Source organism: Mya arenaria, chromosome 7, assembly GCF_026914265.1.
Source record: "Mya arenaria isolate MELC-2E11 chromosome 7, ASM2691426v1".
NCBI lineage: Eukaryota > Metazoa > Mollusca > Bivalvia > Myida > Myidae > Mya > Mya arenaria.
In genome coordinates this window covers 10,394,510-10,538,688 of record NC_069128.1, presented here as the reverse complement: position 1 = coordinate 10,538,688, position 144,179 = coordinate 10,394,510, and the positions used below count along the sequence as shown (strand labels likewise).

The 144,179-nt window shown below is 34.3% G+C and overlaps 10 protein-coding genes, 3 long non-coding RNA genes and 2 pseudogenes across 21 annotated transcripts in view; 7 read left to right on the top strand and 8 right to left on the bottom strand.

Moving 5' to 3' along the window:
• Nucleotides 1-13,351, top strand: part of LOC128240257 (uncharacterized) — a 27,621-nt gene extending 14,270 nt beyond the window's left edge. The window contains exons 13-23 of the mRNA XM_052956811.1: nt 103-263; nt 1,143-1,477; nt 2,144-2,258; nt 3,108-3,225; nt 3,908-4,084; nt 5,151-5,354; nt 6,445-6,654; nt 6,888-7,162; nt 7,680-7,762; nt 8,199-8,313; nt 8,639-13,351. Of these exons, the coding sequence (XP_052812771.1) occupies nt 103-263; nt 1,143-1,477; nt 2,144-2,258; nt 3,108-3,225; nt 3,908-4,084; nt 5,151-5,354; nt 6,445-6,654; nt 6,888-7,162; nt 7,680-7,762; nt 8,199-8,313; nt 8,639-9,121 (2,276 nt within the window). The 3' untranslated portion in view covers nt 9,122-13,351. The remainder of the gene's footprint in view (nt 1-102; nt 264-1,142; nt 1,478-2,143; nt 2,259-3,107; nt 3,226-3,907; nt 4,085-5,150; nt 5,355-6,444; nt 6,655-6,887; nt 7,163-7,679; nt 7,763-8,198; nt 8,314-8,638) is intronic.
• Nucleotides 13,352-14,483: 1,132 nt separating this feature from the next.
• LOC128240914 (tubulin polyglutamylase complex subunit 1-like) lies at nt 14,484-29,493 on the bottom strand. The gene is made up of 8 exons (XM_052957903.1): nt 29,391-29,493; nt 26,223-26,313; nt 24,974-25,104; nt 23,953-24,016; nt 23,109-23,224; nt 16,891-17,084; nt 16,274-16,357; nt 14,484-15,265 (listed from the first exon to the last, which is right to left on the bottom strand). The coding sequence occupies exons 1-8, from the start codon at nt 29,458-29,460 to the stop codon at nt 15,248-15,250; spliced, it is 768 nt and encodes a 255-aa protein (XP_052813863.1). The 5' UTR covers nt 29,461-29,493; the 3' UTR covers nt 14,484-15,247.
• A 90-nt stretch (nt 29,494-29,583) lies between these two features.
• Nucleotides 29,584-62,237, top strand: LOC128240775 (multidrug resistance-associated protein 1-like). Of its 2 annotated transcripts, none has more exons than XM_052957648.1 (30): nt 29,584-29,718; nt 30,712-30,894; nt 32,511-32,639; nt 33,121-33,249; nt 34,729-34,842; nt 36,034-36,095; nt 37,350-37,499; nt 38,404-38,652; nt 39,354-39,531; nt 41,712-42,032; nt 43,385-43,522; nt 44,266-44,494; nt 46,232-46,301; nt 46,725-46,851; nt 47,532-47,708; nt 48,161-48,328; nt 51,860-52,052; nt 53,021-53,105; nt 53,383-53,515; nt 53,594-53,831; nt 54,178-54,332; nt 55,563-55,718; nt 56,248-56,447; nt 56,643-56,769; nt 57,268-57,369; nt 58,107-58,250; nt 58,592-58,750; nt 59,451-59,617; nt 60,069-60,263; nt 60,800-62,237. In XM_052957648.1, the coding sequence occupies exons 1-30, from the start codon at nt 29,686-29,688 to the stop codon at nt 60,909-60,911; spliced, it is 4,623 nt and encodes a 1,540-aa protein (XP_052813608.1). In that variant the 5' UTR covers nt 29,584-29,685; the 3' UTR covers nt 60,912-62,237. The 2 variants fall into 2 exon arrangements, with proteins under 2 accessions (XP_052813608.1, XP_052813607.1); XM_052957647.1 differs by lacking the exon at nt 55,563-55,718 and adding an exon at nt 55,096-55,251.
• Nucleotides 48,458-50,832, bottom strand: LOC128240776 (BTB/POZ domain-containing protein 3-like). Its single transcript, XM_052957649.1, has 3 exons — nt 50,741-50,832; nt 49,914-50,174; nt 48,458-49,669 (listed from the first exon to the last, which is right to left on the bottom strand). Exons 2-3 carry the CDS (start codon nt 50,168-50,170, stop codon nt 48,616-48,618), a joined length of 1,311 nt encoding a protein of 436 aa, XP_052813609.1. The 5' UTR covers nt 50,171-50,174; nt 50,741-50,832; the 3' UTR covers nt 48,458-48,615.
• A 189-nt stretch (nt 62,238-62,426) lies between the features above and the next one.
• On the bottom strand, nt 62,427-65,765 carry LOC128240505 (BTB/POZ domain-containing protein 3-like). The gene is made up of 3 exons (XM_052957159.1): nt 65,512-65,765; nt 64,342-65,167; nt 62,427-62,432 (listed from the first exon to the last, which is right to left on the bottom strand). Exons 1-3 carry the CDS (start codon nt 65,763-65,765, stop codon nt 62,427-62,429), a joined length of 1,086 nt encoding a protein of 361 aa, XP_052813119.1.
• A 16,241-nt stretch (nt 65,766-82,006) lies between these two features.
• LOC128240766 (uncharacterized) lies at nt 82,007-85,903 on the top strand. The gene is made up of 3 exons (XR_008262300.1): nt 82,007-82,050; nt 82,998-83,083; nt 85,736-85,903. It is a non-coding gene; the product is annotated as an uncharacterized LOC128240766 (long non-coding RNA).
• Nucleotides 85,904-90,563: 4,660 nt separating this feature from the next.
• On the bottom strand, nt 90,564-93,279 carry LOC128240767 (uncharacterized). The gene is made up of 3 exons (XR_008262301.1): nt 93,161-93,279; nt 92,245-92,502; nt 90,564-91,987 (listed from the first exon to the last, which is right to left on the bottom strand). It is a non-coding gene; the product is annotated as an uncharacterized LOC128240767 (long non-coding RNA).
• A 4,636-nt stretch (nt 93,280-97,915) lies between these two features.
• LOC128240765 (BTB/POZ domain-containing protein 3-like) lies at nt 97,916-100,883 on the bottom strand. Of its 2 annotated transcripts, XM_052957598.1 has the most exons (3): nt 100,305-100,883; nt 99,642-99,904; nt 97,916-99,337 (listed from the first exon to the last, which is right to left on the bottom strand). In XM_052957598.1, exons 2-3 carry the CDS (start codon nt 99,893-99,895, stop codon nt 98,782-98,784), a joined length of 810 nt encoding a protein of 269 aa, XP_052813558.1. In that variant the 5' UTR covers nt 99,896-99,904; nt 100,305-100,883; the 3' UTR covers nt 97,916-98,781. The 2 variants fall into 2 exon arrangements, with proteins under 2 accessions (XP_052813558.1, XP_052813559.1); XM_052957599.1 differs by lacking the exon at nt 100,305-100,883 and having other exon boundaries at nt 99,642-100,245.
• An 805-nt stretch (nt 100,884-101,688) lies between these two features.
• On the bottom strand, nt 101,689-104,396 carry LOC128240764 (BTB/POZ domain-containing protein 3-like). Of its 2 annotated transcripts, XM_052957597.1 has the most exons (3): nt 104,259-104,396; nt 103,338-103,598; nt 101,689-103,097 (listed from the first exon to the last, which is right to left on the bottom strand). In XM_052957597.1, exons 2-3 carry the CDS (start codon nt 103,592-103,594, stop codon nt 102,080-102,082), a joined length of 1,275 nt encoding a protein of 424 aa, XP_052813557.1. In that variant the 5' UTR covers nt 103,595-103,598; nt 104,259-104,396; the 3' UTR covers nt 101,689-102,079. The 2 variants fall into 2 exon arrangements, with proteins under 2 accessions (XP_052813557.1, XP_052813555.1); XM_052957595.1 differs by lacking the exon at nt 104,259-104,396 and having other exon boundaries at nt 103,338-104,252.
• Nucleotides 104,235-117,910, top strand: LOC128240504 (multidrug resistance-associated protein 1-like; annotated as a pseudogene).
• On the bottom strand, nt 114,173-116,395 carry LOC128240763 (BTB/POZ domain-containing protein 3-like). 2 transcript variants are annotated; one of them, XM_052957594.1, is made up of 3 exons: nt 116,299-116,395; nt 115,625-115,888; nt 114,173-115,396 (listed from the first exon to the last, which is right to left on the bottom strand). In XM_052957594.1, the coding sequence occupies exons 1-3, from the start codon at nt 116,304-116,306 to the stop codon at nt 114,367-114,369; spliced, it is 1,302 nt and encodes a 433-aa protein (XP_052813554.1). In that variant the 5' UTR covers nt 116,307-116,395; the 3' UTR covers nt 114,173-114,366. The 2 variants fall into 2 exon arrangements, with proteins under 2 accessions (XP_052813554.1, XP_052813553.1); XM_052957593.1 differs by lacking the exon at nt 116,299-116,395 and adding an exon at nt 116,117-116,271.
• A 2,905-nt stretch (nt 117,911-120,815) lies between the features above and the next one.
• LOC128240015 (BTB/POZ domain-containing protein 3-like) lies at nt 120,816-130,779 on the bottom strand. Of its 5 annotated transcripts, none has more exons than XM_052956491.1 (3): nt 130,652-130,779; nt 129,717-129,977; nt 120,816-122,024 (listed from the first exon to the last, which is right to left on the bottom strand). In XM_052956491.1, exons 2-3 carry the CDS (start codon nt 129,971-129,973, stop codon nt 121,007-121,009), a joined length of 1,275 nt encoding a protein of 424 aa, XP_052812451.1. In that variant the 5' UTR covers nt 129,974-129,977; nt 130,652-130,779; the 3' UTR covers nt 120,816-121,006. The 5 variants fall into 5 exon arrangements, with proteins under 5 accessions (XP_052812451.1, XP_052812449.1, XP_052812450.1 ...); XM_052956489.1 differs by lacking the exons at nt 129,717-129,977; nt 130,652-130,779 and adding exons at nt 122,270-122,530; nt 124,598-124,683; XM_052956490.1 differs by lacking the exons at nt 129,717-129,977; nt 130,652-130,779 and adding exons at nt 122,270-122,530; nt 123,199-123,331.
• Nucleotides 130,780-131,790: 1,011 nt separating this feature from the next.
• On the top strand, nt 131,791-133,874 carry LOC128240503 (uncharacterized). Its single transcript, XM_052957158.1, has 4 exons — nt 131,791-131,832; nt 133,109-133,194; nt 133,486-133,617; nt 133,803-133,874. Exons 1-4 carry the CDS (start codon nt 131,791-131,793, stop codon nt 133,846-133,848), a joined length of 306 nt encoding a protein of 101 aa, XP_052813118.1. The 3' UTR covers nt 133,849-133,874.
• Nucleotides 133,875-133,891: 17 nt separating this feature from the next.
• LOC128239801 (uncharacterized) lies at nt 133,892-135,210 on the top strand. Its single transcript, XR_008261927.1, has 3 exons — nt 133,892-133,975; nt 134,557-134,700; nt 135,086-135,210. It is a non-coding gene; the product is annotated as an uncharacterized LOC128239801 (long non-coding RNA).
• Nucleotides 135,211-135,906: 696 nt separating this feature from the next.
• LOC128239800 (multidrug resistance-associated protein 1-like) lies at nt 135,907-137,651 on the top strand (annotated as a pseudogene).
• The last annotated feature ends 6,528 nt before the right edge of the window (nt 137,652-144,179 follow it).

Sequence of the window (144,179 nt, the reverse complement as noted above, 5' to 3'; positions counted from 1 at the left end):
GATGTATTAGCTGTCAGCTTTCATCGAGCCAAAACTGATTAGTATACACTAATTTAGGATTTCCAATAATACTAGTAAATAAGAATATCTTCCAAATTTCAGGACAGTATGAGAGTGAATGGCGTTTCCACGAGGCTGACATGCCCTTTGGTACCGCCCTTGTGTGTGCCATAGTTGTTGGGCCCAGAGAGAAACTGGAACCAAACGGGAACACTGCGCTCCAGGTTGTCATGGCATCCTCACAGCACTCAGAAGTCGGACAGGTTAGTGGACATTGATATACCTTGGACTGGTTGGATTTTGTGAAGGTTACACATTTGTGATTTTTAGCTCTACTGGCTAAAGGCCAGAAAAGCTTATGCCATGGCGCCATGTATGCCGATCATCCTTGTGTCCATAACAATTGCTTGTGTATACATTAAAGTCTTTAGTTTCGATACTATCTTAGTCAACTTTTACATTAGTTAAATGTCCATAAAAGTTTGGTTTAACCAGTATTTATTTTGATAACATACTAAGTTTAAAACACATATCATAGCAAGTAGTCAGATAATTACAAAGTAATCAGGTTAGTCAATATTTGTAAGTATGAGATCTATATTAAGTCCTACTACCATGAAATTTGTCTAAAGCAATGAAGTGGGGACAAAAGGATCTTTAGAAATTAAAATAACATAGAGTATTTTTTTTTTCCTTTACTCAGTTTTAAAACTAGGAAAAAGGTTTTCCTATAAAAATCTTATATTAAAAACAAAAGCTTATTACTTTGAATTCATGAAAGACCAATATTCAGACTGTGGAAATCTAGTCATTATAAAAAAAGTGAACAAAAGATCACTTTACAAAAGTATACAAAAAAAAAAATATAACAAGCAATCAATACCTGGCTGGATTGATCATATTGAATTTGTATGCATTCATTGCTTTTAATATACTAAATATTTATTGAATATAACTTTCTTTACGAAATGTCTACTGGTATACCCATTGACCTTAAGTTGCTGGATATCTGTTCATTGAAAATCAATTTCTTTATGAAATGTCTGCTGTTATACGATTGCTTTATGTTGATAAATATTTGTTCATTGAAAATCAATTTCTTTATGACAGTCTGTCTTATGATTCTGTTCTCATCAATTCAGGAAGTAAAGGATGAACAAGCGGAGAGTATTGAAGTCACATTCAGAAAACAGGAAGAAGAGCATCTGAGAGAAGTTTGTGTAATGCGGGAACCAGTCCAACAGGAAGTTGGAGAATCTGTTAACCAGGAAAAGGAGGAACCAGTCAGGCAGGAAGTTCAGGACATTAGAGAACCAATCCAACAGGATGTCAATGAACAGGCAAATCAAAATGCTGGAGAATTTGAGGAAGTCAATGCAGAAACTGTAAATGATGATGTGGTTGTACAAGTGGAAGATGAGGTGACGGTTTCCACTGATGAGGCACCATTGCCATCAGGAAGCGTGTTGGAAGATAGGTAATTATTATGTTAAGTGTTTCTTTCCAAGGTTTTTTAATGGCATTCTCCATTAGTAATCTAGTTGACAAACTATGTAATAAGATCTGTTAACTATGATATTAGAAAATGGTTAATAATGGGTTCAGTGTGATCTTAGTGCCATATTTTTAGGAACAATAGATTCTTTTTATTTTGCCTCGTACATGACATATCCACCTGCAGCATGAAAACCCCACTGGATTTTCACTCTATTTCCCTGTCTAGAAAATCTAAAATAAATAAATGTTGAGAAGATTTCATGAGATTAAAAATATCCAGAAACATGGCTTGTTTGTCACGTGGTTTAAAATTTGTGACACCATTATTAAATTTAAAGCATTGAAAAACATAGCCTTATAATTATTTCGCTAGGTTTGGAAATGTGCAACATTATCTTTTCTCGAAAAAGTATGATCAAACCCTTGTTAAAACTTTTTCAATTGAACAAATTCTGTTTGAAAAGTCACTTAATTTATTTGTTGAAATTGTTAAAACACACAAATAAATGAGTTAAAAGAGTATATTCCACTGACAATGATTTTCCTATCATACCAAAAAACCAGTATCCGATTGTTGTATATAAGTATTGCAGGAAACAGTTTCTGGCAAAGTGCAGAGTATTATATACTTATGTGAATATTTTAGACTGGTAATGGTTGCTGCCCCCAGAGAAGGGTGTGAATCAAGCTCCGAGAATGAATTTGTGATGTATGCCAGACATGGAGAGGCTGAGGATGATGTGGCTGAGGTTCAGAAAAAGGTAACCAGTCAACAAATCAAAATTTTTTTTTTGGTACATAAATAATATTATTATGAATGATTAACCAACAATAAGAAAAGAATCATTGGCTAATATGTTTGTTATAATGTAATTTAACCCTTATCTGTTTTTTGAAAAAAAAATAATATCTGAGGTATTATGATTGCCTTGGTGTTGCGGTTGTTGTCGTTGTCGTAATCTTGGCAATAACTTGAAAGCTGGTCGAGATATTCACATTAAACTTGATGTTTGCATGTTGCCAGACACAATAAGAACATGTATTATGTTTTTCTTTAAATCTTTATGTAGCCTATTAATCAAGCTTTAATAATTGTTAAGTTATGCGTCTTTTTGATTGTAAAAGAAACAATACTGTTGGCAACCGCTTGCTGTACTCATGTTACTTGACATTGTGTAAATAATTTCCCAATGATCAGAAACATCGGCTGTAGAAGGTGCTTGCTATTTAGTAGGTGTGCATTATCTAATGCAGTAACATTCCGTACATGCATTTATTTTACTACATGTAATTTAATGGGAATACTTTGAGGAATCTAAGAGAATGGATGTTATGCTATTTTATTTTTGCCTTTTAATTGGCTTGCCTAGCTCACTTAGATTATAATCTACTTTTCATATGAATGAAATTGCTTATTGGCCTCAAAAAACAACTTATTGGACATGCAGTATTACAACTTGAAAGACAAGGCATCATAATTTGGTTCCCAACCTGCAAAAAACATGTTATTATCTATATCAGCAAGAAAATCTTGAGTAAAATCTTATGGCGTGTGAAAATCACATTTAAGAATTTCGATAATTATTGTTGTTTTTCAATTATTTCTGTAGGAGAAGGAGGGAAGCATTGCTGAGGATCTGACACTGGCTGTGGCTCAGCTTACACTTGAGTCAGAGAAAAGGGGACCAGTTTCCTCGTATACGCCTACACCAAATAATACTCCATTTGGTAAGTGTGACATTGAAATTCTGACCATATATAAGTCAGAAATGGGACCCAGCTTATTGAGTCACAGTAAAGGTAACCAATGTCCTCCTTTATGCCATGCACTGAATGAATTGAAACTTCAGACCATATCAATATTAGTGAGGAATTTGGCCCAGCTTACTATTGAATCTACAAGTCTCCATATAGTGCTGCTTTTGGCAAGTGTTGCATTGAAACTTCTGATCTTATAAAAATGAGAAATGTGGCCCAGCTTACATTTGAGTCAGTTTCCTGGCATATGCCTATACTTAACATTACTACATTTTATAAGAGTGACATTAAAACTAATGACCATATAAATGAAAATTAGAAATGTGGCAGAGCTTACATTCATGTCTAAGAAAATAGGTCTGGTTTATTCATATCCCACTTCACTGAATTTCTGCTTTAATACTCTTGGTGAATAATTTGACTGATGTCCCTTGTCAATTTTGAATAAAATATTTGATTTGTTTCTTATACTTCCAATAGATGTAGTCAATTATTACAGTGACATGCCGAGTACATTTGTCAGCTTTTTATACTTAGTCATATATGTTTCGTTCATTACTGAATAAATTTAACAGCATACAATTCATGTAGTTTAAAATTACATTGATTTAGCTCCATTCTTATTTTATATGATAATCTTTCCTATTTGCAGATGTGACCCCTCTGAAGACCCCCAATCCCGAACCTGCCGATGACACGGAGGTGGTTGAATTAAAGCCCCTTTCTGCCAGTAGCAGTGTGGAATTTGTCAGTCAAGCGGATGGGGATGAGGTTATGAGTGACCATACCTATACACGTTATAGGATGGAAAGTTTGGAGTTTAAACCTGGTAGGTGGTGGTGTGTGTTTAGCATGCGTGTATGATTTTTTTTGGAAAGCCACTTTGCAATTAGCGGTGTCAAGCGGATTGGGGATATGTTATGAGTGACAATTCCTATACATGTAATAGGATGGGGAGTTTGGAGTTTAAACCTAATAGGTGGTGGTGTGTGTTTAGCATGCGTGTATGGAAAACTCCTTTCTGCAATTATCGGTGTCAAGCCGATTGGGGATATATTATGAGTGACAATACCTATTCACCTTATAGGATGGAGGGTTTGGAGTTTAAACCTGATTAGTGTGTGTTTAGCAGGCATGTGGGTTCATTGTGTATTTCGCATGACTTAAGAGCATGCAGCTCAAATCTAGTGTAGTCATTCATATCATTGCATACTATCCGCGTGTAATGTGGGAGTAAGGGCATGGGTTGTGAATGTTAAGAGCAGGCCTGTAAGCTTTGATACATCTGAATGTTAAGAGCAGGCCTGTAAGCTTTGATACATCACACTTAGAAAGGACAAAGGATGAAAAAGCGCCCTTAACTAAAGTCATGTCATAAATCAGGCATGTTAGTGTTAAGTTAATGGTGTTGTGTATAGCAGGTGTGTCAGTTATTAATGACTACACCTCCTCAAATCATTGGCTGGAAGACTTAAACTTAGAACCTGATTATGTGTGAATGGTGTGTAACAGGCATGTTATGAGTTAATGATGGCGTGTAAGTGAAAGGTTATACACTTCACCAGATGGAGCATGTGTTAGTGAGTGATGGTGTTGTAACAGCCTTTCTATTAAGTTCCATCACTAACATGTAGGAAATAGGATAGGGAGTTGGAGTTCAAACCTGGTAGATGGTGTGCATCTAACAGGCATGTTATTCCTAAAATATTTTTGTAGTAGGACTCGCATAATAATTTATATGGTGAAAAATATACTTTTTTTATATATGATTTCTCCCCCAAATTATGTTCATGATGTAAGCATACTAATATTTGGGTGCTTTGCATTTATCACTTCATTCCTTTTAAATTTACCATGTTTCATAATTATTATGTAAATTATCATTAACTTTCCAGACATAGACCTGGAGTCAGTAAGCAGTTACTCAGATGATGATGAGGACTCCAGCCTTTCTGACAGCGACTACATCATCGTACCTCTCCCTGACTGTTTTGACCTGACCAAGCCACTACGGGATATGACCATCTCCAGCTATTCTAACTCCGTGGAGGAAGACAGAGGCTTCTCCCTAGACGACAACCATAACAATGTCTCCCCAAGTAAGTGTTCTTCAATGATTTATATTGAATGTAACCACTCCCCGACTGTTTTGACCTGACCAAGCCACTACGGGATATGACCATCTCCTGCTATTCTAACTCCGTGGAGGAAGACAGAGGCTACTCCCTAGACGACAACCATAACAATGTCTCCCCAAGTAAGTGTTCTTCAATGATTTATATTGAATGTAACCACTCCCCGACTGTTTTGACCTGACCAAGGCGCTACGGGATATGACCATCTCCAGTTATTCTAACTCGGTGGAGGAAGACAGAGGCTACTCCCTAGACGACAACCATAACAATGTCTCCCCAAGTAAGAGTTTGTCTGTTATTGATATTTAATTGTACCTCTCCCTGACTTGACCAAGCCATTACAGGATATGACCATCTCTAGCTATTCAAAGTGAAACTCTGTAGACAAACACTTTCCATGGTTAATAACTATGGTAATGTTTCCCCATGTTAAGTACAAGTCAGTTGATAATCAATTCTGTGTAACATATATTGGTAACCTTCCATTGCATATTATGTTAAAAAATATGGTTTTTATAGTGTATTTAATTCCTATGGGATTTTGTCATTATAAAGAATTTGAAAATATACTTTGAACACTCAGAAGCTATGATTACAAATTTTGTTTATGTGAATGGGGTGATATGTATAGGCTTATAAATAGGTAAGGTTGAGTTTAACAATTCCAAGGGACAGTTTAATAGCAACTGTAGTAATAAGTTTGTTTAATTTGTTATACATATTTAACATTAACTGACTTATAGTTTATCATTGTCACTAAGATAAGTAGATCAGTTAGTGTGACATCTTGATACGGTCATGTACACAAATAAACAAAATAGAGTGTACAAAATACTTGGCTCCAATTGACCTGTTTGGAACGATGGGTTTTAGATATATAGATCTTTTTATGGATTATTGACATTATTTCTTATATTTCATAAAATAGATGTAAGGTGAAAAGTCACGAATAATAACTGAATAAATTATCTTTTTATGGCTTATCAACAGAATTCTTATATTTCATAAAATAGAATGAAGAAGTATTGTATAAAATAATAAATTTCTTCTCTAGGGAGCAGCCGTGCAGTGTCTGTTGACGATATCCTCTCGACATCCAGCTCCATACCCGCAAGGCCACTAAGCCCCACCCCTTCCAGGGACCTCCCACCTTTCAATCATACTGATTACTCCGCCCCCTCACAGTCTGAGAGCCTTGTCAATCATCTGGAGGCCACATCCACTGAGGGTCAGGCAGCCAATACATTTGAACAAGCACAGAATGGTATGTGATTTATGTTAAACACAACTAATTTCATTCAAGCAATGCAAAGACTTTACTGAAAATTAGTAAATACTTGTTTTGAATAAACCAACATTAAGCCTTACAAAAATTAACTTTCCTGCTATGATTTTGATTATGTTCAATTTTAAAATATTTAAGGGGTTATATGCTGATTATACATTACTTTATTTTAAAGTTTTTAACGATTTAATACCTTATGGCCATTTTTGCAGAAAACCAACAACTGGCTGATATGATGTTGACTGTTTCAACATCTGTAGGAGCGGGAGGAGGGAATTCTGTTGAAACCAGCCAAGCAGAACCAGGGGAGAGCACTTCAACTGTGGAAACTGCAAGAGTTGCTCCCCTTGGAAGCAGCCAAGCAGAGCCAGGCGAGAGCACTTCAGCTGAAGAGGGAGAAAGGGATGTTCCCCTTGAAGATAATGCCCAACAAGAGGGTGCTACAGATGGTGGAGAGCATGTTGAGAGAGCTGTAGGTGCTACTGATGTAAGTGTATAGTTATAATGTTTTAATTAGTGATGTAAAAAGGAATACAATACAGTAAGTTATACACTAGGGACTTTAAAGGGGCCAGACACCAGATGATACAATTGCAAGAAAAGAGAAAACTGTCAAAAACTTACATAAAATTGAATAATTAAGCTAGACTTACCTTTGAAGAAGGGAAGGCAAAGGTTGATCATAATTTCATCCAACACATAACGACACATGCATCTTACGCAGTTTTTGCGAATTTTTCCAATTCAAAATTTAAGGTTGTCTACCACATAAGTCCAGTAAGTCTGAAAATACCATTGGTATAATTATCTGTTAATAGATCTGTTAAAATACTAAATATAGATAACGCAACTGTGAGTAAATAGAAATAAAATACAATTTCTCTTGAAAATGTATAATCTTCCAAAGTACTAAAACTCTAAGTAGAAGACTGTAAGTGTTACATCAGAAATAAAAAATGCAACTATTCAACAAAAATCATATGTGTAACTATAATCCTTTCCAGGGGACAGAAGCTGCGGGCTCAGAAACACCTGACAATGTTCGCTATGTGAGGGCCGAGGACATCAGAAGGGGACCGAATGGAAAGTATGAGATTTGAAATGTTGAAATTTGATTTGATGTTTTTACTGGCTCCATGAATAGTCATGTGCCTACCGTAGATCCAGAAAGAAGTGAAATATTTTACCATTGTATGATGTATTGTTAACGATTCAAGACTTCTTTTGTTATTAGGCATTAGGTGTTATAAACATTATATATTTTACAAAGATTGTGAAGAAAGTTATGATAACTAATACTAAGTCACTCTCGTTGGCTCATGGTTGTGTGAGAATGTATTCTTGTGATGTGAAGGAAACAGGAATAACTTGAGAAAACCCACTTGTCTAGCTTGGTGACTACTAACCAAACTCAATCGAGCCCAGGTCATCTTGGTGAGAAGTGAGTGCGCTAACCACTGCACTAATCGTACAGCAGAAAGGCATAAAGTGTTTAATAACTCTTGTTATCTTAATATTTTCAGGACGGTTGATTTTGCACCTGAGTTTGCCAATCAGCTTGTTACAACAGCTGTGAATGCAGCAGGTCAGGCGTACATCACAGCTAAGGCTGTTTTCAAGACATGGCAGGATAGACAGGTATGTGTTTAATATTTGCTTGGATTTGTTAGTTTATGCTTATCAGGGGTATGATTAAGTTCATGGTCAATCAATAAATCCAGATCGAAAGCTTCTAATTCTAGGCTATTGTTCAGCTGTTAAAAATATTTGCTCCATTAAGGCTTAATCACTGCACATAAAAAGTGCCTTTTCTGAAGTAGCACCTTGCCCTGTTCACTTCCTGGCCGAAGCGCTGATGCACTATGTATCCCAGATGATAAGAAATTTCTAGTTCAAAATTATTTAGCTTTATATTTCATTCCTGTTTTGTTGCCACGTTAACAATTTATTTGACATATTTCAGGATGCCAAGTATGGTAAAGCCAAGAAGTCTGGTGGGAAGAGTCCAAAACCTAAAATCCCAAAGGGATGGAAGCCTGCTAGCACACAATGGTGCCCTCCAGAAGACAATGATACCACCCCTAAGAAGACGGAATGGGCACCACCCAAGTCAGAATACAAACCCCCTCAATCACAATGGAAGCCTCCAAAAGCCGACTTTAAACTCCCTAAACCAGAATGGAAGCCTCCAAGTGAGAAAGCTGAATCCCCTAAAACAGCTGAATTCAAAGTTCCAAAATCTCAATGGAAACCCCCAACTGAAGTTGCTGAACCTCCTAAAGAAAAATGGACCCCTCCAAAAGCAGAAGGACCAATGGGAAAGCTTTTTGAGATGGGATTTTATGATCGCGAATTAAACCACAAACTTCTTTTGAAGCATAAAGACAACATTCAGAAAGTCATTCAAGAACTCGTCAGTATGAAAAATCCTGACTGGTCTGCATAAAAAAGTCTAAAGACTAGTTTACCGGTACACTGTAAAAACATTAATTTTTTGGCGGGGTGTAAATTTTAGAAAAGAACTCAAACAATTTTGCCTTTTTCTTTGGTCATTTGTTTGTATAATTGTTTGTCAAAAGGTATAACCTTCAACATGATTTTGCAAATTACCAGAATTTACTTGTTTGTTTATTATTATAAGGAAATATAATTATGCGAAAATTACTTTGGGTAATAAAGAACAATTTTGCAGTAAAGAACGGGACCGACACTTACTGATGTACAGGATATTATTATATAATACTTTGTTATTGTTTTCCTTTATATTGATTAGATGTGTAATAACTGCAGAACTAACATTATTATGTTATGTACATAAACACTTCAGATAATGGGATGGCGATTTGCATGGACAGTTTAAACATTTGATATATTGCTCTATTGTAGTGAATTTCAATAATTGTTGTAAGCTGCTTTATTGATGCTTAAACACATTTATTCGCTCAAATTGTATCTTCAAATTTAGTCTTCATCAAATGGAAGGGCATTTCATGTAACAACTGCTTTTTCTATAATAAGGGTTTTAGCTAGGTTTTGAAAAGGGGCAGGGTGCTGCAGAAGAGGGACAGGGTGCTTAGGGAGAAAAGGACACAAACATTGTATCAGGCTGTGTACTAGAAAAAATGTCTATTGACGGTTTAATTGCTTCATGTCTCAATAATGCTTGTTAGCAGCTTTATTAATATTTAAACATCCGCACAAAAAGTTACTTCATGTATAGTCATCACAAGGGCTTTAAAAAACCAAGAATTTACCAGTATTGACCGATTTTGATCATGCCGGACCGATTTCAGTAACAGAAAATGGCTAAAAAATTCAATTTAGTAAGAAACAAACAGTGTTTGTCACTCTTAACTTCATTTTAGTGCAAAGCATGTTACAACTGCTTCTACTAATATAAAAATGATCATTTCGTTGCATTAATGCAAGAAGGTACCAAATAACATTAAAATATAAAAAAGTAGGTTTTGGCATTAACACAACCATTTATTTAGATGGCAACTTATTCTTATTCCATTTATCAAGTAATATTCAAAGTTCTTTGTTTATAGTGTGTGTATTTCTCTGTTGAAACACTTAAACAATTATCTGACTGTGATGTTAATTGTATGGTTCGATTTATGACACACCCTTTAAAGGAAATTATCAGTTAATAGTATTCATTTACTATCATTGAAATGGAGTTCTGGAAAGCCTAAATACAATAAGATCATATAAAAGTGAGATTTTTTTTAACAAACCTGAATGCATGAATATGGCAAAACTTAAAATGTTCTACAAGCCCTGCATTTTGGGCTTTCATGCTTAGGCTATTTTTGAACACTACAGATAAATATTGAGTCTTGTGCGCAATTTGAAAATAAGGAACAGTTATGGAGTAAATTTGATTTCTTCTGTGTGTAAATATATTTCTTTCATGCTTTACGATGAAATATGGGGTTTTAACATTGAAATAACAACAGTGAAAATATCAATTTGATATTTTCACTACAAAATAATGAGTTAAAATTTGACTGTGAATTTGTATTTTAAAAGTTAATGACTTCATGGTTTTTGTAACCGTTTTGGTAAAATTGTGTACAAAGCTTGCTATTTGAAATAATTTGCTGTATCACTGGATAACTTATGAATATATTTATTGTCTTTCAGGAAAGATAGGTTGGGAGAGAAAGATGATTTAGGGAGAAAGGATAACTAATATCAATCATGAGATATGATGTAATGGTTAAATTTATAACTATAACCATTTAACCAGATTAGTGTTTGAAATTATATTTCGTCTACTGGCCCAACTTCGTTTAAATCTACCGTTTGGACTTACTCAAATCAGTAACGGCTAATTGCTGATTTACCATAAATAAATGTACAGCAGATTTGAAAAACGCTTCGATCCCATTGGACAAAATACAATTTTGACCACTTAATGTTGGTGTCAATGCTTCACTGAGTAACATTTATATTGCATTGTGTATTGTAACTTGATTCAATTTATTGCTAAGATTAGCGTTTATAGCGAATGATGTGAGGTTTGAAGTGGGTAAGATTATCCCGATGTCATGTATAGATATGAGATGGGTTACTTTGTTTCGAATTTATCAGATTGAATGTTTTAAAGTTCAATGTTCAAAGTTTCTGTATTTTTAATGTCACTTAGTACTTTGATGTTGTGAAGAATTGTTATTGTCTTATAGATGTTGAAATGCTTATAATTTAGTAAGATTTTTTTTCTTTAGAAAATTTCATTTTTTTCTTATGTTATGATAATTATAATGTTTATCATATTTTTGTTTAATTTGTATAATTGAAAATCATGTGCTTTCTATACTGATGTGTGAATTTCACAGCTGGTTTTGTTGAGGTTTTTAATTTGTTTATTAGTTTATTATTTATATTTGGCTGCTGTTATTCCCTTGATGTTTATATTAACATGTGCAATTTTCATTAATTGTGTGATGAGATATGAGTATAATTCAGTGGGTGTATACCACGTGATAAATTATGACATAAACGCTTCGTCTGAAAGCAAGCTTCAAATGAAGACTTAAAACGAAGATGACTTTTCTTTTTCTTCATTAATTTAAACAAAATAAATGGCAGTCTTTGCCAGTTAAAGAACCCTGCCTTCAGTTTCTACAGGAGTTTGATTATGTGATTAGTTTCCTCAAAACACTTCGACAAGCCTGTTTCCAAAATAAAGTTTTGACAGTGCTCCATCAGGCTGCGGTTTTGTGGAGAGGTTTGTCAAGTGTTTTAAGAATTAAACTGACTGGTAAAAGACCGTAGTCGGGACTCTGTAAGCAGGGTAGACTGTGCTATGTTTGGTTTAAAATGGTGATGAACTAGTAAAGTTATCTTTGATTTAAGTCTTCACTCGTCTACGAGCCTTCCACGTAGCATATAAGATGTAATTTATCACGTGGTATACACACACTGATATTGCTTTTGACTAAAATGTATTGATCTTAATGTATTAACATCACATGTGATGTGATTGGTAAATGTTTAAAAAAATCATGATGGTTGATTAAGTAATGGTTTAAGATTGTTTGTATGTACTTTATAAAAATCAATTGTTTAATGCGACATAGTCAACGTAATATTTTGTAAGCTACCGACTAATTGGGCCAGCCACTGTTTATATCTACCGTGTCACCTGATTATAATCAATTGCTGATTTACTGAAGTAAATGTATTGGAAAACTGATGAAATACTTATTTCGTATTAGACAAAATATAATGTTGACCACCTGCATAACTATATGTGTGTCCATACATAATGGTTTCTTTATGGTTGGGCATGAAAAATCATAAACGTTTATCTGCATAAGGATTTTATTTTAAAGTGCACAATAATCTTATAGTTGTCACACTTTATAAGTGTTATTATATCACACTAAAATGCAGTTTGAAAGTGTGTATTGCTTGAACAGCGCATGTGCTACCAAAATGTTTTTAAACACACTCATGTTTTGCTTCATTTTGAACAGTAACAACCAAATTGTTCAACTTCATTAGATCATACGCCTACGATATAAATTTTCGAGGAAAATAATTTTACCTTAAACTTATTTTTGGCATGAGCACTACTTTAAAACATTGTAAGATTTTTGGTAGTGCTGAATTTAATTTGTTAAAGAATTAAATAAGTTTTATAGATATTTGTTCGTTTTAGTGGAATATCAATTTTATTTCATTGGGTGAGCACAGAAAATTATATTTTCACTGATCAACTTTCAGTGTTCATAAGATGAAATATAAATTATTTCCCAGGCCACAATCTATAATTACTTTGTTTCTCCTTGCCCGACTTACTTGGAAAAGTATCCGTGATCTTAAATGTTGTTGAGCTCCTGTGGTGTTTTTTCTTTGTTTTTATATAAATAACTAATTTATGAATTATGGGGGTTAGATAAAAACACAACCAACGAACACCCTACCTACCCACCAACCCCTCAAAATTTTGATCGTGTAAGGTCAAACAAAATGTTATCATTTTTAAATAATTGTGGCCGTACTGAAACGAGGAAATCTCAATTGAATGTGTTAACTAATTCTACCTTGTTCAAATTGTTCCTTGTAACATAATTGTGTATGCTTATTCTAATCAATTGAAATATGTTTAGCTTGTTTGTTGTTCAAATGTTAAGATTTACAGAATAAATGAGCAATCACTCTTTATTGTCTTTGTTTTTTTATGCCCCCATCAGGAGAGCATATTAATATCGCACCGTCTGTCCGTCCGGCTTTTCGTGTCCGGGCTATAACTTTGTCATGCATGGAGGAATTTTACAATTTCATCGCACATGAGTTCAGTACATAAAGATGACATGTTGTGTGCAAGACCAACACCTATCTGGTCAAGGGAACACTTACAGGTTTATTCTTATGGAATGGTTTTCTGTGTCCCAGCTGTAACTTGCAGGAAGGATTTTTAAATAACTTTGCACATATGCATGTACGTAAAGAAGACTTGTGATGTGCAGACGTCCCTACCTCAAAAGTCAAGGACACACTTACAGGTTTATCGTAATGGAATGCTGCTTATATGCATAATTTTATACAGTATAGTTGGTCATGTCCGGGCTGTAAAACTCATGGTGAAGGGATTCTAAAATGAAATGGCACAATCATGTATTATATTTAAAGACAAATTTTTGTGTTTAAGACGCATGCCCGTACCGTACCTTTTAAGTTTCATCATAATGGAATTCTGCATATATGTAGAAGGGTATAGTTGGAACTTTTTCATGCAGAAAGGAATTTTGAAACTAACTGGCACATGTGTTCGGTACAAGAAAATGTCGTGTGCAAGACCCACGTCGATACCTCTAAGGTCAAGGCCAAACTTACAGGTTCATCATTATGGAATGCTGCATATATACGTATACAATGTAGTTGGTCATGTCAGGGCGGTAACCTTGTCAAGCACAGTGGGATTAAAGAATAAAATGGCACGTGTTCCATACATAAACGTGATGCGTGGCATGCAAGACCCACGACCCTACCTCAAAATACAAGGTGACACTCGGAGTTATCATCCTGGAATTTTGCATGTGTGCACATAAGAGTAAAGTTGGTTTTATGTTTTTACTGCATGATTGTTTTTTAAAATTACCAAACGTGTTCAGTACAACAGAATGTTTATGCAATATTGCATTAGGTGTTATGTGGCTTAATATGACCTCAAAAGATTTGACCTTCACCTTCGAGGGTCAGATTAGAGACATAAGAATAATGACCTGCTGTAAAGGGAACCATTTAAATATGTTTACAAACTTATTTAGGTAAAGAACAAGAAAAGAAATACGAATCTTGTTTTCTTTTATTTCAAACTCCAAAGTCATTATCACATCTTATATAACAGAACACAACATTTTATTTACATAACTTAAACATATACTGTTCATTTTTATACTTCAACATATAAACACTGATAATCATTTAAAAAAAATACCATTTTTATCACATGACATTCCTTGTTTCAGGTTTAATAAAAGCGTAACATAATTTCTTAAATAACACTGTTGTAGTACTACTATTACATGACATTGAAACCATTTGGCCCTAAAAAATTAGCGTAAAAACACTTTATACCGAAAAATAACATTTTTCTTTGGCCTACATGTGTCATGTGATAAAAAGAATCTTACATGAGTTGCCAATTTTATCAAACTTGTTGCAGAAAAAGTGATAAAGCTCTTCAAAGGCTTGGTTTATAACTTATTCTTAACTTGCTTCATATCTTTTTATTAAATGGTAACTTATGGAAGATCGTATACATAACATTACTGAACAGACTCTTACAGTGACAGCACTGAATTTGTGAATAATGCAAATGCAAATTGTACATTTTACATTTTATGGGTGCATGTCTGTTAAGGGCTTAGAGAAAAACAAGCTTCAAACCCAATCATGTCCACTTTAAACATCCTACACAGTAGTATTACAGTTGACATCAAACTTTTCACAGTCCGAACAATTTTTGTTTCTCTATGGAAAATATTAGCCGACTCATCACTAAATAGTTACGCAAACAGCACGGACGTGTGGCATTCTTCTTGTATGAGCCATTTCAGCCAAATTTCTTCACCTGCAAAATAAGTTTTAATGCACAAGGTTAACAACATCCATAATGTTCACAGACTAAGCTAGGATTGTTTGTCATGGGAAAGAATGTGACCAAAATTTCTCCATAAAGAGTTAAATCTAGACAACATATCAATGTCCACACTCCATGTTCATGCCTTTTATTTCTCAATGAGATTGCACAAACTTAAATTGTATAATGTATCAATTAGAAATTTGCAAAAAAACAAAGAACAACCAAACAAACTACCCGGTAAACATCTCATCAAGCTATTCACAATCTAGTTGTGTTAATCATTTTGAGATTTGATTTCAATTTATTATAATTTTTGGTCCACATGTGTACAGTGAGTAAACAACCTTGTGCGAGGAAAGATGACACATATCTCTGTCACAAAGTTATCAAGTTTTCTAGTGCCTATAACCTTACAGTTATTGACATGATTTTAATCATATGCCCACATAATTTTGTCCACTGGTGTAGCAGTAAAAGGCATCACTTATCTTTAACTTTAATAAACTAGTCACAAGACTCTAACAGTTATCTTTATAACATATTTCATCCAATTGTCCACATATTTCTGAACACAAGTGTAATAATTTAAATCAACAAACATAAGTCATTACATATATCTGTTACAGAGTGATCACATGACTCTAGTGAATTAACCCTTACAGTAATCTACATAATAATTTCATCAATCGTCCACATGTTTCTGACCACAATTGTAGTAATACAATCCTTGCATAGAAATTTGTTACATATTTCTGTCACAAAGTGATCACATGACTCTAGTGACTTACCCCTTACAGTAATTTATATTATAATTTTAACAATCGTCCACATATTTCTGACCACAAGTGTAATAATTTAAATCTACAAACATAAGTCATTACATATTTCTGTCACAAAGTGATCACATGACTCTAGTGACTTAACTCTTACAGTAATTTACATTATAATTTTAACAATCGTCCACATATTTCTGACCACAGGTGTAGTAATACAAACCTTGCATAAAAAGGCATCACATATCTCTGTCACAAACTGTTCATTTGTCTCAAGTGAGGCATTCCGCTGGCTTCTACTCATGGCCTATAATTTGAGATAGAAAAGAAGATAATAAAATTAGAGAAAATAGAACTTCTATGTTTCAAATAACTGTAAATTAATCAGTGAATAAATGTTAAGTCAACAAATACAAAGCTACAGTTTAAAAAACCTGGGAGAGGGTGTTATGTTTGAAATGAAATCAACTATGTTTGTTATATGATGCCTATTCTCCAAATACTATCAAACTAACTCTTTACGTACATATATTCAGTGTTGAATAATAAGACAGTCATATTACATTGACAGCACGGAATTAATACCTTCCTTTTGTCACAAAACATCATTTTCTACCGTTACATGTATTTTATCTGTATTTTTAACAGTTGTCATTAAACAGTATAAACTGATGACATCACTTCCTTTCTATGATTGTTTTTATACTACAAATGATGGCATAGCCACAAAACATTTAGATATAAATGTTTCAAAACAAATAATGTGCATGTAAGAATTTTTATATATCATTAAATTTTGTATTTTTCAGATTCAGAAGTCATTGACGTCAACAAACCTACCCTTTCCAAAGCCAAGTACAACCCATCAACTCCGAGATTATATCCACTCTCCAGTATACGTCGTGCGTCCGTCCGTGTGCTCCCTAGTGCTGTGTTCAGCTGGTCCACAACAACATCGCATAACGCTTTGTTGGCTTTTCCTGCTTTGTGGATGTCCAGGGATTGGAACAACTGCTCGGCTAGCTTAACATAGTCTGAAAAATGATTTCAACTCACAACTGCTCGGCTAGCTTAACATAGTCTGAAAAATGATTTCAACTCATGTCAATTTAACACTTTATTCCCTCAAATTCATGTGCTACTGAAAACATTTAGGTGAATAAATAGAGAATACTAGCTTTATGCTGTGGATGGAAGAAGTTTATCTGGCAATTAAGGCCAAGGCAGAGGAATTCTGCGGGTGAGCCGAATGCATTATGAAATTTCAGAATAGAATTTTAAGAAGTCATTTTTACGGTCACATAACCAACTGACTGTAGATAAACATCACATGATCAACTATCCTAAAAAATCAAAATTTTCAGGGCACCTTGTTTTTGGACCACTTTGTATGCAGGTGACCGGATAAAGACAGTGCAATATAAGGTGTGGCAGTTCATAAAAATGTCTTATTTGCCATTCTTCGAGAATCAATAATTCTTATTAATTCTCTATAATTCTAAGAGTCGCTCATTTAAAACCTAGTAAAATATTTATTTTATTATCAATGTTTTCCAATGATTAATATAGAAACGTTGTTAGTTTTAAACCTCGTGAAGCTGGCTTAAGAGACAAAGTTTCACAAAAGTACTTCCTTGTCAAATTCAAGCAATTATCAGATTTATGGGTAAAATGGATTTTATTGACTTGGTTTTTCTACCTTGTCTCAACCAAAAGCACCTCAAGTGGGCGTCTAAAATCATCTAATTTTGTTCAGTTGACCAAGGGAAAAACTGAACTATTTCTTATTGCAGATATGACGACAACACTGAAAGGCGCTGACAATACGCAACAAAACAGGAACAAGTAAGAAACAGGAACATCATTTAAACACAGCATTTTACATCTTTACATAAACCTTATGTAACACAAAACAAGCTAGAGCTCCCGCCAAAAATACATCATAATGTATAGCCATATATTTTTTTATTTCAGATTTTTTCTTTTTAAACTTTAAACAAAGCAAAAGTATACATAATATCTGAATCTAGATCTACCTTGTAAAATGCAAGCAAGAATTTCTGATGTGAACACATTATGTTTTACCTCGTAATCGGATCTAGATTATGATGTTAGATGGGGTGTTACATAGGCGTGTCACCTTTGGACTTGAGCCCCTCCCTCTGATCCAAAATTTATTTGGTTTTTAAAATATTGGCAGGGGGGATTTTCGGTACCCCTTAAAGAAAATTTTAACAATCCTAGTCAGAAATTGTTCATTTCGGGCATATTTGTTTTACTTATATTCTCCTATATTGAAATATATATTATAATAAATATAATGGGAAATATATATTTCCTTTCGAATACCGCTACCGTACATCGACGCGCTACCGTAGCCGCCTAATGCAGACCAATTTTTCAAGGGTGCTGATTACCGCTACTGTTTTACTGTAGGAATACTGTAGACGACTGAAACGTACCGAAAAAGTAGGTACGTCCAGTTCCACAGCCGCAAAATGTACATTTTCCACAAATTTGTGGTACGTTTTTCATTGAAATAAGAAGGATTGTGAATTTTAAAAACAGCATTAATACGCTACGGTACTTTGTCTTAGAAACAGTTACTACACTACGGTATTTCTTTCAAATATAATAACCATGCAAAAATAAGCAACGGTATTTCTATAAAAATCGCCATTCAACATTATTCGCCTCTGGCTTTTGTAAATTTGCTTTAATAAAACAGCATGCTTAAGCTTTTCCTCTTGTATCAGAAGTACGCTGTGGTATCACTGTTAAATTTAAGAAATGAGCAAAACTGCGCAGTGGTATTACTGTGATATTTGTGTGTTAACTTCGATAAGGTAGACTTTCATGTTACTAAATCAGTCACTTAAGTCCACTTTGGTAGCGTTCTTGAATCTAGAAGTATGCAAAACTACGCAACGGTATTTCCTGTATAAACATAATACGTAATCAACATAACACAACCCATTTCAAAGGCGACGTTGCCTTTGAAGGTCATTTAACACTAGTTACGCTTCCTTTTAAAACTGTTGAAATATATGCTATACCTTTCTTATAAATCCAACCGGATATCTATTACGTGATCGCTATAAAGTTATCATGGAAACCAATAGTGACTGCAAATATATCAATATATCAACAGAACATCCATTAAAAAATAGCTGTCACAGTTGCCATGAAAACCACTGCAATAGACAATAAACCAACCGGACAAATATCACAAGGTCGCATCAAGGTTACATTGGAACCACAGTTACCCCTGTTATGAAAGTTGTATGGGAAAGGAGCATGACTTAATACAACGTGCATCAATACATATCTGTCGATGAAGCAATGATCAAATGTCACGGTCACCATTCAAGAATCGTTGGTGCTCCGTGTGTCATGGGGTATCTCAGGAATTGCCAGGCGTACTTAAGTCGAAAGATAAAAGTCAGGTTGACTCAAACAGTTGTAGAGAACTGAAGAGAAAACATCACAGGATGATCATGTTGTATTTGCCGACAAGTTTAAAACATCAGTTCCTCTGGCGTTTGGAAAAAAAATCTATACAGTCGTGTCACGCATTTAACACCGGAAGAACATATCAATTGGTCAATCGCAAAATCAGTCCACGAAAAGAGATGGCAAAGTTAGGATGCTCAGCAGAGGGGAACACATGGCATGAAATATTTCGGACCGGAAGCTTATGTCCACTGCATGGGAATAATCAAAACATGTGTGCAACCCGATGACATGTTTCAATCCTATACTATAATAAATAGCCGACAGAACAAGGTTTGACCGAAGAAGTAAATACAAAAGGAAAGTGGGAAAAAACATGCATCAAAGTTATATTTTAATTCAAAAAGGGCATGGGTGTTGTAGACAGTCAACATTTACAGTGTACCAACACAAAATGCTTATTTGTGGACCTAATTTGTGTGGTTTGCCGTGGACTTCTCGCTTATGATTCATCATGTATAAAGCGTCAACCCTCCGGCTACCTATAAGCTGTTTGATAGAATGGTAATACTTTTTTACAGTATATTACAAACATGCTGTAGAATGTTAAATTGTAACCATAATCAGGTTTAATAACATATTGATCGTTGCATGTACCACCAAGATGAAACATGAACAACATCTTTTAAAATCAATCAGCTGTTTAATGTTTCAGTTTTTAGGTTGCAGAACAACTTATCGGCGGGAATAGCACACGTATAAGGAAATCCAAACAAACAAGTGACATTTTTTAACCTGACCTCTTTGGCGATGTGCAGTGCAGAGTCAGCTTGCACAAGTATAATTCTAATGTTTATAAAATAAAACTCAAATGAAATGTTATTTTATTTAAGGGAATGTTTTATTTCGTATCGTGGCATTACCTCTAGCAAAGGCCGAATGGAGGTCAAGTCCAACAAGACTATGGCTCCAGAAACACAGAGGAACAGAAAACAACAACTCATGTATGTAAAACATTTTCAATAATATATGTTTTTTATATAATTGCATTTTGAAATGACCCTTAAATCGAAACAATGAACGGCCTCTGAAGTTCATGAAAATGCATACATTAAATTATTTCTACTGTTTAATGGCACATCTTGAATTTCAGAGTCTAGTACAAGAAAGCGCCGTTTAGATGATTGTTTCGATCATGTATTAAAATAAATATTCAATATAGTATTGATGAAATAATCATAACAAAATGTTGTTCAGGTTTTAACCTTTTGTTCCTGAAGGGACGAATAATGTTTGTTTTAATGTTTTTTACAGAATTAAACATTTCATGCTTAAAATGAGGACATATTTTTCGAAATTACACATATACAATGCAATTGTCGCTAACAATGTGTCTTTATAACAAATATTCATCAATATGTGATTTCTTTTTACAGATCGATGCTATTGCATTGCACCAGAAACTCCACTAGATTCTGTTGCCGTTTCGTAAATCGAATGCTGTGATTATACTGGTGTTGTTTCCCGTGACAAATCTTGCGATATTTTAGCAATATAATAGTTACAGTCAAATATTTTGATTTATGTTTTGGTCTATGTTTTTCTATTATATAATTATGTACATGTGTTCTTTGTTGATAGGAGAAAAAATATTATCATTATTGATTTTCATCATGTTTGATTTTATCCCTATGTTTTCCACAAGTTCCTATGATGTAAATAAATGATCTATACATTTTATAACCTTGATATATAAATGAATTATGAATCGTATTTGGATTTTAGTCCTATAAGTATACATTTATATAGGAAATGAATGAACATGTGTGTAAAATATCATAATAGAGAATTGTTATTTTAATTCCTTTCTGATTTATTTGATAAAAAAACATATTGCTTTTTAATCGCTCTGTGCATGTGTAAATACTAAAATAAACAAAATATGTATAATATAATGAAAACTACAGGGACAAGCCCATTAGTCGAACAGTAAAAAATAGGCCATGTTAAGGGGTACACGTCAAGGACCCAAACAACAATGAACTAGAGACACAAACATTGTTACACCACTTCTTAAATCATAAGTTTCACTTTTTGTTTTATTACTGAATTTTACATAGAATGACACTTGCCTGGAAAACTGTGATAATGTGATGTCTGCATTAAAATTAAGCACGGCTAAAATAGCGTATTTATACATACATAGTTTAGTCACACATGGCATTCCAGAGAGTGTTCATGTGGATTTTTTCAATTTACTCCAATTCAAGTACACACATGCATGATATGATTGAAATAATAAAAACATTTCGCAACGTTGCCTTACAAACATCTTTTTAAGCATTGTACTTTTGAAATATTTTGGAAAACCTTTTTCTACTAAGTACTGTAGTACAAAATTGCTGTTTTAGAAATATCAAATACAAGCCGTAGCGCATTTATGAGGAAAACAACAGACATAAATATCGATACTACAAAAGTTAAAACTGCCATAGTGTACCTATGCATGCACACGTGGTATAATTCCAAGATTGATCATAACATTAAACGTCTCCGGCAATTTTGAAATACATATACCTGAAATGTTTGTGCTAGAACTACCAGAGTGTATTAATGCATAATATTATCCTTTATGTACTTAACAAATTGTTCAAAGAAGTAATTCCTATCTACAAAACTCGCCTATAGTAGTTTTATAAACAATAAAAAAGTAGCCAATACCGAAGATGAAAATTACCACAACCTACATATCACAGGATTACCATTGCGCTGTTTTGCATGTGCGTTTACCTACTGATGATTGTCTTCAATCAAATTACTACAACACATGACTATGGTTTTTCCTACATTTGTTCAAAATTCATCATATCCGTAGTGTATTAATGAGAGTTTTGTATTTTTCTGAAGTCAACCAGAGCGTAGTTATGCCGATATGTCATATTTATTAATAAGTGAATATTTTAATTGCCGTTACATAATAAAACAAATAAAATGCATTTTATTGTATTAATGTGTCTATTAAAGGGTTTAAGTAAAAGGAAAAATGTACATTTTCACTAGAACATTACCTTATTAGGGATAATGTATATGTCACTAATTCATGAAATGCAAACTTGATTTATAAGGGTGTTATGTTATATAATTTTATGTACTATATAATGTTGGTAATTAATTTCTTTAATTGTGTTATAAATTTGTACTGTTTCAAAATTGATAAACATTTTACCTAATTGCTAACGCATTTTAATCGGGAGATTTAAGTCTCTGCTTTTAGCAAAACATGTACAAGATTATAAAAATAAGCGGTATTCCCACGCTGTACGATAGCAGTAATCAGAAGCCGAATATTTGAGTACGGTTTACACTGCTGTGGTAGTTCGCCGGTGAATGATAGAGGTAATGGGGACACCCGAATTTAGGGTCTGCATTAGGCGGCTATGGTAGCGGAAAGGATATAATATATAAATTTTGGATCCGCTAGTGTAGTGTATGGCCTAATGAGGAAGACTTTCCAACTTGTGAAATAGTCCTGTTATGATGGATTTCATCATTTAGTTTCTCTATGTCAGTGTTTCAGAACAACTTGGCATAGTTTTTTACATTACCTTGTAACACACAGCAGGCAAGAACTCCAGACTTGAACACATCATAATGTATGGCCTCATGTTGACGACACTCCAACTTATGTAACAGCTTCGTCACAACAGTGTCTGGCAAGTTCCTGGTGGTAAAAAGTTGGAATTACAATTATAAAGCCATTACAATCTAATGATAAAAACTACAGGGACATGCCCAGAAGTCAAACATTTAAAAATAAACCCTGTTTAGGTGCATAAGCTCAATGAACTAGAAACACAAACATATTAACACCGCATACATGATTACATAAACAGACCACACACTCATCAAAATTGCTTTACCAATAAATGATGGGATTACCACTTTGGAATGGTCGGTGACATAAGTCTAGGAATTTAAGACATAAAACATCCTTTATGATGTTGTTTGATTACAGTTTTTAATGACCGGTAATTTAAACAAAAGTTGATAACATGTACAATTAGTTGTTAAGTGCTAACTTTTTACTTAGGTAAAATTTAAATATAGAGAGGCAAAAACTTGTTGCAGCTCAGTTTTTCTTAGTTAGCCAAGGGACATAACTCAATAATTAGTTAAGCAAGAGTTATGTACCTTGCTACATATGTGAAATGTCAGTGGTAGCATTTGTACCAAGTTTTATGTGATTATACTGAATGGCAACAGGTGAAATAAATGCATGGCATGATCACTGGCATTTTTATTCGGGGTTGAGTGAATTTCACTAATTGTTTTATTCACGATCTAATGGATTCATGAACAATTGGGAATATTAAACCCTAAACATATTGAGGAATCTTAGTTGAGTATCTTATACTCATTATCAAACAATTAATCATCACCTGCACGTACCTACTAAGAGCTGTCAGAAGGTCCATGAATACAACTCCATTCACTCCATACACCTTCTTTGCAACTGGAACAGGCAATAGTTGAACATTACAGAAACCATGATATCGCCATCTTTAAAAAAACAACAAATAATTACTTTTTTGTCATGTGCTGTTCTCTTAGTTTAAACGATATATATTTTACAACAATTGTGAAGAAAGCTATGATAGCTTATACTAAGTCAGCCTCGTTGGCACAATGTTGCGCGAGAGTGTGGTTTTATGTTGTGGGGGAAACCGGAGTACCCGTAGAAAACCCACTTGTCCGGCTTGGTGACCACTAACCAAACTGCTGTTTTCTTGTTTAGTGTGAAGCTATCACTCAATCTTAAACATAAAATCTATAAAAATAAAAATAGTAGAAGGGGCAAACTAATAAAAAATTAAAGTCAGAGTTATGGACCTTGCCATACATTGTACATGTGAAGTATGTCTCTAGCAACATGTGTACCAAGTTCCATTTAAATATCTTGAACAGTTTTTGAATAATGGCCAAAATTACAATTGCAAAGAAATTCCAATGAGTCTGCCACATTTGCTTAAAATAACAAGCATACAAAACTTACTGGTTTCATATTTGCAAAAGAAGTTCAGTCTGGTAATGAAATTCTCTCTTAAGATTAGTACTAGATTAGATATGAAAATGTAAATTTAAGTAAGCCTGACCTTATGAATTGTGAGTACATCACACATGTTCCTGACATTGCATAAGTACTTGGACATTTAAAAGCTACTGTTTCATTAGAAATGAAATTAAAATACATGTATTAAGCAATCTACTGTGAGTATATCATAGACTGCCCTGACATAACTTTATGAGAAGTTTTAAGTAAATCCTACATTAGCCTGATTAGGCTAGAGAAAAAGATTTTTTCAGTTAAAACAAGGGCAATACTTAAATTGGACTTTCAATACATCAAGTCTTTCAATGATCATTACTAGGTAACTATAAATGAGTAAATAAAACTGTTATGTAAGCAAACCTTTGTGTGCAGCGAGTATATCATAGGCAATCCTGACATTGGATTCAAACAGCGGACGACTGTAGTGGGTCATCTTTAAAACCTGGTCTGCCTTTTGTACGAGACTCGCCCCATCTTCAATGGAGTCAAAACTGTAAAATACACAAATGAAAGTATTTAAAGTGATTTTCTTTATATGCATTGTAATATTAAATAACTAGTGTTTTTGTTTAATAACGATATAATATGTAATTGAAACATCACATTGCTATTCATTTCCAGAATGTCTAGTATAAAATTTGTAACTGTAATGTTGATATTCTATTGAAGAAAAACAGGAACCATTGTTTTAAAACAAATATCAACGATTGAAAGGATGGTTTAATTGTACTTTTACTGGCAGTACATATTACAACCAATTGTGCAATAGTCAAATTAGAACAGTAGTACATTTATCACTCTGAATTTCAGCCACTCCAGGCTCTTATCACTAAGAAAACTTATTATAATAAGAAACGTGATTAAACTTCTAAGCACTTCACAAACTTTCAAGGTTTTATATTGTTACAAACAATTGTGCAATTTCATATTCTCAACAACATCATTTGTCTTCATTAATACATACTCCAAGCTGGACAGTTGCTTGTAAACATGTTTATGTGACCTATAAACTGCACTCTCACAGATTCAACTACCAAGCCCTTTTACAAACTTAAAGGTTTTATATTGTTACAATTTGGCTTGTGTAATTTCATAATCTTAAAAACATCATCTATCTTCATTTTAAAAGCTCACCTACTGTGGACAGTTTAATGCTTGTAAAAACATGTTTATGTTGACATAGTTGAGCTGCACTCTTACAGATTGACTTTTATTTTTTATTTTTGTCTCAGAATCAGCTGATTTTGGCAACAATTACTTCAAATGAGTCATTTAAGATAACTCACATGCGCAATAAAACTGATCTCAATTGAAACCCTCATTATTCATAAAGCATTAGAAACACTTTTAGCCATAAAACATTAATTTCAAAATAAAAACAGCAATGTGATATTTTATCAGCAATCATATATAACTTGTGTCCATACAAAATTGACTCATTCTAAGATTATTTAATTTAAAAAGTTGACATTTCAGTCAATCTGTGAGAGTGCAGCTTTAAAATCACTTTCTAAGTTGAGAAATTAATAGATTTTTTTTTCTTCCATTATCTATTAACATGTCAGTAGTTAAAATATGTTTATATAATTGCACTAAGGTTGTGACTTACTAATCTGCAAAGAATGCTATGGGGTCTTCCGGTCTATTGGCTATAATCTTTCCCAAGGCATCCCGCATCAGGTTTCCAACATTTGTCCTCTCTACAATATACAGTTAATTAAAAGTATTTTGAAAGTAACAAGAATTCTTTTGAAGACAACATACATGCCATATTTTTGAGAGGCTTCCCAGGGGATTTTGGTCTGAATTCCAGGGGACTTTAATATTACACCAGGGGATTTTTACGCGACGAAAATTTGCGCAATATCTGCATTTATAATATAAGAATAAATACAGAAATACACTCAAATATAATAATTTCATCATGGACCTTCATGGAATTTCACAGTCATAATATAATTGATGCTTTCCATTGTCAACCTTAAGCAAGTTTTAATTCCAGGGGGTATGAAGTCCCTGGCGGGGGACCAGGGGATGGGTCGAAATTCCGGGGGATTTTTCCCCCCGCCGGGGGATATGGCATGTATGAGACAAAAATGCTTGTCCCTAGTACACAATGCAATCAACATCTAAATTGTTATAGGCTCACGCCACACTTTGCCAAGGAATTATAATAACATAGAAATATTGAAAGCTTACAGAAAATCTTTAATAATTTTAACATTGAACACACAAAGGTTAAGTAAAATTACGAGGTCAGAAAGATCAGTTAAGAGTCCACTTTGGAAAGAAAGCAATAGATCTGATAAAGTAGTGTGAACGAAAAATGGTCTATTAATATCTATAGCAGCCATGTTTGTAAATTATTTTTTAACAGGTAAAGTTAAATTAATGTTGGACTCTTGCTGCCATGATTTAAGATCAAAGCCGTCCAAATGAACTTGCCTAAAGCCACTTTCACTCGCCCAAACAGATTGTTAACATGATATTTTTTTACAAGATCAGTTAATTAAAGGCATTGTTAAGAACTGTGCCTCTCAAGGACTGAAGACGTGAGAAAGTAGGGGTAGGTTGCTACACTTCCTTGTCCAAAACCAATTTAGGCTAAGTTGGCCCTGGAATGCTCAGCATTGGTGACCAAAATGCTCATCTTGTTGTAGAGAAAGATGCACCGTAACCTTGCTGTTGCAAATATGCAAATTCTGTATCTTAAGTAGCTTCTGTTTTTTCTTCTTCAGAACTGTTCTTGATATTGTATTGTGTGTGGGTAAGAACCAGCCACCAGGTTAGCTCAGTTGGTTAGAGCTTTGTGCTGGTGTCCCGGCTGTCGTGGATTCTACCTCTACACCTGGCACACTTCCTCCTTTGATAATTTTACAAGTGTCTCAAGTAAAACACAAGGGTGCATGGATCGGCCTGAAAGGTTTATGTCGGGCTCAGTTGGTTAAAGCACCGTGCTAGTGTTCCATTGGTCATGGGATCGAGCCCCACTTTTCCTTTCAGGTTTATTTTTATTCAGTTGATTTTTGACATATTTGGCATTTTTAATTAAAGTGACTTCATATATTTGTACGTTGAACATGAGACCCACTCCCAAATAATTTGGCAAAATATTGATCATTGTTTCAGTCCTTTTAACTAGAGTAGTAGTATTTCTTTAGACCTTGCGGTCAAGGATAACCAGTGAAAGTGTAAGGTCAAAAAAAAAATACCTGTGTTTCCGGTGACCTGACCGACCCTATTTTTTCCTCCTCGACCCTAATCTTTTTTTTTAGACATAAAATTAAAAAAAAAAAAAAATCTATCGTAATTTTTTTTAAATATATTGTCATTATTTTTGTTCTTTGTCTTTCTATGTACCCGGAGAATAGACTTTCATTCCTTATTATGTATTACCGAGACGTTATGTCAACAGGAATACAAAATGGCGGAGGGCGGCGAACCCTGTCCGATATCTTCAAATTGGCAAACGCATGTTTACGGTCCAAACACGTAGTTAATCACAAGAGACATATTTTGCAGTCTTTAAAATGAAAATATTTAGGCTTATAGCTAGCGGTGTTATTTATTCATGTCCAAAATAAAACTTCCTTTTTACGATTAGGCATTGTGTATATCATGCAGGCTCCTTACGATTAAGCTTTGCTCCATCTTTTGCTACACATTTCACTAATCGTTACATTAATTTATCCGCAATTATCAATGGTTATTTGTTTCGCCTTATTAAAAATAAGTCCCATCAACGGAAATCCAATTAAAAACCTTCGAAAGTTAACAACACATTTGTTGGAATGTGTCGGCTACAGATCAAACGGTACTACTTGTGACGTCAGTGCACAAGCGGTGATAATATCAAAGGCGCGTGGCTATGGTTTGTATTTAATTCGGTCAGTCGGATACCGTACAATCCCATTTGATTGCCAAGATTTCGCCTAGGCTGTTAAAAAAAAACATACGATCGAAAAAATAATAATCAATAATCGTTGTCTGGGAATCTTATAACAATGAACGAAATGTTTGAATTCACTATAAATATGAATGAAACTTTGATTGTACAAAAATAAGATAAGTAAAATAAATCCATATCCACGTTTACTTGTTCTATTTTTAACCTACCTCCACTTGAAGGCCTAGTTTAAGGAGCTCACAGTTGACAAGAAAATCGGCCATTTCCCTCATGCAAATTAACAAATTTATTAGTTGATAATTGACTGTTTGTTAACACAGGTATTTTTTTTTGGCCTAAGCACTTTTTCCAACAGGGTCCTTAGGTTTTGCTGAAGGCACAGTACGTGGAAGAGACAGTGGTAGGATACAAGGATGTGCAGGTGCGATACCATATAGCTCTTTTTTGAAAAGACACCTTGGTTCTTCTAGCAAGGGAGCTACTTGTACCAACTCTTAACATCTTTTGTTATGACACTGCCAGGGATCGAACCCACGACCTACCACTCCGTACGTGGACGCTCTAATCACAGGGCGAAGGAGACGGTAACTTCTATTTTCATAAGAAAACGCTGTTTCTGTCAATGATATAATCGGTGAATATGATTATTGTAAATTCAAGGCACTGAAAATCTGAATCTCTGTGGAACTTGGGTCGTATTCACAAAGATTCTCGGTAAAAAACGTAAAAATGTCACTGTTATTTTGTTGTGCTGTCACGAAAATGTGTGACAAGTTTGTGTTTCGACAGATTAATATCAACTCTCCAACTGCTTTTCAAGCGTAAAAACAATATGGTTAACTTTTTATTTTTATGTAACTTTATTTATACCCAAGAACTGTCTTTCTGACTCTTTAGTTGTCTCTTCTGTTGCATTTATCTTTTTATTTCTGTCAGTCATTTTGTCGACAAGGTAAATAACTTTCCGCCGATGTTCGGGCTTCACGTAGTATCCCGATTAACTGTCCGTTGATCGCTGGTCAAAATCCGGAGACAAATCGACCTTGACGGAATTTACCGATGAGTGTTTACGGATGAATGAAGATGTAGATAACAATAGCTTGTGCAATGAGCACTCCTAAATGTCAACCAAATAAATTTGACCCCACGTGTTGTATTTTCAAGAATGGATAAGTTCTGTGGTGGCGAACAGTTGTGGGTATGTTTGTTCTTTAATTTGCATGTATTTTTCACGAATGACAAGTGTTTGTAGGGTTGTTATTTCAGAATGAATTTACACAGCTGAGTGTAGAATATAAAGTATGATCTGGTGATAAAAACATAATTTAAAAATTGGTGGAGGCTATCAGTTCAGATTATGCAAACTAGGGAGCTGGGGTCTTAAAAATGGTGGGGCATGCAACAGGACCCACCCTAATCATGTGAATGTCCGAGGAAAATTTGACATGTCATATAATATGTTCTAGATAAATATTGACTGGATACAAAAAATAATACATTAAAATACAATGCAAACCTTGGACAAGATATCACAGGGGGTACGCATATTCCGAAACTGCAAGGGTTTGATAAAAAGATATTTGGATAAATCAACTACATGTTGAACAGTATGACGGCCTCAAATATTTGAAACGTTGATGCATGAAATACAGGTAGTCTAATAGACTGTTATAATGCCTTGTAAAATTTAAGAAATATTACACACAACTTAGGGTCATATGACATAATAAGAACCGGCCAGTCAGCCCCTGAAGGTTCATTCACCTTTAGGGGCTGACTAGCCAGTCCTTATAATGCCATATGGCCCGAAGTGTTGTGTTATATTTCTTATATTATCCCGAATACTTTATATTACCATTCACTATTTTTAAAGTTCTTTTGATGTGTTTCATAAACAAAGCAAATAACTTTTACCTACATTTTTTTTTCCGCCTTTGTGAAAATTGCAAGCTGCAGTGAGCACTCACCCATTTTATGACTTCAGCGGTCCATATATTACATTTTGCAAGGGGCGGACTGGCCAAAAATGGATATGGACCACAGAATTAATAAAAACTAGATTTATATTAAAATTCAGTGATATACAGACGGATGAACTTTATATAAGAGTACAAAAAAGGTACTCATTTATGTAAGGTATAATATTACAGGGTATTTGCCTTTAAACCAAACCCTTATCTTCTTTTTCCAGAACACAACTCTGACCTGGGGAAACTCCCAGACATACCCTAGCTTTACAGAATGTTTCCAAAACACCGTCCTGGTTTGGATCTCTTCTGGCTGGTTGCTGCTAGCATCATTATTCTACATGCCAAAACTACTGTCCTTACCACGACGACCACTGCCGAATAGTCGTCTTTATCTTGCAAAATTGGTTTGTGCATTTTTTTTAAAGGGGCTATACATTGTATGTTGAAATAGCAAAAAAAAGAGAAAAATGTCGAAAACTGACATAAACTTAGTATCAATGTATACAATTGCATTGAAACTAAATAACTGAAGTACCACATAGTTAACAATTAATTTATTTTTCGCAGTTTTTTTCATATTTTTCCATTAAAAATGATTACTAGGTACATGTCTAACTTGTAGAATTCATTCTTATGTACGATTGATTAGTCAATGTTATCACGTGATATTACCAAGTTAAGTATATAGCTTAAATATTTCAACGGTTTAGGGTAAGCCTTCGTAGCACAGTGGATACAACACTGAACTGAACTGCAATTTGGCTGGTACCGGTTCGAACCAGGTCTCCGACTTGATTTCTTTTTTACATTTTGGTATTTTACAATTATGATATCAAAGAGTAAAATAATTTATTAAATAATTGTCCTGAGATTTATTACAGAAAAAGTGTTTTTTTGGGGTACCAATCTGGTGTATAGTCCCTTTAATACAACAACAACAAAAACATCAACTTTTAATGCATTCAGACAAGTATGCCTATATCATACAGACTATATAATTATAAGCAAGCAGGTAAATTTTGCAAGATAAGCATAATACCGGTAAAATAGTTTGAACACAAGATAAATGATTGTAAAATAGAAGTGTAATTAAAGCTAAAACTAGAATGTTTATAAAACCATTTTGTGGTTAACAATTTGCTAATACATGTTTAAGTGTGACTAATATCGTGTATACCTAAGTATGTCTTGGTTCTTCGTTATGATCCTTTATTCACAAACATTATGAGTCTGAGTTTTAGACTCAGACTCAGAAAACTGAATTCTAAAATGTTTCAAAATAACTGTAATGACAAGTCTATGTTCTGAAGTCAAAATTAAACATTTAAAACAGTATTATATATTTAATACAGTATATGTATTGGTACCGTTAACAAGCAGTTTCACAACAACTTTCTTGGTTCAGCCAATGTATAAACAGAAGTGATTAAATCTAAGATGATAAGGTATGTTTTAGTATGAATACAAAATTTAATTTTAAACACACCCTTTGTCCATGCATGATCAGACACAAACATACCTCACTCAGGGTCTGAGTCAATTATAGAACTAATTTTGACGAAAGATATGTGCCTGATTGTAGAATATTTATTTTTAACAGATTTTATAGCAATTTTGACCATATTTTCTCCTGTAATAGCATTTTTACTACAAAATAAAAAAAATGCTTTTCTGAGTCGAGTCTCACACTCAGACTCAGGAGGCTAGGGAATATAGGTCCAGTTGTATCATACTTTATCCTTGGCTTGATACTCTTTTATTTTAGCTAAATTGTGAAGAAGTAATCAGACTATTGTTATATTCTTGTAATCCAGCTGGGCGGTGGAGTCTTACAGAGATACTTATAAATATACTCTTCACCTCTCCATAGACAAAAGTTATTTTAGAGCATGAATGTACTTGAGTAATTGCTCAACATTTTTAAGTTACACTAAGTTGTTTTTGCATATTTCATGACCTAATACTGAAAAAAGAGGGGGCGTAGCCTAACATCAAAGTTTTTATCTCAAATATTTTTCAGGTTCTTGGAATTCTTCAGATTATAATCATCGTCATTGAACTGGTGTACGGAGCATCAGAACTGAACAGAAAACATGAGACATACTTTCAGGCATATTTTCTTGGACCTTTTATTGAAGGTCTTTCATTGGTATGTATTAGTACTGTATATATATATATATATACTGTATATATATATGTTTATCAAACTTAACCTGTCATGATCATTTTTGGCTCAGCTATATTTTTTGATAGCCTTCTCATGCAAGGGCGGATCAAGGATTTGACATTAGAAGGGGGGCGTATCTGAGATGCGTTACCTTTAGACTTGACCCTCTCAATGAGAACCAAAATTGATTTGGTTAAAAGTGTTTGAAGGTTGTTTTTTTTTTTTGGGAGGGGGGCACTCCCCTCAGAAAATTTTAACAATTTCTAATCTGAAATGATGCATTTTGGGCTTTTTCATACTGAAAATCTTTTCAAGCCAATATTTTTTCCTATGCTTTTTTGGATGGATAGACTCCTGAATGTTCCCTGACAAAATGAAAATTTTGATTCTATCTGTTTAGTGAAAAAATCACCTCCATCGATCATTTTACCGAAAAATTAAACTATACGCTTTATATTTGCAGATACTGGTTCTAGTATATATTGAGTTGGAGCGAAGAAAAGGGCAGATATCATCAGGCATTATATCTGTATACTGGACCTTGGCGAATATTACTTACATCATTCCATTCTACAAGAAACTTTTTGAAAAGGTAAAATATAAACTTCTTTCATTATGTAATAATTTAGCAATTTATTTGATTTTTTTTTTGTAAGATTGTTTAACAAAAGCTGCTTAAGAATAAAAAAACAACGAAGATATCTTCTTTAAAGTCAGACATTCCACCCCTTTCCCCTCATGTCACATTTAACAACTCACCCACAATGTTTAATTGGAATAAACTCCTGCTTTGGTGGCATATGACCTGTACAAAATTTAGTGACATTTAACCTCGACATATTATTTTTTTCTTCAGAGTTATCGAAGTGATCACTCCTACCAATGATCTAGCATAAAATAATTATGAATTACTGCAGTTTAAAAATGTCCAAGTTTTGCCCATATATTTTCTGTGATTCTTTTACTTGAAATTCCTCAATTTTGAATAAGGAGTATGTATAAAGTTTGCATTTAATCTTTCTGTCTTATAAACTTTCATGGCTTCTATGGTTTCAATTATTAGAGGCCATAAAAAAAGTGATATCCCTATTAGAGTGAGGAAGATGTAACTAGACATTCTCCTTTATCACAGTTGATTATATTTTTAAGTTTGTCTGATTTTTTTTAAGAAACACAATCCAGATTACTGGGATATCCCTAGTTTCATTAGTGTCAATGAAATTTTTATATTGCAATAACTTTAACCTTAGCCCTAAACCTAAAGAAACATTTAAGACATTCAGATGAAACTTTGTACAGATGTTGGAAAAAACAATACACACATGCACAGTGTCAATGTAAAGTTCATATTGCAGTAACTTTAACCTAAGCCCCAACCTCAAAAACTGTTCAAGACATTCAGATAAAACTTGTTACTGATGTTGGAAAAGACAATACACACATGCACAGTGTCAATGTTGACTTCATATTGCAGTAACTAACCTTAGCCCTAACCTAAAAAAAACAAACTCGAGACATTCAGATGGAACTTGGTACTGATGTTGGAAAAGACAATACACACATGCACAGTGTCAATGTTGACTTCATATTGCAGTAACTAACCTTAGCCCTAACCTAAAAAAAAAAAACTCGAGACATTCAGATGGAACTTGTTACTGATGTTGGAAAAGACAATACACACATGCACAGTGTCAATGTTGACTACATATTGCAGTAACTAACCTTAGCCCTAACCTAAAAAAACAAACTCGAGACATTCAGATGGAACTTGGTACTGATGTTGGAAAAGACAATACACACATGCACAGTGTCAATGTTAACTTCATATTGCAGTAACTAATCTTAGCTCAAAACTAAAAAAAAAACTCAAGACATTCAGATAAAACTTGGCACAGATGTTGGAATAGACCACACTTTCATGCACAGCACCCCTATATCTCAGGCTTTCATGATTATTGAGTTATTCCCCTTGTTAAAATGAAGAAAAAAGACAAACATTTGCATTCGATCCATGATGCTTTTGATACATTAACAAATTAAAATCTAACCTGTAAACGTAATAATGTTTCAGGAATACAGCACCTTTCCCCTCGGATTTGTGGTTTTCAACATTTACTTCCTGCTGAGTTTAATACAGCTAGTTTTGTGCTGTTTTGTGCATCATATACCTGCAGGTCAGGGAAAGGTGGGTTAAAGTTAGTTATTACATATTACTTGTTATCAAATTTGTTATATCATTATCCTGTTTCCTCTTTGCCTCAGATGTTGCTAAATATGTTGTGTTTTTTTAAGGCACATGAAGAATTAGTGAGATTTGCAGGGTTCCCCCTGGTTCTAAAAAGTTGTCGCCACTTTTTCGTGGGGGGGGGGGGCTGTTAAGGGACCGCGAAAGGCCCTCTTACGGGTCCAGGGCAATTCCCTTGTGGGGGCCAAGGGGGCGAAGCCCCCTGAAGATCATAGGGCATAAGCATGTAAAGAGCCTTAAATTGCATTTTATAAGCACATTGTCGCGCAAAAATATAGCATTTTGTTGTAAATGAAGCACAAGATATTAGCAAATTGTTATCCTATTGACAAAATACATTGTACTGTATACTGACTAGTATATAAATATGAAAATATTGCAAAAAATATGACATAAACATCAATATGTTGATTTCAGTCTAATGCCTGCATACAACAGTGTCATAGCATTAAAGAATTAAAGCATGTTTCTCATACAATTAAGAAATTATGAGATAAATTTAAAATAAATGGAAACACAAAGAAATATACATTGTCAAACTAGTGCCATAACTTTCCTAATAGAAATTCGTCTACCTACTCTTTACTCCAGCCAACTTATTAGAAGCCTTATCAAATGGGGTTTAATTCTAATTATTTATAAGCATACCCGATGATTTCTGTTAATCTTTTTGAACCCTTAGAAATTATTTTTTGAATACAAAATGTAGCTTAATTTATAAGTGAATAGTGCATGTTTATGTATCATAATGTTAAAGTTTGTGGCACAGCTGAAATGTAAAAGCAAACATTGTTGTTCATGTTACATTATTTATGATATTTTCATAACCCAAGCATGAGGGCTGGTGTAAATTCTTCAGCACTATCCTGAAATGTGTACTTTCATTTCCTTTTTATGAACAATTGAATTAAAAGGGAATAATTATTATAAGCATATTGAATTTTGAAGCACGCCTGCGTTTGTCTTTACAGAAAAATCACATTGTTTGAGGCTATAATGATACTTTTTATTTTGAAATCTATCATATTATTCTCTGAAGCTAAAGTATCCAAAAACGTTTTGGACATATCTAGCATTTGTAAAATGTTATATTTTTTAAATACCTTATTTTCTGTGTTATATTTTTTACAGAAGCCATGCCAAGAATCCAGAGTTTCTTTTTTCTCAAGAATATATTTCCAGTGGATTCAGAGGTATTAGATTTATTAAAACACTTAGCATGGATCTGTTTATGAAAGTGCTTTTTTTATCAGACATCAACATAGGCTATAACAAAGTTTATTATCTTTAATTTAATGGACTTTTAATTGAGGTCTTCTTTTGTTTACAATTTCTTCACTTTAAAGGAAGTCTTTTTTACAATTTCTTCACAGTGACTGTTTATGAGGTTTTAATTACAAAATCTTCACTGTTAACAATGGCTTTTTAACAATTTTATCACTGTAAACAAGGTCTTTTTAACAATTTCTTCACTGTTAAAGGTCTTTTTTACAATTTCTTCACTGTTAATGAGGTTTTATTTACAAAATCTTCACTGTTAAAGGTCTTTTTCATAATTTCTTCACTGTTTACAAGGCTTTATTTACAATTTCTTCACTGTTAACAAGGTCTTTTTAACAATTTGTTCACTTGTCACAAAGTTTTATGTACAAAATCTTCACTGTTAACAAGGTCTTTTTTATAATTTCTTCACTGTTTATGAGATTTTATTTAAAAAATCTTCACAGTAACTGTGAAGATTTTTTAGAGTTAACAAGGTCTTTTAAACAATTTCATCACTGTTTACAGGGTCTTTTTTACAATTTCTTCACTGTTTACAATTTCTTCACTGTAAACAAGGTCTTTTTTACAATTTCTTCACTGTTTGCGAGGTTTTATTTACAAAATCTTCACTGTTAACAGTCTTTTTCATAATTTCTTCACTGTTTGCGAGGTATCATTTTAAAAATCTTCACTGTTAACAAGGTCTTTTTAACAATTTCATCACTGTTGACAAGGTCTTTTTAACAATTTCATCACTGTTTACAAGGACTTTTTTAACAGTTTCTTCAATGTTTACAAGGTATTTTTTTACAATTTCTTCACTGTTTACAATATCTTAATTGCTAAACTGTTTACAATATCTTAATTGCTAAACTGTTTACAATATCTTAATTGCTAAACTGTTTACAATATCTTAATTGCTAAACTGTTTACAATATCTTAATTGCTAAACTGTTTACAATATCTTAATTGCTAAACTGTTTACAATATCTTAATTGCTAAACTGTTTACAATATCTTAATTGCTAAACTGTTTACAATATCTTAATTGCTAAACTGTTTACAATATCTTAATTGCTAAACTGTTTACAATATCTTAATTGCTAAACTGTTTACAATATCTTAATTGCTAACAAGTTCTTCACTGATTGGGGAAATTGGAGATCCATATTATTTACATTACAGCCTTGTTGTTGCCGGTTACAAAAAACCTTTAGTGGAAGATGACATGTTTACTTTAAACACTGAAGACCAGTCTGCAAATGTGATAAAGCCCTTTGAAAAGATTTGGAAAGAAGAGAAAACAAAGTTCTTGTTAAAGAAGAGACCCAAAAGGTATGAAAATAATGTTGCTTTTTCATAGATGATGCAAGTGACTCATTTTTAGTGTATTCAATCTTTTGTTAACTCATTGTTATGCATTTGTGCACAATAAGTGCACTAAATCTTTTTCTTATTGTAACACATCTGTGCACTGAATCTTTGCTCAATGTTATACATTAAATTTTGTGCACTAGTGACTCATTTTAACACAATTATGTAAAAGTAGTGCACTTAAACTTCTATTCAGTGTAAGACATTTGTGCAATAGTTCACAACGTATTTTAATCAATATAAAACATTTTTGTACAAGTTGTTCATTAAATCTTTTTTTCTCTGTGTTACACTTTTCCGTACAAGTAGTTCACTAAATCAGTTCACTAAATCATGTAACACATTTGTGCACAAGTAGTTCACTAAATCAGTTCACTAAATCATGTAACACATTTGTGCACAAGTAGTTCACTAAATCAGTTCACTAAATCATGTAACACATTTGTGCACAAGTAGTTCACTAAATCAGTTCACTAAATCATGTAACACATTTGTGCACAAGTAGTTCACTAAATCAGTTCACTAAATCATTTTGTGCACTAGGAATGTACTATATTTACTTGACATAACATATAGTGTACTCAATCTTTTAAATGCTGTCAAATACTTTTTTTCATTTTGATTTAAACATATATTGTTATAAAAACATACAACTTGACATACATGTATTTGGCAGTTAAAACCTAATATTACTTCCATTCACAATTCCTAACATTTCCTATCAAATTCATAATGCTCACATTATTTACAGCGCTTAGTCTTTAATGTGCCCTTAATATTTCCATTTGCACCCTGTCCCTATTTTGCAGCACCGTTTCTGTTTTAAAACCTGGCTAAAACCCTATGATGTGATTTCATTTTCCAGAAGATCTTTTAATGGTGCCAGATCTGTGCAGTTTGAAGTCGGAGGGAGTTCTTCAGAATTTGAAATATCCGAGACAACCCCGCTGTTAACTACTACCTCTTCTGGTGGAGCGTCTAATAAGAAAAAGCAAAATGCAGGAGTCTCTTTGTACAAGGTTATTTTTCGGACGTACGGTCTTGATTTGTTACTTAGTAACATTTGGAAGCTATTTTACGACCTCCTGGTGTTTGTAAATCCATTCCTTTTAAGGTAAGTTTTCTTTACAAAATTGTCTCTTTTATAGATATTTACATAAAGGCGCGTCTCATTCCTGCAGACAAATTTCTTATTAAGAGGCTATTGCGACTTTGAAAGTTGTTTTAATTTATCTTCCCTGTAAGTTCAAAATGCAAAAAGAGGCTGTTGAGTCAACCTACTAATACTATGTACATTACTGTACACATTGTCCTGGTAATATATGTGTATTTTAATGTATTGTTCATCATAAAAATTAATCATGCTTCTTGAAATAAAAATGTAAACGAGAACTGTTTAAAAACAGTCTTAATTCATAGTTTGTGCCTCTTATTTATACAAAAATAATGATAAAAATCATGTCAATATATACAAAGGAGGTTCCTGCCAGCATAGAAGAATGTGCACTTTGGTGAAATTGAAGTAAAGTTTTAAAATTGCATGCTATTTTTAAGAAGAGTCAACAGAATTGTATGATTTTACCATTATTTAAAAATTATAATAATCATAATAATAATATAATAATAATAAAACTACTACTTCTACTACTAATACTAATAATATAATAATATTATTTTAATAATTGTTATTATTATTTTCAAAAAATGGAAAAATCATATTAAATGATAATAATAATGATAATAATAATAATAACACCTTCTTCAATGATAATAATGATAATAATAATAATAACACCATCTTCCTCTGTTTAACAGGTTTTTGATAGACTTTGCTGAGGACAGCGATCAGCCACAGTGGAAGGGATATGTCTACAGTGCGGGCTTTATAGTGGTTATCATCCTACAGAGCTTGTTTTTCCACAACATGACTCATAAAACTATGACTCTTGGAATACGAGTTAGGTCCGCTTTGATATCTTCAATATTTAAAAAGGTAAGCTTTGTGCTGGCCCATGTTACAGTGAATGTTTTTTATGTCTCCCCAATTCATGGGGAGACATATGGTGTTTTTGCCCTGTCCATCAGTCAGTCAGTCAGTTCGTCAGTCTGTACGTCACACTTCGTTTCCGCTCAATAACTATAGAACGCTTAGACCCAGGAACTTCATACTTGGTATGCTGGTTGGTCATGACTAGTTGATGACCCCTATTTATTTTGTGATCAAAAGGTCAAAGGTCAAGGTCACGGTTACCTTCAGGTAAAAAACGATATGTTGGTGGTGACCTTAAGCTTAAGAATTGTTTCTGCTCAATAACTAAAGAACGCTTGCACCCATGAACTTTATACTTGGTATGCTAGTTGGTCATAACTAGTAAATGACTTCTATTGATTTTGAGACAAGTAGGTCAAAGGTCAAGGTCACAATGACCATGAAGTGAAGAAAGGGTCTCCACTCAGTAACAAAAGAACACTTGCACCCAGTAACTTCATACTTGGTATGCAATTTGGTCATGACCAGTAGATGAACCCTATTGATTTACAGGCTATTTGGTCGAAGGTCAAGGTGATTTTTTAGGTAAAATAACGATTTCCACTGAATAACTTCAGAATGCTTGGGCCCAAGAACTAACTTCATACTTGGTTTGCTAGTTGGTCTTGATCAGTAGATGACCCCTATTGATTTTGAGGTCAGTAGGTCAAGGCCCCAGTGACTTCCAGATGAAAATCAATTTGGTTTGTATGTCACACTTCTTACCGCTCATTAACTAAAGAACACTTGGACCCAGTGACTTCAAAGTGGAACTCAGGAACTTTATAATTGGTATGCAGGTTGGTCATGACCTGATGATGATTTTTATGTTTGTTTGTCTCCAGTCCAAAAGTATAAATGTCATGTCCATCATTGAATACTTCTTGCCTACACAGGGGGAGACAAAAAGCAATTATTAGTTTATTACTCATGTTGTGTTTGACTTAGATATTTTATGAATTTACTGCTTATTTTCATCGAATATCAATGAGTATTAAAAGAACAGGGACAACATTACAGTATAGTACTACAATGAAATATACAGGGACAATATTACAGTATAGTACTACAATGAAATATACAGGGACAATATTACAGTATAGTACTACAATGAAATATACAGGGACAATATTACAGTATAGTACTACAATGAAATATACAGGGACAATATTACAGTATAGTACTACAATGAAATATACAGGGACAATATTACAGTATAGTACTACAATGAAATATACAGGGACAATATTACAGTATAGTACTACAATGAAATATACAGGGACAATATTACAGTATAGTACTACAATGAAATATACAGGGACAATATTACAGTATAGTACTACAATGAAATATACAGGGACAATATTACAGTATAGTACTACAATGAAATATACAGGGACAATATTACAGTATAGTACTACAATGAAATATACAGGGACAAGCCAAGTAGTCAAAAATTCATCTCCTGCTTGAATTTTAAATTAAAACTTGAAGTTGTCTTTTTTTGGAACTGTGGTATACTGGCTATATAACATAACTGTTTAGAATACAGATTGAAAGGCAGGGGCGGATCCAGGATTTGACGTTAGAGGGAGTGCAACTTAGGGGGCGTAACCTTTTACTTGCCCCTCTCCCTCAGAACCGAAATTTATTTGGTTTAAAGTCTTGTCAAGGGGGTTTGGGGGTACTTCACCATTTTTCTTTTACAATTTATAGTCCGAAATAGTGCATTTTGGGCGTATTTAATTTCTTTCTTATCATATAGTTGAAAAAAGTAAACTTAGATGATTTAAGGGAGAGGTGGCATTAAGTGCGCCCCTCCTGGACCCGGTAATGCTAGAAGTGAACAATCCAGTCATATTTGGTACAGGAGTGCAGCATCTCTAGTTCATAATGGGTCAATATTGGAAGCCGGAATTATGAACATTCTGGTTTTTCCCGAGCTAATCCTCCAGTACAAATTATGCACCATTTTAATAGCAAAACATTACTTTAGAAATATCGAATCAGAATCATTGATTTTTAAAATAAATTTAAATATCTTCAAAATTCTTTATTTGTACCATCATGAGAAAACGGAGTTATGATTTACGGTATAACATGTAAATATAACATTACCCATTTTGATTGCTTTAATTTTTCAGTCACTCACAACAAACAATCAAGCACGAACAGAATCAACGACCGGAGAGATTGTTAATCTTATGTCAGTTGACGCTGAACATGTGAAGGACCTGTGTGGCTACATCTGGGGAATTTGGTCCTGCCCCTTACAGATAATCCTCTCCCTCATCTTCCTGTACTTCACTGTCGGGTATTCCATGTTTGCTGGGCTTGGAGTAATGGTCCTGCTTGTGCCGTTGAATTGGTTTATAACGACGAAACTTCAGGGTTATGAAGAAATGCAAATGGCATTTAAAGATTCAAGAATTAAGTTGATGACGGAAATCTTGAACGGAATAAAGGTATTTGGTACATACATGTAATTCTTTTACAGTCTGAAATTATTATGCCCCTCTTCTAAGAAGAGGAGTATATTGCTTTGAACATGTCGGTCTGTCGGTCGGGCGATCGGTCCGTCGGTCCGTCGGTAGACCAAAGCTTGTCCGAGTAATAACTCAACAATTCCTGAACATATGGTCATCAAACTTGACATGAAGGTTGGGCCTGACCAGTAGATGACCCCTATTGATTTTAGGGTCATCAGGTCAAAGGTCAAAGTCACAGTGACCTTTAATGGAAAAATGATTTTAAAGCTTGTTCGAGTGATAACTCAACAATGCCTAAACCTATGGTCATCAAACTTGATATGAAGGTTGGGCCTGACCAGTAGATGACCCCAATTGATTTTGGGGGTCATCAGGACAAAGGTCAAGGCCACAGTGACCTTTAATGGTAAAATTATTTTAAAGCTTGTCCGAGTGATAACTCAACAATGCTTAGACCTTTGGTCATCAAACTTGATATAAAAGTTGGACCTGACCAGTAGATGACCCCAATTGTTTTTGGGATATAGGCCAAAGATCAAGATCACAGTGACCTTGAATGGTAAAAGGTTGTCCGAATAATAGCTCTTCAATGCCTGCACCCATGGCCCTCACGTTTGACTTGGTGGTTGGGCCTGACCAGTAGATGATCCCTATTAATTTAAGGGATAGGGCCAAGGTCACAGTGACCTTTAGCACAAAAAAGTTAACAAATCTTCTCTCAGTGTATCTCAACAATGCCTAGACCTATGATCATCAAACTTGACATGAAAGTTGGGCCTGACCAGTGACCTTGAACGAAAAAAAGATGTCTATGTGATAAGTTGACAATGCCTGCACCCATGGCCCTCAAACTTGACATTTAGGTTTTTGGTGACCAGCTGATAACTCCTATGGATTTTGAGGTCACAGAGTCAAAGGTCATGGTCATAACACACACTATCCTCACACTTTGGTAATGATCGTAAAATGCCTCAAAGGCATCCAATGTCAGTGACAAATCAGCTGTCATTTCGGTCCATGCATATTTATATTCATTCAAGTTCATATAATCCTGACCACATGGCGCTCAGGGGATGGGGGTGGGGGTGGGGCATAATGTTTGACTTACATCTCTCGTTTTCATTTTTCCTTAGTACTCGTATTTACCTAGTTGTGTTTATTCATTATATAATCTTAGTTTCCAACACAATAAAGTTATGATATACTTAAAGGAATGCGATAGAGTATAAAATAGCATACTAATACCACTCTTTTACGTTTTTTTAAGATTTCTAGTCATTGCAATAATCTAAAGTGTGCAAATCTCTCTGCATTATGTTGTTTTCCAGATTTTGAAGTTATACGCATGGGAGATAGCTTTTGGAGAGAAAGTAACAAAGATAAGAGGAAAGGAATTAAACGTTTTGTTAAAACAGCAACTGATGTACAGTGTGACTACATTCTCTTGGACTGTTGCCCCATTTGCCGTGAGTTCACATTCCAGGGATGAAAATATCAAATGTTTTGTTATTTTAGTAATAGATCAATGATATGAATTAAAATCTTAATGATTAAGAATAGATGGAGTGAACATAGCGAACGAGCTCTTCTTTATCATTGAAATTTTAATTCAGATCACCTAACTGACTTGGAATATAACCTCATTGGCTGACAGATTGTCAACGCAAAATCTGACAGGGAATGTGTATCGGATGAGTGGCAGTGGGCAGTCCTTTAAACACCCACGAGTTGAAATTCTTAATGATTAAGCCTAGTACATTGTACTTAATGATTGCTTATCTGCAGTTTCATTTGCTGTAAATGTAGACTGTATTCTGATGTCAATTACCGATGCGTTAATGGATAATCAAACATTTTTGTTTATACAGTCGATTACTGTTGGCTTGATATCCTAGGGACCGGCAAAATACTTCGAGCCTCGCGAATATCGAGCCAATAAGGAATGGTTACATGGAGTAAAAAAAAGGTCATTTTCATCCAGTTCGAGCAAACGAGGAAATCGACCCAAGCGATATCGAGCCAATGGGTTTCGACTGTATGTAGTTCTACTGAAATATATTGTTTGCAAATGTTTCATAGAAGAGATGACAACAGCTCTCATTGGGGATTATCGAATCTGTACTATGATATACGGTACCTACATGTGTTGTTTAAAATACATATGTACCATCACATCTTACCAAATCACATGGTGACATTAATGTTGCAGGTCGGTTTGGCCACGTTTGCAACCTACATCTTCACGAAAGATGACCACAGGTTCGATCCTCAGACAGCTTTCGTGGCCATGACGTTGTTTAACATATTACGGTTTGGACTCAATGTTGCACCTATGATAGTTATGGAGCTCATTAAGAGCACTGTGTCAATAAAAAGAATACAACACTACCTCAACTCGAATGATATTGATACCACATGTGTCCAACATGTTTCTGATGGTAAGCTACTTATTGCTTCTGTATGCCAATTAAGTTATTATTACGGTCGAACCAGGGACCGGGGAAAATACCTTGAGCCTCGGAAAATTTGAGCCAAGCGGGATTGTTGACCTTCATAAATAAATCGGTTCTTTACATCTAGTTCGAGCCAACTAGGGATTGGAGCCAAGCGAGTTCGAGCCAATGGGATTCGATTGCATAATGGATTGCAACACTTTGTTGATTCTATAGTTGATATGCACTTTAAAACATGTTGCGTTTTGTGGGGGAACACCATTGGCATAATTATTTTTGGTCAAGTCGAGTTATAAGGGTTGTACACCATATGAGACTAGTTTCTGTTCTTAGCTTGACTCTTCGAAGAATAAGGAGAGCTATACTACTCACCCAAGCGTCGGCGTCAGCGGCGGCGTCGGCGTCACTCCTTTGTTAAGGATTTGCATGTAAGAACCTTTAAGACATTATCTCAGTAAATATATCATGTATTGCATTGAAACTTTAGATATGTATTCCCAACTATCTGACCTACTAAATTAATGAAAATAGATAACGCTTTTTTGAATATAATGCAAATTATGGACCTTTATTATTTGACTTGGAAATTCTGGTTAAGGTTTTGCATGTAAGCACACATAGGTTAATATCTCAGCAACTACTTGATGAATTGCATTGAGACTTTATACAGTGGTACTCAACCATCCAATCTACTTAAATAAACAAGTAAGATAACTCTAGTTTGCATTTAATTCAAATTTGGCCCTTTTTTATTCGACATAGAAATTTAAATACATCATGTATTGCATTGAAACTTTATACACAGGCTCCCAACCATTCAACCTTTTTAATAAATCAGGAAAGATAACTCTATCTGGCATATTATATAATTTTTGCTCCTTTGTTATTCGACTTAGAAATTCTAGTTAAGGTTTTGCATGTATGCACACATAGGTTAATATATCAGCAACTACTTCATGTATTGCATTGAGACTTTATACAATGGTACTCAAGCACCCAACCTACTTGAATAATCAAGTTAGATAACTGTATTTTGCAAAAAATGGCACTTTATTATTGGACTTAGAAATTCTGGTTAAAAATTTGCATGTAACAACATTTATGTTAATATCTCGGCAAATACATCATGTATTGCATTGGAATCTAACCTAATTTTACAGTGATCCATGTTTCGCCAAAACTTTTCAATCCTTACACTGAAAAGGGGCGGAATAGTCGAGCGCGCTGTCTCTGTGACAGCTCTTGTTTAGTTTAAGTTTTCATTTTGATATAAGATAACCATAAAGCAGAGCGCTTACTTCTTACTGCACGGTAAGTAATATTATGGTACACCAAAGTGACTACACCAACTACTCTCTTGATTGACATTCTACATAACTTATCCCCGCCCTCATTGTGTATAGTTTAAATAAGTAAGGAAGTGAAGACAGTTTCTATAACTTATTCTTAAAGCCGGAACGTGATGGGGGATAACAGTGGAATACATTGTGTGAATACAACAGTTAGACCTTCATTGCTTTAGGTCTTGAATTGGTTTTTCCTGGTAGTTTCCATTGTGTATTTAAATTGTTTACTAAAGGCCACTGTTCTTCACCACTGCAACAGCCCCTATCATAGAGCCTGAGGTGTTTGTATCAAGAACAAAATATCAGCACTTAATGACTCATTTGTACTCGAATTAATTTTGAAATGCCTTTCTTTGAATTGTTTTATCATTTGCAGGTAAAAACGCAGTTTCCATTCGGAACGGAACATTTTCTTGGGACAACAAAATTGGCCCTTGTCTAAAACAGTAAGTGTCGATCATCCACGATCATGGTTTTCTTTTCTACCAGTAGTTCTTTCAGCGCAAATCTAGGTTATGAATTTGTATTACACACCACTAAGTAGACCATTTCACATAATACCAATATCTGTAAAGGGCTTTGATAACAAGAATGACATTGCAGAAGCATTTAAACATTTTTTAAACCTGCTAAATGCGTATTGCTGAGTTCAGAGGTGTTATTTGTTAAGCAAACATTTTTCAAGGAGCTAACACATTTATACAATTGGGTTATCTGACTTTCTTCATAATAGTATCTGATTGTTTTCAACCAGTATTCGAGGGGTAAAAGCGAAAAGGTTTTATCGTCTTCTTTATGTAATTTCACTTAGAACCTTTTCGCATTCACCCCACGAGTTTTAATATGACTCCGCCTCTGATTCATTTAAGAATTAATCTGGATATCCCACGGGGAAGTTTAGTTGCGGTTGTTGGCAGCGTAGGAGCAGGAAAGTCCTCACTATTGTCAGCAATTCTTGGTGAAATGGACAAGGTCACAGGGACAGTTAATGTCGATGTAAGCATTATTTATATGTTGTCTACTTCGTAAGGCTTTGTCGTCCGATCAACTTGTTGTACAGTCTTCAAAATCCGTATGTGCATTGGTCGTACAGTTCCTATTAATATTTGAGTCAGTATGTCAAAGGACAAAGCCATAGTGATATTGTTCTCAAAATTGTTGGGCTCTGCAATGTAATGGAGTTGTGGCTCCAATTCATTCGTTCACGATTTCAACTTCATAAGTGTACGCTTTCATGGTTTTACATAGAAGCTTTAGTTACGCCTTTCACATCACTTTCTCTAAAAGTATATACATGTATTATTTTTAGCCATTATATTTAATAGTATATGCAATGAGTATTCGTGAAACTCGGGACATGTTTTGTCTTGTATATTTGTTTAGTTTAAACTTATTTTTTTACAACGATTGTGAAACAAGTTATTACAACATTATATTAATTACCCTTGTTGGGAAGATTTTACGCGAGAGTGTGGTCTTGTGTTGTGGGGAAAACCGGAGTACTCGAAGAAAACCCACTTCGGCTTGGTGACCGCAAACCAAACTCTCATGCGGCCTGGCCGGGAAACTAACCCTTATTGAGGAGCGTGTATACTCATTTAAGCAATACTCATTTAAATGTATAAATGAATTGTCATTTTACAGGTAAAATATCATGGTATATCATTTCTTTTCAGGGATCACTTGCATACGTTTCCCAGCAGGCTTGGATACAGAACGCATCAGTGAAAGACAATATACTATTTGGAAATGCTTTAGACGAAACTCGGTATGACAAAGTAGTGGAGTCGTGTTCTCTTAAAAGTGATCTTGACATTCTACCAGCGGGTGACGATACTGAAATTGGTGAAAAGGTAAGCTTTTGGAAGGGAATTGCTTTCTTCTCAACTGTTCTTGGTCATTATATGTTTTTAAGGTTAATATGCCAAATATCAAGGTTACAGTGACCTGTACTAGAATAATACCACGTGAAACAAACGATTTGGAAATCCATTATGATAAGACTTACTATTTAATTTAAAAAGAAAAGAAAATGGGGTTTCAAACCGTTGAAAGTGTTATTGACCTCGTTTAAATATGATTGTTTAAAGAAACAATACCAAAAACTCGAGAGTATTCCCAAGTTTAATTGAAACTGAATCTTTCATTTTAATTGAATTCGTATTCTACTATCTACGATCAATTACGAAGACAAAAAATCACTGAGATATGTGCGAATTTATAAAATTTAAAATATATATTTTTTGTATTCGGGGTTTATTAGTTGTGTACGAAAGCATATAAATCGATAAATATGTTGTTGTAGGGTATCAACTTAAGTGGTGGCCAGAAACAGAGGGTTAGTGTGGCGAGAGCGGTTTACTTTGACAACGATATATACATCCTGGACGATCCCTTAAGCGCAGTTGATTCACATGTTGGAAAGCATATTTTTGAAAATGTTGTTGGAAAAGATGGGCTTCTTAAAGAAAAGGTAAAGACTTCTAATCTGCTAATGTCGGGGATAATAAAAAAACTTGATTATGGAATTTTCGTATTGGAACGAGGTAGTTGACAGGTGTACACATGTTAAGGAGCATTTTTTTCAAAATTAATACATGTATGTTTATTAATAGCCTTTATTTTTTCATAAATGTATTTGATACAACAAAAGCCTTTTCTACCGAATAATGGTTTGTATTGATATTCCGTTTACAAAATATAACATGCTGTGGTTATAACATAGACGAAACACTTCAAAGCTACTGTCTTTAATTCAATTCAACAACGTATCTTAAAATTAATTGTGGATAAGAATTCCGAATATTCGGTACAGCTCACTATTAGACCACCGAAGATATGATCGCACTCGAAGGGTTTGTAATGCTTATGATTGACGTTTTTCGGAAGCACATTGGTCTTCCATGGTTCGTGCAAACTGCTTGAGGCTGATAGTTCTGTGGCGTTTTGAAATCTAAAACTGACCGTCACCGGTGTGTTGCCGTCCAATCTAATTGGTTCTTTAAACTCGTATGTGCTTGGTCGTTGACGGCAAATGTTTGACAGTGTTATGTCGACTTTATCCTTGCCATGTGCGTTAACCTTAACAGAAGATAGTGTATACAGCGCTGTCCTCATGGTAACTGAAGTTATCTGAATAGCTTTTGTGCTTTTTAAGGAAAATTGTGAATTGTTATGTAATGTTCTGCTCTCTGTACGATTTGATTTATCGACATTCAGTGACAGGGTCATCGATTCTCTTGGCAATGATTTGAACTTGTTTGTAATATCCGACAAGGGCCACTTCTTCGTTTGTATCCATTTGTAAATATCATCTTGTTCTTCGGGACTCAACAGTCTTGTTGGAGAAACATGTTCTTCAAATTCCTTAGTTGACAAGAGTCCAAACTTTATTTCCATTAGAGCTGGACCAAGAACTTTTTGCTTATTTTCTGGCGATTTCTCTATTTTCATTTTTGAACATTCATTCTCCGACCATCTGTTAGCGGCAACAAAATACAGTGCCTCGTCAGCTTTTAGCTGTCCGTTTGCTAGGTAATCTGCTAAGCTTTCATTTGTAAGATTGAAAAAGTCGTCGTCTTGTAGTATTTCAGTGGCGTTTTTCACCATGAACGTCTTGCATTTGTCATGTAGGCCTTGCAGCTCGTATAATTTTGCGTGCTCATAATTTGAGCAAACATTAACAACGGCCACAGACGCTTCTAAAACATCTGAGCACAGCTTTACCATCCCGTCGATGCAGTACTTTTTTGCTGCATACAAACACTTCAATACTGTTTCTCCATCTACTTCAAGCTCATCAGTGTACACGTATCTGTAAAGAGAAATTTAGTCATATTTGAAATATAGCGTGTGCAACATTGTTGATCAACGTAATATTGAGCCCTCTTTAGTACATTTCGGGCAATATACGAGTATTGCAATGGAAATGCGTATGCTGTTGAATTCTCCCATTTTACAGTTGAGTGCTCACATTTACTCGTTAAAATAATTATTGAATGCACATAACGTTGAATTTAATTAGCACGAGTTCTCAAGAAGTAAAAATTAAAACATACCGCAGCACCATCTCGAAAGTCTTCTTATCGATATCGCTGATTGTAACTTCGTCATCACCTTTTGACATGGAGCCGTAAAACATGGCTTCAAAAACAGCACTCCTCATGCTGAGTATTAGCTTGTGTCCAGTGCAGGACTCATTGTTGTCATTTGGGAAGATAAACTTGACGTCTGTGAACAGTTTTTCTTGTACTAGGTGCTTTAAGCATCCTGAAGCTGTTAGTTCTGACCGCCAGTCTTTAGTTTTAGTCGCCATTTTACTGGAGGGAAACAAGATACATATAACAAATAACGTTTCATTTACAAATCATAGTTTACAATTTATTACCTTGTGGTAATATGAATTTACAAATTGAAAATAACAATAAAGATCATGAATAGGTGACTTTTTGTTGTTCATGCCTTCTATTTATTTGTCTGGGTTTTTTTTTGTAAATATGCCAAAAAGGTAAAGCAAACCCAATAAAACTGCTCAATTTACAAGCATACTACTTTTTAGCAAAAGGAATAGAAACATATGATTATGAGTTCAGTTTTCGTGATAATGATAGACAAATGCATATAAAAAAACATCCGAGGTTCTCTTATCTGTGCGTTTGTGTTTGTATTTCTTCACGTGAACGAACTACATTAAAGAAAATATGGTATTCAGCGTACTTTTAAACACGATTACTATTGTTTTATATGAAAGAGATATTTCAACAAATATTTGATAGACTTTCGATTAAAATGATAAATGTTTCGAATACTGCTGCATTTAAACGATTTAAAAAAGTACGCACAAATATATCTAGTTTACAAATGTTTGAAAGAAGCAATATCTCACCTGTATCCTTCCAAGTCCTTTCACGCGTTTGTGATATACCCTTTCTGTTTTGTACTTTATATTTCCTTATTGGTTTTTACGCAGTATTTTTCAGTTCTAATTGGTGTTGTCATGCTATTTCGGGAAACCCATATTTTTCTTTGCGTCATATACTTTGGGATTCCATGATTGTATCGGACTTATAAAGAACCAATCTTTTTTGTTTCTCTTTCATATACGCCTTCGTAAGTACTATGTATTGTAATCGGCAGTGGTTCATGAAACATCGCGCATTCGTTTATTGAATGCTTTGTAGTCGTCAGTGGTTCATGAAACACCGCGCATTCGTTAATTGAATGTATTGTAGTCGTCAGTGGTTCATGAAACACCGCGCATTCGTTAATTGAATGTATTGTAGTCGCCAGTGGTTCATGAATAATTGCGCATTCGTTAATTGTAGTCGTCAGTGGTTCATGAAACACCGCGCATTCTTTAATTGAATGTATTGTAGTCGTCAGTGGTTCACGAAACACCGCGCATTCGTTAATTGAATGTATTATAGTCGTCAGTTGTTCAGTGGCTCATGTCAAATTTGAATTTCAGGCCACACAAAATTGATATTTTGTTCTTCGGATTTAGAGCAATTTAAAAAAAATGCAGAGTATCTATTTTAAAGCGAATAAACAACGAAACGCATGCGGAAATCCAGCGCAATCTATGGTAAATATTTATGTTTGCGTCATGTATCAGAATTTGATAATAGTTACCCACGGAAAACACGGGCTTCTTATCTGTTGATGTTAGGTTTTGACTCGGGTCAGAATATCAGATGTCGAGGCCTACACACAGTTTTGGTTTCGACATTCTTTTACTTTAATATTATTTTTCAGACATAAACACTTGTTACGCTCGAGACCTTCTGTCGACAAAATGGTTGAACAGACACGGTGCCGCATTTCAGACGTCTGGACATGCATCAAGTTGATTGAACATTGCGGAGTTTCCGCTTCAGTTTTTTTTTACAATATTTGATTTTAGGCAAATAATTGTTCTGACGAAGTGCCTTATCTCAGAGGTTGGGTCGTACGATATGTTGATGAGGCAAAGCAAGGTTCAGTCTACTCCACTACTGTATTTCAGACGCGAATTCTCGTTACACACGGGATTCACTGGCTGCCTTCAGTAGACAGGATCATTGTGCTGACACAGGGTCGAATATCGGAGGTCGGGTCGTATGACCAGTTGATCGAGCACGATGGGGCTTTCGCATCCTTTTTGAGAACCTATCTGACTGAACATGCTGAGTCAGACTCTGAGAGTGAAGATGAGGAAGGTCGGTACAATGTTTCAAACGTCGCAAAATAGGTTCTCAAAAGCAATGCAACAATATACCGTTTTTAAAGGGGCTAGATACCAGGTGGTTTAAAACTCTGCAAACGCAGTATAACCTCAAATCAAGCATAGAATTTTCAATGCGATCTAGTACGAGACCGATAGTACATCACTTAATTTGGTCAAAGTAATGCTGAAATAATCATGTTGCTGTCTCATCTGTGTTTCCCCGTTTAAAATAGCGCATTATGGTTTCCCAGTTTAAATCATATCTGTTTATGAGTACAGATAAATATACCAACCTATTTTCAAACTTACTGGGATTTACATGGTAGACAACCCTAGTGAATTTCGAATTGCAAAAATGCGCAAAATTTGCATGTGTCATAAGCGATGTGATACATCTGTAAGTAAGATTAAATGCGTTGTAAAAAAACTATGTCAATTTTATGTAAGTTTTTCTTTTATTCTTGCAATTGTATCATCTGGTGTCCAGCCCTTTTTATATGATATCAGTAGCATATAGAAGCATGGACCTGCTTAATACTTTTCAATAACACTAAGTGAAATAATGGAAATCCTTTCCTCGTATAAATTCTTATGTGAAAAGCTACAGAAACAAGCTCAGTAGGAAAAAGTTTAAACATAAACCCAGTTTAATGGCACAGGGTAAATGCAAAAGACATAGAACACACAAAAAAATCACAAACAAGAAACATGGGAGAACAGCACAAAACTCCACAAACAGCACAGTGCATATATATTATATAAACAACTAGGTATGTATAAGCCATTTAGTTTGGCATATATTCTTTGCTAATTGTATATCATGAAATTATAATACCAAAACTTTTATAGTGTTGTTAAATTAAAGGTTTGCAGAGTCGAAAACATTTCGTTATGATTAGTGTTACTTTTTAAAGCTAAACCAATTTATAACATTTATGCAAAATAAGAGTATTGTTGCAGTTCACGACTTCAAGGTCACCATGCTACAACGACTCTTATCAATACACTCAGATGACGATGTGCCACCAAAGCCTGTTATCAAACGGTACGGTAAGGTTGTCAGTAATGTATATTAAACGGAACATGTTGTTAGATTCCCTGGTTAGTGTCCCTGCAAAATGATAAATAAAGAAATAATAAAAAAAATGTTTATTTCTGGGCATTTTTTATCCTTTTAAAACAGTTAGATCTGAGTCGGGTAGTACACCTCAGCGGTTACTCTTAAAATATTACCCCCCAGCAAAACAAATATGTACATAACGCAAACAAAAATGTTATTAATTAAAGTGTTTCTTTATTAATTTGTGTACGTTTACTGACAGGTCGAAATCCCAGCGGACGTCTGAGTCTGTGGCTACACTAAAGAATACAGAAGCGTCCACGGGGTCCGAAGTCAAAAATGGACTTGGAGATAAAGCTAAACTTATAGATGAGGAAGAGGTGGAAGTTGGAAATGTAAGATGTTTTATTTATTAACTATATATTGTACTGACCATATATGACCATTGGGAAACATGATTGTATCTCTTTCAGGTTAAGTGGGGCGTTTATGCACAATATGCAAGGGCCATTGGACTCAAGTACACTTTTGTTATTATTGGCATGTATTGTGTCTACGAAGGGTTATCGATATTTGCTAGTGTTTGGCTAAGCAACTGGACCTCCGACCCCGACTTACAGGATGTAGAACACTACCCGCCTGACAGTGAAGCTAGGAGAGAATTAAACGATTACTATCTTTCAATTTATGGTGAATTAGGTATTGCACAAGGTATGTAAGCACGACTAGCATAATGTTGTTGTTTTTTCATCAATTCTTAATATCTCAATTGTTCCATTTGAAAACCTAGAAAACAAACCTGTTTTAAAAAAACAACAACTGCAAAAAAGTCGAAAAACGGTCATACCTTTGGTGCCGTCGTCGGAAGTGTCTGAGTCGTATTCAGACTTGAACATATGTGACACGTATTAAATCATTGCATATTTCTAAAAAAATAACTATGTCTAGAGTATATGTTGTATTCTCGATCTTAGAAAATAAGTGTTGCATTCTGCGCACATTTTTTGTTTGAACCTGATTCGTGTTTCCAAATGTGTTATTTTTTGTATTTTGTCAGGTATCGCTGTGTTTAGCTATGCCATCATTCAGGCCTTTCGAGCAGTCCGTGCCTCCAAACATCTGCACCGCAACATGTTAATGAGTGTTTTGCGTGCTCCAATGTCTTTTTTCGATACAACTCCAGTTGGTCGAATTGTTAATAGGTTCTCGCAGGTATGAACGGATTCAGGTTTGCACTGATTTTAGAAAATAACATTTCTGAAAAATGTGTATTGTTTATGCATGCATTGTAAAACATGTTTTTTATTCCGGCTTTCCAACTTTCCCACTTGTTCTACCGTTTTCAATTTTTAAAGGGCCACCTACTTTTATAAGTTTCCTTTCTTAAAACCTTTTATGTATTTCTACCTATTAGTTGAAATGGCTGATTGAAGTCAATCATCTTATTCCTAAATGTTATCCCATGTATTAGTACAATACCAAGCTGTAGCGTGGCCTTTCCAACAACTTTTAACCCCATAATAGAGCTTAGTTTCATCAAAGCCTTCTACAGTAGGTCTTAGACACTTCAAAGTGATAGGTAAGAATGTAATGTATCCTTCCTTTGAGGCCTAAATTTCCTTATTTTTCTACTATTTTGTCGAAACACCGCTTTAATACTGTTCTGTTAGGTAACGCTGGAAAGCCTATGTTTTGTTAAATGATGCTAATAAACGTGAGTGATTGATGCAGTTTTATAAATTATGGTTTATCTTAGAATAATATTTAATATTTGTCTGAATTAGATGTGTCATTGTATTTTAGATACACTTTTCATTCTCTTTTATGTATTGCATATTATCAACGATGATTTGGTGACACGTTTACATAACAGGATCTTTAAATGGTTCCAAGTACATATACATATATATGATAGCATGTCTAAATATATAACCAGATATTCAAATAATACCGCAATTGCCTTGTTTTCAATTAGGACGTCGATGCCATAGACGAGACCCTGCCAGAGATGTTCGTAGAAGTTCTTTTCAGCGTGTTCAACGTTGCGAGCGTCATCATTATCATTTCCTACAGTACCCCCATATTCCTTTCAATCATCATTCCTATTGCCTTCCTATACACACTGCTACAGGTAATGTAAAACATGTGCGAACTTTCCCTTCTAAAATGCCCAACGATTGTGCGAGTTCCCTTTCCAACTCGTTTGAAACTTTAACAGATTTCTGATTAAACCTGTCGGTTATTCAAAACGGATATAAAATTTTCGCTACAAAACGTTTCCCAAGCAATGTTTGAACCTCTCGTTTTCCATCAGGTTAGTGAATTGTGTAACTCGCACAACCGTTTCCTAGTAACAACCCACATAGCTTCCATAAACATGAGAAACACACATTAAACACAATTCATGCATATTTTTTCAAATCCACGTCCTGTCCTTGTTAGGATGTTGAATCTGTGGATATGTCTCTACCGGAGCACTTGGTCGATGTTATCTACAGCGTCTTCTCAGCTTGCAGCATCTTTATTATAATCTTGTACAGTACGCCTATCTTTGTCACTATCATCGTGCCAATTGGTTTTGTGTACATTTGCATTCAGGTACTCGATTAAATGTTTTAATTATTTAATCCATTTATTCCCTGACTTATTTATTCACTATTTCAAGCAACATATTTATCTAAATGACATTATTGTTGCTCTTTGTTAAATTGTACAACTGATATGACATAAATCATGAAAACAGTTTACTTGTCACGCTTGTTGTCCTCATACTCATCAAAGCCTTTATGGTATGGTCTGAAGTTGTGCGGGAAATCTACTTACTCAGCCAACCTCATATACGCCCAGGTCAGGGATCGAATAACCTTGATGAGAAACGAGTGTGCTAATCGTGGCAGCTAATAGACAGCCTAGTCCTTCGGACTCCACACACTTAGACCAGCTCAATTGCGTTCATACCCCGATAATGACATCAAGCCCGCAATTCATTCCTTAATTAAATGTCGGTGAACATATGAATAACAGACAGACAACCGTTGATTCTTGTTTGAGATTTTTTTTGTATGTATTAATACCGTTCTTTGAATACTATATAATTTTGTATCAATCAAAAATTATGCAACCGCAGAGATTTTACATCCCAACATCACGTCAACTCAAGCGATTGGAATCCAAGACAAGGTCGCCTATCTACAGTCACTTTGGGGAGAGTCTATCTGGCGTTAGCACCATCAGAGCATTTGGCGTTCAGGACAGATTTATACTGGAATCTGAAACAAGACTTGATTGCAACCAAGAGTATGCCTATGTGAATATTGTTGTGAATAGGTATGTTGTATTATACCTGTATATGATCAATGTTTAACTGATTTATTTTCGTTTGTACTTTATTAAATACAAACAGGTGTCGTATATATGAAAAAATAAAAAAAATAAGATGTTTATAATTTACAATGAATGTAGTTCATCTTCGACACCCCCCTTATGATGAGTTATTGTTCATGTTAATTGTTTTTGTTTAAGATGGCTTGGTATACGACTAGAGATTCTCGGAGCCTTTGTTGTTCTAGGAGCGGCTTTGTTTTCTGTACTTGAAAGGGAAAACATCAATAGTTCGATCGTCGGACTGTCCGTATCGTATGCACTTCAGGTTTGCAACATTGTTGTTCACTTAGTAGCGGTATTCGTATTTCAGCTTCGCAGGGAGAACCCAAAATTGTACTGATTTCAGGCCCGAATAGCGACTCGAGAATAATTATATAGCTGTTTTCATAGTGAAGCTTTAACAGACTTTTGTAAAACATAGTTCGTATAATCTTAAGTCGTGTTTTCAACTGTAGGGTGAACAGGAATTGCGGGAAAATATAGAACTTTGCACGTTGTTATCAGTAGAAGTAAACGTTATCCTTTTACGCGGGAAGGCTTGGTCCGTAACGTAATATGCGTTTTAAGAACTGTTCTGGTGTTAGCAAAATACAATGATACATCTTTAATATTATAATTTGCAGTACATAAAAATAAACGTTTTAATATTGATGATACATCTTTAATATTATAATTAGCAGTACATAAAAATAAACGTTTTAATATTGATTATGTTAAGTATGATGATTTTAATATTGTATGATATAATATTTCATGTTTTCAGATTACAGACAATCTAACGTGGCTTGTTCGAATGGTGAGCGAGTTTGAAACCAACATTGTAAGCGTCGAGAGAATCGCACAGTACTCCTCTATAACAACAGAGGTACTGTCATATGTTCATATATAGGATGTTGTTCACTATCAAGACTCTTGAACATTGATTATTTACATTGCCCTAAAACTTTTCAATAGAGAAAAGTTGACGTCCATCTTGAACTGGTCGGCGTTATGACGTCAGGGTTTATTTTATTGCTACGCTCTGATTAGACAAGCTCGACGTCATTTGACCAATAGTAAAGCACGTTTTAAAATTCCGCCGTTCCTTTTACAGATGTAAAATGTCGATACCGTTAGCATATTTTTCTCTTTGATACTACCTGAAATAATCAATATATTTTATTCAAACGATGATAAGGAAAGAAAAAAAAGTAAAGATAATATGATGGATTCGATCTTTAATGCATCCATGATTTGGAATTTTGCAAAATCGCGCCCAAGCGTTCATACGCATTAAAGCACGGAAATACGAATCAACATTATCCCGTTTCCGATCTGACGGGCAAAACGTTAAACCTGTTTAAATGTCGTCGAGTTTTCTATGTAACATCATGGGCGCTGAAAGTGCGTTGATAAATTTGAAACGGCCTTGAGAACCCAGTGGTAGAAACTCTACCGTAATGATCTTTATCGAATTAAATATCAGAAGTTGAGTTACCAAGGAACAAGAAACACATAAGATAAATATATTCACTGAACCACGACAAGCAGAGCTTTGTCTAATAGCCGTTTGTTTAAGCATGTCATATAATCATGTTATTACTGCATATATCCGTGTCATAGGCTTCCTTGCACACAGACGAGTATTTGTCGGAAGACTGGCCTTCTAAGGGAGAAATTCAGTTGTGTTCCTACTCCACCCGATACAGAGAGGGCCTGCCTCTTGTTCTCAAAAGTTTGGACGTGAATTTCAGTGCTGGGCAAAGAGTAGGTGCAATGATTTTTTTTATTTGGTTAACCAATCAATTGGACTATATTTTGAAGATAAAAAATAGCACATGACTGAATATCCAACTAGGGATAACTAAAAACCTCGACCAATTTCAATTATTGCTTCTGGGTAGTTTTGACTACTTTTTTATTTTTTGACAATTTTGAGTTATTAATTATTACTACCTAAATGTGGTTTATCTGGTCATTTGTGAAGTTTACAATAGTTTATAGGCAAAACATATATTTAAAACAAACGTCTTATAGAGTTTGAGATTATATATGTCAATGTATCAAACATTGGACTTCACGAACTGTTTCGGAAACGTTGCCTATAGATCGGTATTGTCGGACGAACTGGTGCGGGGAAATCCTCACTGACTCTGGCCCTCTTCCGTCTGATAGAGCCCTCTAGCGGGAAAATCATCATTGACGGCAGAGATGTGAGCAGGCTTGGACTGGCGGACCTTCGGTCTAGGCTTACAATATTGCCGCAGGTAAATTGTGGTTTTCATGTAAACATACCAGAATAATAAGGTCTTTGGAATTCTAAAATCGCAACAGCGATAAATTGGAACGTTTCAAAGCCAAAGGTATTAGTTTAAATGAATTCTTTGATAATATGTTAATGATAATATCGACCATTTCAGCATTATAAGCCATAGGTTTGTGAGGTGTATTTACTATGATCTGAATATTTAATCGTTAATATTTGTCAGTCTGGAAATGTTATATTTTGTATATAGTTACTATTTAAAGCTGCACTCTCACAGATTAACCATTATTAAAACTTTTTTTTTATTTTTTGTCTTCGAAGGAGCAAATTTTTGCGTAAGTATCTGCAAACCGATATTATTAAATTGCTGACAAAAAAATCGGATCGTAGATTTTCATTTTTCCGCCGGAAAATTAATGTTTTATGACCTAAACTAACGGTTAAAAAAACGCATAAAACATCAAGTTTTGAACTTAAAAATAAATATCTGCGATCTTATTTTTGTCAGCAGTCTTATTTATCTAGTTTTCATGGATTTTCGCAAAAATCGGCTCGTTCCAAGACAAAAAATAAAATATGTTGTCAAAACGTTCAGTCTGTGAGAGTACAGTTTTAAGTAAACAATATAAGTATCAAAAAGTAGGTTAAGATGCTCTTACAGTTAACGCCTCACATATCCTTTAACAAAACACTGATTTTAGGAGCCGGTGTTATTTTCCGGCAGTCTGAGGATGAATCTGGACCCAATGGATGAGCAATCAGACTCCGATGTTTGGGATTCACTTGAACACGCCCATCTTAAGACATTTGTTGAAGAACTGCCCACACGATTGGAGTACGAAGTTGGCGAGGGAGGACAGAATCTGAGGTAATAAGCCGCTTCATGATATAAAATTGCTTTATTTTCGCGCATGAAAGATTTTGGCTCAAATGCAGTATTCTAACACGTTGTAATATCTGCCGAATTTGATATGAAAATCCTATTGTGTATTCGTAAACGATGTTTAAACCATGGTTTTTGCACGTACTTAGTTAATAACCTATCCAAAATAGCGTTAGCTCATAAAAGGGCGAAAGTGGAACTTGGTTATCTACCATTATAGCTTGGACGTGCTGATACACTTTTAATTACATGTTTCCCTGCCCGGTTTATGAGAGAAAAAAACATATTTTCTTGCTTAGGAGACTTTCTTTACACCTTGAAACGGCCTTACATGTAAGATGTGTATTTCGGATCATCATTGTGTCTTAAACTATTGCTTATTTTTGGTTATGTTTAGAGTGTACGTAAGATTTCCAGTAATCTTCTCTATTTTTAGCGTTGGCCAAAGACAATTGGTTTGTCTAGCGCGAAGTCTGCTACGTAGAGGCAAAATTCTGGTGTTGGACGAAGCAACAGCTGCCGTAGATTTGGAAACAGATGCGCTCATTCAGGATACCATTCGGCAAGAATTCAAAGATTGCACCGTTCTCACCATTGCCCATCGACTTAATACAGTCATTGACTATGATAGGTAGGTCTCTGTCCCTTATGTAATGGATGGATATGAATAAAGTACCATTTAACCCTTTTCTTATTTGTTGTTCATTTCCATAACCCATTATCATAGTTACCACTGGAACAGTATATTATTTATTTTTGTGATATTGCGAGCATGTTTGTGGTGTTAGTATTTTTGTATACGGTGTTTAAATGTTGGTGTCTTTAGTTCATTGTAGTTTGGGCAATTTCCTTGTGCCCATAAACAGGGTTTATTTTTGAAATTTCGACTACTGGGCTTGTTCCTGTTTTAATATTATTATTATATTATCCAGCAAGCACCATCAACATTACACGAAAACATACTTGTACCATTATTAACCCTTTCTATATAGTTTTCATAGTTATTGGATAGAAAAAGTATTCGCATCTATATGTGTATAACTGACAGCTCTATATCATATATCTCTCTTTGCTCAATATTTAAGACTGATATTTAAGCAATTGAAAATGCATTGCTAATAAAAGTGACTAAAGTGAGTTTTAATTCAGTCTATACTTGTATTACAGAATCCTGGTTTTGAGCGAGGGGGAGGTCAAAGAGTTTGACAATCCTCAGAACCTTCTACAAGATACACGATCCATATTTTACAGTATGGCGAAGGACGCGGGACTTGTTTAAGAAATTCATATTGATATTATTACTTTTACTAACATTTCATCACTGTCAAATAATGCTCAATCAATCATCTCAACAATAATCGAGTAGATGTTTTATTAATCTATCATTGATAGCACTTGGTTGCGATATCCAATCAATCTTCCCAGAATTGTCTAGCACCATTGGAAGATTTGTCGCGCATAAATTCGACCTCTTATATAACAGGGACACACTTCAAGGTCACACTTTTAGGGTCATCGTTGGACAGCAAAGACTTCATAGTTCAGCCAAAATATAATTTATGAGTTCAATTAATCATAGATTTGCACTGCACCTTGTTAAAAAGCGTCGCGTCTATATGTTTCATCTCAACAATTAAGGTCACATTGTGAGGTCAAGTTGCATGTTACAACCGTTACAATTGCATATTATATTTCATAACAGTATTTTGTGTTTTAGCCTACATTTGATTTTAAATATCAAGGAAAATTTACAATTTTCTCTAACTACAATAGAATAGTTTTAATGCATGACAGTTGTTCATTCATCAAAAGGCCGTGGCAACGTTCTGGTGTCAGTATTCCATAATATGGATTCTTTAGCGATTATTCTTATCCCAGCCATAGCGTTTTCCTGTAATATTATGATTAAAATCAATGTTTTGTAGAGCACAATTTTGCGGCATTTGTTGAGATAATTGGAATATTAACAAAACCTTTTATTTAACATAAATGTATTTGTTATATGTTAATGGATAATCGTCTGTCAGGGACATTTGTCACCTTTTTGTGACAGCTCTTGATATTTTCTATTTTTGTTTGGTTGTGAAAATCGATGTAATACCGGTAGGTGTATTTATATTTTCAGCAGCATATTATTGTTCTTGTTTTTTTGCACGAACTTTTCATATACACATATATGGTTATTGCAATGGACAGACAATCCAGCGATTCGAGTCCGATTACTGGAAGTGGCGGACATTTTATATGAATATATACACCTTTGTCGTTCATTAGCAGTCATAGTGTATCTACGGTGGGATTCAGCAACTATCTCCGTTGTTGGATCCTTAAGTTACAAATGTGCATGTTTGTATTCGTCTTTAAAGAATTGCGAGCATAATTATTGTACAGACATTTGCTTTCATTAACAGCTGACTATTATTTACGTTTTGAAAAACATCACTTACTGATTTTGTATTTGTTTTTATTGTAATGCCATTTATGAGTGCTCAGATTGTCCAAGGTTTTTAAATGTGGTTGTAATCTTTTACTATTTGTCATTTTTATTTTAATCAGCAATTTATATACAAAAGAAAGCTTCGAACAATAAATGTTTGCGAACGCACTTTGTTGTCCTTTTGTGTAAAAGACATCGTAATTCGCAATCTTGCCCTTAATATCCATAATTTGTGTGTCATAATACAAGGTTCATATCTAAACTTTTAAAGGATTTCTACATAATGGATAACAAGGAATAGTGTAGGTTTCAGGACGAATAATGTTGAGCCATATGATGTCTTTAGATTCCAAAAAATTAAACCTGAAAAATACAGTGTTTATATGTAGAAAATGGGCCCAAATTATCGCACCCAGGCAAACTACCTGATCAATATTTGATAGGACTATTTTCTTTGTTTTTAAAAACAAAAACGTATGTCATCCCCATTGCTTGTCTCGTTCTGTACAACGACATTTGACATCGGGAGACATGGAGCGGATTTGGTGTGCTTTTCGATGAGGTGATCTTTGATACACGAGTGTTATCCACATCATTGAAGGCTTGTTACAGAAACAGAGTAGTGCTAAGGCGTTTCATTTGTCTTAAGTATTGCATATATAGTTAGTTAATACCGCACGTGAAATATAAAAACGTCGGTACATTTCTCGTAAAATAAACGGACTGAATAAAAGAAAATGCCGGTATCCCAAGAGCATTTATTAAGTATACTCGTGTAAAAGCATTTGTTTTATATATTATCATCGAGCTCTCGCATATTATTTTGAAAAAACAAGACTAATATCGTAAACTGTGTTTTCAAATCGTAAGATTTAAGGATGTTTGATGTATTTTTGTTGGTTGGAAAACACATAACTTTGTTTTGTTTAGAAAGAAAATAGTTCGTGTATGTTAATAACGACACTATTTTAAGCAATGGTATTGCCAAACTCTTAGCTGTCTTACTGGATATTACCCGAGTTTATTTATTTCCATGAAACATAAGGCGTCATGCAGTTTGGAATGTGAGTTTGAAATCCAACATTCAGAAAACCAATTAAGTACAATTAAATCTCATGTTGATGATTAATAGTGTTTTGTTTATTTCAAGGCTATCCAGCTGCCCTAAAATTCCTATAATTCCTTTTTTTCTGTTTTGCTAAAATTCCTAATAAAACTCAAAGTTCAAAGGGAATTCCTAAAAAAGCTCTTATTTTTTTTATTTCAAATCCTATTTTTTTCATTTTTCTACTCTAATTGTCTTTGTAAAAACAAACCAATACACTCACTATTTCATATTAAATGTGACTTTAATACAGTTTACAGTTCTTATTCAGAGTATATTCAACACAGTGAATGGCGGATGACCAGTGCATCCATGTCAGGCTTGTTTATTGATTTTGACCTTTTGCATGTTGTGGCAAAGATTTAATTATAAAGGTTAGAGCCAATTAACAGCTGAGACAATGGAATCCTGGTGTATGCCATTCCTGTACTTATAGTATGTGCGTTTAATCTGTTAAATTTGCAAATTCCTTATTTAAACCCTAAATTAGCCCTACAATTTCTTTTTTTATCCCTTAAATTAGCCCTTATTTCTTGCCAAAAAGTGCTGGACAGCCTGGACATCGCGTTATATATCACATTGAGAACGGCTCATATTGATACCATCAAACTGTATTTTACTTCAGGAAAATGTCAACGGATTTTTTTTTGTTTCTGCACTTATTGACAAAACAGAATGGAGATTCAAATAGACCCAAACCCATTTCCATATATCGAACTTTTTAATATCGGCCAAGATCGGTGAACAAGTTTCTATCTGGATTTCGATCTTGGTTAGTTTAACAAATGTTTTAATTGTTATACATTTTCATATACACATTTTGATCACGCATTATTATGACTCTCTCTAAGGATGCAGTCTCATTTCTTCATCATAAGGTTAAAGCGTTGTCTGATTTTCCTTTAAAACAACAACAAAAACGTTTATATTCATGATAAATCTGTACGAAATATCTTTGCAGTAAAACTATCAACAACACTCTACGTTTATCGTTGACAAATATTCTGAAAATTCGGTACAATTCACTATTAGCCCGCCAAAGACATGCTCGGATTCCACGGGATGATAATGTTTGTGATTTACATTTACAGACCTACAATCAATGTGCGTTTGTATCCTCTTCTGTTTAAATTTGAACTTGAATGTGACCGTTGTGTTTGCCCTTACATTTACATCTTCTTTGAAATCGTATGTGTTCGAAGCTCTAGAGTTGATGTTTGAGAGAGGTATGGGCCGTTCTTCCTCTTCAGATTCGCGCATCGTTACTGATGACAATTGGTAACTCGTTGTTTTCATAACTATTGATGTTATCCGTATGGGTTCATTGCTTTGTATCGTAAACTGAGATTCATTTTGCAACGTTGTTCCCTCGGTACAATTGGATGTATTCAAGGTTATCGGCAATGTCTGTGATTGACGTGGCAATGATTTAAACTTGTCATATACTTGCGACCCATGAAGTTTTTTTGTTATTATCCACCTGTATATATCCAATTGGTCATCTTTATTTACAAGTCCAGTCTCAGGAACATGGTCTGCAAATTCTTGAGGTGTCATCAGTCCGAATTTGATTTCCTTCAGCGCAGGACCAAGCAGTGTTTTCTTGTTTTCAGCAGTAATCTCCATATCCCTTTTTAAGCATTCATTCTCAGACCAACGATTAGCGGCATCAAAATACAGAACCTCGTTTGGTTTGAGCTTTCTATTTGCAAGGAGCTCCGCTAAGCTTTGAATCGTTAGACTGAAAAAATCATCATCTTTCAGTATTTCTTCGGCGTTTGTCGTCATAAATGTTTTGCATTTTTCAAGGAGCCCTTGTAGTCCGTAAAATCTTGCTTGCTCATAAATTGAACAAACACTATCAGAGGCCACAGACGATTCTAAGTAATCTAAGCACAGCTTAACCATACCGTCAAGGCAGTACTTTTTGGCCGCATACAGACATCTCAAAACTGTATTTCCATCTACATCAAGCCTATCAGTGTACGCGTACCTGCAAACATAAATAGTTTGTAAACAGTTGATATGTACAGCGTGTGCAACATAATTTTATATGTTTTTTTCTTTGAGTCATATTTGATACATTTCTGTCAATAGATAGAATACAGCAACAGCAATGTGCATCCACGTCTTCTTAGTTTATACTCTAGATTTACAAGGAGCGTGAATCCAGTAATTTAATATATAGTATATAATCACTCTCGTAGGCACAATTTTTTCGCGAGAATGTGGTATTGTGTGTTCCTTGTTCTGGGGTATGATTATAAGTATTGGTTTATGATTTACCCTTCACACTTAATGAGTAGGAGTTTTAATAAACAAGTAACTCGGGTATACCTTAAGATCATCTCGAACGTTTTCTTTTCAATATCGCTGATTGTAACTTCGCCATCATCTTTAGCCATAGGACCGTAAAACATGGCTTCAAAAACAGCGCTTCTCATGCTTAGTATCAGCTTGTGTCCTGTGCAGGATTCGTTGTTGTCGTTTGGAAAGATGAACTTGACATCTGTAAGAAGTTTTGCTTCTCCAATGTACTTTAAGCATCCTGCCGCTGTTAGCCCCGCCCGCCAGTCGGTTTTAGTATCCATTGAAATTGTCCTGTAAAATAGATTCGCAACTACACAACATGTACATATATCAAATGACGTACAATCATTAGACACGTGACTTTTAAACTCGATATCTTATACTGAGTTAACTTTCGTTTACTTTGCATGCTTCTTATACATATTTAGCATTTTTGAATAGGAAAATAGGATGAATGCTTTGTGGGAAGAACTAAACACATCGAGGTACATATTTATAATGTTTGTGTTCTGGCTCTTTAAAAATACTTTTGCATTGAGGCGATCATTTCAGGCCCATTTGATCCAAACTTCGAACGAAATTGCCAACCAAGATTTCTGCAACCGTTTTATTAATGCGCTCGTACTCGTATTTCGCACGAACACTTCTTACTTAACTATTCTTCAATGGGAGGAAGAAACATACGCAAATGTAAACAAGCAGTAGATGCGAGTATACTCAAATCAATTAACGTTTTGTGGGTTGATCTGCTTTGCTTTACGAAAACTCAAGTATATATCTACTATTTATTTTATAAAATGTAGTGGGCGGTAACCTGTCGTCAAACACGGTTGCTACGGCACGGTTTGCGCCTCTTAAACAGTTGTTATCTGTCCCATTGCACTCCAATGGTATGACACATTTTAATAATATTTCACAGTTTTTGTTTTTTAATTAGACATGCAATGTGTATATCAATTGATTGCGTTAACAGATTAAAATAAACACATCCCAAAAGGTATACATACGTGTCAGTACTATATCGTTCGTGAATTCTTTGAAACATTATGTTTTATGTCACTGACAAGGCACGTAAACGTCATGTAATGAGATATGTTGGATGTGTTTAATTGTTTAATGATTTATTCAGGTATTCATATGGGATGCAGTTATGGGAGTCTTGAAAACGACCTCATATCTCAACATACCATTATATGAATTACTGAATATACTACGCATACCATAATTAAACGTTTTTTTTAAAACAAAACAAATAAAATTGCCATTAAAAATATATATGTATATAAGAAATAACTACTAGCAACTGCTTCTCGCCAACTTCTGCAGTACCGCTTTATTACCAGTAGATGTAATCACAATGAATACAAAATATCACTGATAAGTGCAGACAATTCAAAACTAATTTGAAGTTTGACACAGTATTTAATAAATTAGTGTGATTTATAGATATCTAAGAAACAAGTTTATAAATAACTTTGTTATTAGCCTACTAGTTATTTACATAATAAGAATCCGTTTCTCCTTTATTGTTAATTCGAAATTGTCTCGAAATACAAAGGTACATGCAGAATAGCTTGTTCAAATAACAACCATACTTCTAATAACTATACACGAGTATCAATTGATAAATGCTGCTTTTCTCCATGGTGTATTCAATAGATTAATAACTACATTGTTCAAATATGCATTCAGGCCTTTTTAAAATTGAGAAATTGCAAGCAAGTCAAAATTAATTCATGACCTATGCAAACTGTATAAAAAAATATGCTCAAATAAATAATCAAACACTATATTCATTCAAAATAAATGTTCACAAAATGACGATATAAATCAGGATGATGCTTTATTGTTAATAATAACTTTTTAATGTGACCGAAAATACCCCAGTTTGCCGAAAAGCATTAAACATGGAATGACATAAACACTGGCGGGTTCGGGGGGGGGGGCGCCCCGCCCACTTCCCTAAAATCGTCCAAGTTTCCTTTTTATATTCTGAAAGGACAAGAAAAGTAATAAAATATTCCCAAAATGCACCATTTCGGACTAGAAATTGTAAATATGTTCTTAGGGGGGGGGACCTCCAACCCCCTCCCCCTCCCCCGCCAAATAATTAAACCAAATCCATTTCGTTTCTGAGAGAGGGCGCAAGTAAAAAGTGTACGCTCTTAAAGGTGAACTGAACTGTAATTTCTAGTTCTTAATTTTATTCATTGTTTTTACTAAACGCGCTCAAGTTTAATATACGAAGCGTAAATTTTGTTACTACGGTCTACCGTTACCACGGAATCCGGCCTCTGTTCTGCCCATTCTATGGTTGCTAGGTGAATTAATGCCCTTGAAATGAGTGGACACTTTGTTGTCTCCCTTTGTTTTAAGTGCGCAAACCCAGCAAGTACCACAATGTATTGCACCATTTACCACAACGCTTTGCTTAATTTTCCCGGAAAATGTTAGATATTTCTGGGTTTCTGATATTGCCAACATATTGATATAAGGATTAAATTTACAAAATCTAGGAAGTCGGTTTGAATAGCGATACGAAGTGTATTATATGAAGCCAGTCTGTATCCTTGCGATAAATATAAACGCGTTACTTCCCTTGGATTAAAATTAGCCATTTAAAATGGAGGACATGGCAACACTACTTTCAGAAACCGTCAATGACAGACAAGTCAGTGGCACAAAATAAGGTAGCGATAATGAAATGCAGACGATCTTGAAATTTTTCGACCGTGCTCGTATGTTGGAGCAGCTGGTTAAAATGGATTGATTTACCAAACAATAATTGCAGTGCCATTCAATCGTAATACTTGCGAGGACTTGGACAGGTTAAATACATTGGAGATGTTTTCAACTTTTGATACAAGGAAATTGGAACAACCAGTATTCCATAATATTGCTTTACATTTGGCTGTTTTAAGTCAGCATTTCTAATGGAATGCTGTGTTGCACTCTACTTAGGAAGATAAAATTGTGAGTGATAAAGGTGAGTGATTTGAAAATTACTTGTATTTTATCAAAGAACGACCTCCACAATAACAGTTAACAGTAAATCTGTCAGGAAAAGTGGGCCCAATGATGGGCTGGAACCTATGATCACTAAAACACTAACACAGCACTCTAACTGATGCCCCATGTCCGTATGGGTTACCCAAAAACTTCACCCCTCTCCTTTTTATCGACTTATCAAGACACCCTTGCATTTAACATCATAGAAAACTTTGGATGAACAGTGCTTCCGGTGTTGGACTCTAGCCAAAAAACACTCTAAAGTTAGCATGGAATTCTTATTAACTTGGCTAACTAAGCCGCTGCTTCCTCAAATACAATGCACACTACAACAATAAGGCAACTATCAATTCATTGCTGGGTTTTCATCCCCTGACATCCTTTTTTTTTCGCCGCCACTTAGAAATATTGACTCAAATTTAAATGTTGATCTAGTGTACCGGTATGTATTTGCATATCAGTACAGAACTGTTTAGGAACTGAGTTTATTCTTCGGTGTCTTTGATTTGTATAAAAAGAGAAATGTTATGATCTTGATTTGGGTTTGTCTAGAAACTTATGTTTATAGCCCCTTATGCATTAAGAAAGAGCATAAACATTCATGTAATGAATTACAAAATACCCCCATTTAAAATAAAATGGTTGAAAAGCATTTTATCTAGCAATAAATTTATATTAGCCAAAAAGAGACTTTGAGATTTTAAAGACTGTCTTTCACATTTTAAATACAACAATGGTTGGTTTTGATTTAAGTGATACTCACTTATTTTGCCTATTTATTTAAATATGTTTAGCCTTTAGCCCCCATAATCACATGACTTTACATTTTTTGGAACCGCTTAAAAGGGAGTGATCCATACAAATAATAAAACAAATAAAAAAAAGAAAGACTGAAAAAAATCATAAATCAACAAGTTGTTCAACTTTAGAGTTTGTGGAAAGTTCAGTTCATAATTCTTGGTGAAAATAAGGTTCAGTGACTTTACTAGAAATTAGTACTATTTACAGTCATCAGAAGGCTGTTGATCCTAGCTAAAATGCTGTTGATCCTTCAATTGTGCAATTTTTAATAGAGGCTTGAATTACAATGGGAAATTCAAGGGCAAATTCAGAATTTGACACTGGGAGGCATAATTTAGGGGCAAAACATTTCATTTGCGGCCCTCCATCGGAACTGTAATTTATTTTGTTAAAAGCGTTGGCAGTGGTGTTTGAAATTTTCACAATTTCTCGATCAAAATGGTGCATTTTGGGGATATTATTTTATTTTATTACTCTTTTTCTACTATATTGAAACAAAACTGATCTTAGATATTGGGGTGGGGGTTGGGGGCATCCCACTGGATCTGCTTGTGAAATTCTCTTTCAAATTGTGACAAATCAGTAAAACTTAAAATATGAATGCTTTAAGACAAACTTCTTATCATTCTAAATTTTTGTTGCACAGCTGACTGAAAAATCTTGATTTTTTTCTGAATTATTTTAACTAAACCTGCACAATTTATGTTTACCATATTGACCTGTATACAAGTCATTTTGTGGACAAAAAGCAATCAGCTGCTATAAATGCATGGAGTACAAAGAGTGAAATGGACACTGTATTCTGTCACTCCCAAATAATGATATTTATCTTTTTTATTGAAAAGAGGTTTACACTTTAATTTCTGTTGCAATAAATTATTATTAAATTTGTCAATTTCTTCATTGTCCTGATCATTGAAAACAATGAAAAAACTTTCCTGAAAATTTAAAAAATGAAACTGCTTGTTGAAATGCATTTTTTGTTGTAATGAATAAAAATTCATACATCAAATAGAGAATTAATTTGATAAAACTTGTGTATGATTTATTTTTAATAATACTACATGTATTAAATACATGGTAATAAGATACTGTTTAACTTGTGCTCATAGAAATATAAGTTAACACTTTTCAAATAATTAATAATAGTAATGTTTCATGACCACTTTTATAAATGACTGTCATTCAGACATTCAGATAATCAGAGTTAAAGGACATTAAATCTGTATGCTGTATGTCAAATTTTGTGTTGGTAGTGATTAATTTTTTATGTACATGTTATGAACTACTGTTGCTTTGTTTACGATTTCATTGGTGAAATATTCTGTATTCAGCATTTGCTGTTTACTTTTATTTTACTGCTTGTTGTCCTAAAACTGTAATTTTATAGGATTTAAAAAATACTGTATGGTTTAACCCTGAATCAAATTTTAAACATATTAGAGTAATGAAAATCAATTACAAGCAATATCTTTATATCAGTATCTTTTTCAACATTTAATATAAGTATAAAAACAAGTATCAGTTATATATTGTTTATTGTGTATAATTTTGATTGGATATCATGAAGATGAATCAACTTCAATAAGTCAACATCATAAAATGCTCATGAATACATGGAATACTCATATGGAAAATCCAATTAAAAAGTATTGTGAATAATGTTTTTTCAAGACATTATCTAGTTCTGCGCTAAAAGCATTAATAGAAGAAATTGATCATCATACCATAAAATTAAAACTGCAATCTCACAGATTGAACGAATTGACAAGTTTTTAATTTTTTTCTTGAAAAGAGCCAACTTTTGCGAAAATGCACTGAAACTAGTTATATAAGACTGCTGACAAAACAAAAATGATCTCAGATTTTTATATTTAAGTTCAAAAATTGATGTTTAATGCATTTTTCTTAAACCGTTAGTAACCGTTTAAGCCATATAACATGAATTTTCGAATGGAAATATGAAGTTCTATGATCTGATCTTTTGTCAGCAATCTTATATCGTATTTATTTTCAGATACTTCCGCAAAAATTTGCTTTTTCCAATTGATACAAAGAATAAAAAAGTTTTAAAAACGCTATTTGTGTGAGAGTGCAGCTTTAACATGTCTTGACCACTTTGCAGTTTAGACTTTAGTCTAGAGTTGCAAGTTTGTCCTTAATCTTCCCACATGACTTGATTCATTCTAAGAGTTACATGTATACAAATGCAGGCCTGGCTTAATATTTTGCACTGCACTGACTGCTATTTAAGCTTTTATTTTCAAAGGTTCATAGATTTTGAAACTTAAATGGGCAACTGAAATTAAAAATTTGCTTATTTCTATTTTAATATTTTAAATTACTTCCAAGTATTAATGTGCCCCTACACATGCAACAACATAAGTATACTTTGAAATCATATCACACTTACCTTAATTTATCTAGTTAATTTGTATAACTTTGTGTCAGATTCTGTGAATGGCAGATTGTGACTAAGCATCCCATAGACTACAAATGCACTGGTTTGGAACTGCCAGTGCATAGTACATTCATGGCATATAGTCATGTTCAGATGTTTGTAGTAATTCACCAATTTCCTATGTAGAGAATACATGCCTTAGGTCAAAACCAGCGTGAACCATGATGAAGTTCTCTCACCTTTAGAATGAACAACATATGCGCTTCTTTGCAAATTTCACAATAGATAGTTTTGCAAAATAAATGTTATAAATAGATGCATATATTTGAAGTTTCTACTAAATGATTTAACATTTTGTGCAGGTTTTATCTAGCTAACCTTGATGTAAAATTTGGTTGACATTTGAGAACTTTTGCTTTGCAAATCATCTATTCCATGTAGTGATGAAACGATTATCGAGTACAATCGATAACTTGTCGCTGGCAATGCTATGTCGGCGACAATCGATAGTGGTTGTCCAAAATCGATGTCGCTTATGTTACTTCTGGTAACTACGTAACTTGTGGTAAAAGTCGAGTAAATGTCAATTTTTCTTTCAAGTAAATTCTCGTTCAGTTCATTTTAACAAGGGAGGTCACTCTCATACACAAATGCAATGAATGTAAACTCTTTTGCTTAAAAACTTATTAACTCTCTCAAATATTATAAATTGATTTTAATTGTTTATATATTTCATAAAACCTTCTTCAATAACCTGTCTCTATAGTAGAGTGCGTCCAGTGTTACATGCAAATACAGGGGATCCCGGCTCGATGCATTCTGTTTTTGATACTTTTTTCGGTATCGTTTGTTATTAACTAAGGTTCATGAAATTAAGATATTTTAATGAAATTTTGAATTAAAATGGTTATTAAATGTTAAGCTGGTTCACAAACATTTAAGATGCTTCTAGATAAATGAAATGCTAAGATAACTTACTTTAAGCGGTGTGCATCATTTTGCAATAGATGTGCAATTATTAAGTATGTGTTGTGTTATTATTAAAGACAGAAAAAGGTCATTGAAATTTACTTACTGTTGCAAAAAGCATGACTGTAGCATCACACGTACTGATTCCAGGTTTAACCTTAAATGATCACAATGCTACTATGTATAAAGAATGTATTCCTTATTGATATTATGAACTTTCAATTATTGTACGATACTAAATCGAAATGCTTAGTCCGATTCGATTCGATTATCGATATAGCAAATGGAGTCCGATTTTCGAACATTAATTCCATGGCTAATTTACATAAAAGGGATGTTACTCTTTAGTCAAGCTGACGGTTAGAGACGGCCTTTCTTTAATTACAAACTTTGATAGTACTCCATCAATAAATACCTAAGTTTTTAACGCCACTTTTGTTGTAACAGAGCACGACATTCCTTTTGTCAGTCAAATGACTGCCACTAAATCGGCTTGGCATTGCCATCGTTTTGCTTGTCACTACTATTATGCAAAGTTTTTCATGACAACTTAAGTGCCTAAATTTTTTATGGCTGGCATTTTTTTCATGGTCTTTCAACATCACATCTGGTCAAAGGAGTGGTTTGGACAGAGGCAAAGCTGTTGCCTATTTGGGGTACTTAGGGGTAACACACCGATACCCAATTGAAATTCTAGAACCGCCCCTGCATATTATACTGATACTGGTACACTAAATTATTCACAGATTCAGACTTCAGCCGGTTCAGGAACACAGGATTTATCGTCAGTTTGAAACTGTTTCAAACTTTCAGTGTTTGACTTGGTTGAACATATTGATTCGTTCCATTTCCTTCTGTTAACTCTCAAATTAAAAGCGTCTACTTCGGAAGATTAAGCAGAATCCATATGTTTTACTCGTTATTTTGGTGATAAACCGTGTTAGTGGACTGGAAACCTCGGAAAGTCCATGTTTTTTTTCCTGAATTTTCGCGGACGCAGAAGTTGATATGTGGATTGACTGGCTCCATTTTCATCTTCATTCTCTATTAAAACCGAGAGGCAGTACCAAGGGAAGCAACTATGCACGTATAGCACCGCCAAGGGACGCAAGTCAGTCGAGTTTTTCGGAAAATGCGGAACAGAGGGTAGTTTGTAACAAAACTGCCAGCTTATGAAAATGATTTGAACTGAATAACATATAGTATCAAACTTGAAAATTATCAATCTTTTATATCGTTATGTAATAATTAAATATCAGTTCAGTTATACTTTAAGTCACGCCCACTCTAACGGCGAATCCTGGAACCGCCCCTGATAAGGATGTGGACAACGATGTCAAATGTATGTATGTTTCTGACAATTTTTTTTCTTGCAATTGTATCATCTGGTGTCTAGCCCATTAACACAGTTGAGGTAAATGCGAGATAGAATAGGTGTAGTGCGGGTTTGCAAATACGAAACCACTCAACTTCGGAGTTCGAATATATTTATTTACGTTGTCGAATGAAACCTAAAACATATAATAAAACATATAAAAGAATATGCTAACATAATCATATTATTAATAACACAAATACAAAGACAATGGACAGTGATCTGTAAATATATCAAGGGAGACTTCGCGGTTAAATACATAAAACATTCTAAGAACTATGAGTAATAAACTTACCAGGCACGTCTAAATAATAATTAAATATGAAAGAATATTTCAGCTCAAAGATAAGATAAATAAATAGTAACAACTGTTACAATTGCAAATCTTGACTTGCGTTTGTGACGATTCAGAACGGAATGATTTATGTGTATATATAAATAAGGGCGTGTGCAATGAAGCGGAAAAAAGGGGAAAAGGCATTATGAACCAATCAATCACTCTATAAATTAAGACAAACTCGCATAACCAGTATTCACGCTCTGACGCACTCGGACATAGACGGACATTGACGGACACTGACGGACAGTAACGCAAAGAGGACAATAACCACGTAGCACAACACTAAACACGACGATACACAAACAATACAAAACAATATACGATATAGAACCATACCAAACACACAAACTGATAAAATACTGAAATATGCACCTTGCTACATAGGTCAAGTTCAGAATCAACTAGACGCAGTGTGTGTATACCACGTGATAAATTACGTCATATATGCTACGTCGGAAGGCAATATTTTGCTTAAAATAAAGACTTAAATTAAAGACAACTTTTCGCTCACTACACCATTTTAAATGAAACAAAGGCCAGTCTATGCCGTTTAAAGAGACCCACCTTTGTTTTATTATCGGAGTTTGATAAGGTGATTAGTTTCATCAAACACTTCGACAAACCTGTTTCCAAAACAATGTTTTGACAGTGCTCCGTCAGACGGCCGTATCATGAAAAGGTTTGTCGAAGTGTTATAAGAAACTAAACTCTCAATCAAAATTTGGTAAAAGACCAAAGGCGGGGCTCCGAAAGCGGCATAGACTGCGCTATGTTTCATTTAAAATGGTAAAGAAAATGAAAAGTTATCATTGTTTTAAGTCTTCAATCGAAGCAAAATATTGTCTTCCGACGTAGCATTTATGACGCAATTTATCACGTGGTATACACTCACTGTAGACGGTTGTTTTGAAATATTAAAAGGTGAAACGAACAAAGATTCCTTGGAAACTATTTTAACCATTTGAACAATTTACCTGTTAACTAACAACACTCCGTTTAAATCCTGTGTTTTTCACTGCCAACGCTGAAATTACCAAATGACGTCACCTGTGCCAAACGTGTAATTTAGCGCATTTCGTCGCAAATTAGGAAATAAACGTATCAGTATGACATAAGTTCAGTAAAAGTTAAATAGTTTTCGTTTCTCTTAAGCGATTGTAACAATTATGGTTTTAAATAAAAGGTAGAGATTTACTGTTTTTAATGGAATGAAAGGGAAACTTATGTAGTACCGGTGTAGTAATGTGTCATTATTTACCTGTTTTATTATATCATATTATATCCAATATACTTAAGTGTTAAATAACGTTTCTTATAAAGGAAAACATTTGCAGTATATTACTTTTTCTTATAATTACTATTCCTCTTGTTATTATCATAAGTACGTATTACATTAAAGATACAACTTTTAATTGAAATTTAACGTGATATGAATCTGTCAAAGATTCGTCTTATGGCGCATTCCAAGAACTTCGCTTCATTTAGGAACAACTTTTAAATAGGCACTGACCACTACATTGCAACGTTATTCAGTATAAAACAAATCATTTTAACAGAATAGATGTGTTTGTCTTTATCGTTGAAATAAACTTGCACAAAGTAAAGTTAAATCACATAATCTGCGATCGATTTCAGGAGATACTTCATAAAATTATAACTATAGAGTGTTTGGGCTATACGAACTGAGAATTATAACAAATTATTCATATGTCTATGTTTCCCTTCTTTAAGGTATATACTAGAAAATATTTTTATATAGACCACTAGAAACGCCATAAATTATACTGATAAGTTACTGGTCACCAACAAACGGGTGACGTGTTCAACAATTTAATTAGGGCATATATGAATACATACATGTATATAAATGCATGAATGAATGAATGGATGAACGAACAAACGAACGAACGAACGAACAAAAGAACGAAAGAACAAACGAACGCTCGAATGAATGAATGAATGAATGAATGAATGAATGAATGAATGAATGAATGAATGAATGAATGAATGAATGAATGAAAGAAAGAAAGAAAGAAAGAATGAATGAATGAATGAATGAATGAATGAATGAATGAATGAATGAATGAATGAATGAATGAATGAATGAATGAATGAATGAATGAATGAATGAATGAATTAATTAATTAATTAATGAGTCAGCGAGCGAGTGAGTGAGTGATTGAGTGACGAACGAACGAACGAAGGAATGATGGAATATATAAATAAATGAATAAATGAATGAATGAATGAATGAATGGATGAATGAATGAATGAATGAATGAATGAATGAATGAATGAATGAATGGTCACTCTTCTTGGCAAACATGCAGAAGGAAACACTGTTTGTGGCAACCCCGTCTGCATATGCCACATACATGTACAAAGCGCGACCGCCGCCTGTCCGCCCTCCTATTGCTGCATACACAACAATCACGTTGTTTCCGGTATGAAATCGTGGTCAAATATTGTTTTAACTGACTGTATACTATTAAATGAATATAGTATTCCTGCTATTCATGTTTTACATAGCAATTAAAAGTGTTTCCAATTTCTTGATAAAGGTATTTCAACATTACCTATAATAAGGGCTATCTCTGGTCGGAATCCTGTCATTGTCTTCCACGTGGAAATATCTCAAAATGTTTTGAAATCTGTTTCTTGATATAACAGTTGCGAACCATGGTGTCGCCTGTGAGTGCCTCTTTGACCAGTAGCTAGCAATGCTCGATTTCCTAATCAGGCCCATGTTTAGCACAATCGCAAGGAAGGCCTTCATCTCAGTACATGTGGCAGGAACCCAGGCCCGAACACGCGAGAAGCGCCTAACCACTGCTTCCCTTATTACTGACCTAGGGTAACGGCACTCATAACATCTCACTCAACACAAATAATTAATAAAGCTTCTGTATTGAGTGGATGTCTCATCATTTAATTGTATTTATTAGATTAATTTATTGTTAACATTGCCCTGGTTCTGTTTCGGTTAACATGATCAAAGGGTATTTTTGTATGTGATCACTTACTTGTTTGTCTGGCGTGTTACATTTCGAATCAAATTCGATGTAAGTAGGGTAAAACGGGGACTCTCGCGGCCATCTTTGGCGATTTCCCGCGTTAGCGGCCATCTTTGGCGATTTCCCGCGTTAACAGCCAGGGGACTCTCGCGGCCATCTTTGGCGATTTCCCGCGTTAGCGGCCATGTTTGGCGATTTCCCGCGTTAACAGCCAGGGGACTCTCGCGGCCATTTTTGACGGTTTCCCGCGATAGCGGCCATATTTAGCAATTTCGCGCGTTAGCGGTCATATTAGGCGATTTCCCGCTCTTAGCGGTTATGTTTAACCATTGTTTGAAATCCAAGACAAAGGGTCATTGTTTAACTGGGTCGCCATTGATTAACAGTATTCATTTCAATAGAAGGGATATAAACAATAGCATTGTCACACTAACCACATCAGTGTATTGTATGTCAAAGGACAACTCATCCAAAATTTCTAACATAGGGTCATCGACCTAGGATCTATTTAATGGTATTGTTTTCCCTCATCAGACGATGGACTTATCATAACCTCCACCATCTTTATATGTGATCAAACGGATTCTTTTATGTGTAAGATCACAGGTCATTGACAAACAAAAGTTCATCAGAACCCAGCCATCGCGTGATCGAAAGTGATTTCAAGAAATTTAAAGACTAAAGCCTGACCGTTTAGTGTCAATTCTTACAACAACACCATATCTAATAGCCACCCAATTACTCTCCAACTAATTCCATCTTCTAATAAAAATCTTTTGTCATCAAAACTAGATAATCCTACTTTGCTGATTGTTTCCAGATAAATTTTATGGTTATGACTTCTTAATGAATGCATTGTTGAGTGCATTTGAGAATTATTAAATAATACATGTTTATAATCATTAAGAGTCAATGATTTTTTAACAACCGCTTTTGATATCCCTTTTGCTCTTTTCTCGTCTATATCATCACACTTAAATGCATACATTTTCGAACGCAAACCGCAATATTCACTATTACATTTCTCATTTGTTTCACTTTTCATTTTTCCCATTACTTTTTTGTTGAAGTCACTATATAAAAAATGATCTTTAGGGAAATCTGAAGTGTCAAACAAATGTGAATAGGCCAACATATCGTGGAAAATGTCCGGTGTTGTACATGATACTAAAAATGAATCTGTGTCCGTTAATTCTAGCTCAACGTTGCTACCATACACATTTTTCAAATGATTATAAAAAAAATCGTACATGGTATATTTTGACAAATCAAGGATACTCATTCCAACAAAAATTGGTTTATTTAATTTAATTTTTTTGCGACTTAATTCAACACCAACAAGGTCTTCAGAAAAAATCCGGTGCATCTTATAAGTGGGTTTGGATGACACCTTCTGTAGTCGTTTTTCTGTATGAACAAGTTCTACGGACCGATGCTTCCGAAGATTTTCCATGGTTTTTCTGAAAGTAAACAAAAATTTTGGTAAGTAACTTTTCATCATGTTAATCTTTACTCTGAACTGCTCAATACATGTTTTTATGATGGTATCCGTCGTTATCTTAGATACCTGTGTTTTGGATGAGGGATATGAAAATGGGACCGAAAAATACACTTTTTACTTGCCGGTAGTTATTTTTGGTCAGTTTTACTTGGGATCAAGACAAATCGGTCCCTTACCAAATCGGCCTACTACCAAATCGGCCCCTAAGACGTTTCGGCACTGCCATTTCGTCCCCTTAATTAAAATGACTCGAGACGTTTCGGCCCTTTAGTATTTTCAACAGAGACATTTCGGCCCCTTATTTTTTTTATTTTTTTTTATCTTGAGTATAAAGTAAAACATTGTAGGTCGTCTTATAAATGCAAATGAGATCTGTAAATAAGTTGTAAATAACATATTTAAATTTACAAATAGACAAATATGCATGAAAAACAATGATATGACTGATTTGTGTATTGAGTGTGATAAGGTTGTAAGGCCGCTGCAACATGCCATCACCTGCGATGTATGTGACCGTTGGCAGCATTGAGTCTGCGATACAGGTAGGTGCAAGTAATATGTTTTATAGACACAAAAAACGTATAGAAATGTATAGCACTTTCCAGGTATGACTATGTTTACCGCCGAGTACTCCCATAACTCATGTAATTTAGATTAAAATGAAGTACCGCCAAAGGTATATCAAAGCTGTTGTCATTGACACTGGACTGGCTTTCGTGGTTTTTATTTCATTATTTTTATCATTACTGATTAAACGCGTGTCTGACTTGTGATTCCCTAGTATAAAATTTTTGCTATGTTTCTTTGTTATGTTTATTGTATCATAAACGGTAGTGTTTAAACATAATTCTGTAGATCCATAGGACATACGCGATGTACATATTCTTGTTCCTTTTGTGTTGTATGTACCACGCAGCATGAACCTTGCGGTATATAACACCGATATCATTACCTTTTCATATTATACCTGAATAATGTTTGTTTTATAGATATGAATTGCAAACAAGTGACAACTTGATAGTTCTACATATATTCTACAACAAATATGCATTTTAAAAAGAGTAAAACAATATATCCGTAATAAAAGAGTGAAATAATATTCTGTTTGAGGTGCGAAGAGATAATTGGTATTATTCTGTAAGTGTGAGAATTAGCGGTTGGGAAAGTCGGAACAATCCTTGTAGACGTATTTATAAGCTTGTAAACACAAAGTGTCACAATTCCAACGCTGATACCTCTGTGGAATGTGACAATTCGCCATAAGACCGTCTGTCTAAAAACACCATTTAAGCCAGTATGGTTTTGCATACGTATTCAATATAAGATTAATAATAGTTTTTTTCATCCTTACCTGATTTGAATATAAATTACTGAATTTCATAAAATGTATAACTTTCTTTCCATGTGTTTGTTTATTTATTATTAAATTGTAGTTAATAAGAAAATGTACTGTATAATAGTTAAATAAGGTAAAAATATCTGTTCTCTTCTGTTCATAAATCATTATCCATCATTATCCATCTTAAAAGGCATCTCCAGAGAAGATTACTTCAAAGCCAGGAAAGAGTTAACCACAGTACAGTTCGTCTGCAAGCCCTGTAATGTTACGAGGGACGGTTTGGTACCTATTGATGTAAGTATAAAATAAAATAACGTCACTATTTATATATATTAATAGTATGAATTTATAAGGTTGAACAGAATATATATATTATTTGTGTTCGTATGCCTTTGTTATTTATTTTCAGTCACCAGTACGCGATGTTCCTGCAGCAAGGCGAGTCGATGAAGCAGGTTCCACTGCTATACGTGCTAATGTCGAAGCGCAGGAAGCAGGATTATGTAGCTGTAAGTAAATCGGATAATAAATGCAATGGACATGTCATTATACATATCATTAGCAACATAGTTGTGTATAATATTTAAAGATTATTTAAAAAAAAATAAGTTTAAACATTTCTTCTTCAACTCTATTTCGTTTTATAAAAATATCTCGTGAATAAATCTTTACATGTTTTCAAGTGTACAGATATTTTCTTTAAATCTATTTTTATCTATACCTTTGTATGCATGTATACAGTATAGCTTTGTCTAATAAAATAAAAAAATGAAATGACATGTTTTTTACTTATATTTAGAAATAAAAAATAAAATAAAAATAAGGGCCGAAACGTCTCGGTAATCAGGGGCCGAAACGTCTACGTCATGGGGCCGATTTGGTAAGGGGCCGAAAAGGTAACCGTTTGAGCTAGGAGCCGATTTGGTAAGGGGCCGATTTGTCTGGTAGCCTACTTGGGATCAAGACAAATCGGCCCCTTACCTTACTTTGTTCTATAATATTCTATGGTGGTAGAGTTTGGAAAGTAAAAGGCACACCAATGCCTTCCTATCTTTGTATGATCATCTGTATTTGCTATTAATCCACATGGAATATTCATTTCTGTAGGAAGTTCATTTGCTGCATAAACACCAAGTACAGACTTTCTTAGCAAAGGGAAACAATCTAAACAACACTGAATTTGGGATGTATTCATTCTGTAATTATGTCTCTTTGTGAATTGATTTGAAAAAAGGCAGGAGAGCTACTATGTACAATACAACTTGTTGTATCTGTCAATGATGTCTTAAACTGAACCTCTAAACGCACATTGCCTGTTTTAACAAGAGAAAGAAATGTGTTGTCATCCAAAAAGTTTGGTTCTAACTGAAATGAAAAAAGTGTTGATGATTTGGCAAAGTCCTCTCTATTTATATCCAGTCCTGAGTTTTTGCCCCACTGTCCATTTGTTAGAAACATGTTTGTGTAGGCTCTCATAAAAGATTGCCCTTCAGATGCATCAACATTTAATTTTAATGGGCTACCCCACACTGGAGCACCATCCACATATAAACATATGCTTTGAATGTTACAGTTTAAGAAATGAAATGGATTGGATTTATAATCACCAGATAAAGCCTTTGATTTTACAAATGCCACAACTACTTTGTTTGGTTTTTGTCCTTGAAACAAATTATCCCATGTAAACATTGTACTTCCAGCAGCAAGACTTTGCGATCGACACTCTACTCTGTCAAATGGATATTTAGCTGTGCTGTTTTTCAACAAATCTGCATGGGCTACAATAAGAGCTTGATTGACTCTTACCTTCTTTGCTAGTAAGTAAATGTCTATAATCTTTATTTTATAGTTGGGAGATGCATCCCCTGCTGATAAACAAAATGCTGGAGAGCTTCGGTATAATTTCAATTTGACATCAACTTGATTTAGTAAATAGCGTTTAATAGTAAATAAACTGTGATATATTGGTCCTTGAAGCTCCAGAATCTTGGAGCCTTTAATGTATCCTGATCTTAAAAAGAGACCATTATTACCAGCGCTGGCATCCGTAACAGCTGCTCCAGTACTGTCATTATCATCTTTAATATATAATTGAGATAATAATTGTGAATGGGTAGCAGCATGACCGCTGTGTAACAAAGTCTGAATCATTGCATTATATGGATTGTAATTTGAAGAAATTACAGCTTTGTTTTGTAATGAGACTTCAGTGGCTGAATATAATGCTTGTAAGAATAAATTTACAGGTCCCACTTTAACACTTGTAATATCACTACCATCTTGATTTGTAACTTTTAATTTCACACATAATTGTGTTCCTCGAAGATCGAGATAGTCCATTGAATTTTGTCCACTTATTTGGAACTCGATAGGAGTATCATCTGACACTTGTGATAAAGGTCGAATTTCTTGGTAATGCACATCACTGACAGCAACTTGTGTAGGTGGTAAATCAAATAATAATAGTTCATTTGGAACACCCTCAGAAAATCCATCTTGTAAAAAGTATGACGTTTTTCTTTCCACTTTTGTAGCACCTTTTTTAAAGTTTTTTTTCTGTAGTTTTTGATGTCTTTTTCACGGATTTTGGTGCCTTTTTCAAGTTTTATTCCTTTTTTAACGTTTATTTTGGTGGTATTTTGATCTATTTTCGCTGTCTTTCTGTGTTGTTTTACCTTTTTGATTGAACCTTAACGTTTGACTGATTGGATGATGTATGCGAAAAAGATGATTCTTCAGGTGTTTTTATACCTTCTCGTTTCAGTTCGCTTTTCGCTTGATTTACAATTTGCTGTGTGGGGGAAGTCACGTTCAATGTCAAGTCACTGCTCTCTGCGGAAGCCTTATGAGGTATGGCAAATCCTTTCCCAACCTGTGATTTATTTTGTTTAAAGTAATTAATCCACTTTTCTGGGTTTGGTACATACAACTTAGAGCGATTCATAATTAGGGTAAAATGAGTAACGTTTGAAGTGAAGTGTGAGGTAGACCGGTGAATCAACAAATATTGCAAAATTGTTGTCTACTGTCTTTATATCAAATTCCATTTCCTGAAACTCTGTTTTATTTAATGGTAAATAAAATGGGGTATCAAACACATAACTCCATTTTTTATCGTAATTTTTTTCTACTCTTCTCAGTAATGCATGTTCACTGCCATTTACAATGCTTTCTTTAGATATATTCGAATAAATAAATATGGTGTCAGTTAAATCCTTCTTTTTAACTTTATAGTCTGTTTGTAAACAGATTTCTTTCAAAGCTACTTTCCAATATCCATCAAAATGAAGTGGTAACTTCAACTGCACTTTAAAGCTATACGGTTTATTATCAATAAAAATATCATTGCTCTCATTGTCTCTCACAAACACATAACGTTCCATTATTATTGTTCTTGAACTTGATCTGCATCAATCCAGCTATCAAATGATTTTGGAAATCATTCCCATCGAACAAAATACTCTAGTTTCCCTTTGACTTTTCTCTTTTTTAAAACTTTATCAACATACCAAAGACTGTCTGCATCTTTATCAACAGGAATTATTTCATTTTGATTCACATAACCTGATATTGGTTCTTTATTCAAGTCTATGATCTTATACAATGGAAAACCTTGTTTGAAAATCTTGCTCTTTATTTTAAAAACTTCTGTAGTATATTGTTGTTGATAAGCTCTTCTAAAGGGATGTTTCGTGTAACTTAATCTAACCAAATCACCAATTTTATATTTAAAGCGAGGAGGCGTTTTGGGGAATTTTTTAGGTTTTAGATACATTTTAATCAAAAGTTGTGTCTCGTTTTTCTTTGTAACATCACTTGGTGCTAATCCATCCAAACTCCGATGAGGGGAATCATTGTAACTATTTACAATATCTTGAAGGTGATCTATATATCTATAATTTCGCTGATATCTTAACATTCTAAATATCATACCGCGAAGGGTACGAATGACTCGCTCTGCATAGTTTGCTTTAGCGGTGCTTTGTGTATTAAACAAGTAAACTCTCTTCTTTTGCATAAACGCTTTTAATTCACGATTGATAAATTCAGAACCTCGGTCCGTTCTTAACTTTTTAAACTAAGAATATCCTTGATTACTGACAATACCGTGTTAGATTTGTTATTAACTAAGGATCGAACGGATAGAAAACGTGAAAATATATCTATAACAATGAGTAGGTATTTAACTCCACCATTGTATTTAGCAATGTTATCAACTGCCATTAAATCCATATCACCCTGATCGTTCATACCCGCCACTTCAACACGTGGTCTTTTATATGTATGTCTCGCCTGACGTTGAATGGCATACGAATCTTGATTGTTGAGCCATTTCTGTATGAAATAAGTAGTAAATACTCTTGGACAGTTTTGGTTTAATATCCTGTGTAACTTTTTTGCACCCAAAAAGCTGCCTGCGTTTTTAGAATCGAAATAATATTGTGATAGGATATGTTCCTTCTGCATTTTATCCATGATTAAACATGATCATCGTTGTAAGTAGTTTATATTATGGGGCACATGGGTTGTTAATTAAACTAAAGCAAGGAAATGAAAACATGTATAGATATAAATACATTTATTTGAAACTAAACATGTATAAAATAAGTCAGCATATGATCACACACGCATATACATACAATGACATACATGTACATCAAGTGAATTAAATATTTATTTGAAACATGCAAAAAGGAAATTCGTGAAGTAATAAATATAACAAGTCATTTTGCGCCACACAGTGCCAGAGTTCTTAATTTCTCATGAATTCTTCTTTTGAAGAAAAAATGCAGTAAAACACATACAACATTGCATAATATGTCCATTTTGTTGTGTTGTGAATATTCTTTTGCTCAACGTGATGGACGAAACAGTCGATCTTCAATGCGATTGATTGTCAACACCATTCTTTTAATTTTTTCACACCACCGCTCGGTTTTCATTATCTGTAGATAGTCATTGCTCTCTAGCAAATGTTTGTGTAAATCAATCATTTCAGAGGGAATGTTTGAAATGTGCACAATTTCTTCCCAACTTTGTAGTATATTTTTTCATTAACTGCGTTTAGCATGTCACTAAAGTAACGTTCTATTTTATGTTCATCATCATCAGGGTCTGTATCCATGATACAATCGTGATCTTTTTGAGATGGGAGATCCATCTGGCAACCATAGCAAAGTTGTCTAGTCACCATACCCATAACCTCACACAATGCCTTCGCATATACAAAGTCAAAGTACGAATTCATTAGCGGGACACTTGTAGAAACTGAAGTATAAATCTCGGTAGTGTCCATAACATTCGTTTTTGAGTCACAATGCTCATTTTCATAAATATCTTCAGATAGTTCACTGCAATCCATGTTAAGTTTTTCTGCTGCGATATGATCACATCAAATGTCGATGAAACACCTAATGTTTGTGTTATGTTGTATGTCTTTTATAGTTTCATATGGTAACGGAAAAATTATAACGAAAAAAAAAATCAAATTTGAATTTTCAGATCATCCGGGGATATCGCCATATTGAAAACCCGCCAGAGGTTCGGTCCACGTCCATGGTGCTCGGGATGAGTCATTGGAGGACGAAGATCGGGTGTCCTTATGCTGCCATGAAATGTCGTTTTTATGATGTCCAATTATGTTCAAAAATAAACAACTTGGAGAATGTGTTATATGTTCTAACAACGACTCGTCTCCTTTCTGCCACTGATGTAATCGCAAACCGCAAGAAAAACACTCTACTGTGTCATTTCTGCCAGTATAATAAAATCCTGCTGAAGATAATTGGAACTTGTTTGGTTCTATTTGAGGTGACCACATGTCGAACGTTTTAAGTCTGTCTTGATAGAATAGCATGCTTGGAGAACTATATTCAAACTCTAATAGTTTTGAAGTTGTCATTTCGACTGTCCGTGTAAGAATGAAGCCAACAACTGAACACTTTCCTTCATATCACAGAGAGTTTCAAAAATATCAAATGGTAATTGAAAACTTTGGTGACCCTTTTTAAATATTATTTCAATGCGTCGCTGTCTCTCTTTCACAACTATGACAAATTTATCACCAAGTGTGCATGTAATTTCCCTTCTTATTGGTGACCAAGAGACATTTTCAAAACCAAAACCTCTCAAATATGTCTGCAACTCGTTAGAAAAACGTATCTGAGCTTGAGCCATTTTTGTATTTTTTAAACACTTCAGACAACTGTTTAAGCACAGACTTACAATATCCAATTTGTTCGGTTTGTTATATACCACTATTGACAATCCAAAAAAAAATATAAAAAAATGTCTTGGACGTTGATTATTCTCGTACTATGGGCTCGTCTTTAAGTCCTGTATATACAGTTAAAAAGGGAATGAATTTACATCTATCCGGATATTCTTCAATCTCTTGATGGCTATTGTACTGATCAATTATGGTTTGAAAATTGGTACTTCTTAATAAATCTGTCATATGTCTATGACTATCTCGCAACCATTCGTATATGAAAATTGCTTCAAAATCGGTGATCCAAGGTAGCATAGTTCCATTCTCATCCCAAAAGGAATCTTTGTCTTGGATTTCAAACAATGGTTAAACATAACCGCTAAGAGCGGAAAATCGCCAAATATGACCGCTAACGCGCGAAATTGCTAAATATGGCCGCTATCGCGGGAAACCGTCAAAAATGGCCGCGAGAGTCCCCTGGCCGTTAACGCGGGAAATCGCCAAACATGGCCGCTAACGCGGGAAATCGCCAAAGATGGCCGCGAGTGTCCCCTGGCTGTTAACGCGGGAAATCGCCAAACATGGCCGCTAACGCGGGAAATCGCCAAAGATGGCCGCGAGAGTCCCCTTTTTACCCTACTGATGTAAAGAGAAGACTGAAAAAATCAATAGGTGTCTCTTCATCCCCTGTTAAATGACCAGGTCCTGTTTCTTCATAAAAAGGTAAATTTTCAACATTCTCCGGCGGGAAACAACGGAACCAGGGAGAAGTCATGTTAGAAAATATTCCTTTACACGTGCAATGACGTATGGATAGTGCTGACGCAGAAGCACGTGTCACGAGAGCGCGAGAGTAGTTGATTAACTCATTAAGTACATTCATCATTAATTAATTACTTGGTTTTATTGGTATTATATTATTAATGTTATAATGTCACAATAACCATTATTATTATTATTATTATTATTATTATTATTATTATTATTATTATTATTATTATTATTATATTATTACTATTATAATTATTATTATTATTATTATTTTACGAAGAGATTCCCGTTTGCGTATTTGTGCTTTATAAGTGCCTAAAATGACGTCGTACAGTATATAAAATTATTCATATTGATATGTAGCATAACATGTAGTTAATATAATATGTATAAAGGTACTTTAAAGCATGACCAAAAATAGTAATAACGAAAAACGCGGGAAACGAAAAACGCGGGAAACGAAATGACGTCGCGTGCGTCTTGGAACGGTTCAGCACGGGCGGATATGACGTAACGGACGATAAACCACTTATATACAGTGACGGTTTCCTTGGTAATTGTTGCCGTCTACCGGTATATGATATTTGCAACTTAAATGACTCAACCAAAATAGGCCCATTATAGGCACGTGGCACTCAATGTAGTATATAAAAATAGGCCCAAAATAGGCCCTTGGCACAGAGATGGTTAACAAAATGCGGTCATACTGTTGACCACAATTTTAGACACTAAATTAATATAAAATATATATTTATAAAACAAGGTTAACAATTATTTTTGAAAACTCCAATCAGATAACATAATAATTATTATAAAATTGTCGAAAATGGGCCACTAAGAAATAAATTGAAAATATGCTGGGACTTCCGGCATATATCTACGGTTGTCAGATATATTATAGCAGTAATCAAATACTCGGAACGATTTACGATTTATCATCAGTCTGACGACATTTTTCAGGCATATACACAGGGAGGTAAACAACAACGACGACAAAATATGCAGCTTTCACCTCCTTGATTGGGACAAAGGAAATGGGCCAACCATTTTTTTAGCAAATAATATTGACAGTTCCCAGAGTTGCCTGCACTTATATGGTAAATACATGTAATTTTGTTACTTTCCACTTGCAAATCCCAGATTGTTATGATGTTTCTATAGGATACCATGCAGTTCACATATACTTAAAACCGTCTATAGTGTACTTTACTTGAAGTACATGTCTGCATTTCATATTTGTTATCTTAAGTATATTATTTCATTTCCAAACACGTTGACTATGATAAAATAGAGGTGTTACGATGATATTTTAAATATTGCATGATCATTATTTTTAAACTTCTTCTGACTCTTGTTTGCTGTTTCATATGTGACACAAACAGATATAGCATGCACACATCCTCTCCTGTGATCTCATTCACTCTTAAAGACTGGCAACTGCTCTGCTTTGAGTATCAACAGCAGTACATTATATCATTACAGGGTTTTGTGTTAAATAATAAAATATCTACCTAATTGTCTGAGGCTATGACAACAGGCACAAAATCATTACAAAGATCCACAAAAGTATGTTTGATTAACTGCGGCATAGTCGCTCACATCACTGAAGATTGATATTCATGCTATAATCCTAAATATACACACACATGATCTACTTGGCTACGCTGAGGCTTATATTTCTAAGTTTGTAATTATTAATACATGTTAGGACAAGTGAGAGGCTATGTGCATATAAATTTGTTTGAACCCCACGTAAGCTCGTAAGCTTGAGTTTTACTGACCGTTCGCAGGCGGTTATCCCATCAGATATTAATAAAGCTATTTTAATGCGTCTGTTTGTGGTGTTTGTACATTTCTTTGTCTCGTTCAGTGTCATGCTTTACCTTATCATGGTTTAAATTGGAATGTTCGACTACTGGGCCCTGTAGTTTTTTATAATTGAAGCTACAGTAAACTTGCATGTCAGACAACAAGTTACGCCTGTGGAAATAGGGTGAAATCGTGCATGCGTTCCAAACCTTTCAGGTTCGAACTGCACTTGCAAAATTAAACGATTTTTACAGATGATCCGGCGCCATGTGCAGATAAAAGAAATTTAATTTTTCTGCGTCCAGAATTATGGCCCCTATTTCGGGTATTGTGAACAGTTATTTTGGTACAAAGTTGAGAGAATTGGCTACATACTTTTATACTTTAAATTTTCTGCGCTCATTTTGAACAGAATTATGGTTATTTGTTATTGTTTTGCTATAATTCTGAAAAGTTTTTTGTGTATAATGAAACACAGTGCCTACATACCAAGAGCACATCATAACAACCTGCTACCTGCGCGTTATTGACTGATAATTAGCATGCTCTCTCATTTTATTTATTTGCACTTTATCTTGGAACAAACGACGTCTGCAATTTTGTAAAATGTTTTGGTAAACAGTAAAGGAGGTTTGATGTATTGATATTTTTGTGAACAAAATAATATACTTTGTTTTGCTCAGAAAGAATATATAGCGCACTATTTTAAGCGATTTTGTTTCACATTCTTTAGACGTCCAACTAGATTATACTATATATCAATATTACGGCATGAAGTTGGAATCTCACATTTTTAGATTATAAGAACCTATAAATTACACTTAATATCACGATTTATGTCGATATTGTAATGTGTATTTATATTTGTCGCGTTATATGAGCCTCATCGGGCTATTTTTGACCTTCGGAGATAATTGTTAAAACTAAATTAATTTTAAATAAAAAATGTCAACAGTAAATATTTTTTATGTATCTTATTTTCTTTCAAACCTTTTTTCTTTTAAAGATTAAAGGACTATCATTGGTGCATTTGTTTTTTTATCGACGTATATGACCACTAGTTTACTCATGTTTCCATAGAACCCATTGATTACTTCCTGACTTCTTTTGACTGCATTCTTAGTCTGTGTTTAAAACGGCAAGATGGTTTGTGAGAACAAAAATGAGCCATATTTTCTTATTTATGCTCCAAAGGATTCCGAATTGAAAAGTTGTAATACTGATGCGTTAATGTTGCACGTCATTTCAACAATATTCGTTCGTTAATACGTGGTGTGCGTGACTTCAAATTTAGTATTAAAAATGCGAAATACATTTTCTCATTTGTAAATGCGTAAAAGTGAGTTCGCATTAACAGCAGAAATGTTTTTATTATTACGTCCTGAATGCCAGTTAATTCAAATACCCAATAAAATGAAGCACATATAATGTCTGAGGCACAGGATCGCTTGATGCGATTTATATTTTACACTTGAGTAACATATTAAGAATTTAAGGTTTAGTTTTGTTTTTATTTTGCATTGTATTCGATCATATTGAAATAATACTTAACGAAAATTCCAACGGCATGTTTTATTTGTGCACTTATAGTGAGGTTTAAATCTATCTGGGGTAATGAAAACGCACCCTCTCAAATTTCAATTCAGACTTAAGTAGCAAATCATGTTAATTAATGATGTGATTACAATAATATGCTTTTGATTTCACCCTGTAAGCGTATGTCACTTTGTAAAATGTATCACGGAGTATTATTGCAAAGGAAAACGTCGATTTATTTTATAAGACTCACTATTAGTATTTTATATCATTAAAATGTACATAAATCCAATTAAGTTTCAATGTTCATAGTTTGGAAAGCACGCTTTCTGAAGACTGTTTAGCACAACAACAAACATAAAAAGTCATAATAACTTGGAACATAAGAAACATTTTTCCGGAAAATAATGTCAACAACACTTTATTTTTATCGTTAACAAATATTCTGAAAAGTCGGTGCATTTCACTAACAGCCCACCAAAGACATGCTCGGGTTCAATGGGATGATAATGTTTGTGACTCACATTTTTAGTTATAATACCATAATCTGTGTGTATTTTCTTCTTTTGGAATTTGAACTTGAATGTGACGGTTGTGTTTGCCTTTACATTTACAGCTTCTTTGAAATCGTATGTGTTCGAAACTCGAATGTTGATGTTTGAGAGTGGTATGGGCCGTTCTTCCTCTTCAGATTCGCTCACCGTTACTGATGACAATTGGTAACTCGATGTTTTCATTGCTATCGATGTTATCCGTATGGGTTGATTGCTTTGAATCGTAAACCGAGATTCATTTGGCAACGTTGTTCCCTCGGTACAGTTGGATGTATTCAAGGTTATCGGCAATGTCTGTGATTGACGCGGAAATGACTTAAACTTATCACATACTTGCGACCCATGAAGGTTTTTTGTTATTATCCACCTGTAGATATCCAATTGGTCATCTTTATCTAAAAGTCCAGTCTCAGGAACATGCTCTGCAAATTCTTGAGGTGTCACCAGTCCGAATTTGATTTCCTTCAGCGCTTGACCTAGCAGCTTTTGCTTGTTCTAAGAGAAATCTCTAAATCCCTTTTTAAACATTCATGTTCGGACCAACGGTTGGCGGCATCAAAATACAGTGCCTCGTTTGGTTTGAGTTGCCCATTTGCAAGGAGCTCTGCAAGGCTTTGATTCGTTAGACTAAAAAAAGCATCATTTTTTAGTATATCTTAGGCGTTTGTCGTTTGATTTGCATTTTTCAAGAAGCCCTTGCAGTTCGTAAAATTTTGCGTGCTCATAATTTGAGCAAGCATTATCAACGGCAACAGACGCTTCTAAGAAATCTGAGCACATCTTTACCATCCCGTCGATGCAGTACTTTTTTGCTGCATACAAACACTCAATACTGTTTCTCCATCTACACCAAGCTCATCAGTACACACGTATCTGTAAAGAGACATTAAGTCATATTTGAAGTCATATTTGAAATATAGCGTGTGCAACATAGTTGATCATCGTAATATTGAGTTCTCTTTAGTACATTTCGGGCAATATACAAGTATTGCAATGGAAATGGGTATGCTATTGAATTCCCCCATTTTACAGTTGTGTGCTCACATTAACTCGTTAAAAGTAACTATTGAATGAATATAACGTTGAATTTAATAAGCACGAGTTCTCAAGAAGTAAAAATTAAAACACACCGCAGCACCATCTCGAAAGTCTTCTTATCGATATCGCTGATTGTAACTTCGCCATCGCCGTTTGACATGGGGCCGTAAAACATGGCTTCAAAAACAGCACTCCTCATGCTGAGTATTAGCTTGTGCCCAGTGCAGGACTCGTTGCCATTTGGGAAGATAAACGTGACGTCTGTGAACAGTTTTTCTTGTACAATGTGTTTTAAACATCCTGAAGCTGTTAGTTCTGCCCGCCAGTCTTTAGTTTTACTCGCCATTTTACTGGAGGGAAAATGACACATATAACAAATAACGTTTCATTTACAAATAATAGTTTACAATTTATTACCTTGTGCTAACTGTTATTATTATTATTTATTTTGTACCAAAATTGTTATACGTATGACGATTATTCAGCTATGAATATAAGTATGTGGGCTGGTGGTTGGTATCTATATGAATTTACTCATTGAAATTAACAATTAGGAACATGCAAAGGTGACTTTTGTTGTTCATGCCTTCTATATATTTGTCTGTTTTTGTAAATATGCCAAAAAGGTGGAGCAAACCCAATAAAACTGTTCAATGAACATGCATAATAGTTTTGACACAATGAATAGAAACATATGATTATGCGTCAGTATTCGTGATAATGATAGGCATATGAATAAATAAAACATCCGATGTACTTTTACCTGCGCATGTAAACGCATTCGCGTGATTTTGTAAGTATATTCTTACCTGAACGAAATACATAAGAAAATATGGTATTCAACGTAGTTTTATTTACGATTACTGTTGTATTATATGAAAGAGCTATTTTAACAAATAGTTTAAAGACCTAATTCGGTTGAAAAAATAGATCATTACATTACAAGATTTAAAAAAAGCACCCACAAACATATCAATCTTACCAATGTTTAAAATAGGAAAACATTACCTGTATCTGTAAGTCCGTTAACGATTTTGCTATTTATCCTTTCTATAATGATATTTATATTTTCATATTGGTTTCTCCGAAGTGTTTTCAGGTTTCAAGTATTCAGAAAACTGTTATCAGTATAAAGGCGGTGTTGTAAAGTTATTTTGGGATATTGGAAACCCATATCTTACTTACGTCATATGCTTTGGGATTCCACGATTGTATCGGATTAAAGAACCAATCAGATTATTTTTTCTTTCCTATTTACAATTGAATATTAGATTAAAGAACACATACAAAATTTGAATTGAAGGCCTCACAAAATTATTATTTTGTTCTTCGGATTTAGAGCATTGTTAAAACAATACAGAGTATGTATTTTAAAGCAACTTTACAACGAAACGCATGATGAAATCGAGCGCAAGGTATGGTAAATATTTATGTTCGCCTAATGTTTCAGACTTTGATAATAGTTACCCAAGAGATCCGCTGGCTTTCTATCTGTAAAGAGGTTTTGACTTGGGTTTGAGTATCCGCTTCAGTTTTGTACAATATTTGATTTTAGGCAATCATTGTTCTGACGCAGTGGCACATTTCAGAAGTCGGGTCGTTCGACAGGTTGATGGGACAAAGCAAGAATATTATTCCAATACTTTATTTCAGACGCGAAATCTCGTTACGCACTGGATTCACTGGCTGCCTTCAGTTGACAATATCAAATCTGATAGAACATGCTGACTCAGACTATGAGAGTGAAGATGAGTGAGGTCGGTACAGGGTTTAAAAAGTCGTTCAATAGGTTCTCAAAAGCAATGCAACAATAGAACGTTCTTAAAGGGGCTTGACAACAGATGTAGTAAAAATCTGCAAAAACAGTATTTCCCCGAAACAAGCCTAAAATGTTCATTGCGACCTTGTAGGTGGCCGATAATACATCACTTTACATGGATAAACTACTGAACGCTACAATCATGTTGCTGTCTCATCTGTGTTTCCCCGTTTAAAATTAAAATAGCGCATAATGGTTTCTTAGTATACATCATATCTGTTTATGAGTACAAATAAATATCCGGCGCTATTTATTAACTTACTGGGTGTTACGTGGTAGATAACCCTAGTAAATTTCGAATTGGAAAAATGCGCAGAAACTGCGAAAGATAAAGATGTATGTTTCGTAAGCGATGTTATACATCAGTAAGTAAGATTTAACGAGTTGTGCACATCGAAGTCAATTTTATGTAAGTTTTTGAAAATTTTCTTTTTGTCTTGCAATTAAATCATCTGGTGTATATCCCCTTTAACCAGTTAAGGTAAATATCAAGATAGAAAAGGTCAAGTTTAGAAGCAAGTAGACGGTTGTTTTGTAATGAGGTGTAACGAACAAATAATTACTTATAACTTTTGAAACTATTCCATGTAGAAACGAAATATCTACGGTTGTCAGATATTTCATAGCAGTAAACAAATACTCCGAACGAATAATCATCAGTCTGATGACATTTTTCAGGCATACAGACAGAACTTTATCAACAACGACGACAAAATATGCAGCTCTCACCTCCTTGATAGGGACAAAGACAATGGACCAACCATTTTTCTTTAGCAAAACATATTGAAAGTTCGCAGAGAAGCCTGTACTTATATGGTAAATAACTAAATACATATAACTTTGTAAGTTTCCATCTTCAAATCCCAGATTGTTTTGATGTTTTTATAGGATACCATGCAGCACACATATACTTAAAACCTTCTATAGTGTTCTGTATATAAAGTACATGTCTGTTTTTCATATTGGTTATCTTAAGTATATATTTCATTTTTAAACACGTTGACTATGATAATATAGTGATGTTAGAATGATATTTTAAATATTGCATGATCATCATTTTGTACTTCTCCTGACTCGTGTTTGCTGTTTTATATGTGACACAATCAGATATAGCATGCACACATACTCTCTTGTGATCTCATTCCCTCTTAATGACTGGCAAGTGCTATGAGTATTAACAGAAGTACATTATATCAATACAGGGTTTGGTGTTAATTAATAAAGTATCTACCTAATTGTCTGAGGCCATGACAACAAGCCCAAATCAGTACAAAGATCCACAAAAGTATGTTTGATTTACTGAGGCATAGCCGCTCGCATCACTGGAGATCTATACTCATGCTCCAATCCTAAATATACAAACATGTTCTATTTGGCTACGCTGAGGCTTATATTTCTAAGTTTGGAATTATTAATACATGTTAGGACAAGTGTAAGGCTATGTGCATATAAATTTGTTTGAACCCCACGTAAGCTCGTGTTCCAGTGAGCTGGCGTTTCACTGACCGTTCTATGGCGGTTATCCCATCAGATATTAGTACATGTAAAGCTTTTTTAATGCGTCTGTTTGTGGTGTTTGTACATTTCTTTGTCTCGTTCAGTGTCACGTTTTACCTTATCAGGGTTGAAATTAGAATGTTTGACTACTGGGCCCTGTATTGTATAATTGAAGCTACAGTAAACTTGCATGTCAGACAAGTTACACCTGTAGAAATACAAGTCAAATCGTGTATGCGTTCCAAAACCTTCAGGTTCGAACTGCACTTGCAATATTAAACGAATTTTACAGATGATCAGGCGCCTTGTGCAGATAAACGGAAAGGATTAAATGTTTCTGCGTCCAGAAATATGGCCACTATTTCGAGTATTGGGGAAAGTTAATTTGGTACAAAGTTGATAGAATTTGCTACATACTTTCATACTTTGATTTTGCTTCGTTCATTTTGAACAGAATTATGGTTATTTGTTATTGTTTCGCTATATTACTGAAAATATTTTTTATGTATAATGAAAAACATTGCCTGCATACCAAAAGCACATCATATCAACATGTTACCTGCGCGTATTTGAAATATTATTATCGTGCTCTCTCATTTTATTTATTTCCCTATTTATCTGGGAAACAAACTACGTCTGTAATTTGGTAAAAGTTTAGGTAAACAGTATAGGATGTTTGATGTACTTATATTTTTGTGAACAAAATAACATGCTTTGTTTTGCTCAAAAAGAAAATATATGGTGCACTATTTTTAAACGATTTTGTTTCACGTTCTTTAGATGTCTTACTATATTATACTTAATATAAATATTACGCCATGCAGTTGGAATCCCACATGTTTAGATTATAAATACCTATCAAGTACATTTAATATCACGATTAATATCGACACTGTAACGTGTATTTATATTTGTCGCATTATATGAGCCGCATCGGGCTATTTTGACCTTCGGGCATAATTATTAAAACTGAATTAATTTTTAACAAAAAATGTCAAAAATCATATATATATATATATATATATATATTAATTTCTTTCAAACTTTTTTCTTTTAAAGTTTAAAGGACTATCATTGGTTCATTTCTTTTTCTCGACGATTTATGACCACTAATTTACTCATGTTTCTTCCTGACTTCTTTTGACTGCATTCTTAGTCTGTGTTTAAAACGACAAAATTGTTTATAAAAACTAAAATGAGCCATTATTTGTTTCTTTATTTATGCTCCATAAAGATTCCATATTAAAACGTTGTTATACTGATACGTTAATGTTGCAAGTCTTTTCAACAATATTCTTTCGTTAATACGTAATGTGCGTGACTCCATTAAACCGGGTTTATGTTTAAACCTTTTGCTACTGACCTTGTTTCTGTAGTATTCAAATTTAGTATTAAAAATGCGCAATACATTTTCTCATTTGTAAACACGAATAATTGAGTACGCATTCACATAAGAAACGTTTTTAGTATTACGTCCTGAATTCCATTTAATTCAAATACCCAATAAAATGAAGCAAATATTATGTCTGAGGCACAGGAGTTCGATGCGGTTTATATTTTACTCTTGAGTAACATATTTAGAATTTAAGGTTGAGTTTTAATTTTTGGTTTGTATTCGATCAAATTGTTCTAATACTTAACGAAAATGCCAACGGCCTGTTTTATTTGTGCACCAGTAGTGAGGTTGAAATAGACCTGGGGCCATGAAAACGCACCCTCTCAAATTTCAGTTCAGACTTAAGTAGCAAACTTGCAAATCCGAATTTCATTGTAATTTTCCTTCAGGTTGAGTATTGATGATGAACTTTGACAAAGTGTATTACTTTTTCAAATTGCTCAATAGCCCACCTTGTAAGACGAATGGATATTTTAATATAATAAAAGGGTTTTCTGAGTCTGAGCTTAGATTTTGACATAATACTATTCGTAATTATGGCCCCTGAAGCCGTATTCATAAAGCATCTTTGTGAATAGTTTCGACTTAATGTGAATTTAGTAGTTTTTAATACGAATTCTTTTATATGACCTCTGCTTTTCATCCAATGTATTCATACGCATATATTGTGTTATACCATTTTTTTGCTTATTAACATATGTTGTACAAACATTTAGTTTCTTTATATTCAACTTAGTGAAAAGGGCAATTTTCCACTAAGTTTATGTTTGTCACTTAGATGCTTTGTGAATAATGTCCGACCCCTGAAATTATTTCTATGAATATAAATCTCTTGAACATTGGACATAGACTACACCCAGGTGAATGTGTTCTTTTTCATTCGGACTTCATTCTTTGTGACATTAAACAAATCCAAAATAAGAATCGGCTTCTAAGCTTGTAGTTTCAGTTTCACCCATCTTGACCAAAAAATATAAACAGAAAAAGTGACAAAAACATGGAGATATTCGATCTAATGTTGTAACAAAATAATTCAAAGACTTTCTTTGTTTTATTTGTGCTTAATACAAAGCTGTACATTTACATATGTGCATATTAACTTCGAATCATTATGACTACCACTTTAAGGATGTCTGTTCAAGTAATTATATGAATTATTGATGTGAATACAAAAAGATGCGTTTGCTTTCACCCTGTAGGCGTATCTCACTTTGCGTTATGTATCACAGGGAATTATTACAAAGGAAAACGTCGATTTATTTCATAAGACTCACTATTAGTATATTATATCATTTAAATGTACATGAAGCCAAAATAAGTTTCAGTATCCATAGTTAGGAAAGCACGTTGTCTAAAGATTCATTAACACAACAACAAACATTAAAAGTCATCATAATTTTGTCCGAAATATATATTTACGGACAATAATGTCAACAACACTTTACTCTTATCGTTGACAAATATTCTGAAAATTCGGTGCAATTCACTACTAGCCCACCAAAGACATGCTCGGATTCCACGGGATGATAATGTTTGTGATTCACATTTTCAAACCTATTAAAAGAAGATGCTTGTACAGCATAGGGTGTCTGTATTTTCTTCATTTGGAATTTGAAGTTGAATGTGACGGTGGTGTTTGCCTTTACTTTTACGTGTTCAATGAAATCGTATGTGTTCGAAACTCGAAAGATAATGTTTGAGAGAGGTATGGGCCGTTCTTCTTCTTCAGATTCGCGCATCGTTACTGATGACAATTGGTAACTCGTTGTTTTCATTATTATCGATACTATCCGTATGGGCTCATTGCATTGTATCGTAAACCGAGATTCATTTTGCAACGTTGTTCACTCGGTACAATTGGATGTATTCAAGGTTATCGGCAATGTCTGTGATTGACGCGGCAATGACTTAAACTGTTCACATACTTGCGATCCATGACGTTTTTTTTGTTAAAATCCACCTGTAGATATCCGATTGATCATCTTTATTTAAAAGACCAGTTTCAGGAACATTCTCTGCAAATTCTTCAGGAGTGAAGAGTCCGAATTTGATTTTCTTCAGCGCAGGACCTAGCAGTGTTTGCTTGTTTTCAGCCGAAATCTCCAATTTTCTTTTGGAGCACTCATTCTCGGACCAACGGTTCGCGGCATCAAAATACACTGTCTCGTTTGGTTTGAGATTTTCATTAGCAAGCAACTCTGCTAAGCTTCCATTCGTTAGATTGAAAAAGTCAGCATCTTTCAATATATCTTCGGCGTTTGTCGTCATAAATGTTTTGCATTTCTCAAGTAGGCCGTTAAGGTCGTAAAACTGTGCTTGCTCATAAGTTGAACACACATTATCAGTGGCTATAGACGATTCTAAGAAATCAGAGCACAACTTCACCATCCCGTCGATACAATACTTTTTGGCTGCATACAGACATCTCAAAACTGTTTCTCCATCTACCTCAAACTCATCACTGTACACGTATCTGCAAACATACATAGTTTGTAAACATTTGATATACAGCGTGTGCAACATAGTTAATTCTATTATCATTGAGTCCTATTTGATACATTTAGGTCAATATAAATGTGCAACAATAGCAATGTGCATGCATGTGTTCTAAATTTATACTTACTTGATTTACAACGATTGTGAAAAACGGTATTACAAAAGTAAATCAATCACTCTCGTTGCACTAATTAACGCGAGAATGTGGTCTTTGTTCTGGGATATGATGATAAGTATTTGTATTTAAAAATGATAACCAATTCAAAGTAATTAAGGTATACCTTAAGACCATCTCGAACGTGTTTTTTTCAATATCGCTGATTGTGGATACCCCATCCTCTGTAGCCAAAGGACCGAAAAACATGGCTTCAAAAACATCGCTTCTCATGCTGAGAATCAGCTTGTGTCCTGTGCAGAATTCGTTGTTTTCGTTTGAAAAGATGAACTTGACATCTGTAAGATGTTTTGCTTCTCCAATGTACTTTAAGCATCTTGCCGCTGTTAGGTCCGCCCGCCAGTCGGATTTGGTTTCCATTGAAAATTCCTGTAAAATTAATCAGCAACTACACAACAAGCGCACCTTTTAAGTGTATATTTGTCAGTACTCACTTGTTTACACAATCTATTTTGTACTGAGTTAACTTTCGTTTAAGTATACTACTTGAAAAGATACATGTTTTATAGTTCCTTTATGTTTGGACCTTAATACATCTAAGTGACATTAAGAATGTTTCGTGTTCTGGCTCTTCAAACATACTTTTGCATTGAGGCGATCAAACTGAACCCTATGTGTTTTTATATTTCTTTAAATACTTTAGAACATGTATGCAAATGTTAAAATATGATGAAAGGTACAAAGAATCCTTATAATTTTTGACTCTATAAGGATTGAAACGTATTGTAATATATTTAATTAAACTATTTTAACCATATTAACAACATACCTGTAAACTAACACTCCCTTTAACTCATGAGGTCCATATCCGCACTTTTATTCATTTTTATATCTTAATATTGTTTTTTCTAATTTAATATATTTAGAATGTTACGATTATCTGGATTACCATATTTTATCTTACGCAATGCAGTTTGGGATTCCAGAATATCGTAAGACAGAGAAACCAATCGGACTTACTACTTCATATATCATTTGATCTAAAAATAGCAATTATCATATTAATTTTGATTTAAAGTTTAAGTGATGGTGTATACATTACATTCTCGAACACCGAAGTGATGATGCTATGGGTACCACACTCTTGTTCGATCGCCCAAATTCTGAATTCAAACAGCGAAACTTTCAGCCATCCTGAGACGTTTCGCCGTTTCCTATTTATAAATTGTTTAACAGAGCGAACACATAAAAGCTTGATACTGTTTGTTTGTTTTTTTGAGTTTATCAAGGTCTGCCCGCGCCCATTGGCTGCATTATGGCTTGACCCCGCCGTGACGCCATCACGACTTAAATTGTGTTTAAATGCCATAAGTGACATGAAATAGAAGTGACAGCAATTCGCAGTCAAATCCAGGCATTGAGAGACTTGAAGAAACAGAGTGAGATACAAGATATCCGGGTGCGATACCCTAGCTCTTTGCGAAGAGACCTCTTGGTTCTTTAACGTGCTCGGTGTAAAGCACCGATACACTGTCCGTTCTTCGCGTGTCTGTCTGTACAGATTGTTTGTGAACATCAAATTTTGCCCATGGGTCAAAACTCGCCACGCCCCAGGGTTCACAAGAATCCTGTCGACTTATACATAGGGAATTCGTGAAAAGCTTGTTTGAAACTTCTTGGTACAGACCATTAATAATTTGTATGTAGCATCATATAGTAATATTCTACCAAGATTGTTTAAATTACATCCCTGGAATCAAAGCTAGCTCTACTCCTTTTGACCTACTATCTTAGCTTTGAAGCTAGAGCAAAGAAATTGGACCGTTTTGAAAACATATATCCATTCTGTGCTTGGATGATCTTGTTTGTGATCTTAGACCTTATTTCTTAAGCTACTGTAATGAAATTTCGACAATGTGTACGGTTTTGCAAACAGATAGCTATATTGACATTGTCAGGTGACCATACTACGTAATTTCTACAGCGTTGATATTTGGACCATGTGTACAGCTTTGAGAACAAGTATCAAGCTAGAGTTTTAAGAAAGTTCAAACACTTTTACTCAGGTGACGATAAAGGGCCTTCTTGGCCCTTTTGTTTATTTGATTCATTTTCATTCGGAGTACATTTGACATAACCAGAAAAAAATGTGCGAAGGAATGGACATATCCATGTTAATGTAGTAACAAAGTATTATAATGTAATCAAAAGTGTTGATTTCGTATAGTTTATTTTCTTATAAATACTAAGTTTAATATATTAATATGTAATATTTTATCACGCATCATTCTTACTTCTAACATGTCTCTTCAAGTCAGTAAAGATTTTAATCGTGTTGAAAAAGTTGCATTTGCTTTCGACCTGTACTCGTATATCGTTCTACATTGTGTATGATAGGGTATTATAACAAAGGCAAACCTCGAATGTTTGTATAAATCACCAATGGCATTACACCACATTAACAAATTTATATAGCTATATTCAGTCCTATTTCTTCATCGTAAGAATTAAACGTTGTCTGAACTGAAGACTCATTTACACAACAGCAAAAATAAAAAATAAAAAAATTCCATTAGTCCGAAATATCTTTTCCGGAAAATATTGTCAACAACACTCTAAGTTTATCGTTGACATATATTCTGAAAATTCGGTACAATTCACTACTAGCCCACCAAAGACATGCTCGGGTTCAATGGGATGATAATGCTTGTGATTCACATTTTCATAACTAGAACTTTGATTAACTCTTCTCCTAATTCTGTTGAATTTAAACTTCAGTGTGACGGTTGTGTTTGCCTTCACTTTCAAATCTTCTTCAAAAATGTATGTTTTCAAAACGTTCATATTTGAGAGAGTTTTGGGCCGTTCTTCCTCTTCCGATTCGCTCACCGTTACTGATGACAATTTGTAATTCGATGTTTCCATTACTATCGATGTTATCCGTATGGGTTCATTGCTTTGTATCGTAAACCGAGATTCATTTGGCAACGTTGTTCCCTCGGTACAATTGGATGTATTCAATGGTATCGGCAATGTCTGTGATTGACGCGGCAATGATTTAAACTTGTCAGATACTTGCGACCCATGAAGTTTTTTCGTTAAAATCCACCTGTAGATATCCGATTGGTCATCTTTATCTATAAGTCCTGTTTCAGGAACATGCTCTGCAAATTCTTGAGGTGTCATCAGTGCGAATTTGATTTCCTTCAGCGCTTGACCTAGCAACGTTTGCTTGTTCTTAGGACAAATCTCTAAATCCCTTTTTAAACATTCATGTTCGGACCAACGGTTGGCGGCATCAAAATACAGTGCCTCGTTTGGTTTGAGTTGCCTATTTGCAAGGAACTCTGAAAGGCTTTGATTCGTTAGACTGAAAAAATCATCATGTTTTAGTATATCTTCGGCGTTTGTCGTCATAAATGTTTTGCACGTTTCAAGGAGTCCTTGCAGTTCGTAGAATTTTGCGTGCTCATAATTTGAGCAAGCATTATGAACGGCAACAGACGCTTCTAAGAAATCTGAGCACATCTTTACCATCCCGTCGATGCAGTACTTTTTCGCTGCATACAAACACTTCAATACTGTTTCTCCATCTACACCAAGCTCATCAGTATACACGTATCTGTAAAGAGACATATTTGAATGACAGCTTATTCAACAAAGTTGTTTTTCGCTTCATTGAGCATTTTTGATTAATTACGGGCAATATCAGGATATTTCAAAGGAAATGTGTCTACTACTGAATTCTCATATTTTTACTGTTGTATGCTTACATTTACTGATTAAACCTATTAAAACTGAAATGCATATTACGTTGAATTTAATTAACACGAGTTCTCAAGAACTAGAAATTAGAACATACCGCAGCAACATCTCAAAGGTGTTCTTTTCGATATCGCTGATTTTAACTTCGTCATCGTCTTTAGCCAAGGGGCCGTAAAACATGGCTTCAAAAACAGCACTCCGCATGCTGAGTATTAGCTTGTGTCCTGTGCAAGACTCATTGTTGTCATTTGGGAAGATAAACGTGACGTCTGTGAACAGTTTTTCTTGTACAAGGTGCTTTAAGCATCTTGAAGCTGTTAGTTCTGCCCGCCAGTCTTTAGTTTTAGTCGCCATTTTGCTGGAGGGAAACAAGATACTTATAACAAATAACGTTTCATTTACAAACAATAGTTTACAATTTATTACCTTGTGCTGACTGTTATTATTATTATTTATTTTGTACTAAAATTGTTTTACATATGACGATTATTCAGCTTTTAATATAAGTATGTAGGCTGGTGGTTGGCATCTATATGAGTTTACTAATTAAAATTCACAATTAAGAACATGAATAGGAAACATTTGTTATTCATGCCTTCTATATTATTTGTCTGTTTTTGTAAAACACGCTTAAATAATTAAGCAACTACAATAAAATTAAGCATTTTACAATGCACAATACTTTTTAGCACAAGGAAAAAATCACATGATTATGAGTCATTTTGCGTGATAATGATAGGCAAGTGCATATAGAAAACATCCGAGGTAGTTGTACCTGGGCGTGTTAACCCGTTCAAGTGATTTTGTATGTATATTCTTACCTGAACGAACTGCATAAAAAATATAGTATTCAACGTAGTTTTAAATACGATTACTGTTGTATTATATGAAAAAGCTATTTTAACAAATAATTTAAAGACCTAATTCGGTTGAAAAAATATATGTTTACAATACAGGATTTAAAACAGCACGCACAAACATATCAATCTTACAAATGTTTGGAAAAGAAAAACATTACCTGTATCTGTAAGTCCTAAAACAATTTGGGGATATATCCTTTCTGTTTTGATATTTATATTTTCATATTGGTTTCTCCGCAGTATTTCCCAGTTTCAAATTTTCAGAAAACTGTTATCAATATAAAGGCGGTGTTGTAATGTTATTTTGGGATATAATGGAAACCCATATTTTACTTACGTCATATACTTTGGGATTCCACGATTGTATAGGATTAAAGAACCAATCAGATTTTTTTCCTGTTCCTATATACAATTGAATGTTAGATTAAAGAACACATACAATCTTTGAATTGAAGGCCTCACAGAATTGATATTTTGTTTTTCGGATTTAGTGCATTGCCTAAACAATACAGTGTATGTATTTTAAAGCAACTTTATAGCGAAACGCATGAGGAAATAGAGCGCAACGCATGGTAAATATTTATGCTCGCGTAATGTATCAGACTTTGATTATAGTAACCCACGAAATCCGCCCGCTTGCTATCTATAAAGAGGTTTTGACTCAGGTCCGAGTATCCGAGCATGGTAACAGCATGGTTTTCAATATTCTTTTACTTTGAAATTGTATTTTAGACGCTAACTCTGGTTACGCTCGAGATTCACAGCCTGCTTTCTGTGGATAAGATCGTTGAGCAGACACGGTGCCGCAATATAGGTTCTCAAAAGCAATGCAACAATATACCGTTCTTAAACGGGCTAGACATGGGTGGTTTAAAACTCTGCAAATACAGTATAACCTCAAATCAAGCATAGAAATTTCAATGCGATCTAAGGGTCGTCGGTTCAGTGTTTCAAACGTCGCAAAATAGGTTCTCAAAAGCAATGCAATAATATACCGTTCTTAAACAGGCTAGACATAGGTGGTTTAAAAATCTGCAAATACAGTATAACCTCAAATCAAGCATAGAAATTTCAATGCAATCTAATTCGAGGCCGATAGTACATCACTTAATATGGTCAAAATAATGCTGAAATAATCATGTTGCTGTCTCATCTGTGTTTCTTCGTTTAAAATATCGCTTCATGGTTTCCCAGTTTAAATCATATCTGTTTATGAGTACAGATAAATATACCAACCTATTTTCAAACTTACTGGGATTTGCATGGTAGACAACCCTAGTGAATTTCGAATTGCAAAAATGCGCAAAAATTGCATGTGTCATAAGCGATGTGATACATCTGTAAGTAAGATTAGATGCGTTGTAAAAAAAATTATGGTAATTTTTTGTAAGTTTTTGACATTTTCTTTTTTTCTTGCAATTGTATCATCTGGTGTCTAGCCCCTTTTATATGATATCAATAGCATATATGTAGCAAGGTGCATATTTCAGTATTTTATCAATTTGTGTGTTTGGTATGGTTCTATATCGTATATTGTTTTGTATTGTTTGTGTATCGTCGTGTTTAGTGTTGTGCTACGTGGTTATTGTCCTCTGTGCGTTACTGTCCGTCTATGTCCGTCAATGTCCGTCTATGTCCGAGTGCGTCAGAGCGTGAATACTGGTAATGCGAGTTTGTCTAAATTTATAGAGTGATTGATTGGTTCATAATGCATTTTCCCCTTTTTCCCGCTTCATTGCACACGCCCTTATTTATATATACACATATATCAGACAGACAGACAGACAGACATTTTTATTTAGACTTGTACAATGTACATCATCTACATAAACATATATATTTTCATAAAACATGTCAACGTGTATATACAACATGTGATGGTAAATACGTTTTTGTTTTATATAACACAACATATTATGTGTAACAAAGCAACATACTATCATTTACTATGTGTAACAAAAAAAATATCATTCCGTTCTGAATCATCATCGACGCAAGTCAAAATTGCAATTGTAACAGTTGTTACTATTTATTTAATATTCGCTCTTATCTTTGAGCTGAAATATTCTTTCATATATAATTATTATTTAGACGTGCCTGGTAAGTTTATTACTCATAGTTCTTGGAATGTTTTATGTATTTAACCGCGAAGTCTCCCTTGATATATTTACCGATCACTGTCCATTGTCTTTGTATTTTGTGTGATTAATAATATGATTAGCATTTACTTTTATATGTTTTATTATATGTTTTAGGTTTCATTCGACAACGTAAATAAATATTCGAACTCCGAAGTTGAGTGGTTTCGTCTTTGCAAACCCACACTACATATAGAAGCATGGACCTGCTTGATACTTTTGAATAACACTAAATGAAATAATTGAAATCCTTTCCTCGTATAAGTTCTTATGTGAAAAGCTACAGAAACAAGCTCAGTAGCAAAAAGTTTAAACATAAACCCAGTTTAATGACACAGGGTAAATGTAAAAGATATAGAACAAAAAAATCAGAAAGTTGAAACATGGGAGAACAGCACAAAACTCCACAAACAGCACAGTGCATATATATTATATAAAAAAACTAGGTATGTATAAGTCATTTAGTTTGGCATATATTCTTTGCTAATTGTATATCATGAAATTATAATACCAAAACCTTTATAGTGTTGTAAAAGTAATGGTTTGCAGAATCGTTAACATTTCGTTATGATTAGTATTACTATTAAAGCTAAACCATTTATAACAATTATGCAAAATAAGAGTATTGTTGCAGTTCACGACTTCAAGGTCACCATGCTACAACGACTCTTATCAAATACACTCAGATGATGATGTGCCACCAAAGCCTGTAATCAAACGGTACGGCAAGGTTGTCAGTAATGTATATTAAACGGAACATGTTGTTAGATATCTTGGTTAGGGTCCTTGCAAAATTATTTTTTTTAAATAAAGAAATAATAAAAAATGTTTATTTCAGGGCATTTTTTTATCCTTTTTAAAACACTCAGATCTGAGTCGGGTAGTACACCTCTGCGGTTACTCTTAAAATATTACCCCCCCCCCAGCAAATCAAATATGTACATATTGCAAACAAAAATGCTATTAATTAAAGTGTTTCTTTATTAATTTGTCTACGTTTACTGACAGGTCGAAATCCCAGAGGACGTCTGAGTCTGTGGCTACACTAAAGAATACAGAAGCGTCCACGGGGTCCGAAGTCAAAAATGGACTTGGAGATAAAGCTAAACTTAAAGATGAGGAAGAGGTGGAAGTTGGAAATGTAAGATGTTTTATTTATCAACTATATATTGTACTGGCAATTCATATGATCATAAAAAATAAATTAGACATATATCAGCCACTGTTGCTAATGCGAACTAATATTAAACGTTATATATTTTAATAGAAATGTATAATATACATATAAAATATGACCATTGGGAAACATGATTGTATCTGTTTCAGGTTAAGTGGGGCGTTTATGCACAATATGCAAGAGCCATTGGACTAGTGTTTGGCTAAGCAACTGGACCTCCGACCCCGACTTACAGGATGTAGAACACTACCCGCCTGACAGTGAAGCTAGGAGAGAAATAAACAATTACTATCTTTTTATGGTGAATTAGGTATTGCACAAGGTATGTAAGCACGACTAGCATAATGTTTTTTTTTCATCAATTCTTAATATCTTAATTGTTCCATTTGAAAAGAAAGAAAACATAAACCTTTTTTTAAAAAACCCCTGCAAAAGTCGAAAAACGGCCATACCTTTGGTGCCGTCGTCGGAAGTGGCTGAGTCGTATTCAGACTTGAACATATGTGACACGTATTAAGTATGATGGATTCGATCTTTAATGCGTCCGTGATTTGGAATTTTGCAAAATCGCGCCCAAGCATTCATACGCATTAAAGCACGGAAATACGAATCAACATTATCCCGTTTCCGATCTGAGGGGCAAAACGTTAAACCTGTTTAAATGTCGTCGAGTTTTCTATGTAACATCATGGGCACTGAAAGTGCGTTGATAAATTTGAAACGGCCTTGAGAACCCAGTGGTAGAAACTCTACCGTAATGATCTTTATCGAATTAAATATCAGAAGTTAAGTTCCCAAGGAACAAGAAACACATAAGATAAACATATTCACTGAACCACGACAAGCAGAGCTTTGTCTAATAGCCGTTTGTTTAAGCATGTTATATAACCATGGTGTTAATGCATATAGCTATGTCATAGGCTTCCTTGCACACAGACGATTATTTGTCGGAAGACTGGCCTTCTAAGGGAGAAATTCAGTTGTGTTCCTACTCGACCCGATACAGAGAGGGCCTGCCTCTTGTACTCAAAAGTTTGGACGTGAATTTCAGCGCTGGGCAAAGGGTAGGTGCAATAAAAAAATCACAGATGTTATTTGGTTAACCAATCAATTGGACTATATTTTGAAGTTAAGAAATAGCACATGACTGCAATATCCAAAGAGTTTACTGAAAAAACCTCGACCAGTTTCAATAATTGCTTCCAAGAATGGTAAGTTTTTACTCCGTTTTTATATTTTTGACAATTTTGAGATGTTGATTATTACAACATAAATGTGTTTGATTTTATGATTTAAGTGTATTGCCATGTTCTCGTTGTACCATCTCTACTAATTGTTTCTTTTGGTCATTTGTGACCTTCACAGTGACCTTCTTAATAGTTTATAGGCAAAACATATATTTAAAACAAACGTTGGACTTAACGAACTGTTTCGAAAACGTTGCCTATAGATCGGTATTGTCGGACGAACTGGTGCGGGGAAATCCTCACTGACTCTGGCCCTCTTCCGTCTGATAGAGCCCTCTAGCGGTAAAATCATCATTGACGGCAGAGATGTTAGCAGGCTTGGACTTGCAGACCTTCGGTCTAGGCTTACAATATTGCCGCAGGTAAATTGTGGTTTTCATGTAAACATACCAGAATAATAAGGTCTTTGGAATTATAAAATCGCAACAGCGATAAATTGGAACGTTTCAAAGCCAAAGGTATTATGAATTCTTTGATTATATGTTAATGATTATATCGGCCATTTCAGCATTATAAGCCATAGGTTTGTGAGGTGTATTTACTATGATCTGAATATTTAAGCGTTAATATTTGTCAGCCTGGAAATGTTATATTTTGTATATAGTTACTATTTAAAGCTGCACTCTCACAGATTAACCATTATTAAAACAATTTTTTTTATTTTTTGTCTTCGAAGGAGCAAATTTTTGCGTAAGTATCTGCAAACCGATATTATTAAATTGCTGACAAAAAATCGGATCGTAGATTTTCATTTTTCCGCCCGAAAATTAATGTTTTATGACCTAAACTAACGGTTAAAGAAAAACGCATAAAACATCAAGTTTTGAACTTAAAAATAAATATCTGCGATCTTATTTTTGTCAGCAGTCTTATTTATCTGGTTTTCATGGATTTCGCAAAAAACGGCTCGTTCCAAGACAAAAAATAAAATATGTTGTCAAAACGTTTAGTCTGTGAGAGTACAGCTTGAAGTAAACAATATAAATATCAAAAAGTAGGTTAAGATGCTCTTACAGTTAACACGAGCCTCACATATCCTTTAACATAACACTGATTTCAGGAGCCGGTGTTATTTTCCGGCAGTCTGAGGATGAATCTGGACCCAATGGATGAGCAATCAGACTCCGATGTTTGGGATTCACTTGAACACGCCCATCTTAAGACATTTGTTGAAGGGCTGCCCACACGATTGGAGTACGAAGTTTGCGAGGGAGGACAGAATCTGAGGTAATAAGCCGCTTCATGATATAAAATTGCTTTATTTTCGCAATGATGAAAGATTTTGGCTCAAATGCAGTATTCTAACACGTTGTAATATTTGCTGAATTTGATATGAAAATCCTATTGTGTATTCGTAAACGATGTTTAAACCATGGTTTTGCACGTACTTAGTTAATAACCTATCTAAAATAGCGTTAGTTAAAAAAAGGGCGAAAGTGGAACCTGGTTATCTACCATTATAGCTTGGACGTGCTGATACACTTTTAATTACATGTTTCCCTGCCAGGTTTTTGAGAGAAGAAACATATTTTCTTGCTTAGGAGACTTTCTTTACACCTTGAAACGGCCTTACATGTAATATGTGTATTTCTGATCATCATTGTGTCTTAAACTATTGCTTATTTTTGGTTATGTTTAGAGTGTACGTAAGATTTCCAGTAATGTTTTCTATTTCTAGCGTTGGCCAAAACAACTGGTTTGTCTAGCGCGAAGTCTGCTGCGTACAGGCAAAATTCTGGTGTTGGACGAAGCAACCGCTGCCGTAGATTTAGAAACAGATGCGCTCATTCAGGACACCATTCGGCAAGAATTTAAAGATTGCACCGTTCTCACCATTGCTCATCGACTTAACACAGTCATTGACTATGATAGGTAGGTCTCTGTTCCTTATGTAATGGATTGATATTAATAAAGTACCATTTAACCCTTTTCTTATTTGTTGTTCATTTCCATAACCCATTATCATAGTTACCATTGGAACAGTATATTATTTATTTTGTGATATTGCGAGCATGTTTGTGGTGTTAGTATTTCTGTATACGGTGTTTATATGTTGGTGTCTTTAGTTCATTGTAGTTTGGGCAATTTCCCTGTGCCCCTAAACAGGTTTTATTTTTGAAATTTAGACTACTGGGCCTGTTTTAATCTTATTATTATATGATCCAGCAAGCACCATCAACATTACACGCAAACATGCTTGTATCATTATTAACCCTTTCTATATAGTTTTTATAGTTATTGGATAGAAAACTTATTTGCATCTATTTATATGTGTATAACTGTCGGCTCTATATCATATATCTCTCTTTGCTCAATATTTAAGACTGATATTTAAGCAATTGAAAATGCATTGCTAATAAAAGTGACTAAAGTGAGTTTTAATTCAGTCTATACTTGTATTACATAATCCTGGTTTTGAGCGAGGGGGAGGTCAAAGAGTTTGACAATCCTCAGAACCTTCTACAAGATACACGATCCATATTTTACAGTATGGCGAAGGACGCGGGACTTGTTTAAGAAATTCATATTGATATTATTACTCTTACTAACATTTCATCACTGTCAAATAATGTTCAATCAATCCTCTCAACAATAATCGGGTAGTTGTTTTGTTAATCTATCATTGATAGCACTTGGTTGCGACATCCAATCAATCTTCCCAGAATTGTCTAGCACCATGGGAAGATTTGTCGCGCATAAATTCGACCTCTTATATAACAGAGACACACTTCAAGGTCACACTTTTAGGGTCAACGTTGGACAGCAAGGACTTCATAGTTCAGCCAAAATATAATTAATGAGTTCAATTAATCATAGATTTGCAATGAACCCTTTTAAGAAGCGTCGCGTTTATATGCTTCATCTCAACAATCAAGGTCACATTGTGAGGTCAAGTTGCATGTTACAACCTTTACAATTGCATATTATATTGTGTTTAAGCCTTATTTTTGTTTTTAAATATTAAGGAAAATTTACATTTTTCTCTAACTACAATGGAAAGTTGTTCATGCATGACAGTTGTGCATTCATCAAAAGGCCACGGTCACGTTCTGGTGTCAGTATTCCATAATATGGATTTTTTAGCAATTATTCTTATCCCAGCCATAGCGTTTTCTTGTAATCTGAATATTAACAAAACCTTTTATTTAACATAAATGTAAATGTTATATGTTAATGGATATTCGTCCGTCAGGGACATTTGTCACCTTTTAGTGACAGCTCTTGATATTTTCTATTTTGGTTGTGAAAATCTTAAGTATTTCCGGTTGGTGTATTTATATTTTCAATAGCATAATATTGTTGTTTCTTTTTTGCAGTTATGAATACAATATATTGTACGAACTATTCATATACACAACTATGGTTACAGCAATGGGCAGGCAATCCAGCGATTCGGTTCCGATTGTGGCGGCCATTTCATATAAATATATACACTTGTCCTTCATTAGCAGTCTTAGTGTATCTACGGTTGGATTCAGCAACTAGCTCCGTTGTTGGATCCTAAAGTTACAAATGAGCATGTTTGTTCGTCTTTAAAGAATTGCGAGCATAATTATTGTACAGACATTTGCTTTTATCAACAGCTGACTATTATTTACGTTTTGAAAAATCATCACTTACTGATTTTGTATTTGTTTTTATTGTAATGCCATTTATGAGTGCTCAGATTTGCCAAGGTTTTTAAATGTCGTTGTAATCTTTTACTGTTTGTAATTTTTATTTTAATCAGCCATTTATATACAAAAGAAAGCTTCGAAAAATAAATGTTTGCGGACGCACTTTGTTGTCCTTATGCGTTTAAGGTATCGTCATTCGCAATATTTACGTTAACATCCATATGTGTGTTGTCGTCCAAGTTTTATATCTTAAAATAACTCTATCATGGTTTGTAACATGCACTTTTTAAATAGCGAAATAAAGTGTTGCAAATCATAAGGAGTGTTAAAACAAAAAAACCAAAAGCTGGAACCCTTCAGAAAATGTTAATATTTGCTCAAATATCCTCTTCGAAGACTACAATTTTCAATCGCGTTAGTAACGCGACTGAAAATTAATTACGGCTATGGTGTTCCGTGAAAGGTTGATTGACATTATCACGTGCTGTTATCAATGTATCATACACAGGTCAACATATCCACAACCTTTGTGAAAGTCCCGATGTTCGTGAGGATTACTTGGCTGTTTTCTAATTTTGTATTGACTAACGGCGTGGGTTCGAAAACCAAATCAAATGCAATTTCTATATCATAGAGTAAAATAATGATAAAATAAGTTTTTTTCAAATGCATTACCGGAAAAATTAATGTTTGGTCCAAAACATGAGCGAGTCACTTAAACATTTGAAGGATTTCTACATAATGGATTACAAGCCATATTGTACGTTTCAGGTCGAATAATGTTAATACAATATCTGATTAATATTCGATAGGGCATTATTGTCTTTGCTCTTTAAAACAAAAACATGTGTCCTTCCCAAATTGCTTGTCTCATTCCGTTCAACGACATTTGACATCGGGAGACATGGAGCGGATCGGGTGTGCTTTTCGATGAGGTGAACATTTGATACACGAGTGATATCCACATCATTGAAGGCTTGTCATAGAAACTGAATAGTGTTAAGGCGTTTCGTTTGTCTAAGTATTGCACATTTAGTTTAGCTAAGACCGCACGCGGATTATAAAACCGACGGTACAATTCTCGTAAAATAAACGGACTGAATAAAAGAAAATCCCGGCATCCCAAGAGCATATCGTAATTATAATCGTTTAACCTGCATATGCTATATATATTATTATCGAGCTCTCCATAATATTTTGAAAAACAAGACTGTTATATCGTCAACGCTATTTGTAAACAGTAAACTTTTCGAATGTTTGATGTATTTTTCTTGTTTTTAAAACACAAATCTTTGTTTTGTTTAGAAATGGAAATATATCGTGTGTTTTTGACGGCACTATTTTAAGCAATTTAATTGCCCAATCCTTGGCTGTCTTGCTGGATATTACCTGAATATATTGATTTCGTTTATACATAATGCGTCATGCAGTTTGGAATGCAAGTTTGGAATCCCACATTCAGAAAACCAATTAAGTACAATTAAATATTGTGACGAGGATTAATAGTGTAATGTTTATTTCCAGACATCGCGATATATTTCACATTATGTGCGGCTCATATCAGATTGTTTTTTTACTTAAGGAAAATGTGAACGGATGTCTTTGTTTTCGCACTAATAGACAAAACCGAATGGAGATTCAAATAGACCCAAACCTATTTCGATGTATCAAACTTTTGAATATCGGCCAAGACCTAGGTGAATCTATTTTCTATATGGATTTCGATCTTTGATTAAAAAATTCATTCTAAGACTCGACTGCTTCGATTGTAATTTCTGTTTCAAGTTTATAATTACCATCATCTGAATTAAATTATAACCGGGAATTCAGTAAAAAGCATGGAGATACTCGACTTTATGCTGTAACAAAATACATTAAATGCAAACGATAGTGTTCACTTTCTATGTTTTAATTGTTATACATTTTAATATACACATTTTGATCACGCATTATTATGACACACTTTAAGTATGCAGTCTCATTTCTTCATCGTAAGGTTAAAGCGTTGTCTGAATTTCCTTTAAAATAACAACAAACACGTTTATCTTCATGATAAATCTATACGAAATATCTTTGCAGTAAAACTATCAACAACACTCTACGTTTATCGTTGGCATATATTCTGAAAACTCCGTGCAATTCACTACTAGCCCACCAAAGACATGCTCGGATTCCATGGGATGATAATGTTTGTGATTCACATTTTCAAACCTAGATGTTTGTACAGCATAAGGTGTCTGTATCTTCTTCATGTGAAATTTGAACTTGAATGTGACGGTTGTGTTTGCCTTTACGTGAACATCTTCTTTGAAAGCGTATGTATTTGCAACTCGTAAGATGTTTGAGAGGGGCATGGGCCGTTCTTCCTCTTCAGATTCGATCACCGTAACTGATGACAATTGGTAACTCCATGTTTTCATAACTATCGATGTTATCCTTATGGGCTCATTGCTTTCTATCGTAAACCGAGATTCATTTGGCAACGTTTTTCCCTCCTTAGAATTGGATGTTTCCAATGCTATCGGCAATGTCTGTGATTGACGCGGCAATGATTTAAACTTGTCATATACTTGGGACCCAAAATGTTTTTTTGTTATTATCCACCTGTAGATATCCGATTGATCATCTTTATTTAAAAGTCCAGTTTCAGGAACATGCTCTGCAAATTCTAGAGGTGTAAAGAGTCCGAATTTGATTTCCTTTAGAGCAGGACCAAGTAGTGTTTGCTTGTTTTCAGCAGTAATCTCCAAATCCCTTTTTAAGCATTCATTCTCGGACCAACGGTTAGCGGCATCAAAATACAGTGCCTCGTTTGGGTTGAGCTGTCCATTTGCAAGGAACTCTGTTAAGCTTTGATTCGTAAGACTGAAGAAGTCTGCATCGTTCAGAATATCTACGGCGTTATTCGTCATAAATGTTTTGCATTTTTCAAGAAGGCCATGTAGTTCGTAGAATTGTGCGCGCTCAAAATTTGAACAAACATTATCAATGGCTACAGACGATTCTAAGAAATCTGAGCACAGCTTTAACATCCCGTCGATGCAGTACTTTTTGGCTGCATACAGACATCTCAAAACAGTATCTTCATCCACCTCAAGATTATTACTGTACACGTATCTGCAAATATACAGAGTTTGTAAACATTTGATATACATAGTTGATATTATAGTCAAATTTGATACATTCCGGTTAATACGAAAGTACAACAACAGCATTGTGCATGCATGTGTTCTTTGTTCTGGGGTATGTTCGTATTTATTATAAGTAGTATTGGTATCTATTAAAATGATTACCACTTCGAACTAAATGCACGGAAATTTTCATATAGCAGTAATTAAGGTATACCTTAAGACCATCTCGAATGTGCTCTTTTCAATATCGCTGATTGTAACTTCCCCATCCTCTGTAGCCAAAGGACCGTAAAACATGGCTTCAAAAACAGCGCTTCTCATGCTGAGTATCAGCTTGTGTCCTGTGCAGGATTCGTTGTTGTCGTTTGGAAAGATGAACTTGACATCTGTAAGAAGTTTTGCTTCTCCAATGTACTTTAAGCATCCTGCCGCTGTTAGCCCCGCCCGCCAGTCAGTTTTAGTATCCATTGAAATTGACCTGTAAAATAGATCAGCAACGTATACAACATGTACACATGTATCAAATGTCTTACTGTCAAAAGTCAAGTCACATTTACACAATATACTTTTATTAAGATAACTTCCGTTTAGTTTGCATGCTACTCATATACATTTATTTTTTTGGAAACGATTAATGGGTTATGCTATCCTCAATACATAAGAGTAGACATTTTGAATGTTTTGTGTTTTGACGCTTCAAACATACTTTTGGTTTGATACGATCATTTAATCCTCTTTGTCCCCATAACGTGTGTGTCAATACTTGTTATGATGCATGTGTTTAAATTAATATTTCTTATTACTATGAAAAGAACAAAGATTCTTTATATTTTTAAAACATTTTAGAATATGTTTGGATAAATTATTTTAACAATTTAAACAACTTACCTGTTCATTTAACACTCCGTTTAAATCCTGTGGTCAATACGAGCATTACTACGCGTTTTTATACCGTCATATTGGTTTCCCCAATTTAATATTTTTAGAACAAGCTTCATATTGGTTTCCTCAATTAAATATTTTTTTGGGTTCCCAGATTTAATCTTACGTCATGTAGTTTGGGATTCCACAATTCCATTGGCCAGAGGAACCAATCAAACTTCTTATTTCATATATCATTTGATCTCAGAGTAACTAATATCATTTTAAGTTTTTTGGAAACATTAAACTTCTGATTCATTGAAGAACACTGTCAGCACTCTATCATTTTCGAAGGTTCTGCCATTTAGGTTGTCTACCAGATTGCTATTTTTCTAGCAAACTCTTTTACCTCGGCAGTTTTAATTTAATATTTTAAATCTTGCCTATCATTGACTTTTTCATTGTAATGGTCTGAAATTTAATATAGCCCCGAACAAGTATAATTGATGCATGGACATATTAAATGTGTACGGTGATTAGAGTTTTGTTATCCCGATTGATCGGTTACTTTTGTTAACAGTTCCACAACGAGCTTTAACAGATGATCAGGGACAATGTGCAGCTAAACGTTCCAAGGCGGTTATCTTATCAGTTATTGATACAACTAAAGCATGTGTAGTGTGTTTGCGGTATTGGAACGTTATTGTCTATCGTACAGTGTCGTTTGCTACCTTTATTGTGCTTCTAGACATGGTCAGTATTAATTATTAATCTCTTTGCTCAATATTTAAGACTGATATTTAAGCAATTGAAAATGCATTGCTAATAAAAGTGACTAAAGTGAGTGTTAATTCAGTCTATACTTGTATTACAGAATCCTGGTTTTGAGCGAGGGGGAGGTCAAAGAGTTTGACAATCCTCAGAACCTTCTACAAGATACACGATCCATATTTTACAGTATGGCGAAGGACGCGGGACTTGTTTAAGAAATTCATATTGATATTATTACTCTTACTAACATTTCATTACTGTCAAATAATGCTCAATCAATCCTCTCAACAATACTCGGGTAGTTGTTTTGTTAATCTATCATTGATAGCACTTGGTTGCGATATCCAATCAATCTTCCCAGAATTGTCTAGCACCATGGGAAGATTTGTCGCGCATAAATTCGACCTCTTATATAACAGGGGCACACTTCAAGGTCACACTTTTAGGGTCAAAGTTGGACAGCAAGGACTTCATAGTTCAGCCAAAATATGATTAATGAGTTCAATTAATCATAGATTTGCCATGAACCCTTTTAAGAAGCGTCGCGTCTATATGCTTCATCTCAACAATTAAGGTCACATTGTGAACCTTTACAATTGCATATTATATTTCATAACAGTATATTGTGTTTAAGCCTTGTTTTTGTTTTTAAATATTAAGGAAAATTTACATTTTTCTCTAACTACAATGGAAAGTTGTTCATGCAAGACAGTTGTGCATTCATCAAAAGGCCACGGTCACGTTCTGGTGTCAGTATTCCATAATATGGATTCTTTAGCGATTATTCTTATCCCACCCATAGCGTTTTCCTGTAATCTGAATATTAACAAAACCTTTGATTTAACATAAATGTATATGTTATATGTTAATGGATATTCGTCCGTCAGGGACATTTGTCACCTTTTAGTGACAGCTCTTGATATTTTCTGTTTTGGTTGTGAAAATCTTTATGTATTTCCGGTTGGTGTATTTATATTTTGAATAGCATAATATTGTTGTTTCTTTTTTCCAGTTATGAATACAATATATTGTACGAACTATTCATATACACAACTATGGTTACAGCAATGGGCAGGCAATCCAGCGATTCGGTTCCGATTGTGGCGGCCATTTCATATAAATATATACACTTGTCCTTCATTGGCAGTCTAAGTGTATCTACGGTTGGATTCAGCAACTAGCTCCGTTGTTGGATCCTAAAGTTACAAATGAGCATGTTTGTTCGTCTTTAAATAATTGCGAGCATAATTATTGTACAGACATTTGCTTTTATCAACAGTTGACTATTATTTACGTTTTGAAAAATCATCACTTACTGATTTTGAATTTGTTTTTATTGTAATGCCATTTATGAGTGCTCAGATTTGCCAAGGTTTTTAAATGTCGTTGTAATATTTTACTGTTTGTAATTTTTATTTTAATCAGCCATTTATATACAAAAGAAAGCTTCGAAAAATAAATGTTTGCGGACGCACTTTGTTGTCCTTATGCGTTTAAGGTATCGTCATTCGCAATATTTACGTTAACATCCATATGTGTGTTATCGTCCAAATTTCATATCTTAAAATAACTATCTCATGGTTTGTAACATGCACTTTTTTAATAGCGAAATAAAGTGTTGCAAATCATAAGGAGTGTCCAAAAGCTGGAACCCTACGGAAAATGTTGATATTTGCTCAAATATCCTCTTCGAAGACCACAATTTTCAATCGCGTTAGTAACGCGACTGAAAATTAATTACGGCTATGGTGTTCCGTGAAAGGTTGATTGACATTATCACGTGCTGCTATGAATGTATCATACACTGGTCAACATATCCTCAACCTTTGTGAAAGTCCCGTTGGCCGTGAGGATTACATGGCTGTTTTCTAATTTGTTATTGACTCTTACGGCAAGGGTTCGAAAACCAAATGCAATTTCGATATCATAGAGTAAAATAATGATAAAATAAGTGTTTTCAAATTCATTACCGGGAAAAAACTAATTTTTGGTCCAAAAACATGAGCGAGTCACTTAAACATTTGAAGGATTTCTACATAATGGACTACAAGGAATAGTTTAGGTTTCAGGTCGAATAATGTTGAGACACATAATGCCTTTTGATTTCCAAAAATTCAAACCTGATAAATACAGTGATTATATAAAGAAAAGGAGCCAAAATGATCGCACTTACACAAACTCTAATATCTGATCAACTTGGTAGGTCATTATTTTCTTTGTTTTTGAAAAACAAATATATGTGTCCTCCCCATTGCTTGTGGATTTGGTGTGCTTTTCCGATGAGGTGAACTTTTGATACACGAGTGTTATCCACATCATTGAAGGTTTATACAGAAACAGAGGAGTGCTAAGGCGTTTCATTTGTCTAAATATTGCATATATAGTTAGTTAATATCGCACGCGGAATATAAAACCATCGCTTCATTTCTCGTAAAATAAACGGACTGAATAATAGAAAATGTGGCACCCCAAGAGCATATCGAAATTATACTCGTGTAAACTGCATGTGTTTTTGATATGTTGTATTATCATCGATCGCTCGCACATTATTTTGAAAAACAAGACTGTAACATCGTAAAATGAGTTTTCAAACCGTAAGTGTTTAGGATGTTTGATGTATTTTTGTTGTTTGGAAAACACATAGCTTTGTTTTGTTTAGAAAGAAAATATTTCGTGTATGTTATTTACGACACTAATTTAAGCAATTGTTGTGCCAAATCCTTAGCTGTCATACTGTATATTACCTGAGTATATTCATTTCCATTATGCATAATGCGTCATGCAGTTTGGAATGTAAGTTTGAAATCACACATTCAGAAAACCAATTAAGTACAATTAGATATCATTTTGATGATAAACAGTGTTATGTTTATGTCCGGGCTATCCAGCGAACCTTAAGTTGCTTAAAATTCCAATTTTTTCAGTTTTGCTAAAATTCCAAATAAAACTCAAAATTGAAAGGGAATTCCTAAAAAATCTCTTATATGTTTTATGTCAATTCCTACTTTTTCATTTTCCTACTCTAATTGTCTTTTGAAAATACAAACCAATACACTTTAATACTATTTCATGTTTGATGTGTCTTTAATGTAGTTAACGGCTCTTTATCAGAGATAATTCAATACAGTGAATGGCAGATGACCACTGGATCAATGTCAGGTTTGTTTATTGGTTTTGACCTTGTGCATGTTGTGGCAAAGATTTAATTATAAAGGTTAGAGCCAATTAACAGCTGATACAATGGAACCCTGGTGTATGTCACTCCTGTACTTATAGTATGTGAGTTTAATTCTTGTTAAATTTGCAGAGGTTAGTCCATTATTACAAAGACCATATTTAGCCCTTAAATTCTTAAATTTAGCCCAAAATTAGCTCTAAATTTCTTTGTTGTATCCCTAAAATTAGTCCTTATTTTTTGCCAAAAAGTGCTGGACAATCTGGACATCGTGTTATATATCACTTTGAGAACGGCCCATATCGATTCAATCAGACTGTATTCTTACTTAAGGAAAATGTCAAAGGATTTCTTTCTTTTCACAATAATGGACAAAACAGAATGGAGATTCAAATAAACCCAAACATATTTCGATATATCGAACTTTTGAATATCGGCCAAGATCCTAGGTGAACAAGTTTCTATATGGATTTCGATCTTGGGTGAGTTTAACAAATTCCTTCTAAGACTCGACTGCTTGGATTGTAATTTCTGATCTAAGTTTGTAAGATATACCCGACTTTATGTTATAACAAAATACTAAAAATGCAAACGATAATACTGTCTATGTTTTAATTGTTATAAATCTTCATATACACATTTTGATCACGCATTATTATGACTCACTGACTCATGCAGCCTCATTTCTTCATCGTAAGGTAAAAGCGTTGACTGAATTTTCTTTAAAACAACAACAAAAACGTTTATATTCATGATACACCTGTGCGAAATATCTTTGCAGTAGAACTATCAACAACACTCTATGTTTATCGTTGACATATATTCTGAAAATTCGGTGCATTTCACTATTAGCCCACCAAAGACATGCTCGGGTTCGTTGGGATGATAATGTCTGTGATTCACATTTTCAGAACAATAAGCATGTCTTGCTTTTCTCCTCATGCGGTTGAATTTAAACTTCAATGTGACGGTTGCGTTCGCCTTCACTTTCAAATCTTCTTCGAAAATGTATGTTTTCGAAACGTTCATATTTGAGAGAGGTATGGGCCGTTCTTCCTCTTCAGATTCGCTCATCGTTACTGATGACAATTGGTAATTCGATGTTTCCATTACTATCGATGTTATCCGTATGGGTTCATTGCTTTGTATCGTAAACCGAGACTCATTTGGCAACGTTGTTCCTTCGGTACATTTGGATGTATTCAAGGTTATCGGCAATGCCTGTGATTGACGCGGCAATGACTTGAATTTGTCAGATACTTGCGATCCATGAAGTTTTTTTGTTAAAATCCACCTGTAGATATCCGATTGGTCATCTTTATCTATAAGTCCTGTTTCAGGAACATGCTCTGCAAATTCTTGAGGTGTCATCAGTCCGAATTTGATTTCCTTCAGCGCTTGACCTAGGAGCGTTTGCTTGTTCTTAGGAGAAATCTCTAAATCCCTTTTTAAACATTCATGTTCGGACCAACGGTTGGCGGCATCAAAATACAGTGCCTCGTTTGGTTTGAGTTGCCTATTTGCAAGGAACTCTGCAAGGCTTTGATTTGTTAGACTGAAAAAATCATCATTTTTTAGTATATCTTCGGCGTTTGTTGTCATAAATGTTTTGCATTTTTCAAGGAGCCCTTGCAGTTCGTAAAATTTTGCGTGCTCATAATTTGAGCAAGCATTATCAACGGCCACAGACGCTTCTAAGAAATCTGAGCACATCTTTACCATCCCGTCGATGCAGTACTTTTTCGCTGCATACAGACACTTCAATACTGTTTCTCCATCTACATCAAGCTCATCAGTATACACGTATCTGTAAAGAGAAATTTAGTCATATTTGAAATATAGCGTGTGCAACATAGTTGATCAACGTAATATTGAGCCCTCTTTAGTACATTTCGGGCAATATACAAGTATTGCAATGGAAATGCGTATGCTATTGAATTCTCCTTTTTTATAGTTGTGTGCTCACATTTACTCGTTAAAAGTAACGATTGAACGAATATAACGTTGAATTTAATTAACACGAGTTCTCAAGAAGTAAAAATTAAAACATACCGCAGCACCATCTCGAAAGTCTTCTTATCGATATCGCTGATTGTAACTTCGTCATCGCCTTTTGACATGGGGCCGTAAAACATGGCTTCAAAAACAGCACTCCTCATGCTGAGTATTACCTTGTGTCCTGTGCAGGACTCATTGTTGCCATTTGGGAAGATAAACGTGACGTCTGTGAACAGTTTTTCTTGTACAAGGTGTTTTAAACATCCTGAAGCTGTTAGTTTTGCCCGCCAGTCTTTAGTTTTACTCGCCATTTTACTGGAGGGAAAATGACACATATAACAAAGAACGTTTCATTTACAAATAATAGTTTACAATTTATTACCTTGTGCTAACTGTTATTATTATTATTATTATTATTATTATTTTGTACCAAAATTGTTATACGTATGACGATTATTCAGCTATCAATATAAGTATGTGTGCTGATGGTCGGTATCTATATGAATTTACTCATTGAAATTAACAATTAAGAACATGCAATGGCGACTTTTGTTGTTCATGCCTTTTATATAATTGTCTGTTTTTGTAAATATGCCAAAAAGGTAAAGTAAACCCAATAAAACTGTTCAATGAACATGCATAATAGTTTTGAAACAATGAATAGAAACATATGATTATGCGTCAGTATTCGTGATAATGATAGGCAAATGAATAAATAAAACATCCGAGGTACTTTTACCTGCGCATGTAAACGCGTTCGCGTGATTTTGTAAGTATATTCTTATCTGAACGAACTACATAAGAAAATATGGTATTCAACGCAGTTTTATTTACGATTACTGTTGTATTATATGAAAGAGCTATTTTAACAAACAGTTTAAAGACCTAATTCGGTTGAAAAAATAGATCATTACATTACAAGATTTAAAAAAGCACCCACAAACATATCAATCTTACCAATGTTTAAATTAGAAAAACATTACCTGTATCTGTAAGTCCGTTAACGATTTTGCTATTTATCCTTTCTATCTTGATATTTATATTTTCATATTGGTTTTTCCGCAGTGTTTTCAAGTTTCAAGTATTCAGAAAACTGTTATCAGTATAAAGGCGGTGTTGTAATGTTATTTTGGGATATTGGAAACCCATATCTTACTTACGTCATATGCTTTGGGATTCCACGATTGTAAAGGATTAAAGAACCAATCAGATTATTTTTTCTTTGCTATATACAATTGAATATTAGATTAAAGAACACATACAAAATTTGAATTTAAGGCCTCACAAAATTATTAGTTTGTTCTTCGAATTTAGTGCATTGTTAAAACAATACAGCGTATGTATTTTAAAACAACTTTACAACGAAACGCATGATGAAATCGCGCGCAACGTATGGTTAATATTTATGTTCGTGTCATGTATCTGACTTTGATAATAGTTACCCACGAAATCCACCGGCTTCTATCGGTAAAGAGGTTTTGACTTGGGTTTGAGTATCCGCTTCAGTTTTGTACAATATTTGATTTTAGGCAATCATTGTTCTGACGCAGTGGCAAATTTCAGAAGTCGGGTCGTTCGACAGGTTGATGGGACAAAGCAAGAATTTTATTCCAATACTTTATTTCAGACGCGAAATCTCGTTACGCACGGGATTTACTGGCTGCCTTCAGTTGACAATATCGAATCTGACAGAACATGAGAGTGAAGATGAGGAAGGTCGGTACAGTGTTTAAAAAGTCGTTCAATAGGTTCTCAAAAGCAATGCAACAATAAAACGTTCTTAAAGGGGCTTGACAACAGATGTAGTAAAAATCTGCAAAAACAGTATTTCCCCGAAACAAGCCTAAAATTGTCATTGCGACCTTGTAGGTGGCCGATAATACATCACTTTACATGAATAAACTACTGAACGCTACAATCATGTTGCTGTCTCATCTGTGTTTCCCCGTTTAAAATTGAAATAGCGCATAATGGTTTCTTAGTATACATCATATCTGTTTATGAATACAAATAAATATCCGGCGCTATTTATTAACTTACTGGGTGTTACGTGGTAGATAACCCTAGTAAATTTCGAATTGTAAAAATGCGCAGAAACTGAGAAAGATAAAGATGTATGTTTCGTAAGCGATGTTATACATCAGTAAGTAAGATTTTACGAGTTGTGCACAACGAAGTCAAATTTATGTAAGTTTTTGGAAATTTTCTTTTTGTCTTGCAATTAAATCAACTGGTGTCTAGCCCCTTTAACCAGTTAAGGTAAATATCAAGGTAGAAAAAGTCAAGCTTAGAAGCAAGTAGACGGTTGATTTGTAATGAGGTGTAACGAACAAATAAATACTTATAACTTTTGAAACTATTTTAACCATTTAAACAACTTACCTGTTAACTAAACACTCCGTTTAAATCATGTGGTTAATATCTGCAAAGGGCGCGTAAGTCTCGTTAACTGTCACTTTCGTTTTGTGACTTCCGGGTGGTATGACTAAAATACGAAAACAGGTTATTTTCGCGAAAGTATGTATAGAAACGTTTGTTATGAAATGGAGTTCCATGTAAAAATGAAATATCTACGGTGGTCAGATATTTAATAGCAGTAAACAAATATTCGAAATGAATAATCATCAGTCTTATGACATTTTTAGGCATACACAGAGGGAGGTAAACAACAACGACGACATAATATGCAGCTCTCACCTCCTTGATGGTGACAAATAAATCGGGCCAACCATTTTTTAGCAAATAATATTGACAGTTCCCAGAGATGTCTGCATTTATATGGTAAATAAATGTAATTATATTAGTTTCCACTTGCAAATCCCAGATTGTTATGATTTTCCATAGAAGTTCATGCAGTACACATATACTTAAAAGCTTCTTTAGTGCTTTTTACTACATGTCTGTATTTCATATTTGTTATCATTATTATATATTTCATTTTTAACAGATTCACTATGATAAAATATAGGTGTTAGGATCATATTTTAAATAGTGCATGATAATTATTTTTGTACTACTCATGACTCTTGTTTGCTGTTTTATATGTGACAGATATAGCTTGCACAAATCATCGCTTGTGATCTCATTCAGTCTTACTGACTGGCAAATGCTCTGTTTATCAACAACAGTATATTATATCATTACATGGTATTGTGTTTATTAATAAAATATCTACTTAATTGCAGCCATGACAACAGGCACCAGTCAGTATAAAGATCCAGAATAGCATGTTATATTTACTCCGGCATAGTCGCTCGCATCACTGGAGATCGATAATCATGCTCCAATCCTAAATATACACACATGATCTATTTGGCTACGCTGAGGCTTATATTTCTAAGTTTATTACATGTTAGGACAAGTGTAAGGCTATGTGCATATAAATTCGTTTGAACCCCACGTAAGCTCGTGTTCCAGTGAGCTGGCGTTTCACTGACCGTTCTATGGCGGTTATCCCATCAGATATTAGTACATGTAAAGCTATTTTAATGCGTCTGTTTGTGGTGTTTGTACATTTCTTTGTCTTGTTCAGTGTCACGTTTTACCTTATCAGTGTTGAAATTAGAATGTTTGACTACTGGGCCCTGTATTGAATAATTGAAGCTACAGTAAACTTGCATGTCAGACAAGTTACACCTGTAGAAATACGAGTCAAATCGTGCATGCGTTCCAAAACCTTCAGGTTCGAACTGCACTTGCAACATTAAACGAATTTTACAGATGATCAGGCGCCTTGTGCAGATAAACGGAAAGGATTAATTGTTTTTGCGTCCAGAAATATGGCCCCTATTTCGAGTGTTGGGGAAAGTTAATTTGGTACAAAGTTGATAGAATTTGCTACATACTTTCATACTTTGATTTTGTTGCGTTCATTTTGAACAGAATTATGGTTATTTGTTATTGTTTCGCTATATTGCTGAAAAGATGTTTTGTGTATAATGAAAAACATTGCCTGCATACCAAAAGCACATCATATCAACATGTTACCTGCGCGTATTTGAAATATTATTATCGTGCTCTCTCGTTTTATTTATTTCCTCTTTATTTGGGAAACAAACTACGTCTGTAATTTTGTAGACGTTTAGGTAAACAGTATATGATGTTTGATGTACTTATATTTTTGTGAACAAAATAAAATACTTTGTTTTGCCCAGAAAGAAAATATATAGTGCACTATTTCTAAACGATTTTGTTGCACATTCTTTAGATGTCTTACTAGATTATACTTAATATAAATATTACGCCATGCAGTTGGAATCCCACATGTTTAGATTATAAATACCTATTAAGTACATTTAATATCACGATTAAATCGACACTGTAACGTGTATTTATATTTGTCGCATTATATGAGCCGCATCGGGCTATTTTTGACCTTCGGACATAATTATTAAAACTGAATTATTTTTTAACAAAAAATGTCAAAAATCATTATACATATGTATATATTTTAAACTTTTTTCTTTTAAAGTTTAAAGGACTATCATTGGTGCATTTCTTTTTCTCGACGATTTATGACCACTAATTTACTCATGTTTCTTCCTGACTTCTTTTGACTGCATTCTTAGTCTGTGTTTAAAACGGCAAAATTATTTATAAAAACAAAAATGAGCCATTATTTTTTTTCTTTATTTATGCTCCATAAAGATTCCATATTAAAAAGTTGTTATACTGATACGTTAATGTTGCAAGTCTTTTCAACAATATTCTTTCGTTAATACGTAATGTGCGTGACTCCATTAAACCGGGTTTATGTTTAAACCTTTTGCTACTGACCTTGTTTCTGTAGTATTCAAATTTAGTATTAAAAATGCGCAATACATTTTCTCATTTGTAAACATATATAATTAAGTACGCATTAACATAAGAAATGCTTTTAGTATTACGTCCTGAATTCCATTTAATTTAAATACCCAATAAAATGAAGCAAATATTATGTTTGAGGCACAGGAGTTCGATACGGTTTATATTTTACCCCTGAATAACATATTTTGAATTTAAGATTGAGTTTTAATAGTTGGTTTGTATTCGATCAAATTGTACTAATTCTTTACGAAAATGCCAACGGCATGTTTTATTTGTGCACCAGTAGTGAGGTTAAAATAGACCTGGGGCCATGAAAACGCACCCTCTCAAATTTCAGTTCAGACTTAGGTAGCAAACTTGCAATTCCGAATTCCATTGTAATTTTCCTTCAGGTTGAGTATTGATGATGAACTTTGACAAAGTGTATTACTTTTTCAAATTGCTCAATAGCCCACCTTGTAAAACGAATGGATTTTTTATATTATAAAAGGGTTTTCTGAGTCTGAGCTTAGATTTGGACATAAGACTATTCGTAATTATGGCCCCTACAGCCGTATTCATTAAGCATCTTTGTGAATAGTTTCGACTTAATGTGAATTTAGTAGATTTTAATACGAATTCTTTTAAATGACCTCTGCTTTTCATCCAATTTATTCATAGGAATAGATATGGTGTTATACCATTTTCTTGCTTATTAACATATGTTGTACAAACATTTAGTTTTTTTATATTCAACTTAATGAAAAGGGCAATTTTCCACTAAGTTAAAGTTTGTCACTTAGATGCTTTGTGAATAATGTCCGGCCCCCTGGAATTATTTCTATAAATAGAAATCTCTTGAACATTGGACAAAGACTAAACCTAGGTGAATGATTTATTTTTCATTCGGACTTCATTCTTTGTGACATTAACAAATCCATAATAAGAATCGGCTTCTAAGCTTGTAGTTCCAGTTTCACCCATCTAGATAAAAATATAACCAGAAAAAGTGACAAAACATGGAGATATTCGATCCAATGTTGTAACAAATTAATTAAAAGACTTTCTTTTTTTATTTGTGCTTAATACAAAGCTGTAAATTTACATATGTGCATATTTACTACGAAACATTATGACTACCACTTTAAGGATGTCTGTTCATGTCAGTATGTAAATTAATGATGTGAATACAAAAATATGCTTTTTCTTTCACACTGTAAGCGTATGTCAGTTTGTATCACGCACTATTATTGCAAAGGAAAACGTCAGTTTATTTTATAAGTCTCCCTATTAGTATTTTATATCATTAAAATGTACATGAATCAAATTAAGGTTCAATGTTCATAATTTGGAAAGCACGCTATCTGAAGACTGATTAACACAACAACAAACATTAAAAGTCATAACTAGTTAAGAAACATTTTTCCGGAACTAATGTCAACAACACTTTATTTTTATCTTTGACAAATATTCTGAAAATTCGGTGCATTTCACTAACAGCCCACCAAAGACATGCTCGGGTTCCATGGGATGATAATGTTTGTGACTCACATTTTTAGTTACATAACCATAGTCTGTGTGTGTTTTTCTCTTTTTGAATTTGAACTTGAATGTGACGGTTGTGTTTGCCTTTACATTTACATCTTCTTCGAAATCGAAATCTTTGAAATCGTATGTGTTCCAAACTCGAATGTTGATGTTTGAGAGAGATATGGGCCGTTCTTCCTCTTCAGATTCGCTCACCGTTACTGATGACAATTGGTAACTCGTTGTTTTCATTATTATCGATGCTATCCGTATGGGCTCATTGCTTTGTATCGTAAACTGAGATTCATTTAGCAACGTTGTTCCCTCGGTACAATTGGATGTATTCAATGCTATCGGCAATGTCTGTGAATGACGCGGCAATGATTTAAACTTGTCACATACTTGCGATCCACGAACTTTTTTGGTTATTATCCACCTGTAGATATCCAATTGATCATCTTTATTTACAAGTCCTGTTTCAGGAACAAGGTCTGCAAATTCTTGAGGTGTCATCAGTCCGAATTTGATTTCCTTTAGCGCAGGACCAAGCAGCGTTTGCTTGTTTTCAGCACTAATCATCATATCTCTTTTTAAGCATTCATTCTCGGACCAACGGTTGGCGGCATCAAAATACAGTACCTCGTTTGGTTTGAGTTGCCTATTTGCAAGGAACTCTGAAAGGCTTTGATTCGTTAGACTGAAAAAATCATCATGTTTTAGTATATCTTCGGCGTTTGTCGTCATAAACGTTTTGCACGTTTCAAGGAGTCCTTGCAGTTCGTAGAATTTTGCGTGCTCATAATTTGAGCAAGCATTATGAACGGCAACAGACGCTTCTAAGAAATCTGAGCACATCTTTACCAGACCGTCTATGCAATACTTTTTTGCTGCATACAAACACTTCAATACTGTTTCTCCATCTAACTTAAGCTCATCAGTATACACGTATCTGTAAAGAGACATATTTGAATAGCAGCGTATTCAACAAAGTCGTTTTTCGCTTCATTGAGCATTTTTGATTAATTACGGGCAATATCAGGATATTCCAAAGGATATTTTTCTACTACTGAATTCTCACATTTTTACTGTTGTATGCTCACATTTACTGATTAAAACTATTAAAACTGAAATGCATATTACGTTGAATTTAATTAACACGAGTTCTCAAGAACTATAAATTAGAACATACCGCAGCAACATCTCAAAGGTGTTCTTTTCGATATCGCTGATTGTAACTTCGTCATCGTCTTTAGCCAAGGGGCCGTAAAACATGGCTTCAAAAACAGGACTCCTCATGCTGAGTATTAGCTTGTGTCCTGTGCAGGACTCATTGTTGTCATTTGGGAAGATAAACCTGACGTCTGTGAACAGTTTTTCTTGTACAAGGTGCTTTAAGCATCTTGAAGCTGTTTGTTCTGCCCGCCAGTCTTTAGTTTTAGTCGCCATTTTGCTGGAGGGAAACAAGATACATATAACAAATAACGTTTCATTTACAAATAATAGTTTACAATTTATTACCTTGTGATAACTGTTATTATTATTATTTATTTTGTACTAAAATTGTTATACATATGACGATTATTCAGCTATGAATATAAGTATGTAGGCAGTTGGTTGGCATCTATATGAGTTTACTAATTAAAATTCACAATTAAGAACATGAATATGAAACATTTGTTATTCATGCCTTCTATATTATTTGTCTGTTTTTGTAAAACATGCTTAAATAATTAAGCAACTACAATAAAATTGAGCATTTTACAATGCACAATACTTTTTAGCACAAGGAAAAAATCACATGATTATGAGTCAGTTTGCGTGATAATGATAGGCAAGTGCATATAGAAAACATCCGAGGTAGTTGTACCTGGGCTTGTTAACCCGTTCAAGTGATTTTGTATGTATATTCTTACCTGAACGAACTACATAAAACAATATAGTATTCAACGTAGTTTTAAATACGATTTTAAATACGATTACTGTTGTATTATATGAAAATGCTATTTTAACAAATAATTTAAATACCTAATTCGGTTGAAAAAAATATATGTTTACAATACAGGATTTAAAAAAGCACGCACAAACATATCAATCTTATAAATGTTTGGAAAAGAAAAACATTACCTGTATCTGTAAGTCCTAAAACAATTTGAGGATATATCCTTTCTGTTTTGATATTTATATTTTCATATTGGTTTCTCCGCAGTATTTCCCAGTTTCAAATTTTCAGAAAACTGTTATCAGTATAAAGGCGGTGTTGTAATGTTATTTTGAGATATAATGGAAACCCATATTTTACTTACGTCATATGCTTTGGGATTCCACGATTGTATAGGATTTAAGAACCAATCAGATTTTTTCTCTTTCCTATATTCAATTGAATGTTAGATTAAAGAACACATACAAACTTTGAATTTAAGGGCTCACAAAATTGATATTTTGTTTTTCGGATTTAGTGCATTGTCTAAACAATACAGTGTATTTATTTTAAAGCAACTTTATAGCGAAACGCATGAGGAAATAGAGCGCAACGCATGGTAAATATTTATGCTCGCGTAATGTATCAGACTTTGATTATAGTTACCCACGAAATCCGCCGGCTTGCTATCTATAAAGAGGTTTTGACTCAGGTCCGAGTATCCGAGCATGGTAACAGCATGGTTTTCAATATTCTTTTACTTTGAAATTGTATTTTAGACGCTAACTCTGGTTACGCTCGAGATTCACAGCCTGCTTTCTGTGGATAAGATCGTTGAGCAGACACGGTGCCGCAATATAGGTTCTCAAAAGCAATGCAACAATATACCGTTCTTAAACGGGCTAGACATGGGTGGTTTAAAAATCTGCAAATACAGTATAGCCTCAAATCAAGCATAGAATTTTCAATGCGATCTAAGGGTCTTCGGTTCAGTGTTTCAAACGTCGCAAAATAGGTTCTCAAAAGCAATGCAATAATATACCGTTCTTAAACAGGCTAGACATAGGTGGTTTAAAAATCTGCAAATACAGTATAACCTCAAATCAAGCATAGAAATTTCAATGCAATCTAGTTCGAGGCCGATAGTACATCACTTAATATGGTCAAAATAATGCTGAAATAATCATGTTGCTGTCTCATCTGTGTTTCTTCGTTTAAAATATCGCTTCATGGTTTCCCAGTTTAAATCACATCTGTTTATGAGTACAGATAAATATACCAACCTATTTTCAAACTTACTGGGATTTGCATGGTAGACAACCCTAGTGAATTTCGAATTGCAAAAATGCGCAAAAATTGCATGTGTCATAAGCGATGTGATACATCTGTAAGTAAGATTAGATGCGTTGTAAAAAAACTATGGTAACTTTTTGTAAGTTTTTGACATTTTCTTTTTTTCTTGCAATTGTATCATCTGGTGTCTAGCCCCTTTTATATGATATCAATAGCATATATGTAGCAAGGTGCATATTTCAGTATTTTATCAATTTGTGTGTTTGGTATGGTTCTATATCGTATATTGTTTTGTATTGTTTGTGTATCGTCGTGTTTAGTGTTGTGCTACGTGGTTATTGTCCTCTGTGCGTTACTGTCCGTCTATGTCCGTCAATGTCCGTTTATGTCCGAGTGCGTCAGAGCGTGAATACTGGTAATGCGAGTTTGTCTAAATTTATAGAGTGATTGATTGGTTCATAATGCCTTTTCCCCTTTTTCCCGCTTCATTGCATACGCCCTTATTTATATATACACATATATCATTCCGTTCTGAATCATCATCGACGCAAGTCAAAATTGCAATTGTAACAGTTGTTACTATTTATTTAATATTCGCTCTTATCTTTGAGCTGAAATATTCTTACTTATTTAATATTCGCTCTTATCTTTGAGCTGAAATATTCTTTCATATATAATTATTATTTAGACGTGCCTGGTAAGTTTATTACTCATAGTTCTTGGAATGTTTTATGTATTTAACCGCGAAGTCTCCCTTGATATATTTATCGATCACTGTCCATTGTCTTTGTATTTTGTGTGATTAATAATATGATTAGCATTTACTTTTATATGTTTTATTATATGTTTTAGGTTTCATTCGACAACGTAAATAAATATTCGAACTCCGAAGTTGAGTGGTTTCGTCTTTGCAAACCCACACTACATATAGAAGTATGGACCTGCTTGATACTTTTGAATAACACTAAGTGAAATAATTGAAATCCTTTCCTCGTATAAGTTCTTATGTGAAAAGCTACAGAAACAAGCTCAGTAGCAAAAAGTTTAAACATAAACCCAGTTTAATGACACAGGGTAAATGTAAAAGATATAGAACAAAAAAATCAGAAAGTTGAAACATGGGAGAACAGCACAAAACTCCACAAACAGCACAGTGCATATATATTATATAAAAAAAACTAGGTATGTATAAGTCATTTAGTTTGGCATATATTCTTTGCTAATTGTATATCATGAAATTATAATACCAAAACCTTTATAGTGTTGTAAAAGTAATGGTTTGCAGAATCGTAAACATTTCGTTATGATTAGTATTACTATTAAAGCTAAACCATTTATAACAATTATGCAAAATAAGAGTATTGTTGCAGTTCACGACTTCAAGGTCACCATGCTACAACGACTCTTATCAAATACACTCAGATGATGATGTGCCACCAAAGCCTGTAATCAAACGGTACGGTAAGGTTGTCAGTAATGTATATTAAACGGAACATGTTGTTAGATATCTTGGTTAGGGTCCTTGCAAAATTATTTTTTTTAAATAAAGAAATAATAAAAAATGTTTATTTCAGGGCATTTTTTTATCCTTTTTAAAACACTCAGATCTGAGTCGGGTAGTACACCTCTGCGGTTACTCTTAAAATATTACCCCCCCCCCCCCAGCAAATCAAATATGTACATATTGCAAACAAAAATGCTATTAATTAAAGTGTTTCTTTATTAATTTGTCTACGTTTACTGACAGGTCGAAATCCCAGAGGACGTCTGAGTCTGTGGCTACACTAAAGAATACAGAAGCGTCCACGGGGTCCGAAGTCAAAAATGGACTTAGAGATAAAGCTAAACTTATAGATGAGGAAGAGGTGGAAGTTGAAATGTAAGATGTTTTATTTATTAACTATATATTGTACTGGCAATTCATATGATCATAAATGATAAATTAGACATATATCAGCCACTGTTGCTAATGCGAACTAATATTAAACGTTATATATTTTAATAGAAATGTATAATATACATATAAAATATGACCATTGGGAAACATGATTGTATCTGTTTCAGGTTAAGTGGGGCGTTTATGCACAATATGCAAGAGCCATTGGACTAGTGTTTGGCTAAGCAACTGGACCTCCGACCCCGACTTACAGGATGTAGAACACTACCCGCCTGACAGTGAAGCTAGGAGAGAAATAAACAATTACTATCTTTTTATGGTGAATTAGGTATTGCACAAGGTATGTAAGCACGACTAGCATAATGTTTTTTTTTCATCAATTCTTAATATCTTAATTGTTCCATTTGAAAAGAAAGAAAACATAAACCTTTTTTTTAAAAAACCCTGCAAAAGTCGAAAAACGGCCATACCTTTGGTGCCGTCGTCGGAAGTGGCTGAGTCGTATTCAGACTTGAACATATGTGACACGTATTAAGTATGATGGATTCGATCTTTAATGCGTCCGTGATTTGGAATTTTGCAAAATCGCGCCCAAGCATTCATACGCCGAATCAACATTAGCCCGTTTCCGATCTGAGGGGCAAAACGTTAAACCTGTTTAAATGTCGTCGAGTTTTCTATGTAACATCATGGGCACTGAAAGTGCGTTGATAAATTTGAAACGGCCTTGAGAACCCAGTGGTAGAAACTCTACCGTAATGATCTTTATCGAATTAAATATCAGAAGTTAAGTTCCCAAGGAACAAGAAACACATAAGATAAACATATTCACTGAACCACGACAGGCAGAGCTTTGTCTAATAGCCGTTTGTTTAAGCATGTTATATAACCATGTTGTTAATGCATATAGCTATGTCATAGGCTTCCTTGCACACAGACGATTATTTGTCGGAAGACTGGCCTTCTAAGGGAGAAATTCAGTTGTGTTCCTACTCCACCCGATACAGAGAGGGCCTGCCTCTTGTTCTCAAAAGTTTGGACGTGAATTTCAGCGCTGGGCAAAGGGTAGGTGCAATAAAAAAATCACAGATGTTATTTGGTTAACCAATCAATTGGACTATATTTTGAAGTTAAGAAATAGCACATGACTGCAATATCCAAAGAGTTTACTGAAAAAACCTCGACCAGTTTCAATAATTGCTTCCAAGAATGGTAAGTTTTTACTCCGTTTTTATATTTTTGACAATTTTGAGATGTTGATTATTACAACATAAATGTGTTTGATTTTATGATTTAAGTGTATTGCCATGTTCTCGTTGTACCATCTCTACTAATTGTTTCTTTGGTCATTTGTGACCTTCACAGTGACCTTCTTAATAGTTTATAGGCAAAACATATATTTAAAACAAACATTGGACTTAACGAACTGTTTCGAAAACGTTGCCTATAGATCGGTATTGTCGGACGAACTGGTGCGGGGAAATCCTCACTGACTCTGGCCCTCTTCCGTCTGATAGAGCCCTCTAGCGGTAAAATCATCATTGACGGCAGAGATGTTAGCAGGCTTGGGCTTGCAGACCTTCGGTCTAGGCTTACAATATTGCCGCAGGTAAATTGTGGTTTTCATGTAAACATACCAGAATAATAAGGTCTTTGGAATTATAAAATCGCAACAGCGATAAATTGGAACGTTTCAAAGCCAAAGGTATTATGAATTCTTTGATAATATGTTAATGATTATATCGGCCATTTCAGCATTATAAGCCATAGGTTTGTGAGGTGTATTTACTATGATCTGAATATTTAAGCGTTAATATTTGTCAGCCTGGAAATGTTATATTTTGTATATAGTTACTATTTAAAGCTGCACTCTCACAGATTAACCATTATTAAAACTTTTTTTTATTTTTTGTCTTCGAAGGAGCAAATTTTTGCGTAAGTATCTGCAAACCGATATTATTAAATTGCTGAAAAAAATCGGATCGTAGATTTTCATTTTTCCGCCCGAAAATTAATGTTTTATGACCTAAACTAACGGTTAAAGAAAAACGCATAAAACATCAAGTTTTGAACTTAAAAATAAATATCTGCGATCTTATTTTTGTCAGCAGTCTTATTTATCTGGTTTTCATGGATTTTCGCAGTCAAAACGTTTAGTCTGTGAGAGTACAGCTTGAAGTAAACAATATAAATATCAAAAAGTAGGTTAAGATGCTCTTACAGTTAACACGAGCCTCACATATCCTTTAACATAACACTGATTTCAGGAACCGGTGTTATTTTCCGGCAGTCTGAGGATGAATCTGGACCCAATGGATGAGCAATCCGACTCCGATGTTTGGGATTCACTTGAACACGCCCATCTTAAGACATTTGTTGAAGGGCTGCCCACACGATTGGAGTACGAAGTTTGCGAGGGAGGACAGAATCTGAGGTAATAAGCCGCTTCATGATATAAAATTGCTTTATTTTCGCGCATGAAATATTTTGGCTCAAATGCAGTATTCTAACACGTTGTAATATTTGCTGAATTTGATATGAAAATCCTATTGTGTATTCGTAAACGATGTTTAAACCATGGTTTTGCACGTACTTAGTTAATAACCTATCTAAAATAGCGTTAGTTAAAAAAGGGCGAAAGTGGAACCTGGTTATCTACCATTATAGCTTGGACGTGCTGATACACTTTAATTACATGTTTCCCTGCCCGGTTTATGAGAGAAGAAACATATTTTCTTGCTTAGGAGACTTTCTTTACACCTTGAAACGGCCTTACATGTAATATGTGTATTTCTGATCATCATTGTGTCTTAAACTATTGCTTATTTTTGGTTATGTTTAGAGTGTACGTAAGATTTCCAGTAATGTTTTCTATTTCTAGCGTTGGCCAAAACAACTGGTTTGTCTAGCGCGAAGTCTGCTGCGTACAGGCAGAATTCTGGTGTTGGACGAAGCAACAGCTGCCGTAGATTTAGAAACAGATGCGCTCATTCAGGACACCATTCGGCAAGAATTTAAAGATTGCACCGTTCTCACCATTGCTCATCGACTTAACACAGTCATTGACTATGATAGGTAGGTCTCTGTTCCTTATGTAATGGATTGATATTAATAAAGTACCATTTAACCCTTTTCTTATTTGTTGTTCATTTCCATAACCCATTATCATAGTTACCATTGGAACAGTATATTATTTATTTTGTGATATTGCGAGCATGTTTGTGGTGTTAGTATTTCTGTATACGGTGTTTATATGTTGATGTCTTTAGTTCATTGTAGTTTGGGCAATTTCCCTGTGCCCCTAAACAGGTTTTATTTTTGAAATTTCGACTACTGGGCCTGTTTTAATCTTATTATTATATGATCCAGCAAGCACCATCAACATTACACGCAAACATGCTTGTATCATTATTAACCCTTTCTATATAGTTTTTATAGTTATTGGATAGAAAACTTATTTGCATCTATTTATATGTGTATAACTGTCGGCTCTATATCATATATCTCTCTTTGCTCAATATTTAAGACTGATATTTAAGCAATTGAAAATGCATTGCTAATAAAAGTGACTTAAGTGAGTTTTAATTCAGTCTATACTTGTATTACAGAATCCTGGTTTTGAGCGAGGGGGAGGTCAAAGAGTTTGACAATCCTCAGAACCTTCTACAAGATACACGATCCATATTTTACAGTATGGCGAAGGACGCGGGACTTGTTTAAGAAATTCATATTGATATTATTACTCTTACTAACATATCATCACTGTCAAATAATGTTCAATCAATCCTCTCAACAATAATCGGGTAGTTGTTTTGTTAATCTATCATTGATAGCACTTGGTTGCGACATCCAATTAATCTTCCCAGAATTGTCTAGCACCATGGGAAGATTTGTCGCGCATAAATTCGACCTCTTATATAACAGGGACACACTTCAAGGTCACACTTTTAGGGTCAACGTTGGACAGCAAGGACTTCATAGTTCAGCCAAAATATGATTAATGAGTTCAATTAATCATAGATTTGCACTGCACCCTTTTAAGAAGCGTCGCGTCTATATGCTTCATCTCAACAATCAAGGTCACATTGTGAGGTCAAGTTGCATGTTACAACCTTTACAATTGCATATTATATTGTTTTTAAGCCTTATTTTTGTTTTTAAATATTAAGGAAAATTTACATTTTTCTCTAACTGCAATGGAAAGTTGTTCTTGCATGACAGTTGTGCATTCATCAAAAGGCCACGGTCACGTTCTGGTGTCAGTATTCCATAATATGGATTTTTTTAGCAATTATTCTTATCCCAGCCACAGCGTTTTCTTGTAATCTGAATATTAACAAAACCTTTTATTTAACATAAATGTAAATGTTATATGTTAATGGATATTCGTCCGTCAGGGACATTTGTCACCTTTTAGTGACAGCTCTTGATATTTTCTATTTTGGTTGTGAAAATCTTAAGTATTTCCGGTTGGTGTATTTATATTTTCAATAGCATAATATTGTTGTTTCTTTTTTGCAGTTATGAATACAATATATTGTACGAACTATTCATATACACAACTATGGTTACAGCAATGGGCAGGCAATCCAGCGATTCGGTTCCGATTGTGGCGGCCATTTCATATAAATATATACACTTGTCCTTCATTAGCAGTCTTAGTGTATCTACGGTTGGATTCAGCAACTAGCTCCGTTGTTGGATCCTAAAGTTACAAATGAGCATGTTTGTTCGTCTTTAAAGAATTGCGAGCATAATTATTGTACAGACATTTGCTTTTATCAACAGCTGACTATTATTTACGTTTTGAAAAATCATCACTTACTGATTTTGTATTTGTTTTTTATTGTAATGCCATTTATAAGTGCTCAGATTTGCCAAGGTTTTTAAATGTCGTTGTAATATTTTACTGTTTGTAATTTTTATTTTAATCAGCCATTTATATACAAAAGAAAGCTTCGAAAAATAAATGTTTGCGAACGCACTTTGTTGTCCTTATGCGTTTAAGGTATCGTCATTCGCAATATTTACGTTAACATCCATATGTGTGTTGTCGTCCAAGTTTTATATCTTAAAATAACTCTCTCATGGTTTGTAACATGCACTTTTTAAATAGCGAAATAAAGTGTTGCAAATCATAAGGAGTGTTAAAACAAAAATACCAAAAGCTGGAACCCTTCAGAAAATGTTAATATTTGCTCAAATATCCTCTTCGAAGACTACAATTTTCAATCGCGTTAGTAACGCGACTGAAAATTAATTACGGCTATGGTGTTCCGTGAAAGGTTGATTGACATTATCACGTGCTGTTATCAATGTATCATACACAGGTCAACATATCCACAACCTTTGTGAAAGTCCCGATGTTCGTGAGGATTACTTGGCTGTTTTCTAATTTTGTATTGACTAACGGCGTGGGTTCGAAAACCAAATCAAATGCAATTTCTATATCATAGAGTAAAATAATGATAAAAGAAGTTTTTTCAAATGCATAACCGGAAAAATTAATGTTTGGTCCAAAACATGAGCGAGTCACTTAAACATTTGAAGGATTTCTACATAATGGATTACAAGCCATATTGTACGTTTCAGGTCGAATAATGTTAATACAATATCTGATTAATATTCGATAGGGCATTATTGTCTTTGCTCTTGAAAACAAAAACATGTGTCCTTCCCAAATTGCTTCTCTCATTCCGTTCAACGACATTTGACATCGGGAGACATGGAGCGGATCGGGTGTGCTTTTCGATGAGGTGAACATTTGATACACGAGTGATATCCACATCATTGAAGGCTTGTTATAGAAACTGAATAGTGTTAAGGCGTTTCGTTTGTCTAAGTATTGCACATTTAGTTTAGCTAAGACCGCACGCGGATTATAAAACCGACGGTACAATTCTCGTAAAATAAACGGACTGAATAAAAGAAAATCCCGGCATCCCAAGAGCATATCGTAATTATAATCGTTTAACCTGCATATGCTATATATATTATTATCGAGCTCTCCATAATATTTTGAAAAACAAGACTGTTATATCGTCAACGCTATTTGTAAACAGTAAACTTTTCGAATGTTTGATGTATTTTTCTTGTTTTTAAAACACAAATCTTTGTTTTGTTTAGAAATGGAAATATATCGTGTGTTTTTGACGGCACTATTTTAAGCAATTTAATTGCCCAATCCTTGGCTGTCTTGCTGGATATTACCTGAATATATTGATTTCGTTTATACATAATGCGTCATGCAGTTTGGAATGCAAGTTTGGAATCCCACATTCAGAAAACCAGTTAAGTACAATTAAATATTGTGACGAGGATTAATAGTGTAATGTTTATTTCCAGACATCGCGATATATTTCACATTATGTGCGGCTCATATCAGATTGTTTTTTTACTTAAGGAAAATGTGAACGGATGTCTTTGTTTTCGCACTAATAGACAAAACCGAATGGAGATTCAAATAGACCCAAACCTAAGTATATAAGTCGTTATATCAGACGGTAAACCTCGATTAAAATCCATAAACTCACACTTGTACATAAATCACACCCAAGGTGTTATTCATGGCAAGTGTTCTTTATAAATTGGTGTTCATTTACTTAAAGGAACGTCCGAGGTTGTGTATACTTTAAAGAAGTTGTTAAAATAAACGGATATTAAATAGACATCTATAATATGACCATGGTAAACATGACTGTACCTGTTTCAGTTTAGATAGGGACTATTGGACTAAAAATCACGTTTGTTATAATAGACCAGTTCACGGTAAGCGCCTGGTGAAGCCGAGATCTCGATCGCGCGGACGCTTATTGCACTAAATAACGCGAGAGTTCGCGAGAGGTCATTATGTGGGGGCTAGTCTCGCTGAGTAAACATACACACTGAAAGCCGTAGAACTGACAGCAAATCAAAAGGCCGATTAACGCAATGGAGAGTTTATTTACGAAGGGCTGGTTTAACAAATGTGAACATGAGTGGGCGAAAAGTTTGACGGATGTGCCCGACCTAGACAGTGAGAAATTAAAACATTATTTAATCGAAAGCAGGGACAAATCTTTCGACAGGGACAGTGTTCGCGCCTACAAGTCGTTGAAGGCTTTCAAATACTTTGAGGAGGGATTCGTCCAAAAGTTGCTTCATGCCAAGTTTTTAGACGGTGAAAAGGAACTATATTTGATCAGTTCACGTGTGCTGGCTTCGTACCAGGGGAAGTCGTACCAGACGTATGTTGCGCTGGACAGACTGACCACCATCCCAGTTGGGGGAGCCTGTGAATGTGTTGCTGGGTAATACCAAATTTCGTTTGTGTGATAAATGTCAATTATATGTATATTCTTTACAATTTTTTTTTTATGAATGAAAGAAATTATAAACTTAGCTATTAAATATCAGGATAAACCATTGACCTTGTCTAAAATAATGGAGTTTCCAAACATGATAATTCTTATCGCTTACCACATTATTAAGACTAATTAAAAAAAAACCCCAACCACGTTTCAATTATTCAGACTAGATGAACCACACATTTCACCAGGCACATCCCCAGTTTTTTTCCTATTTATAAATGTGTCATAGCTTTGTAATTCTAGATTATGTCATTTATTTGAAATCAGAATGAGTATTATTGATCAAAAATCATTCTGTTTCAGATTGGGTGAAGCATGCAGCCATATTGCCGCGGTGCTATTTGCAGTTGAGGATTTTGTTGCGAAGGGCCTAAACAAGTTGTCTTGCACAGATGAGATCTGCAAATGGAACGCTCCATCCAGGCAAAATGTTGAGCCAACCAGTATTCACAACATCAGAATTGTAAAGTAGGTGTAAATACATGTTAATTAGGGAGACATGTCCTGAGGCTGTTACCGTTACTTGAATAATAAAATCTATGGCCTAAAACAGGACATCCTTCGCTCATCTGACCAACACTAAACTGCATTACTATAGCAGCCAGCTCTAATGCAAGACAGCATTAATGCCTTTTTTAAACATATTGCAAACCTATTTATTAAATAACTATATTATTAAAATAATTCAATAAGCTCAAATGTAATTTCACTTCGTAAATTTATCTACAGCCTTAAGTATGATTGAAATTAAAAATAACAATTATGCTTAAACAACATATCTTTTCAGACAGGAACATGGCAAAGTTCTTAAGGCACGAGAGACGTTTGACTGCTCTGGATACGACCCAAGGAACCCAAATGACAGAGTTGTTGACGTGGATAGGAAGAAGACACTGACTGAAATCTTGAAGAGACATAATAGCACATGCAACTTCCTTCGGTATGCAGATGCAACAAATACAGTCACCCAGAAGTCAGAAGTTTCCATTGACAATAGTGAAGACATTCCATTGATAAATTGCTGTCCTCCATCATTGGATGAAATTAACACTGCATGTTCTATCTTCAAAAATAAGCTTTGTGTAAGTGATGAAGAGAGGCATAAGCTTGAGCGACAAACAATAGGTCAGTCTGACAGTAAGAAGTGGAAGGATGCCAGGCGTTATCGATTGACTGCTTTAAACTTCCATAGAATTTTCAGACGAAAAGCAAAAACCAGCCCAAAAGCCACTGTAGATTCCTTGTTGTATAAGCAGACCAAACAGACAAGTGCCATGGCATTTGGTTTGCAGCAAGAGGATTTGGCTGCAAAGCGGTATTGTAAGAAAACTGGTGCCAAGGTTGTTAAGAAGGGCCTCGTGGTGGACAGTGAGTACCCTTATCTGGGGGCCTCTGTGGACAGGGTTAATGTTTCAGAAAACAAAATTGTTGAAATAAAGAACCCTTCATCAACTTGGGGAATGACAATGGCCGAGGCTGCAAAGAAACTGAAGTGTCTCAAGCACAATGAGAATGATGACATAGTTCTGAATCCAAGTCATGAATATTACACGCAGATCCAGGGCCAGATGGGTATTCTTGGAATCCCTAAATGTGACTTTGTCATCTGCACAAAGGAGGATATTCTGATTCATGAAGTTACATTTGACTGCATATTCTGGGAAGATTGTAAAAGAAAGCTTGTTACATTCTATGAAAATATTATGGTCCCAGAAGTTGTCTTCCCCAGAGTGAAACATGGCTTAGAGCCTCACGTGTATATGTTTGTAAAGTAAAATTCAGTGCAGGAAGCATATTTGCCTATAGCTGTATAATTAGTCGTAAACACTAGTGCTTTTATATCATATTGACACCTCACTCAATGAATGTTGCTAAGTTATTATTTATTATAAATGTTACTTTGTTTTGCATTGTACATATGTGCATAAGCTTACTTTGCTGTTTCAAAGTGCTTCCATGTCATAATGGTATCAATTAAATGTTTGAATGTGATTTATTTAGAAGCAGCCTTTTGCACTTATTTCCAAAAAACTTATTAAGATTTATTTTAAACTAAAACAAATTGACAAGAAATGTTTTCAGTTCTTTATTAATAGTTGTTCTCCTGAAATTAACACAGAGCTTTCCTATGTAACTATTAAATTTGTGAACCTGTACTTATGTCTTTGTATATCTTCTTTTTAGTAATTACATGCCACTGGTTGTCACTTAACCATTCATTTGGCTAATGGAGTTATTAAAGTTTTTCAATGAATACTTAGAAAAAGGGATAACACTGATCGCCTCATGCAAACCAACTCTGGCCTCTTCGTAGGCGGAATGAGATTGGTGTCAATATATCATCATGTTGCAATAAAGTTGAAATGAAGTAATAGAGTAACCTTTACAAACATTTATTAGCATAGATCAGTATGCAGTTAACAATGAGAATGAAATATCAAGTCAATAATCTTTTAACAATCAACATGTCAATACATTTGGTTAAACACAACATGTCATTATATTAGTTCAACTTAAACATGTCAATACATTTGGTTAAACTCAACATGTCAACACATTTTGTTAAACACAACATGTCAATACCTTTTGTTTAACTCAACATGTCAATACATTTGGTTAATATTAACATGTCAATACATTTGGTTAATGTCAACATGTCAATACATTAGGTTCAACTCAAAATGTCAATACATCTGTTTAAAGTCAACATGGTAATACATTGGTTAAGTTAACATGACAATACATATGTAACAATCACCATATCAATACTTTCTTAAAAATAACGCTCAAAACATTGGTAGCAATCACCATGTCAATACCTTGGTAACATGGAGCAGATCTGAATATTCCACCATTTAAAAATGGAAATCATCAACTGACACCTCAACAAGTTGAAAAAACCAGACGGATAGCCGAGGTTAGAATTCATTGTTTTTTCAACTTGTTGAGGTGTCAGTTGATGATTTCCATTTTTAAATGGTGGAATATTCAGATCTGCTCCATGTTTTCTAAGCTCAGAACTGATTTCAAATCCTCTGTCTGCCATAATGCAGTCACCTGACTGAATATGGTGAAGTAAGCCACAGTGCTTGACAATACATTTGTCAGATGCACTTCCACCATAAAGAGGGGAGACATATGCCACTGTTCCATCTGGTGTTATACCAACAAGAATTGTGTGGGTATTTCGATGTT

What these genes read in the sequence shown, in the direction of transcription:
- LOC128240914 (XM_052957903.1), bottom strand. Translation starts at nt 29,460, where the DNA reads ATGACTGACAGAAATAAAAAGATAAATGCAACAGAAGAGACAACTAAA. An exon ending in CTTCTGACAGCTCTTAGTAG is followed by an intron (nt 23,225 to 23,952) that starts GTACGTGCAGGT and finishes TTTTACCACCAG; the next exon opens with GAACTTGCCAGACACTGTTG. An exon ending in TGTACTTGGCTTTGGAAAGG is followed by an intron (nt 16,358 to 16,890) that starts GTAGGTTTGTTG and finishes CTCAAATTATAG; the next exon opens with GCCATGAGTAGAAGCCAGCG.
- LOC128240775 (XM_052957648.1), top strand. Translation starts at nt 29,686, where the DNA reads ATGGATAAGTTCTGTGGTGGCGAACAGTTGTGG. An exon ending in TTATTGAAGGTCTTTCATTG is followed by an intron (nt 32,640 to 33,120) that starts GTATGTATTAGT and finishes TTATATTTGCAG; the next exon opens with ATACTGGTTCTAGTATATAT. An exon ending in GTGAATATTGTTGTGAATAG is followed by an intron (nt 56,448 to 56,642) that starts GTATGTTGTATT and finishes TTTTTGTTTAAG; the next exon opens with ATGGCTTGGTATACGACTAG.
- LOC128240776 (XM_052957649.1), bottom strand. Translation starts at nt 50,170, where the DNA reads ATGGCGACTAAAACTAAAGACTGGCGGTCAGAACTAACAGCTTCAGGA. An exon ending in ACTTTCGAGATGGTGCTGCG is followed by an intron (nt 49,670 to 49,913) that starts GTATGTTTTAAT and finishes TTCTCTTTACAG; the next exon opens with ATACGTGTACACTGATGAGC.
- LOC128240505 (XM_052957159.1), bottom strand. Translation starts at nt 65,765, where the DNA reads ATGGATACTAAAACCGACTGGCGGGCGGGGCTAACAGCGGCAGGATGC. An exon ending in ACGTTCGAGATGATCTTAAG is followed by an intron (nt 65,168 to 65,511) that starts GTATACCCGAGT and finishes TTATGTTTGCAG; the next exon opens with GTACGCGTACACTGATAGGC.
- LOC128240765 (XM_052957598.1), bottom strand. Translation starts at nt 99,895, where the DNA reads ATGGAAACCAAATCCGACTGGCGGGCGGACCTAACAGCGGCAAGATGC. An exon ending in ACGTTCGAGATGGTCTTAAG is followed by an intron (nt 99,338 to 99,641) that starts GTATACCTTAAT and finishes GTATGTTTGCAG; the next exon opens with ATACGTGTACAGTGATGAGT.
- LOC128240764 (XM_052957597.1), bottom strand. Translation starts at nt 103,594, where the DNA reads ATGGCGACTAAAACTAAAGACTGGCGGGCAGAACTAACAGCTTCAAGA. An exon ending in ACCTTTGAGATGTTGCTGCG is followed by an intron (nt 103,098 to 103,337) that starts GTATGTTCTAAT and finishes GTCTCTTTACAG; the next exon opens with ATACGTGTATACTGATGAGC.
- LOC128240763 (XM_052957593.1), bottom strand. Translation starts at nt 116,136, where the DNA reads ATGATCGTATCAAACCAAAA. An exon ending in ATGATCGTATCAAACCAAAA is followed by an intron (nt 115,889 to 116,116) that starts GTATGTTTGAAG and finishes TCTATTTTACAG; the next exon opens with GTCAATTTCAATGGATACTA. An exon ending in ACATTCGAGATGGTCTTAAG is followed by an intron (nt 115,397 to 115,624) that starts GTATACCTTAAT and finishes GTATATTTGCAG; the next exon opens with ATACGTGTACAGTAATAATC.
- LOC128240015 (XM_052956487.1), bottom strand. Translation starts at nt 129,973, where the DNA reads ATGGCGACTAAAACTAAAGACTGGCGGGCAGAACAAACAGCTTCAAGA. An exon ending in ACCTTTGAGATGTTGCTGCG is followed by an intron (nt 129,477 to 129,716) that starts GTATGTTCTAAT and finishes GTCTCTTTACAG; the next exon opens with ATACGTGTATACTGATGAGC.
- LOC128240503 (XM_052957158.1), top strand. Translation starts at nt 131,791, where the DNA reads ATGCGCAAAAATTGCATGTGTCATAAGCGATGTGATACATCT. An exon ending in CCAAAGCCTGTAATCAAACG is followed by an intron (nt 133,195 to 133,485) that starts GTACGGTAAGGT and finishes GTTTACTGACAG; the next exon opens with GTCGAAATCCCAGAGGACGT. An exon ending in GAAGAGGTGGAAGTTGAAAT is followed by an intron (nt 133,618 to 133,802) that starts GTAAGATGTTTT and finishes TATCTGTTTCAG; the next exon opens with GTTAAGTGGGGCGTTTATGC.